The sequence below is a fragment of the Xyrauchen texanus genome, chromosome 6, assembly GCF_025860055.1.
Source record: "Xyrauchen texanus isolate HMW12.3.18 chromosome 6, RBS_HiC_50CHRs, whole genome shotgun sequence".
NCBI classification, from domain to species: domain Eukaryota; kingdom Metazoa; phylum Chordata; class Actinopteri; order Cypriniformes; family Catostomidae; genus Xyrauchen; species Xyrauchen texanus.
The window spans coordinates 32827658-32971836 of NC_068281.1; the positions used below are offsets into that span (position 1 = coordinate 32827658).

At 39.0% G+C, this 144179-nt stretch overlaps 8 protein-coding genes across 11 annotated transcripts in view; 3 read left to right on the top strand and 5 right to left on the bottom strand.

Moving 5' to 3' along the window:
* Window positions 1-10352: 10352 nt before the first annotated feature.
* LOC127645011 (metal-response element-binding transcription factor 2-like) lies at window positions 10353-33664 on the bottom strand. Of its 2 annotated transcripts, XM_052128502.1 has the most exons (15): window positions 33462-33664; window positions 32700-32901; window positions 32521-32602; window positions 23021-23113; window positions 22758-22858; window positions 19733-19881; window positions 18537-18632; window positions 18367-18435; window positions 15838-15961; window positions 15673-15740; window positions 15391-15561; window positions 15159-15261; window positions 14994-15052; window positions 14765-14863; window positions 10353-12221 (listed from the first exon to the last, which is right to left on the bottom strand). In XM_052128502.1, the coding sequence occupies exons 1-15, from the start codon at window positions 33464-33466 to the stop codon at window positions 11846-11848; spliced, it is 1797 nt and encodes a 598-aa protein (XP_051984462.1). In that variant the 5' UTR covers window positions 33467-33664; the 3' UTR covers window positions 10353-11845. The 2 variants fall into 2 exon arrangements, with proteins under 2 accessions (XP_051984462.1, XP_051984463.1); XM_052128503.1 differs by lacking the exon at window positions 33462-33664 and having other exon boundaries at window positions 32521-32598; window positions 32700-32868.
* Window positions 33665-36505: 2841 nt separating this feature from the next.
* On the top strand, window positions 36506-63561 carry LOC127645012 (divergent protein kinase domain 1A). 2 transcript variants are annotated; one of them, XM_052128504.1, is made up of 5 exons: window positions 36506-36787; window positions 52708-52842; window positions 53044-53151; window positions 54035-54211; window positions 60760-63561. In XM_052128504.1, the coding sequence occupies exons 1-5, from the start codon at window positions 36734-36736 to the stop codon at window positions 61570-61572; spliced, it is 1287 nt and encodes a 428-aa protein (XP_051984464.1). In that variant the 5' UTR covers window positions 36506-36733; the 3' UTR covers window positions 61573-63561. The 2 variants fall into 2 exon arrangements, with proteins under 2 accessions (XP_051984464.1, XP_051984465.1); XM_052128505.1 differs by lacking the exons at window positions 52708-52842; window positions 53044-53151.
* Window positions 63562-63710: 149 nt separating this feature from the next.
* Window positions 63711-74767, bottom strand: LOC127645013 (60S ribosomal protein L5-like). Its single transcript, XM_052128506.1, has 8 exons — window positions 74661-74767; window positions 74128-74197; window positions 73904-74019; window positions 73644-73778; window positions 73338-73540; window positions 68083-68260; window positions 64147-64235; window positions 63711-63879 (listed from the first exon to the last, which is right to left on the bottom strand). The coding sequence occupies exons 1-8, from the start codon at window positions 74661-74663 to the stop codon at window positions 63777-63779; spliced, it is 897 nt and encodes a 298-aa protein (XP_051984466.1). The 5' UTR covers window positions 74664-74767; the 3' UTR covers window positions 63711-63776.
* Window positions 74768-94957: 20190 nt separating this feature from the next.
* On the top strand, window positions 94958-101744 carry LOC127645563 (zinc finger protein Gfi-1-like). The gene is made up of 7 exons (XM_052129219.1): window positions 94958-95081; window positions 97005-97178; window positions 97289-97486; window positions 97629-98017; window positions 100446-100583; window positions 100663-100828; window positions 101141-101744. The coding sequence occupies exons 2-7, from the start codon at window positions 97073-97075 to the stop codon at window positions 101317-101319; spliced, it is 1176 nt and encodes a 391-aa protein (XP_051985179.1). The 5' UTR covers window positions 94958-95081; window positions 97005-97072; the 3' UTR covers window positions 101320-101744.
* A 1270-nt stretch (window positions 101745-103014) lies between these two features.
* On the bottom strand, window positions 103015-117379 carry LOC127645232 (putative RNA polymerase II subunit B1 CTD phosphatase rpap2). The gene is made up of 12 exons (XM_052128780.1): window positions 117320-117379; window positions 117168-117213; window positions 115470-115584; window positions 115289-115387; window positions 114762-114827; window positions 114547-114635; window positions 113404-113439; window positions 112264-113245; window positions 110752-110843; window positions 110265-110345; window positions 109646-109714; window positions 103015-103218 (listed from the first exon to the last, which is right to left on the bottom strand). Exons 1-12 carry the CDS (start codon window positions 117372-117374, stop codon window positions 103071-103073), a joined length of 1878 nt encoding a protein of 625 aa, XP_051984740.1. The 5' UTR covers window positions 117375-117379; the 3' UTR covers window positions 103015-103070.
* Window positions 117380-117418: 39 nt separating this feature from the next.
* glmna (glomulin, FKBP associated protein a) lies at window positions 117419-127329 on the top strand. The gene is made up of 19 exons (XM_052129216.1): window positions 117419-117493; window positions 117907-117982; window positions 118065-118190; window positions 118283-118396; window positions 118498-118606; window positions 120745-120994; window positions 121087-121186; window positions 121337-121518; window positions 121660-121713; window positions 121882-121912; window positions 123220-123309; window positions 123392-123433; window positions 123535-123608; window positions 124923-125007; window positions 125103-125212; window positions 125300-125363; window positions 125450-125582; window positions 126770-126846; window positions 127186-127329. Exons 2-19 carry the CDS (start codon window positions 117944-117946, stop codon window positions 127276-127278), a joined length of 1773 nt encoding a protein of 590 aa, XP_051985176.1. The 5' UTR covers window positions 117419-117493; window positions 117907-117943; the 3' UTR covers window positions 127279-127329.
* Window positions 127283-137739, bottom strand: LOC127645561 (cell division cycle 7-related protein kinase-like). 2 transcript variants are annotated; one of them, XM_052129218.1, is made up of 13 exons: window positions 137518-137739; window positions 137231-137330; window positions 137021-137107; window positions 136777-136912; window positions 136500-136593; window positions 136273-136415; window positions 133512-133749; window positions 132680-132775; window positions 132417-132598; window positions 132250-132332; window positions 129355-129504; window positions 129123-129256; window positions 127283-127380 (listed from the first exon to the last, which is right to left on the bottom strand). In XM_052129218.1, exons 2-13 carry the CDS (start codon window positions 137304-137306, stop codon window positions 127300-127302), a joined length of 1500 nt encoding a protein of 499 aa, XP_051985178.1. In that variant the 5' UTR covers window positions 137307-137330; window positions 137518-137739; the 3' UTR covers window positions 127283-127299. The 2 variants fall into 2 exon arrangements, with proteins under 2 accessions (XP_051985178.1, XP_051985177.1); XM_052129217.1 differs by lacking the exon at window positions 127283-127380 and having other exon boundaries at window positions 128735-129256.
* A 1247-nt stretch (window positions 137740-138986) lies between these two features.
* cdcp2 (CUB domain containing protein 2) overlaps window positions 138987-144179 on the bottom strand; it is a 5671-nt gene continuing 478 nt past the window's right edge. The window contains exons 2-6 of the mRNA XM_052129377.1: window positions 143454-143801; window positions 141277-141618; window positions 140823-141176; window positions 140503-140681; window positions 138987-139292 (exon numbers count right to left, since the gene is read on the bottom strand). Coding sequence (XP_051985337.1) covers window positions 138987-139292; window positions 140503-140681; window positions 140823-141176; window positions 141277-141618; window positions 143454-143801 — 1529 coding nt within the window. The remainder of the gene's footprint in view (window positions 139293-140502; window positions 140682-140822; window positions 141177-141276; window positions 141619-143453; window positions 143802-144179) is intronic.

The following is a 144179-nucleotide window of genomic DNA, read 5'->3' on the forward strand; positions in this document are numbered from 1 at the left end:
CAAGAGACTATATTCAGGATAAATTGGCTAAAGTCTTGCAGCAAATGTCTTTAAATTAACATTGCTTGTGTTGCACTATTTTTGTTTTTCATTTAAGATGGTGTGGAAGATCTCTGTGTTTCCTGCAACATGTTGCAGTTTGATGCTGAGGAGGATTTCACAGAGATGGTAATAAGACAATAGCTTATATACTGACAAACTGGCAACTTTCACTATCCATCCACTCAGCTTTTTGTCTTTATCTGATGTAAATCAATTCTGATACACCGACAATTGCAGAGTCGTCTGAGTATTTCTGCAGATGACAGGTCTCTGACTTAAGCTGGAAGTCTGAGGTGTACAGAGTGAAAAGGAATGGTGATTGCCTAATCCTAACTCCACCCCTAATCCTAACCCCTCCCCCACATCTAATCCTAAACCTACCAATACTAGGGGGTAATAATTTGGTGGGGGTCGAAATTCGGCACAACACCGGTTCAGTCTCTCCAGCTGCCTCTTCACCTGACTTCTAGGGACAGACAAGTGGGAGGCGAAGGCAAATGGAGCAGCAGCATCTCCTGGTTTGGTTCAACGATGCTGTGTCCTCTTTTTGCTTACCTGCAAGCATTTTAGTATAGTGTTGTGACATTTTCTTCATAAGGGATGGCAACAAAATCCTTTGGTCTTTTTATTAATTTATTGCAGCTTGTTAACAAGCAGAGCAGAACGCAAAGCATTTTGTATGACTCTTCTCCCCCACTCATATCCGCCCCCCAATCCAGCCCATATGAACATTAGATAAAATGTTCTCAGGACTGGTATGGCCTTGTAAGATGTCATGGTGTCTCTTGGGACAGTCCATTCTTCTGGAGTAGTCAGTAATCAGCAATCTGACATTCCTAACTGCTTTCACTAAAGCAGGAAATACAGGCATCCTTGAAAAAATTTACATTACAATAGTCTTAACTATGGCTATTTAAGGCTCTTGTAGCAGTAAGAAGAAATGTATTTCTTCTTACTGCTGGTACAGCTGAAAAAGCTGTACCAGCTTTTTGCACTTCTAAAGTGAATTTTTTTTTAAATTTGTCTTTAAAGGTGCAGTGTGACATATGCTCAAGATGGACGCACAAGGAGTGTACCCCTGCAACCCTTGCCTCAGAGCATTTCAAGTGTAAAAAGTGTGTGTTAAATGCATAATGTTTGCCTCAAACTATGTTGTACATATTGTTGATATACATATTGTATGTTTAAATTTGTATTAAAATATTTTTCAATCTGTCTATAAACAAAGAATGTTTTTATAATTTATTTTCTTTTAGTAAGATACACAGAAATAGGTTAGGAAGGGGTATGATGGTAAGTGTGAAAACTAACAAAAAAGGATACCCCAACACTTCATTTTCTATGAAGCAAGACCTATAAAAACAGGGGCTATCAAAACAGCATACCCTTCACAAACACTGGTATGCTGTTTTGACAAAGTAGGCTAAATTGACAGACCCCGCTATAAAACTCAACTTCCGGTATGCTATTCTGACAAAGTATGCTACATTGACAGACCACCGGCTTGTGAATGGAGAGCGAGATCTGGAGATGAGAACGGTAAAGATCAGCACCTCCCAGCAAACATGCTCCATTGGGGCCCGAATGGGGCCATTGCGGGCAGCCCACTGTGGGCCCAGATACCGGCGCGAAATGCGGGGCACGTGTGGGCACCACACTATGGGACCCAGGTGGGGCCCCAGTGGTACACCCCAAAGTGTGGGCTGACTGTGGGCAGGCCCAGAGTAAGTAGAGTGGGCCCCCATTGGGGCCAGTTGTGGGCCCACAGCAAACCCTTTAGGGGCCCATGTGGGCGTGAAATGTGGGGCACGCGTGGGCCCCACACTATGGGGTCCAGGTGGGGCCCTAGTGGGACAGCCCAAATTAGAGTGGGCCCTCATGTGGGCTGGATGTGGGCACACTGTGGGTGTAGGTGCAAAGTTTGAGCACACGGAGTGTGGGTACTTTACTATATACAGAACAATTGCACTTGTTAAAGGTAGCAGCAATAAATCGAGGGTCATGTTTTTTTTTAAATAATTTATTTACAGACATTAATAATAATTATAATTAATAATAATACATTGAGATTTATTTTTAACCAGCAATAAAAAAGCAATAGAGCAGTTTAAAACAGCAATAAACACACAAAAACTGAACCACAGAATACTTAAAACACATATGAAAGTAAATTAAAAACCAATCCCCTCAGTAGGTATTTCCCTCACTGCAGTTCTGGCCCTTCCTTGCCTTCCCCCATCTCTGTCCCTTGCATTACGGAGCCACGTTTTTATGGACGCTTCCACCTCGCATGCAGTGGCTTGGCTGCTTTTTGTCACTGCATCTAAGTGAGAAAGGATCAATTGAAATACAAATGTTAAAAACAAAATAAGGGTTGTTCAAGTACTGTTACGCCATTTCAACCTCCTTTGCACTTTGACGAGGATTACTGGCTACAGGAAACATGGAGACAGATCAAACATTGTTCATTTACTGTACATTTACACCTGACTACTGATTTTTCCTTCCCATTTATTTATTTTTTTCATTTTTATTACTGTTATACAGGCTTATCACATATAAACATTATATACTGTACCTAATTGCTTTGCAGACCAACATCTGCCCAAAGGCCATCTTCTGGCCAGAGCCCTTCCAGCACAGTTGCTGGGCAAGTGAGGTGGTCAGCATGCAGACCAGGATACGTCTGGTGTTGGAGGTTGGGCTTGTACCCCCAACTGTTGCCAGATACTTTGCCTAAATTAAAGCAGTAACACATTAGTATATTCACAGTACAGCTATACTGAAACTGTAGTGCAAAAGTACAAAACTTTATTTATTTAAATGCATTTATTAATTTAGCAGGCTTTTAAAGAGGTGTTAAATACCAAATATGTGTGTTAAGGAGTGACTCACTGAATCGTTCAAATTCAAACTCTTCAGCACCACTCTATTGTCTGGAGATGCAGGCGCATAACCGTTTGGCTGTGGCGTTATTTTGGAACTATTAAACAAAACATCTAATATTCGAGTTTTGGGGGGCTCTTATTTTGGAAGACAACATCAGAATGTCCTGAAACATTGTAGTTCACACCTTGAGAAGGTGTCCTCACCACCTGAGGTGAAATTGGTCTGTGGAAGCTAGGACGTTTATTTTTATGATTTTCTGAATGTATGAACAAAACAGGTAATATATGAGTTTTGGGGGGCTCTTATTTTGGAAGACAAAATCAGAATGTCCTGAAACATTGTAGTTGACACCTTGAGAAGGTGTCCTCCCCACCTGAGGTGAAATTGGTCTGTGGAAGCTAGGACTTTTATTTTTATGATTTTCTGAATGTGTAAACAAAACATCTAATATTCGAGATTTGGGGGGCTCTTATTTTGGAATACAACATCAGAATGTCCTGAAACATTGTAGTTCACACCTTGAGAAGGTGTCCTCCCCATATGAGGTGAAATGGATCTGTGAAAGCTAGGACTTTTATTTTTATGATTTTCTGAATGTATGGACAAAAAAGGTAATATATGAGTTTTGGGGGGGTTCTTATTTTTGAATTCAATATATCATGCAGTGACAGGTTGTGAGGTGTGCTAAAATCTTTCTCTCTTTCGTTCTGTCTTTCTTTCTGACAGACAGACAGACAGAATAAATGAATGCATGTGAAATTGCCTTCGCAGGAATTTAACCTGTTTTAGTTCTGACGGTCATACCACAATAACCAGTGTATACGCGCACCACGAAATATAGGTGTGGCCGCTCATTTCGAAGTGGCGGCTGGCTTGACCGCAGTAAATGTTTGGAGGTTTCACCATGACAACTCCTTGGTATTTAAAAATGACTGACATTTAATTTAGTGAAATTTGGAAATATGATATTTTAAATTTGACCAGATATTCTCCATTAGCGCAAATGCCCAAATGACGTCACACAGATATAACGACATTAACGGTTATTGACGGTGTAGACGGTAGCAAAACCCGTTTACGTGAACATTAGAGTTGGTAAAAGGTAGTCCGTCAATTGATAATTTATTGGGTTTTATATAAAATATAAAGAGGGGTTATATTATTATTATTATTATTAATGTGTTTGAAACTGCAATAGCCTAAGAAAAACAAATTGTTCCCTCAGACCACCTGTGTCCTTTTTTCATAATTCAAGATTTGATATACGTTTTCTTAATAATTTTAATTGTCATTGATATTTGTATTGGAGTTATACGTTTTAAGTTATTTGAATACAATAGTTTAAAAAGTATTTTACCTCAGGAAACCTCTTTCTTCAGGATGTCTTCAGTACAGTCAGGATGTCCACAGATGGAGTCATCGACGTGCTGTGCACTTGATTGCCGTTAATCAGAGCTTTTATACCGGCTTCCAGGTTCTTTCGCGGGCCTTGCACGCGAGGTGTAAAGTTGTAAAGTATATTTTTATCATTTTTTAAAAATTAATTTATTACAATATTAATGTATATATATATATATATATATATATATATATATATATATATATATATATATATATATATATAGCCTACCTTTTATGTCTACCTGGCGCAAGGAAAAATAAAAAAAATATTTAAATTAATATATTAAATTAATAAATTTAAATTATCCAGCCTGCAAGTGTGTAGTGTTTTTTTAACTGCCATAATCCATGTTAATTCTTTAAATGGTAAACTCGTGGTGGTGGTGGTGGTGCCCCCTCCCTCCCTTTTTCTTATTGTGGAAGATGAAAAAGCGAAGAAAATGTGGAACCATCAATAGAACCATCAGCATCGAACCTTGTGTATTGGTCTAAGGCACAGAGACATAGTCTAGAGACTAAAACCCCACAGCACTTACACTACAGTCAGAGATGTTTTCATATTACAAAAACTACCCTACCTTCAAAGGCTTGGTTGGTGTTGCTCCATGTGGGGCCATAACCTTTGTGTCACAGCTGTTCACTGGATCCATCTCAGACAGGGAGATAACAAAACAGTCTGGACTTTTGGAACTGCTCGAGCCTGGAGACTGTTGTATGGCAGAAAAGGCTTTACCATAGAGCCACTGCTTGAAAATGTGGGAGCCAGACTTGTTATCCCTCCATTCAGAAGAGCAGCACAATTTACAAAAGAGACGAAACGTATACAATCAATAGCCCGTCTAAGGATTGTGGTGGAAAGAGTAATTCGACGAATTAAAGAAAACCACATCTGGGACTCTACCATTCCTCTCACACTGACAGGCACATTGAACCAAATATGGGCAAACTGCTGTTTAATGGCTAATTACCAAGGCCCACTTGATGTAAATGTTGTTGTATAAAATGTATATACAGAAAAGAAACATGATTTAAGTTGCCACCAATCAAATGCCTGTCATTTCATAACTTTAAGTTTAGTTTAATTTGTACAAAAATATTGAATTGTGAAAACTTGCATTTAATGTTGCAACATTTTTTTAGTAAATGAGCCTAAAATTTGCAAACTTAAAAATTGGATTTTTTTTATTGCACCACTTTTATACATATATGTACAAGTATTGACTGCATTGATATGTACAAGTATTGACTGCATTGTGACAATTAAAAAGTTAAGTTACAATTTCTCATTTATTCATTGACAATTTACAGAGAACTTGGTTATGAATAGGCACTATAAAAAATTTAAGACAAAAAGTTGTCCAACCAAAATAGACATTTGAAGAATCTTTAAGAGTAGTTTACCCAAAAATTTAATTTATCAACATCAGCACTCTTAAGAGTTAGTGTGTATATATGTATACATACATATGTATACATGTGTGTGTGTATATACGTATGTATACATATGTGTATATATATATAGAGAGAGAGAGAGAGTGCATCATGTACCTCTAGGATGGCACGAGGGTGAGTAAATTGCATACATTACATTTTTGGGTGACCTATTCTTTAACAATAAACAAACAAGCAATCAATCAACACCAGTATTAGTTTAACAACTCCTAGAGTTAGAAAACACATTCATGTATATATTAAAGAAAAAATGTCTGCTTTGTCCCTCATCAAGACAATTAAACTCTCATCTCTCCAGTCAGACTCTGTGAAGTGTTTCCCTGACACGTCACGTACTCCCTTTTAAAACTGCAGAACTTTTGCCTTCATCCCGCCGAATAGCATGAATCCACATTTTCTTCGCTTTTTCATCGGTTGGAAAAGAATGGAAACTGAGATACGGCTGTTTAGTTGAACTATTTGAACATTTAGGAACGCAACAACAATTCCTCGCTGTGCTCGCCGCCATTGCTACAGACTAAACCGGAAGTCGCTTTACGCTACTATCCGCCATTGGAAGTGACGACACGAGCACTGTGATAAAGGCCTATTACTATACTTGTATTTTTAAATTGTATTTGCTTCTTTGTCTCCCATAAACCAGGCTTTTAATATTAAGTTCTCATACTACATATGTAGGCCCATTCATGACAGCAGTCAAGGCTATTTTTGTCCTGTGACAAAGAAGTCAATTACCTAACATAAGTTTTACTAAAGATGTATGAAGTTAAGATTTTATAAGAAGTCTTGTGCTCACCAAGGCTGCATTTATTTCATCAAACAGTAAAGTAAAAATTTTGAAATATTATTACAATTGATCAATGTTGAAAACATTGGCCTGGTCAGGTTTTCGTCCTGGTCGTGGAACGACGGACCAGATCTTTACTCTCGCAAGGATCCTGGAGGGGGCCTGGGAGTATGCCCATCCGGTCTACATGTGTTTTGTGGATCTGGAGAAGGCGTATGACCGGGTCCCCCGGGAGAGACTGTGGGAGGTGCTGCGGGAGTACGGGGTGGGGGGGTCCCTTCTTAGGGCGATCCAATCCCTGTACGTCCAAAGCGAGGGCTGTGTCCGGGTCCTCGGCACAAAGTCGAGTTCATTCCATGTGGGGGTTGGTCTCCGCCAAGGCTGCGCTTTGTCACCAATCCTGTTTGTGATATTCATGGACAGGATATCGAGGCGTAGTCGGGGTGGGGAAGGTGTGCGGTTCGGTGGGCTGGGGATCTCATCGCTGCTTTTTGCAGATGATGTTGTCTTCATGTCATCATCGGTCCGTGACCTTCAGCTCTCACTGTATCGCTTGGCAGTCGAGTGTGAAGCAGCTGGGATGAGGATTAGCACCTCTAAATCTGAGGCCATGGTTCTTATCAGGAAACCGATGAAGTGCGTACTCCAGGTAGGGAATGAGGTTTTGCCCCAAGTGAAGGAGTTCAAGTACCTCGGGGTCTTGTTCACGAGTGAGGGGACAATGGAGCGGGAGGTTGGCCGGAGAATCGGGGCAGCAGGGGCGGTATTGCACTCGCTCTATCGCACCGTTGTCACGAAAAGAGAGCTGAGCCGAAAGGCAAAGCTCTCGATCTACCGGTCAATTTTCGTTCCTACCCTCACCTATGGTCATGAAGGTTGGGTCATGACCGAAAGAACTAGGTCGCAAGTACAAGCGGCCGAAATGGGCTTCCTCAGAAGGGTGGCGGGCTTCTCCCTTAGAGATAGGGTGAGGAGCTCAGTCATCCGTGAGGAGCTCGGAGTAGAGCCGCTGCTCCTTTGCGTTGAAAGGAGTCAGTTGAGGTGGTTTGGGCATCTGGTAAGGATGCCCCCTGGCCGCCTCCCTAGGGAGGTGTTTCAGGCACGTCCAGCTGGGAGGAGGCCTCGGGGAAGACCCAGGACTAGGTGGAGAGATTACATCTCCACACTGGCCTGGGAACGCCTCGGGGTCGCCCAGTCAGAGCTGGTTAATGTGGCTCGGGATAGGGAAGTTTGGGGCCCCCTGCTGGAGCAGCTGCCCCCGCGACCCGACTTCGGATAAGCGGTTGAAGATGGATGGATGGATGGATCAATGTTGAAAACTGTTTTTGCTGCTTAACATTTTTGTAGAAATTTATACTTTTTCAGTTTAATAAACAGCATTTATTAATTTTATTAAAGCATTTATTGAATAGAAATCTTTTGTAACTTTATAAATGTCTTCTGTCACTTTTGATCAATTTAATGCATCCTTGATGAATAAAAATATGAATATCTGTCTTTTTTAATCTTACCACATCATTGTTCCACAAAAATGTTAAGCAGCACAACTGAAATGTTTCTTGAGCATAATTGAGTTTATAATTGTATATTTTAATAACAACAGATACGATAAAATTTATTTTAGCAAAATAATAATAATAAAAAAAACATCATGGGAATTGATTTTATCTATTTTACAGCTTAATGATCATTGGATGGGACTACATCTCCCACCCAAAAAATTGTAGGCTATACCATATGAGATTAGTTGGGTTTGTGACAAAATCTGGCAACCATAAAGACACGCAATTAAAAAACACCCACATAAAATATTTAACTTTTTAACAATTTTTTAACTAAAAATGTAACTATTTTTAACTATATGCTAAATGTGGGTTGCCCACAGTAAATCCTCATGTGGGTCCAAATGGGCAAAACTGCTATGGGCCCTGAATGGGCTAACCCACTGGGGGCCGTGTGGGTTTTCTGTGGGCAAACCCACTGTGGGTTGCCCACAGTAAATCCTCATGCGGCCCAAATGGGCAAAACGACTATGGGCCCCGCATGGACTAACCCACTGGTGGCCTGTGTGGGTTTTCTGTAGGCAAGCCCACTGTGGGTTGCCCACAGTAAATCCTCATGTGGGCCCAAATGGGCAAAACAACTATGGGCCCCGCATGGACTAACCCACTGGGGGCCTGTGTGGGTTTTCTGTAGGCAAGCCCACAGTGGGCTTGCCCACAGAATGCCCACATGGGGCCCCAAAGGGTTTGCCCTTGCCCACATTGTCCCACAGAAAACCCACACTTACCCACAGTGGGCCCGCACTGGCATGTTTGCTGGGCTGGCAATGATTGTCTCTAACAGCTGTTTGTCATTGCTGTGAAAGTTGGAGACGGATTTAAGGGTGAGTCAGACACCAGTGAGGGAGAGAGTGTAACCCAGAGAATGTGTTGAATTATTTCCTCTGAAAAGCGTGATTTTTGGGTTACATTCGCCTCTTTGCGAATTTGTCACACTTGTGTTTTGAAACCATGATTATGTGGAAAGCATAAGAGCATGTACTGAAATAATGTGCTGTGTGATCAATAAGTGTTCCATACGGTCATTTTAAAGAGAATTTTATTAACCGTTCTTTTATTTTGCTTAACCAGTTACCATTTGGAAAGGAGAATGCGGAATTTCCTAACCGGAATGGAAAAAATACAGTCTTTGCCCCGAATGAAAACCATTTCATGCTGCGAAATTCCGTGGGTGAAGGGGGCGTAGGCCGATGTTGAGTGCGTAAGAAACCAGCAAAAAATTAATGGCCAAGCAGCCTCTTTTTTTCTATGTTAAACTTTATACTCTGGGATTTTTTTTTTTTTTTTTTAAAGAAACGGAAAATTGTAGCCATGTACAAAGCACCACCCACACGTCACTGCCAAACCAAGCAAACCTACTAGTTAAAGTGGTGAATTTGGATGTCAAATTTCACCAAACTTGAACACCATGTGAAATCCAGTGAGTAAATCTTTATATGTGAACTATCCTTTTAAGGTTTATAAACACTTTTTGGCTGCTATGACATCTCTTTTTGCTAGACCCTTTGCTAAGCACCTTTCAAGGTAAGTCAGTCCACATGGCAGCCATCTTTGAAACACTCCCGGTCAGCTATTTCAATAAATACAAGCAGCACATGAAAGTGCAGCTCCTATCAACTTGAATGGAGAAAGACCAAAATCTCCAAAACGGTTGGTCAAGATTACAATCAAAGCAAATATATAAAATCTGTCAACAGTGGGATCACAAATTGTGCTTCAGCTAAATCACACTAAAATTTGTATTTTTCACACTGGTCCAGCTAATGTGCATGTGCGTTCTCGAATTGACTGACAGGCTTTGTCTGTATTTGAAAGGTGATTGGCTCTTTTGTCTGTACATCAGTACTTCTTATTCTTCAGCTGCCATATTGGGTGTCCGTTTCTCCCATTTTCATACAAGTGCTCCGTCTCAGGCTAACTAATCTCTGGCCATTGGCATCATTTTCCAGTTTCTACCAAATAATTTAGTAATACAGCACTAATAATTTGAGGTCAACCACCAATTTAGTTTTACTAACAATCCCCTTGGATTTAAGAGCAACCTGGGGTTAAGTACCTCACTGACGGCAAGGTGGTGATATATCAGATCTCAAACCTGCAACCTTCCATCCATCTTGAGCTTCAGCCACTATGCCACACCACCACAATACTGGATGCAAACTGTTTCTGAAGGCCTTTCACACATGGACAGACACACCTGTAAGTTTTCAGATCTTTATTATTTGGCTAAAGAAGCCTGCTCAAAGCCAGTAAAATACAAAGTAAGCTTTCCTAAATATTGGTACACCAACAGAAAAATTGCTTAATACACAACACAAGAGCTTAATATTTGTTCATTGTATCAAAATGAGGAGGTAATAATGTTGAAGTCCAACACTTGCCTGAAACCAAAGATCCTTCCAACCTCTGCAAGTGGTAAGATAATGTTATGGAGTACAGGGCATTCTCAGGTCAAAGTTTGTCACTTCAACTGAAATTGAGAATTTTTAATAAACCTAAAATTAGGATTTTAGAATTGTATGAAAATATAAAACTGAGAATTGAACATTTCATTTCTTGCAGAATATATCTGAACATCCTATCAAATCTTACAATGAAGTTGTGAAAAGTATCCTGAGTGCATTGTGAATGGTTAGTGTACACTGCTGTATGAAAGCAATAAATAGCACCACAACTAAACAAAAAGCCTGAGTCAATAGTAACAAAAATATCGCTGCTGTTTTCGGATATTAAGGTGAAGCTGAAAAATACACAAAAACATTGAATTACGTTGCATAGAATTAAAAAAAAAACAAAACTATCCCTCCCACAAAAAAATGAATATTAGATCATATTTAAAATCATTTAACTGAGGGAATTAAACTAAAATAGCACTTGCCTAAAAAACCTTTAGAACTGAAACCACTCATGTGGCAGCTATTAACAGCTGAACAGTTTTTATTACAGCTATATAAAAAGGGGGCATACATGGAGACATCTTAATGTTGCAGCGCTCTGTCATGTACTTTTAAGGGGGGTGGAAACCCTCAAATTAGCCAACAGTGAATTTGTGTAATGTCTGACAAAATGTTTAGATCTATTAATGCTGTTTTTTTTTATTTTGCTTTGAGAGAATGTCACCCATTTTTAATGTTTCATTTTGTAATGAAATTAATACGCTAGGTCACTTAAACTGACACAAGACAACACTGGATGTTGAGGATGAGAGCTTATGTGCAATCAAATCAAATGGAAATAAAAGTGCCCTATCCATAATAGCGCTCTCTTTCCTTGCTCATTTGAGAAAAGTTTTGACTGAATAAGGAGAGCAAAATCCTTAGTCTCCAGCAGCATATATAGTATGTTTGACAACCCTTTAAGGCACCTGTACATCAGAGGCAAAAAGAAAGGACTTGAATTATTTTGACATAGCAGTGACTTGATTATGTCTTCATACTGAAATTCTGACCACCTCCAATGTGTCAATTCATGTGAAGGCAGTCCTTTGAATTTGCAGAGAGAGATGGTTGCATACACAGAACACTATTAATTCCCACCTCTTTATGGTAGTCCTGAGGCCACTCAAACATCTCAGTCAACCATGTTCATTCATTCAGTCACATTCACTGCTCCATTCACCTCCATATGAATTACATTTTTATTGTCGCAAAACAAAGCACATTATTGGTGGCCCACCAGGCATACACTGTATGTGACCAGACCTGTGACCAGTTCAGGAGGCTGTAACCCCCTCCCATTCCACCAAGTACTGTACTTTGCCATCATGAGTGACACGGCGGGCCAGCACACGATACTTTTCACCACAGGCCAAGCGACCTGCGGCTCCAAAGTAAGTGCTGATAGAGCTTTTGAGCTGGGTGTCAGGGTCCAGGCCCTGCATCATGTCCATGCTGTTGTAGATGCAGGAGGGAGGGGGTCTGGTATCAGGGATGTTGTTGCTGGGATGTGGTTCAGGGATGCAGGGTGGCGGAATCTCAGGATTTGGTGGCTGCAGTGCTCGTCGTGGACGTCCCCGGCGCCTCTTCATCAGTGGCTGCGTGACCGTGGGCCAGAAGCATCCAGTGCGTGGTCCGCTCGGACTGCCTATGCTGGATTGGTGAAAGTGAGAGATGCACTGGGTAAAAATCACTGTATTCTGCTCCTTTTGAAAAATTGAAAGAGTAGTTCACCTAAAATAAAGATTAGTTTACAATGGCTCCTTTTAACAGCACAAGTTTTTGTGTGAACATATAAACCACTGTGAACGAGCTTCTCTTATAGTGCTATTGAACATGCAAACAGACGTCAAGATTTTAACTGAAAAGTGACTGACATTTCATGTTGTTTCTCACCAAAACCTATTGTTTGTCTTCAGAATAAAGGTTGGTTGATAGTGGATTTTGCTGATACCGATAACTAAGGTGTTGGGAAAGTCTGATAACCAATTAATTGGTCAATATTCCTTAACCTATTTTTAATTATAAGCAAGCCAGAAACCACAACTGGGACTTTTTATTTTGAAATGATGAAGACTTGGCCACATTACAGTGCAATTTATTAAGTATTAACCAAATTAAGCTATATATTCACCAGATCAAGGGTTTTGTGTGTGTATATATATATATATATATATATATATATATATATATATATATTTATTTCACCAGATGTGGTTTAATGAGGAATAAGGTGGCAACCCTCAACATAGATTTTTGCTAATAACAGATAGTTACACATAGCAACTATCGGGACAGCTTAATCGATAAAAGTGATATATCTGTCTACCTCTACTTCAGAAGACTTGGCATATGACACTCGCTCTTAAAATGAGACCTTTTGACCCTTCCCAAACAGTCCAATTTTAAGACTAAAATCACTCAATTCTCATTTATTGACTACATCCAGAAGAATGGGTTCGAACACCATTTTTCACCATCTTTGATCTCTGGATACAACCATGGCTTTTCACCTTCTAGTGACAATCATGTTTAACATTTAATTAGCTTGTTCTGGATAATATTCATTACGAGGGAGATGTCAGAACATTCACCTACCCACTGTGCATCTTATCAATACAGCACAATGTTCAACAAAGGAAGTGGCAAAACTGTCAAGCATAACTGTTGTAATGCAAGTAGAAAAAGCTGTAAAGTCTGATTGTTTAAGGGTGACGACGTGTCCTTCCCCCCCCCGGTGGGACTTTAAAAAAAACAAAAGAAGAAAAAAAGACCAGGATTTCTAAATTGTGTTAAATACCTGGGATTTGCCTGTTTTATAGTGATGTGCTCTCTGTAGTCATACAAGGATACATGTCTTCGATTACGTGCTTGTTTGCCATTTAAACCTAGCGTAAAAGTTTAAATTGACCCATCTATGCCTTGCTTGTCTCCCTCCCTCTCTGCCTCCCCATTGCACATGTGATAGAGGGAGAGAAAGCATGCCGCTCTCAGTCAAGTGACCATGAGGAAAAAGGCACTTTTTGATGAAAACATAAAACAAGCTAGAGTGAACAAGGTGTTCAAAATAAATAAGTCTGAAAATGTCTGTTTGTATCTTACCTCAGTTTCAGGGAACTTGTTTACATTCAGCTGATCTGTTTGCCACTAAAGATAGTTTGAGGTGTACTGCTTGATACAGATATGCATAACTTGCAACATGAAAAATTCCCGACTTTAAATAATTACATGTGTATGACGTTTGCATTGTAGGGATGTACATGCAGATTTCAGATATAAAATCGGTGATTGAATGATTCATGTTTACGCTGAAATTAGATGATTTACTATTAAGTCAATAGGCACACAGGGATGTTTGGGCATGGCAATTATGATTCATTAGAAATCCAGTTCTATATCATATATCAGTGGATACATGTCATCTCTGTACATATTTGTTCTCTGCCATATGTAAATCAGTAAATTTGTTATGCATGTAATAATTTACATAATAATAATAATATCTATCCTTTAATATTAAGTGGCGCTATATAGGAGTTTATATATATATTTAGCAATTTTATGTTTGTTATTTACTATATTCAATTGTGTGATATGTTGTCATTGTATCGGCCATCCTGCTCTCTGAATATTGGCACTGGCCATTAAAAAATCCATATCGGTTGACCACTAATATACATATCTGTTTCAATATACATCATAACTGATTTAACAGCCAGGTTTCACTCTCAGGATTTACCGGTTAACATTTCAATGCATTTTCTTTTTTTTATTATGTTGTTGCAATGCAAACTGACTATGACTTTCTTTGTTCAGTGAAACTCGAAAGGAAATGTTAGGGAGAATGTTAGTTTCATTCACATTCACTGTAAATTACTTCACACTAAAAAAATTTGTGAATTGTGACTGAGACTAACAGTCGGCCAAGAATCTAATTTTGTGTTCCTCAGAAGAGAGAAATTCAGACAGTTGCAGGGGAGTAATAATTAAACTTTTCTTTCTGCACTGTTCTTAATGTGACCCCTCCCAGCTGTAAATGATGGTGATGGAGGCCTTTTTTTCCATCCCTTTTCTATGGACAAGTGAATGACAATGTTTAATGTTGTGCCTCATATATGACATGTCATTGACAGGTTTTTAGTTAGATTGACCCAGTCCATGTACAGGAGCAACATTCATTGATAATGAAATGGTACCTGGACTGTCTTGAGATGGTGGTTGAGGTAGTTTCACTGGTGCTAGTGGCGCCAACAGATTCAACGTCAGAGGTACTTGAAGAGGGCAATGATTTTTCCCTTTAAGCACCGCACACATGCAAAAGCGCACGCATACAAGCACACACACACACACACACACACACACACACACAATTTATAATTTAGTCACTTTAAATACCAGAATTTTGTGTTGATCTTTGTCTCTCACCTTTTTGAGGCCATCAGGTCCAGTGAGTTATTGTCTAGAGTTGGACACTTCACATCATTCTAGATTTAATAAAATGTAAAAAAAATAAAATAAATACCCAAATAAATTAAGCTGAAAACTTTTTGGGGATTAATGACAAAACAATCAGCACTTCCACTTCTTTACCTGTGCCAAAATTTCACTTGATCTTCTCAATTTGGCCAATGTCTCTAATGAGTGTGTGCGATGTTTCCTCATTCCCTTTTTTACTGATCCATTAGTGACAGTGCTAAAATAATTACAATATATACAATAAAAACATACATTATTTTAGGGCTTTACAACACTGCATAACATTTCTTCTTTACTGCTACCTGTAGGCTTTTGAGAAAGATATGAGTGATGAATGATGACTAACCTGGTTAAATGAGGGGGTTTGCTGGCCTTCCTGCCTTTGATCTTGATCTCATGGGAGGCCTTTTCCTGCTCTCGGTCTGATTGCAGCTCTGAGCTCTGGGGGCCTGGTGGGAAGCGAATCCGTAATCCAAACAGGTGCTTCTTTTTCTTTATCTCCTTCCCTGACATGAACCTAGAAGCCATCAGTGCAAAAGGACAGAGAAAATCATCCAAACATGTGTGCTGAAGCTGATGAATCATCAATGTAAAATGCCTATGTATGGATGAATATAGCTAAACCCACATGTTGAGGTTGCTGTTAAGTGCTTCCAGAATGCATTCATATCGTTCTGCTCTAGGGGTGTCTGCAAGCTAGGGGTACAAAAAGATAAATGTCAGAAAGTGTTATTAATACCAGCTGATTTATTAGTTCATTATCAATTCAGAAATCCACAGGAGAGACTTATACCTCGCCAAGCTGCAGCCTGTCCCAGTTATCATTGATGTAAGCCATCAGTTCCAGTTCTGAGTCAAAGTATTTCTTTTTATGAATTACACTCAGGTTATACAGGCTCAGGTGTGCAACATCTACCCTGTGAATAAACAGACAACATGCATGATGGGACATACAACTAACAATTAAGACCCCTGCATACTTCATACAAAATCAAAGAACAAACCGGTGTGACTGACAAAGCTTAGAACAAAATCTGGCCAAAAAGTTGTTTTTGAGTTTGTTTCGGTGATTTGTACCAGCTAGCCACGGCAAACTTTCAGAAAAACTACTGGCAGCTAAACACCTTACTGCCTTTAGGTGGGACCTGGAGCTTCACCTACTTCAAAGGTCGACAGCTAATTCTGTTTACATAGCTCAGTAAGTCAAGATCAGTCAGCATGAACACACTGCAGTTATTAGCGAGCTAATGCAAAATCACCTACATCTGTACGATTGTTACGATCGGTTTCATAATAAACTACAATTACAGAGTCTAATCAGCACATATTATGGCAACCTATAGCGTGTTAGTGCCATAAATGCACGATGCAAACATCGCAAATGAGACATTATCCACTGCATATTATTTTAATAATCGAGTGGTTAAAACAGCTTCTTTACTGATGTGTGAATTCTTATCATAGAATACAGCATTAAGTTATTGATAACACATTTTAAATGTCATATTAATTTACATGTAGTCTTGAACGTCCTCATCTTTAAATGTATCTCTAAATGTCTCCCACTGCAGTGTGGCCAGTGTCTGAATGTTCGCAAACAGTATGTCATTGCTTAGCTGATTGGAACTTCTTTTTTTTTTACCTCTGAATGAACAAAGAACAACAGCTTCAGCGTAAGTTTGCTGCTGGGACCTTTAGGATTAAGGATCAGAACAAACTCCAAACAACATGTAATAACTTTCATTGCATGACTCGTCCCAAACCTTTTGTGATATATGGTCATGAATGATAACGTGGATCAAATGGCTTGTTGAAGTGTGCTATTACTTTTCCAAGTAATCAAACGTATGGTCAACTGGCATGTTAAAACTGACATGTTTTTTTCCTACCATTGCTACGCCGATGACACAACTCTACCTCTCATTCTAGTGTGACGATCCTACGGTAGCTGTACGGATCTCAGCCTGCCTGGTAGACATCTCATGTTGGATGAAAGAACATCACCTCCAACTCAACCCCGCTAAACTGAGCTTCTTGTGATTCCAGTGAGCCAAGCAGTTCAGCACAATTTCACCATTCAACTAGACTCGTCAACGATCAAACCATCCAAGACAGCCAGAAATCTTGGGGTTGTGTTTGACAATCAGTTAAACTTCAAGGACCACCTAGCAAGGACTGCCCGATTGTGTAGATTTGTGTAGACAACATCAGGAAAATCCGACACTTCCTATCTGAACATGCCATACTCCTCGTCCAGGCAGTTATGCTATCCAGTCTGGACTACTGCAATTGCCTTCCGGCAGGCCTTCTGGAATGTACAGTCAAACCTCTGCAATTGATCCACAATGCAGCAGCGCAACTGGTCTTCAATGAGCCTGAAAAAGTGCACGTCATGCCTCTATTCATCAAACTGCACTGGCTGCCAATGGTTGCTCTGGTTAAGTTCAAGGCATTGATGCTTGTTTACAGAACAACCACTGGCTCTGCACCCTTCCCCCCAATCTAAATGGTAAATGGTCTGCACTTATATAGCACCCTTTTAACCTTAGCTGTATTCAAAGCACTTTACACTGCGTCTCATTCACCCATTCACACACACATTCTCACACCAATGACAGCAGAGCTGCCATGCAAAGTGCTAGACTGCCACTGGGAGCAACTTGAGGTTCAGAAGTTTGCATTTGGTGGGTGAATGGTGCCTCGTAGTGCCATCTCAAAGCAGCAAAAAAATTTTTTTTAAAAAATCACTGTCTAGGACTTTCACTTCAACTGTTCCTTGCAGGTGGAATGAATTGCCAAACTCCACCTGAGCAGCTGGTTTTCTGACATCCACCGCTTTTCCTTGAGCACTTGACCAAACCCCTTTAGTGCAGTCCCCTTATATATATATATATATATATATATATATAAAAAATCCTCCTTCCTAGGGGTACTTCTCTAAACAATTTTGAAACTTATTACAGCACTTGTGTTATTACTGCCTCCTTAGGATTATTCGCTTCTGTTGTTCTCTTCATATGCAAGTCGCTTTGAATAAAAGCATCTGCCAAATAAATAAATGCAAATGTAACATAAATAAAACAGGTGAATAAAAATCTAACAGACATAGCTTGATTGAGGGATTTAAGGCATATCTATGAATAATAAATTTACTTAAGTCAGGAAGCAACGGCACAGAACACCCTAGCAACCATTGAACAACGCACTACCACCACCCAGAACAACAGCACAGCAACACCCAATCACCCAATTACCATGACGGCAAGTTCTGCACAGGCATGCACCACTTTTTTTTGCACCAAAAAATCTAGTTAGAACTCACCATCTCAAAGGCATGCGCTTGAGGTACTCTGGTCCACTGTTACAAACTGAACAAATAAATAGATAGAACCTGAGAAAAAAATAAAATAAAAATGTATATATTATACTCTAAACAAGACTTGAATTATTTTTGTACAGCTTCATTTAGATGGGTTGAGAGCAGTACTACACCTGTCTCCATACAGCATTGGCTTCTGAAAACACTGGATACATGCTTCATGAAACCACTGCTTACACTTTTTACACTGCAGCATCTTCAGAAACCAACTGTGGAAGTAAATACAGTCCTTAGAATTAACCTTTAGGTGTTTTTCTCTTCCCACAATACTCTGCAATTTATGTTTCAATCAGCACTGGATCCTTGTACCGTTTATCCAAAACACCTCAACAGCTCAAGACTGAATGAATACATGGATTTTGAAACTTAAGCCACTTTTCCAGCATCGGATTGAACGGTTCTCGATGCAAAACTGTGCCGTTCCAGGCCAACAGGCGAGCTTACATTTCCTTTTTTCACTGTTGTAGTGAAATCAGAAGAATGTGTGTAACAGATACGTTTTTGGTGACAACGTGAGAGGTAAACATTGGAGTGACTGTGCTATAGAGGATGATCACATATTCCAGCTTTTAGAACTGTTTTTTTTTTTTTTACTTTGCTAATGCACAGGACAGACATGTCCCATGTCGCAAAAATGAAAGCAACCAGAAAAACGCAAGAGGTTTAAATGCTGAGGGCTTGTGTACGCTGCTGGACATGAACATGCAGTTGGGTAAAGGTTCCCAGACTAGATAAAAAGGATATTTATTGACAATGATTATAAAAGAATTATATGAAAATAGTATATGAGAATATAGTGACATATTTTTAGTTTTAATAAGATAGTAATCAACTTCCTTGAAGAAAAGGATGTAAAGAAAACTAAATGTAGGCTGCAATAGTAAACCATCATAATAAAATAATGAAGCTACACTAAACATACACTATTTTAATAAACCTTTATTAACTAATAAAATTAGTGAATTCGGCAAGCTAGAAACAGGTAGAAAAAGTTACCTTGGCATTAGCAAATTGCCATTGTTAGTCGCCAAATATTAAAGCTAATCGTCCAGCATGTTTGAGTATGGTTAGCTAACTGTGCCGAGAATTCCCGGCCGAGAACAGTTTGTAATTGTGCCGTGCCAAACCGCGCTCATGTGGAAATGCTACTGTAACTGCTCCATACTGTGCTCAGAACTGTTGATTAAACCATTCCAAAAAACTAAATGTTGCATTATTAAAATCATTATAAAAGACAACATACCCAGCACTAAATTATAATGAATGCTACAAGTGTTTTTCATTAATGGTGTCAGTGTGTTCCACTCACTCTCCAGGCCCTCCACAGTAACAGTAGCATTGCTGGATGTTGGTCTTGTGGCCCTGGTCCCACACCAGGTCTTCCAGAGCATATGGCAGGGACTGCTTCATTTCCTGCAGGGCTTTGGCATTTGGCCCCTTCTTCAGAGCACCACCTCTCTATAATATCAGATATGTCAACAATAATTTATGATAGATAAACATGGCTCTTGCAAGCACTCAAAGAGTCACTAAATTCAAAAGGCGGAGTTTTCAGCTCTGGAGATTTATTCAAAATGGAGTTTACATTTCTGTTACAGTCATACGATCAAAACAGCCCTGGGATTTCTTTAGGAGCTATCGGACCGTGAAATATGCCATTCATATTTTATGTTTCTATAGATGGTTGGGAGATGAACCAGCAAGTGATTATCCTTGCTACCTTATTAGATTCTAAGTTAAACAATTAGTCAGTTTCTTTCAGAAAAACCTGCAGCTGATGCAATTGTGGTTGGGATGCAAGTTTCTCATGATTCAGAATTAGCTGAGGATTCATGTGACCCTATGCAAGGGTTGATCACTTAAGAGGCGATCACTCCATATACTTTGCTAATATTATTATTTTAAGCACTATTAACTGGCGAGGACTGTAATAGTTTGTTTGTTAAACTGTGATGGGAGGGTAGGATGTTGTAAAATTTGAAATCGTTAAATTGTGGGGACATAAAAAGCACTTATGTTCTCACACGGTGAACGCCTCGCAGGATCAAGATGGCAGAGGTCCAGTCGACAGTGACAGCAGAGCGCTTCATGATGTAGGTCAGGATATCTTGAACATTTATGCAGCACTAATGAAAATCTCGGCCGATATGAACGGCCTCGCAGAAATACATCCAGCGATCACATCTATGGAGGCAAAACTTTCCACCCTGATCACAACAGCCTGCTCCAAAGCTGATGTGGAGCAGGTGTGGGAAAGACTAAAGGTTATGGAAAATCTGAGCAGATGTAAAAATGTTTGTGTTGTTGGAATCCCAGAGGAAAAGGAAGGTCTGGATGTGGTGAGGTTTTGGAGGGGCTTATTCAGAGTTTGATCGAAACAGCGGATCTGTTTCGGAAGTCTATTCTGTTTTATTATACAAGGATCAATCAAAATTGTTAATAATAGAATTAGTTGGCCCCATTTCTGCAAAAAAAAAAAAAGCAGATGCTTTAGGCAGAATTTAAATCTTTCCACTTGAGAAGGCTCATGTTGTTGATTCTTACCTTATGGTTTGAGTTAATAATCACAGGAATTTTATAAGTAAATTATTTTTGCAGTTCTTATTGTCATGTATTCAGGTCACAGGACAATACCCACATTCCTGGATGAAGTGTGTACGGGAATGTATTCACAATATTCTCTTGCATGCCTAAAGAATGCATTTAATTAATGGCCAAGTAAGTTCTTCTTCAAATGCAGCAGATCCTGACCGATATGGAATTTTTTGAGACCAATGCCGATTTTAGAAGGGGGCAATTCACTGATTACGATATGGTGGCCAATAGCAAATTTTTGAACTGGAATGAAAACAGACCTTTTCTATGTGGATTGTTCACTGGTTTTGAACAATATAACTATGCAAAAGGTACTCAGAAGACTGCATTCTTAAACATTTTTATCAAAGAATATTTGACATAATTATTGCACATTGTCAACACATTTTAGAAATGAACACTGAGAAAATAAAGAATAAATACAAATACAATAAATAGCTAAATAAAAACAGTACTGTGTTTATAAATAAATAAAAATACAATAAATATCTAAATAAAAATCAGTACTGTATGTTTATTATCAGTCAGTTGCTGACCATTAAAATAAATAAAAACACAATAAATAGCTAAATAAACATCAGTACCGTTTAGTATCAGTCACATGCTGACCATTAAAATAATGAATAAATTCAAATAAAAAGAAATAGCTTAAAATAAGTACTGTATGTTTAGTATCAAGTCAGTTGCTGACCATTAAAATAAAGAATAAATAAAAATAAAATATATAGCTAAATAAACATCAGTAGTACTGTTAGGTAACAGTCAAATGCTGACTATTTTAATACTGCCAGTCAATAAGGGTCAGGTTGTAAAACAAGAAGCATTTGCACCTGCCGAGTCAAGAGATAAACAGCGGCAGCAGTGTTACACCATATTCCGCTATATAAGTTCCAGGGAAACTTTCAACAGTGGAAAACCAGACTTTTAAATATTATATTTTGTAAACGCATCAACTGGAATTGTTCGGTTGAAGGGGGTACCAAACTGTGAATTCGGAACAAAACCGTTTGGTGAATACATGTTTACACATTAGCGTTCACTCATCTGATAAGCAATGAAAGTAGCTACATGGTTAGCTAGTTAGCTATAAGCTCGTTGTCATGGAGTAAAAGATGGACCAGCATTACATCTCACCAACTAGGTAACAACGTAGCATGAAATCAACACTCAAAAGAAACAATCCACCACCGCACCATTGTCTGCTGAGCTGCAAAAAGATGCTCTGATCATTACCTTTCAATCTGCTACATTACTTACTACACTGAGAAATTATAGCTGGCTAACATAGCAAACACATGGTTGTCAGGGACAGGGTTAACGTTATATTTGTTATATTGAAAAGGGAAAATTATGGGGGTCATTATTAACGGTCCAGTATGTATTTCACAATCTAGTTAGCAATGTACTGAGACAAAACCGCTTAACTCCGCCCTGTCCAATACTAAAGCATTTTTCCTACATTATATGTTCTAAAAAATAAAAATAAAAATCTGTTCATATCGGCAAATAAATACCGATATATTGGTGAAAGGCTAATATCGGTATATCGGTCCAGCACTAAAATGCAATACATACTCTGACAGAATGCGAGTTTGGACACAGCTACTGGGTATGTAGGAGTTTTTGACATGTTTAAAAATGTAGCATATTGAAAACATTACACATAATGGGAAAAGACAACCATAGACACCAGTTATGGATCTGTAAACAAAGTGGGAGTAAATATGCCATCAACAAACCTTTGTTGTTGTGGCAAACACGCACTGTCGGCAGAGCCATTTGTCATCAGAGGCAATGACAGCTGAGTCAATTATGGGGGCATGGCACAGCTGATGGTATCCTGCAGATGAGTTATTATCAGCAATGGATTTTGCATCACAAAAATTGTAAACTTTTTGACATAAGATATACATATAAAGTGACATCTAATTTTCCATAAAAAGGCACATGGATATGTCCCCTGGTCAATTTACTGGCAAACCAAATAGTGAGAACAGCCTACCTTGACCACATTTGTCACAAATTACTATTTCATTGGGAGGGTCCGAGCTTTCATCCTGGCATATAGAGCAGAGCATCTCCCCTCCACTGTCCCCTGAAACAGAGAGAAGGAACAAACAAATTAACAAAAGGGCAGCTAGAAACTGTAACTACATCTGTGTGCATCACAGTTTGTACACAGCTAGAAGTGTTCAAAATAGTAAAATGTCAAAAAGTGGGGGCCTGGGTAGCTCAGTGGTAAAAAGATGCTGGCTACCATCCCTGGGGTTTGCTAGTTCGAATCCCAGGGTGTGCTGAGTGACTCCAGCCAGGTCTCCTAAGCAACCAAATTGACCTGGTTGCTAGGGAGGGTAGAGTCACATGGAGTAACCTCCTCGTGATTGCTATAATGTGGTTCGTTCTTAATGGGGCACATGGTGAGTTGAGCGTGGATGGCGTGAAGCCTCCACGCACGCACGCTATGTTTCCGTGGCAACGTGCTCAGCAAGCCATGTGATAAGATGCGCGGGTTGACTGTCTCAGACGTGGAGGCAACTGGGATTCGTCCTCGCCACCCGGATTGAGGTGAATCACTACGTGACCACGAGGACTTAAAAGCACATTGAGAATTGGGCATGCCATATTGTGAGAAAAAGGGAGGAAAAAAGCCAAGTTCCCAAATTTTTCTCCCAATACAAATCCTAATCAGATGAAAACTGTGCACAAGAGGAAAGATGTGCAATAGGTCACAACCATCAGCGCTTTTATAAATAAATAAATCAAAAGCCACAACTTGTATGTTAGATCCAATACCAACAAATAAACTGCCGGCCAAAAGTTGAAAACGTTTACAGATTTTGCTGTTTTGGAATGAAATTGGTACTCAACTTATCACAAAGTATAGTCAGGACATTACTGATGTAAAAAAAACAGCACCATCGCTATTTGAAAAGTAATTTTTAATCAAATCTAGACAGGCCCAACACCATATCCTTGTGTAATCAAGCTAAATTGGTACACACATATATACATCACTTATTCCATTTGCCACTGAATGCTCAGTTGGAAAGATTTTAGTTTCAGATCATGCTTTGGTGCATTTAGATATGTTGTCACATATAGAGGAAATGGGAATATAGATGGTGCATCCCTTTAATACATCCCTTCTACAGGACCCAGCATTTCAACAAATGTTAAAGACAGAAGTCAATATTTATGTAGAAACCAACTGGGCCTCAGTGTTGTTTCTTAGGGGGTACAGTTGAAGAGAAAATAATTTTCTCCCCCCATTCAAATGTTTTGTTACTTTTCAAATAATTCCCATGTGCTGTTTTATGGAGATTTTTTCAACATAGATTTTCTAAACATAATAGTTTATTTAGGCAACTTATTGTATTTATAATACAAATAGAAGTATAACCAAGAATAAAAAAAATCTACATGTCAAAATTATTAGCCCTCTGATGTTAATAGTCAATAGTGTATCCCTTTTGCTTGATAACAGCCTTTAGTCATTTATTGTAGTTTAGGCATTTCTCCTGAGTCGTCGCAGCCCATGCCTCCTTAGCAAATCTCTCAAGCTCCAACAGATTTGTTGGTCTCCTGGCATGGACTCTAGTCGTCAGTGTGGCCCACAGATTTTCTATGGGATTCAAGTCTAGGCTTTGTGCAGGCCAGTCAAGGATGTTCACTTTGCTCCTTTGTAGGTAGTTCTTCACCAGAAGTGAGGTATGCTTCGGGTCGTTATCATGCTGGAAGACGAAATGTCGACCCAAACCAAGTTTTGTTGCAGATTGCCTGAGGTTGTCTTTCAAAATATTTTCGTAGTCTTCCCTTTTCTTAATTCCTTTGACCCTGATGAGATTCCCAGTTCCAGACACACTGAAACATCCCCACAGCATTATACTCCCACCGCCATGTTTCACTGTGGAAATGGTGTTCTTTGGGTTGAACGCATCTCCCTTCTTTCTCCAAACATGGAGCAACGTCTCTATGGCCAAGAGTTTTAGTTTTGTCTTATTTGACCAAAGGACACGTTTCCAGTATGCATAATTTTTGTCTAGGTTGTCCTTGGCAAACTTCAGTCAAGCTTGGAGGTGTCTCTTCTTCAGAAGTGGAATTTTTCCTTGATCTGCAACCTAGCAGTCCATTCCTGTGCAGGGCTCTAGTGACTGTCTTCGTTGAGACATCAATCCCAGACTTGGCTAAGTCATTCACTAGTGTCTTGGCAGTTGTTCTTGGGTCTTTAGAAACCTCTGTCACCAGTTGTCTTTCCAAGGTTTTGAAATATTTCACTTCCTACCTCTGCCAGTCTTATTCTCCACTGTGTGGGTCTCTTCTCACGGCAGTTCTTGACACCTGAAAAAGCTTTGATAAACTTGTATATCCTTCTCCTGCTTTGTGAGCATTAACAATAATTTTATCAAGTCTAAACAAATTTATTTTGTCTTTGCCATGATGACAGTTTTATATTACTTCACTAGTTGTTTTTCAAGATACTGTTCCTCAGTTTGAAGTAAAACTTAAAGGCTTTGGGGATTAATTAGGTTAATTAGGCAAGTCTAATTAGGCAAGTCATTGGATAACAGTGGTTGGTTCCGTAGCCAATCAAACAGATAATTCCTTAACGGGGGTAATAATATTGACCTTAGCAGTTTATTTATTTTTTCAAATAATTATTTTATTCCAGGCAAATTTAAATAAATAAGGATTTCTCCAGAAGTAAAATAAAATAATATGGTGCTAAAACCCCCTTGCTCTGTTAAACATCACTTGGGAAATATTTGAAAAAGATTTGAAATTTCATAGGGGGGCTAATAATTTTGTCGTCAAACTGTATATCATACAATATGCCTAATTCATTAAAAAGATCAAAGCACAAGGATTAATAGAATTGGAAGAGTATTAAAAGTGCTGAAACAGACCTAACGCGCCATCCAATGGTCTTAGAGAGTTGACTCTTCAGCCTCCTAGCTAAAATATAGGTAGAAAACTTTGTCACAGAAATTAGAGCTTTGGTTATTCAGGGCAAGATAGACATATTTTGAGTCCAGGGACAAGGCAGAGAGACTTTTTGCCTGATACATAAAACAGTTTTTTCGACCACTCCTTCAGTGAAGCCTACTGGAGGCAATATATTTACTTCTCCCACCTATATTAATAAAGCCTTTAAAGAATTCTAATTAGACCTTTATAGATCCACGTCTACCGATAAGGATATTAGCAACTTTGTACAGCCATTAGAACTTCCTAAATTTATGAATGATCAAAAATACTTTGACTCAGATATTATTTATAGGAGTTTGTTGAGGTAATTAAACGCTTGCCAACAGGTATGGCACTGGGGCCAGATGGTTTTGCTGCAGAAGATCGTATGTCACAGAACTGGCTCCACTTATGTTAAAAGTTTAAAGTCATTAAAAATAAAGGAGATTTTCATGATTTTGGAAATGTACAGGTTTGGGAACACTTTTATTGAGTGGATTAAGTTACTCTGTAAGTAACTTGTAGTGGCAGTGCAAACTAATGGATTAATTTCAGATTCTTTTTCTTTTGGTAGGGGAACATGGCAAGGCTGTCCTCTGTCCCGTGTATAATAATAATAATTCCTTACATTTATATAAAGCTTTTCTAGGCACTCAAAGCTCTATAGATAGTATAGGCCAGGGGGAATCTCCTCAACCACCACCAGTGTGCAGCATCCACCTGAATGATGCGTTAGCAGCCATAAAGCACCAGAACGCCCACCACACACTAGCTATTGGTGGATTGGAAATTAGAGGGATGCTCCAAATACAGAGATGGTGATTATTAGGAGCCCATGATAGACAAGGGCCAATGGGGGAACTTTGGGATTATACCCCTACTTGTTACAAGAAATGTAACAAGTAGGGGTATTTTAATGATATGGATTCATGTGATATGGATAGGTGGGCTTCACAACATCTGTCTATGGCAGAGAAGGTTAATGATATGAAAAACAATTGTATCCGCAAATTCAATTATCTACTGCAGTCTCTCCCTCTAGAAGTTCTTCTTTCTTATTTTAAACATTTCAAGGTCTTTTTTTTTTTTTTGGAATGGCAAATACCTCGGTTGATAGAGGCGACTTAGGACTCCCCCAAATTTTGTTTTATTACTATGTTTTAAATCGCAGACACCTGTCCCATTGGTCTCTTTGACCTGAGAGCCCCTTCCTGGTACAACATTGAACAAGTGGTCCTTGCCCAAATCTCACAATTGCAAAGTCTTTCTATTACATTGGCTAGAGAAGCAAAAATGCATACTATTATTTCAAATTTACATTCAGTATGGACAAAGTATATCATTTTTATTTTTGTGACTTAAGTGCGGACTCGAGTTTCCATCTCCGAGTCAGACATCAAAAACCATGTTCCTGCGTCAAGAGTTTGCATCCAACCCATAAAGTAAAAATCTCCAAATAATAGCATTTTTTTAGAACTAGACATGGATTAAAGAGAAATTGTATTATAATGTTTATATCTTACAAGGTTACATCAGTTGGTTACAATTGAGATGAAATAGCTACAAATTGGATATTTGATATATGTAGATGAAACCAGTACGCTTGCTACCTGAATGAAGACTAAAAGATCGAAAGAGATAAAAAGGGATACAAATGTCATTGAGTGCTGGAGTCCTGCCTGAATGCCTGTAACCCAGCTGCCCAAGAGCAGAGCCCAAAGAAAGAAGATATCCTTTCCTTGAATATGTGATCAGAACTCATACCATTTAAACCGACCAAATAAGCAGACCAAGCTGTAACCCCACTGCATTAGAGTTTTGAACATTTGCATACTCCCAAAAAACAAACACCACAGCCAATGTGTTGAAAGAACTTAGCTGAACTTGACAATAATGAAATCATTTTAAACGTTGTCTTCATTATTTCTGCTTTAAAGCAACCGTTACTATATTTATTGTAAGATTAAAAGGAGCCGTTTCTTTTTTTCATTAATTAAAGCAACATTTCCAGCCAAGAGTTATCAGGTTTAATCATCTAAAATATTGAGTTACATCCTGAGTGAAATGACTGGGTAAACATTCACTTGTGACCTAATGTATATAACAAGATACATGGCAGTATGAGTTTAATTTGTTGCCCCTCATCTGATTTGAATGCAATGTAAATAAACATATAATATGTTAAATAAAAAATGGAAAAGTCATGGGCTACGTACACATCGCAGCTGAATGTGTTCCAAATCTGATTTTTCACACAAGTGCTTAGAAACTGACATTTTCAAATCCGATATGGGCAAATTTATATGTGGAAATAAATCATATACGTGTCTGATTTTTTCAGGTGCACATTCGGAGTAACACACCAGGTCAGATTTAATGTGACTTTTACATCAATCTAACTCAACATTCGCCATTTGTGCACTTGGTTTCCAGCATGTTATGGTTTAAAAGCTTTACTTGCAAGTCATATCTTTTCTTGTTAATGCATTCATTCTATTTTAAGGAAAGAAAATAATATTAAAGGCTCAACAGTTGAGTTCAGAAATTCGTTTGGACTACACGTTTTAAAATATGTGCATAAAAAGATGCAGATAGATTTATGTAGGTGCTCTACTCATATAACTAATCGAAAAAACTGCTTATTTTCTCAAACTTAGTCAGTGGAAAACTGAAATAATTATAGACAACAACTCTTCTTACATCTACAGTATGATATGCCGTTTTCTTTCTATCCTTTGATTTTATAGTGTGTTTCACTCTTTAAGTACCATTTCACAAAACCAAATACATTTTTTTTGTAATGATTTATCCATCAAGATGGACTTTCACCATCACTTGCTGACATATTAAATTAATCATTAAGCTTCTTATCCGCTTAAAAAAAAAACCAGCTAATTAAATTTTTAAAATGCCATAATCGATTACTTATTTATAATATTATGCATCACAGAGTTTGATACGCATGCTCAGGCAGTGTTTTACGCACGTGGGTCAGTTAGACAGCGTCAGCTGTTCAGACCAGTGTCTGATATGGGCTACATTTAAAGGGATAGTTCACCCAAAAATTAATTCATCATTTACTCACAATCATGCCATCCCAGATACATATGACTTACTTTACTTTTACCCAGATACATATGATTGACTTACTACTGCAGAACAAACAAAGATTTTTGGAAGAATATCTCATCTCTGTTGGGCCTTGCAATGCATGTGAATGGTGACCAGAACCTCAAAAAAATCAGCATAAAAATAATTCATGCAACTCCAGTAGTTAAATCCATGATTTAGAAGTGATATTAAAACGTGTTGGTGATGGTACTTTTATTAAAATAAATCTCTACCTTTGACCTTTTGACCAGTAGGTGGCAAAATGCATGAAGAATGCTAATGGGGAAAAAAAAAAACTAAACTAAAGAGGAATATGGAAGTGAAAGTGGAGATTGGTAGTAAAAAAAGGACTTAAATATTGATTGTGTCTCACCCACACCTATCATATCACTTCAGAAGACATTGATTAAACCATTGAAGTCAAATGGATTACCATTACACTGATTTTGCGATTTTTGGAGATTCAAAGTTCTGGTCACCATTCACTTGCATTGTATGGACCTACAGAGCTGAGATATTCTTCTAAAAATCTTAATTTCTGTTCTGCTGAAGAGATTTTTGAGTGAACTATCCCTTTAATATGTCATGTGAACAACCTTACAAAAAAATCATATTTGAGCAGAAAATCATATTTGGTTCATGAACATTGACATGGTGTCTACAACTACATTATGTTTAAAATACAGAAGATTCGTCTAACATGTTAAAACAATAACATTTAGTTGATGTAAAACAGACTTGTGTTGTGTACATAAATCATTAGATTGAATAGCCTTTTTACAGATTGTCCCTGTAATAAGTGCACTGTAAGTCGCTTTGGATAAAAGCGTCTGCCAAATGCATAAATGTAGATGTAAAATATTCACAGCTTAAATATGCAACTCTCTGAAATTGCATCCCAAAAAAATGCAAGCACTGTTAATATACAATGCATTTTAGAGGTCAACCGATATTGTTTTTTTTCAGCCCGATGCCGATCTTTTGAAATCCGGGTCGGCCGATTAATGCTGCCGATTTATTTTGGCCGATATGTGCTTGTTTTTAACCTCTTATTTGAACCTTTTATTTGAAAGATAAAATGTAACACAAATAATTACTTAAGATAGACAAAATTTCTCAACAAATACATTTATTGAACACTTGACCAATCTGCACTTGTAGACTTAAGTTAAAAATGTATAATGTAAAAACATATTTTATAAATAATGTATAACAAATATATTAAATAAACAAAGCAGGTGTTATGAACTACTCCGAGACACGAAGGTTGAGATCCAAATGCAGCTTTAATTAAGGGGCAATCCAGACACGTAATCCAATATTCAGAGCATCCAAGAGAAGCACAGGCATAACTAGGGATGGGTATCGTTAAGTTTTAATGGTATTACTACTCTTACAGATACTGCTTATCGATCCGGTACTTTAACGGTATTCTTAACAGTTCTTTTTGTTTTATATATATATATATATATATATATATATATATATATATATATATATTACACAAAGATAAACGTTATATAGGCACAGTGATTTAATTTCAGGAAGGTCTACTAACATTACTGTTCAGGTGTGGTCTAAAAATAATCTAATAAAGTAATCAATTGTAAAATAACTGCATAGTTTATCATAGATAGATTAATGCTTATTAATGCAGAAGTTATTCATTCAAGAGCTGTAAGTGATTTTCTCTTTGCCTTTTGTTGTTTGATTCGCAGTAATGGCTCAATCGTCAGCATCAGATCTAATAGACTCCTGATGCAGCATATTTTCTATTTCCATAACTACGTCCATTTAAGACATAAACTGTGTTTAAGTGAATCTCCAAGCCGGTCGTTTTGACATATTTTTGTGTATATTTGACGTTTAGATGCGCACATGAAACCGAAAGTAGCCTATAGTTTGCTTGTCTCTTTGCGGTCTGTTTCAAGTGCATGCCGCCTTGGGAACGGAAATTCTTAATTTCTCCAGGACCGACAGCAGAACGGATAACGTCCGAGCTTACCAAAGCCAGTCCTTCAGTAGCCTATAGCGCGTTGGTATCTTTTTTATTACTTATTTCTCTGCATTGAGTGACAACCCTCTCAAATATAAGACACACAAACAGAACAAACAAAAGTCTCAGATTCACTGTCTGTAATTGCAAAATTCTTGCTTACTTATTGTGACATGATAGCAACCCTTCTGCTGTGATAATGCAACTTCAACTACGCTATCAATATCCAAAGTAGCCGAACGTCATGTCGCCTATCGCGTTTTTTCTTGAAGTTGGCAGTAACATATCAAAAGTTTTTAATTAAATATAAAGAAGTTATACAAATTTAATCCTTCCTGTTTTCTCCAAGGAACATAGCTCCTTCCTTAGGCACTGGATGAGGTCTGCTCACTCTGCTGGAAAATGACTCTAGGGGCAGCGTGCGTCGAACACGGGTTCCACAACAACACTAAGCTGCCCACAGATGCGCCTGCCTAATAATCGGCTTGATATACTTGGATATTGGCCGATGCCGATTATGTTAAAAGACCGATTAATCGGTCGACCTCTAATGCATTTATTTGTAAATGCGTGTAACTCAGTGTGCATTTTTTTCCAAGACATTTGTCATTAAAATACTTCCATTAAAATGCAGGTAATCTTTTAAAAGCATATTTTCCCCCCCAATATGTTTTGCCCAATGCATCATTGCTGCGAGTGGAGGATCTGTGGATGAACAGAATATTTGAAGAATTCAGCATTTCATTTGTAACAGTATAAATGTCTTTACAGTAATTCTTGATCAATTTAAAGGATCTTTGGTCAAGAAAATGATCATTTTCTTTTTAAAACAAAAAAATGCTATTTCAAACAGGATTTCAGGTTTTTAATAGCCCAATAACCATTTTTAATCTTTAGTATTTATTTCAAGAGTAATATCAAGTATTCTCGTCTAAATGCACTTGTTATAAAAAAAATCGTATCTTTTGGCCATTCAGTTTCAAATAAAAACTAAAATAATCTAATGAAATGAGGTACTGTACACGGCTTGATGTGGGAATTAAGGTTTGTGTAAACCTGGAGAATCTATGGTTTGTCAACTGCCATGGACAAATTAAGAGATAACTCAGGCTGAATAAAGGAGATAGGGAAGATAAACTCAAAAGGTGGCAAACAGAAAAAACACGAACAAAAGAACATTATAGAAGAACTGAAGCATCTTCTTTAACAATTTTTAGCGGAAACAAATACATAAATAAAAAAAAGAATACAAATGGAATTGGTAGCCTATATAATGCTATAACAGAGCAAACAGCATCTGAATGAGAGTCAGTAGATGGTGTGTTTACAAAAACAAGCCCATAAATCTAATTCTGGAAATCACTTCTCATAAAGAGACAGATGCATAAGCATTGTTCATTCACGATGAATGCAAAGCTATTGGTGTTTACCTGTCTGAATGTCCTTCCACAGAACCCAGGATTTAGACTGATCTTCAAAAATCACAAAGCAGCGATGCTTTAGTGTATCTATCTGTGGAAACCATAAATCTTATCAAAAGAAGTTCAGGTTACTTTAGATGAAAATGAACAACTTTTTGGTAATATAGAGTAAACTGTTGCTTACACACCTTGGCAATAGTGCCCAGGTAAAACAGGCCATCTGACCATCGAGCCAGGACATCCTGCCCCTCCTCAAACTTGCTGGCGAGCTTGGCAGTGTCGGTCAGCCCATCTTTCAGGGGAAATTGTGACAAGGGCACCGGTGACTTGCGTTGGCGATTTGGGGGTGATTTTTGATGGGCAGCCAGGTTATCCGAACTTGTCGAGTCTCTGTCACAAATGCAAAGCACCTCATGGCAATCATGATTCAGTCACAAACCTACTTTTGGTGGCACAGAAAGACCTAACTGTAGTTGCACCAGATTAAAAGGTTATACTCTACATGCCATGCAACTGCAATTATCCATCTCAAAATAAAAACCATTAGAGGCTAAAAGATTAGCATTGGTACAGTAGTATACTGCCCTTGCACATGTATTAGAGGTATTTTACATGTGAAATCTATGCGAGATCTTCTTTAAGACAGAGATCTGCACTCTACATTGGCTGGTCAGTGAATCGCTCATTCAGAATGACAGTGAATACAAAAAGCCCCTATTGTTAGCAGTATAGCTGGACAAAGCTAACAGGATTTCCAATTCAAAACTCTGCTCCATTAAATACATGCCTCCCATTCACGACGCCAGGACAGTTTGGTTTCAGTTGTATCAGTAAAGGCATGTTTCGGTCCAATAATGTTTCCCTGCAGGTAAGCGATTGATAAAAGCCGCCCGCACAGCCCCTGATCACATTATACTGATGATATGTTTATTCCTGTCTGGATCTCTTACCTCATTCGGTCACTTTCCCGGGCACCAACGTTTCACAAACACAAATAACCACACCAAGAACGGACAACGGGAGCTCCGTTCCCGTTAAAGCTGCAGTGAACTGATTTCTTTAGAGAAATTATTCAAACGCGTAAAGTCATTTTTTACAATATGGTAAACGGTTACGATTTTGTTCGCTCGCTCTCGCCATTTTGGTTTCCCGCTGAGCGGCGGGTGCATTGTGGGAAGCAATCCGCACGGACTCACTTTCCCTCACAAATTTGAAAACGCGTTTGTGGGAGGATGTTCAAAACCGTGTATCGTTCGTTCGTTTCATATTCAATTAGGAATTAAAAATCGACAAAACAAAAAACGACTTCTTTCATTATTTGTTTACAAAACCTATATTAAAAAAACCAATGTATTGTTTTTCGTCATTTTGATTTAATGCTCAAGTTAAAAAGCACACTGAAATTATAGCCACGAGACACTGTGCGTTTATTTGATTTCATTAAAATATTACTAGAATATTGATTGGCACATATGGGTGGACCTGAAACACCCATTTCTTCTGATTGGTCAACCTGCACCGTCGTCTTCTCAATGCTGTGAGACAGAATAAAAAGTGCTCTGCTCTTTTGATTACCACACAAACTTTATTTCAAAAATTTCATTTGGAAAGAGCAAAATCTGAGTAACAGAGACACTTACAATGGAAGTGAATTAGGGCCAATTTGAAAACGTTAAAATACTCACTGTTTCAAAAGTATTGCCACAACATGCATGTTAACATGATTTTAGAGCTATACCATCACTTACTATTTTTTCTGTGTAAAGTTATATCCAATTTTACAACTTTGTTTGCCATGATGATGTAACCGTAAACCCAAAAATGATTGTATAAAACTTTGATTTAACAACTTAATGGCTCAAATTATACACAAGTTGAAATTGTCCAATATTACCCTAAAATGCCCCTTTTACTTGCATTGTTAGTGCCTCACAGTAACCTCGATTTTTGCTTTTTCTTAAAGGTGCACTCAATAATTATTTCTTCATTAAAAAGTTTTACTCCTTAAGAAATTAATTGCAATTTTTAAATATGTGTATAATTTAAATATATGTATAAGAATCATATCAGTCATATTAGCAATAAAAGCTGTTTAGTCTACATGAGGGTCCCCTCATAGGGGTAGCCATGTTAGAATCACATGACCAGCCAAATATGAATCACTTAATTTCAGTAACCACCTTGTTATTGAACATTTTCACTCATTGATTAAATTAATTATGGCTGACTGTGAATAGTGAACATCAGACCACTGATCTATATCTAATCTTTGACAAAAATATGCTTTGTCCATCAGAAGCCAGACTTAAATTTGAACTAATCCCGCATAAAACATAATTTTAAGAAAGTATCTCAGATATCATTTCAAAACACATTCAAGAGAACTGTATAAAATAAAATAAAAAAATTTCAAGACAAAATAAAAACTGATTTTACAAAACCGAGGGTATAGTATGAGAAAAAGACTTACCTGAAAAAAAGTATTTTCAAAAATTATACCTAAAAATAAAGATGCAAATTTCAGTTATTTTAAAGAAATATTCATACCTTTTGTATGGAGGGCCAAATTACTTAAAATGTAAATACAAATTATGAAATCATTACACTTATAAATAAATCACTATTTAAATCAATAAATGTACAATGTATTTAATTGTTGGCACTAGTTAGTGTCCAATTTCATTATCTTGTGGCCTAGTGTCGTTAAATGATGTACCGATAACATTAAAGGGTTAGTTCACCCAAAAAGAAAATTCTCTCATTATTTACTTGCTTTTAAGCCATTCCAGATGTGTATGACTTTCCTTCTTTAGCAGAACTGAAATTAAGATGTTTATATGCATATATCAGCTCACTGTGTCCACACATTTCATGTAAACGGGTGCCATCAGGCTTTTTGATGGACCAAAACAAAAGGCATGTTTAGGCAGCATAAAAGTAATCCACAAATGACTCCAGTCAACCAATTAATGTCTTTTGAAGAAAATCGATAGGTTTGTGTAAAAAAACAAATAGATAATTAAAAATGTATTAACTTAAAAAAAAAAAAAAAAAAAGCGCTTCCTGCCTGCAGTCTATGCATTAGTGATGTAAGCATAATGGTCCATTCAAACGAGAAGTCAGAAATGCAGGCTTTATACAACAGAGGAACGAACGTCATTTGCAAGTTTGTTGTGTGGATTACATTTATAATGCCTAAATATGCCTTTTTGACTGTTAAACAGCCAGCAGCCTGGTGGCACCCATTTACTTGCATTGTATGGACAAAGTGAGCTGAAATGTGCTTATAACAATCTTCAGTTCTGCTGGGAAAGTCATACACATCTGGGATAGTAAAATCATCTCAAGTAAATCATGAGAATTTTCATTTTTGCTTGAACTAACCCTTTAACCCTGAAAATGAAAATAAAAAGACACAGATCTCATGCTTTGATGAAAAATCAACCCAAAGATCATGCAAAAATGAAAATGAATGCAAACTAGTACTAATATGAAATCCCTAAATGGGACATTAAATAATTGATTTAGTGATTTAATATTTAATTAAATTTTTTTTTTTTTAACTATTTCATTATGGAATGAATAATTTAATTAATTACATATTTAATGAATTGTTTAATTTTTAGTAATTTGGCCTCTATACTTTACTTTTGAGGCTCAGATTTAGACCATTTGATAAAATAACACACTTTACTAAAACAATGAGGTATATTGCAGTGAAACAATATACACACAGAGACAAATATTGTAACATACAGGCACAAATTGCTAAATGCATTCTTGATTAGGTGTTTGTTTTTGAAAATAACGCACAAAATATGTATTAGGCAAAAGCACAGTGTTCAATAGATGGCGCCAGTGAACATGACGCGCAGCTCTGTCAAGGAAAAAACGGCACAACATGTAGTCGGCAGAAATATACGCCTGCGCCCTTGACATGCTGTCTCGCTGCTTTAAAACAGCTGCACTTGAAAGTGTAGCCGCTGGATGTCAACCAAGGCGACTCGAATAACATGTATTCTTAAGAAACATAGTAATATACATTGCAGCTTTGGGGAAGTCTCGGATGTGAGGACATCGACTGGCCGCAAAGACTGTACACGTAATGCCGAACATGAGCCAAATCACCTGAAGTTCGCTGGACAATATTTGATTTTCTTATTCAGCAGATGGAGACTCTTCGCTCAAGATAGCCGAGTCTTTGAGATGATACATTTCTGCAATGGCTAGGGGTCTGTTTTCACGGGCCTGGATGTCAAAGACATATCCCTTTCAGGTAATAGTTATTTTGCAAATGTATGCGTAATGTTTTGACGGTTAAATACAGCGGTCTTATCTCAGTTTGTAGTTCCTTATCTTCAACTCATGGTTGGTGAGTGGATTTCAGCACCATTGTGATTGACGTCTACCCTATCAATTTGACAGTCCTCAATTTGTATTTCAATGTACCCTAATGTATCAACTCTCCATGTTTTGGTTTTGCACACACGACATCACTTTTACACTTTTATGTATATATATATATATATATATATATATATATATATATATATATATATATATATATATATATATATATATATATATACTCTTGTTAGACGTCAGAAAAATTAAGTTAAATTTTTATCTTTAGCATCTGCTTCTCATATGATATGGGGATTCCTTTATTTACCCTTGAGCTTACAGAGGTTGCCATGGGCTGATCCCAACAGTGAGAATAATCCCCACTCACATGATATACTTAAACTGGGTCTGGGGTTCCCAGGGGTGTAAAAAGTAAGTGAAAGTATGAATATTGAATGAAAATTTGACTCAAATAAATGTCCAAATACCTAGCCAAAAACATACTTGAGTGAAAGTAAAAAAACATTCACATTAAATTGTACTTAAGTATTAAAAAAAAAAAAATCCAAGCTAGAATGAAAGAATCAAGAGGTGATTTTGTGAGTGAGGATGTTTGTTAAATCGATTGATATACACTATGTCGCCTTTTTACTTTCTCTGATGACTGCCATATTTCTCCCCCAGCGACATTCACAACTTGATCAATGAATCATGTTACAATAACTACATTTAGGCAAAATGATTTTTTTGTGGCCTGTTGTACGTAACAGCAATTTCCTGGTTGAATGAACACTAAATGAACGCTGAAACAACAATTACTTTTATCCCCTTTCGCTCAAATCACAAGTAAATTGGCAGATTATCAGTTCATAAACACTAACTTTTTGCTCTGTCCCTCACACAGTGCTATATTATGATATATAAACACTTTTACTATAGCACTTGAAAAATTTGATCGTTTGCATTACATAACCAACTGCATTTAAAAGCTTGTTTAAGTGTGATCAAATTGCGCTTTAGCTCAACTGTTAGTGTTGAAAATGCGATGTAAAGGATCAGGGTACGAGTCCTGAAGAGCCTGAAGAGTCAACACGTGAGCCGAAAGTGTAATAGAAGCTCCACAAAATGACATGGTTGATTAAGAAATTGTGTTTTTCATGTCACATTTGCTTTTTATGACACTATTGGTTAGGTTTAGGTTTAAGGTTTGGGGTAGGGAGGTAGGTTTTGTTGATTTAAATCTCAGTAGAACATTAACCTTAAAAAACTTTTTGAGATAAAATTACACTCGCTTTTAGTGCCGCACAGTGAACATTTCCCTTCAGAACTGCCTTGAGATGTGTAACGAACCACATGATTGTATTTTGCACAAACATCGGCAATTTTAAATACAACAGTAATATATTTAAATCGTGCAATTTTTAAACCCTCACGCTTTGATTTTAACATTCTAAACTCTCCAGGAAGTCCTGTATGTCTGTTTGTTAGCAAGTTCACAGTAGTTTAATTCACTTTTTATTCAGATTCTGGTAAAATGCACCTCTGGTGCCATTCTAAATGCATATTATAAATGAAACGAACTATTGAGCATCTACAGCTGAGATGCTGCTCTTGAGGAGCGCTCAAATATTGCGCACCGCTGTGAAGGCTTAAAATAGCCACGAGTGCATCACCTTGCCTGTGCGAGAGTTTGTGTCAACAGAGCAGCACCATTCACTAATGTGCTGGCACGGCACATACTATATATTTTTGGAGCTTGACCGTAACAAAAATGAATAACAACCAGTATCGGATTTGGATACTCGTCGAATGATAGCCGATCCATCAAATAGCTTCAGTATCGTAGCCGATACCGATCCAAGTATTGGATCGCTGCATCCCTACTTAAAAGTAGTCCATAAGACTCCAGTGGTTAAATCCATGCCTTCTGAAGTGATCTAATCGGTTTCAGGTGAGAAACTCCCTAACTCCCTTTTTCACTATGAGACTTGCCATTGCAGTCTCTAGGCATCATGATTTCAAGCTCAATTACACTTCCTAGTGGTTGATGCGTGCCCAGAGCACTAGATAGCACTAGGAAGTGTAATCGAGCTTGAAATCATGATCATAATCAATTTATAGAGTTACATTTTGGTCTGTTCTCACCCAAAACCGATTAGATCGCTTCAGAAGAAATTTATTTAACCACTGAAGTGTTAAGGATTTGCTTTTATGGACCTAAAGAACTGAAATTTTCTTCTAAAAACTTTGTTTGTATTCTGCAGAAGAAAGAAAGACACACACATCTGAAATGGCCTGAGGTTGAGTAAATGATGAGAACATTTTAATTTTGGGTTAAATTATTCCTGTAAATGCATTACCACTATATGGCAGGGCGGAGGGCGGGGCCGGGTCGTGATCCTACACACCCGGTCCCGTATTACGCTAATCAAGCCTTCGAGAGGGATAAAGGTCGACTGCAGAGGATTGTGCGGGAGAGAGAGATAGTTTACGGACATGTCCGTCGTGTGTGTTTGTGTCCTTGTTTTAAGTTTACCAATTAAACTATTATTTATATTGTCAAGCCGGTTCTAGCCTCCTCCTTTCCATTGATACGTTTAAACACTAGTTTCTAGTTTGTCAAGGGAGAGGGTTTTTCAAACTCTTGTGAACACCTTCTTTTGTCTCTCCTCTCTTATCTTTGTCCTTTCCAGATTTTATTTCAGTGTCATTATCTGAAATCCTTTTGAAAGCTTTACTAAAGAGACACCCTCCTTATACAGTTTGTTAAGTTTTAGGTATGGGCATTTAAATGCGTAATCAAGTACTCAAACCTATAAAAAAAAAAAAGAGTACCTGATTACTCGTAAATTAAATTGCACATTAAAATAACATGTATGACACATACGTGAATATTTTTAGTTGTTTATTCATGTTTCCAAGATCGGTTTTATAATAAGATAACTTCAACAACTTTTCTTTTCTTTTGAGAAAACCAAAACCGTAAAAAAAACATTTGCACTCACCCGGAGTTTCCATAGAAACCAATACTGAGGGCATGAGGGTAATGCACATACATAAACTCTGAATCTACATAAAGGCAAATTTTTATCATTTCACATGTTATTACTCAGAAACAAAAGTGGTGAAATTTCGCTTTTTATAAAATGTACTCTGTCTGTGTTAAGAGATTAAACAACATACACACATACTGGTCTGATAAGCTTCCGAGTATATCATATCTTTCCACCATAAAAGCAGATCCTGGTCTGTTGGTTAGCATGACTCCTACAAGAACAGAATACCAATGAAGCAGAATTCAATAAGGATCAAGTATTGCCTTAATATAATTTGGCTTTGCTTTAAAGGTGCAGAAGCCATGATACAGCTTCTCTCATTCAACACCTCAACAACACGTATCCACAGCGCCCCCCAGTGGACTCAATTGTGACAGTGAGGTTTGATGAGAGATTTAAATGAGAAACAGTAATTCAGCACTGACCACGGGCAGGGAAATGCAGAAAGGAAAATTAATTTGCAATATTCAAGTAGTGTTTTTAACACTCGAGTAACTGGTGTAGAACGAGTACTCGATTACTTGTGCACATCCCTATTCCGTTGACTCACTTTCCCCAACTGATCTCCGAAATATTCTCTTTATCTTTCAGAACAGGCTAGGGTGTGATGATGTGCTCCGATGCACAGCCTTTTTGTAAGCAGAGACAGACACAGCCACTTGCAAGGATGATGAATGTTGTGAAACACATGAATTGCAGGGACGTGTAACCCAATGACACTTGGCAGCCACACACAACAGCTGTATCAAAAATGTGAAAATGAAGGTGTGCATGTGCTTGAGTGAATCACATTAGAGGGAATCAGTAACATGATGAACTGACTCGAACTCAGTGCTGACAGTGCCAGAGCAAGTGCTTCCAAGCGGGAATGCTGACTCTAGTCTGGAAAGCACCAGGCCGTTTCAGCAGAATGGTTCATGACAAGCATTTGGCACAATGAGTAAGAACAGAGAGCATGTAGCATAACAGTCATCTGATGCTACAAGTAAATGATGGACTCATTGTTGACTTGTAAAAATAGAACTGGCTGCACTGGAGGGATAGCCTACCTTATTTATTTTTCATCCTTGCCTTTTTAGACAAAAGGTTTCAAATAAAGGCTTTTCTGTAATTGGTCATCAGAGGCTTAAAGTGAACATGAAATGGGATTCACAACTCATTTTATTTCTGTAATGTAACATTTGTCTGAGTGAAATGAGAAAAAAATTAGTGTGAATTTATCCATTGGCACGGAGCCCATTTGGAGGACAGTGTGGGAATTTGAAATAGTTTTGTTTGCCCACTTACTATGGTTTTGCTACAGTAACCATAGTATAACCATTATATTTATAGTGAACCCATGGTAATAATACAGGAAATATTTGCAGCAAAACCAACCAAAAGATTAACCATGGTTAATCTATAGTAAAACCATGGTTACTACAGTATATGGATACAGTGTACTGTATTAAAACCATTGATTCTGCCAAAAAACAATGATTACTTTTCTTAGTTACTATTATATTACTTGAAAACCATGATTTCTACCAAAAACATGGTTACAACATGGTTAATACCTAATTGTTTACAGTTTTACTTTCCCTCTGAATAAATGTACCATGGTTTTGTAACAGTAATACTGTAGTAACCGTAATTGTTGTAACCATGTTATTTTGGTGGAAAGGTCAAGTTCATCAAATCTATCCTTTTATTGCCGTAGCCTTTATTTCATTAAATTAATTTGTTAACTATTGGCAAGATTTTGAAAAAGACTACATTACATACAAAAGAAGCCTAAAACATAGCCATTTAGCTTGTGGTTAATGCTAACCTGCAGCCCCTGTGACCTGTAGAGGCAGAGCAAGTTTGCAAATGAAATCAAGATTTTGAAGACATTTTTTCTTTTAAATAGGCTCTGATGAGTTTTATACAACATGGATCAGGATCATGCTAAGAAAGTAATTAGCTTCTATTTTGATAAGTGGTCAACCGATACAGGTTTTTCAATAGCCCATGCATATACAGATATTGATTGATTGATTCTTTATAGTCTGATTTCCCCAAAATTTTACTTGCACCAGATTTACAAGCTTCTCACCATCGTATAAATACAATAAAACACAGACACTCATCATAACAGGACAGTTAATCCAATTATTATTGTAATTATAATTATAATTACAGTTACAAATACACTTTCTGTATAGCAGAGGAGAGAAACACAAATCTAGATATCTGAAATAAATATTTAAAAATATCTAGAGCACAGTATAGCCAATATAAATGGATATAAACATAATACAAAATTGAAGCAGTGGTTTAATCCATGTCTTCAGAAGTGATAGTTGTTGGTGAGAAAATTATCAATATTTAAATATTTATTTACTATAAATCTTAACTTTCACTTTCACATTCTTCCTCTTTTGTTTTTGGCAATTCACATTCTTTGCATATTGCCACTTACGGGGCAGGGAGGAGAATTTATAGTAAAAAAGGACTTAAGTATTGATTTGTTTCTCACTCATCCCTATCATATCGCTTATGATGGCATGGATTTTATCGCTGGAGTCATATGGATTGCTTTGATGCTGCCTTTATGTGCTTTATGGAGTTTCAAATTTCTGGCCACCATTCACTTGCATTGTGAGGATCTACAGAGCTGAAATATTCTTCTAAATCTTTGTTTGTGTTCAGCAAAATTAAAAAGTCACACACATCTGAGATGGCATGAGGGTATGTAAATGATGAGAGAATTTTCATTTTTGGGTGAACTGTCCCTTTAAACTCAGTTTTTTGTTACATTAGCATAGTTTTTGGATTTGAATGAAATGTCTGGGCAACAACTGAACAAGGACATTTGTACTCTGAGATATCAATGCTGGACATTTATCTGAAAAGATTGAGGACCCATTTGTTTTGCAAATATGGGTGCAGATAGATTGAGCTCTCCATGAAGAAACTTTGGTTTAAATAATACCTTACATACAGACTTGCATAACACCGGTTGCAGATTTTGTGAATGAAGCAAACAAAGTATACTTCTTAGCATTGTGTCTCTCAGATTTTCTCTGAATAGGGATGGCAGATTGATTTCTGGGACTAGACCCAAGGGTACATAATGTCTGGAATAACTTCTGAGTTAATTGTTCAAAGTTCAGGCTATTGGCTGCCAAAGCAGTTGATTAAGTAGTATTACCAGTCACTGAGAGGTAGAGGTCTGCAGCAGTTCTTTTCATATGGATACGTTTTTGTTAAGAAGGGAAACTTTATTCATAGTAATCTGAAGGTTTGGGCTGGTCATAGATTTACATCTCAGATAGTGACAACACCCTCATTGTCCTCAGTGACATGTCTGCTCGCTCCTAAAACACACGTGATTTGGCAGGAAGGGGCCTAGTCTGAATCAAGCTCCACTGAGATATTTGACTGGGCTTCAGACATTTTCCTCAGTGACTCATCAGACACATCTGAACAATGTTTTCTTTTGGAAATGATGTCCTTCTTCTGTTTGAGTTCATATCCAAGACATGATTTCACCACAGTTTCATTTTTTAGAAGGATTTTAACCTCTGTAGCAACTTCTTAAACTTCTAAAAACAAATCCTGATTAATGATGGTTTGTGCTAATTTGGTGATGGTTTAAATAGTGACCATCTTATCCATGGTGTTCACCTTCAAAAAAAAACATTTCACCCAGTTTGGTAATTTGGGGTGAAGCTGTTTGACCAAGAAAGTCTTGCTGGTAAATCTAGTAAGAACTGGTGCAGAAACAAGCATCTAAAATATATATATTTTATAATCTGGTAATTCTGGTTGTTCTGCTATAGTGGGAAGCATATTCTCCAGTGTGTCTTGGGGGTCTGTGAAAACTTGTCCAATGTGCAAGGGGGTCTGTGGAAAAATTTCTGAAAAATGGGTTGTAAAAACATAATAAATAAATAAACATCTACCACATTTTTCATAAACATCATAACTGTTTTCCCTATGCATTCTAAAGACTACAAATTAATATTCTTCAGGTCAAATTGTTTTTGTCTTCAGGTGTACATGGTTTGAACAATTATTCTAATTGCGGGTAGGAAAAGTAAGGTTGCTATGACTTTTTTAATGGAACAAAATTGCAGTTTTCACACAGCAGGTGATTAAAAACTCTGACAAATCCCATCGATTGCATTAGTGGAATGTTCAAGTGGACAAAGACTATTTAAATTCCAGTTGTCAAAAATGTAAACAAACTCACATGTGGCAAGATTGAACACCCTAGCAACTATTTAACTGTAGTAAAATAGTTAATAGTTAACTGTCCGTCCGTACATCCAGCAGTTTGTCTTACTAATGCCTGTATAACTATCAAACTTTTAAAAATAGTTTCAACTTCAGACAATTTCAAGCCAATATCAATGTTTGACTTGACTCAATGTCTTTCTAGCAAGTCAGTCCACTGGCGGCCATCATTGGAAAACTCCCGGGAGACTATTTCCAGTCATGACAGTGCAGCTCCTATCTACTTGAATGGGGGAACACAGAAATCTCAAAAAGTTTTTGTCAAGCTTTCGTTTAAACTAAATATTTCAAATTAGCAGTAAAATCAAACAACAATGGCATCATAAATTGTGCTTCTGTACCTCAGATTAGGCTGAAAAACGTATCGGTTATCTAACGTAACCTCGGTTCTCTCTAGATGAGGGAACGAGTATTGCGTAAGCTAGCTTACGCTACGGGAAAGATTAATCTTTTCTGAGATATTGAAGCCAAAAAATTATCCTTAATTTTGTATCCATTGTCAACGCAGTGCGGCAGCTGCAGACCTTGAGCGGGCTAGCTAGCGAGCTCATTGGTTGCTCTGCGGCAACTGCTGCAGCCTATAGACGAGCTTGGGCGAACTCGCATCCAATGAGAGGCGTCCGCGCGCTCACTGCATCAAAGCCCGCCAAAAGGGCGTGACTAGAGTGCATATAAGCGTAGTTCGTAGGCTGGAACCCTGGTTTTCATTGACTGAAGCGAAAAATCGCTCGTGGGCGCTGAAGCACGGCCGGCTACGCAATACTCGTTCCCTCATCTAGAGAGAACCGAGGTTACGTTAGGTAACCGATACGTTCTCTTCACGAGAGGTTCTCTCGTATTGCGTAAGCTAGCTTACGCTCACGGGAACCCATTGTCAACGCCGTCGCGCCAAGCATCCACTGTATGAGCCCCAGGGAATTAAGGGGAACCCGGGAGCCCTTATGAGTGGGGAAATAAGATTTGGCCGGCAAGAATGCGGGTCAGTGTTTGTGTAATATATAAGCACATAGTGGGAAGGGAACGACAGAGCGGCGGTGCCGGTCTGTGTGGAATGTGTCCCATCAGTGCAGCTCACCAGGGGAGCTGTAGCGTATTAAACCGCTAGTAGTTTTGCCTGCAGAGCGGGCACTTCCATATTGTAAAATCTGACAAATGTGGAGGGGGAAGTCCATCCCGCTGCCACACATATGTCGTGAATGGGAATCCCGCTGGACCATGCCCACGATGAGGCCATGCCTCTAGTGGAGTGAGCAGGTCTTTTGACGCATATGCGGCAGCAATAGCGTCCACTATCCATCTAGACAGTGTCTGTTTTGAGGCGGCGAGACCTTTGGTGCGCCCTCCGAACGAAAAGAAAAGCTGCTCAGAGCGTCTGAAAGCGGCGGAGCGCGCGGTATACAATCTCAGTGCTCTGACTGGGCAAAGGAGATTGGCGTCGCGTTCGCTATCGGATGCTGGTAGCGCCGATAGGGAAATGACCTGTGCTCTGAAAGGAGTACCGATCACCTTGGGAACATAGCCATGTCTAGGTTTTAAAATGACCTTGGAGTCACTTGGTCCAAACTCAAGACACGCAGCGCTGACAGACAGCGCGTGAAGGTCTCCCACACGTTTGACTGATGACAGGGCAGTCAGAAAAGCGGTTTTGAGTGAAAGGTATTTCAAATCCACGGATTGAAGTGGTTCGAAAGGGGGCTTTCATAGTTTCGAGAACTATAGAAAGATCCCAGATAGGAACCGATGGGGGCGCTGGGGTTCATCCTTCTAGCTCCCCTAAGGAAGCCGGATGACCAGCTCGTTTTTTCCCCATGACTGGCCGTGCAGGGGTTCAGCGAACGCCGCAACGGCTGCCACATACACTTTGAGCGTGGATGGGGATCTGCCCTTATCCAGCAGCTCTTGTAGAAATACTGAGCAGCGACTGACACCCCACATGTCCAGCGGGTCCAGGTCTCTGTCAGTGCACCATTCTGAGAACACAGACCATTTTGACGCATAGAGTCTTCTTGTGGAAGGGGCTCTAGCGTGTATAATGGTATTTATTACTCCTTCTGGCAGAGCGACGGGTAGTCGTTGATCACCCACGCATGCAGCCCAGCTCTGGGTGGGGATGCCAGATTGTGCCGCGAGCTTGAGAGAGGAGATCTGCTCTCACTGGGATGGGCCACGGCGCTGTCAGTGACAGCTGCGTAAGCTCCGGGAACCATGTCTGATTCTCCCAACGCGGGGCTATGAGGAGCACCGAGTGACGCGTTTCCTGATCCTCTGCATTACCTGTGGCAATAGCGCAGACGGGGAAGGCGTAAGCGGGCGCCTGGGCCAGTGCGTCCTCGCTTCGAGAAAAATATCGGGCAGTGAGAGTTCTCTTCTGACGCTAAAGAGGTCTATCTCTGCTCTGCCGAATAGGTGCCATAACGTCTGGATTGTTTGAGCGTGCAGGGACCATTCCCTGGGGAATATTGTCTCTGGACAGTCTGTCCGGGCCGTCGTTCAGGTGGCCTGGCACGTCGCGTCGCCCTCAGCGGCGCAGGTGGCACTGGGACCAACTCAGTATGCGTTCCGTCAGATGGAAAAGGTTCCTGGATCTGACACCGCCCTGACGGTTTAGGTAGGATACCACAGATCTGTTGTCTGAATGGACCAGGGCGTGGTGACCCTGAATGACCGGGAAAGCGCCGGCGGCGTACTCGACCGCTATCATTTCCAGACAATTTATGTGAAGGAGCTTTTCCTGAACTGACCATAGGCCGAAAACCGGAAAGCCCTCGCGAGACCGCGCCCCAACCCGTGTTGGACGCGTCTGTCGAGATGACTTTTCGGCGAGATACAGCTCCCATTGTCACTCCTCGCTGATACCACTCGGCCACTGTCCAAGGCTGCAGAGCTGAAATACAGGTCTGAGTCACCTTGATGGGCTGGCGGCCTGTGGCCCAAGCCCGGCGAGACGCTGGTGCTTAGCCAATGCTGAAGCGGGCGCATGTGCAGTAAACCCAGCTTAAGTACTGCTGCGGCTGAGGCCATGTAACCTAGCACTCTCTGGAATTTCTTCAGAGGCGTGAGGCTGTTCATCTGAAAAGATGCGGCTAGTCGCTGAACACGGCGCACGCGCTGTGTAGATAAACGAGCCGTCATTGCCACGGAGTCTAGTTCTATCCCAAGGAAGGAAATTGTCTGACTGGGCTGTAGTGAGCTCTTGGTCCAATTGACTGCAAGACCCAAACTGTTCAGATGGCTGAGGAGAACTGCTCTGTGAGACAGAAGCTCCATATGTGACTGAGCCATAATCAGCCAGTCGTCCAAATAGTTCAGAATTCGCAAACCCTGACTCCGCAGGGGTGCTTTCACTTCGTGAAAGTACGGGGTGCTAAGGACAGGCCGAACGGAAGGACGGTGTATTGATAAACCTGGCCGTCGAAGGCGAATCTCAAGAATGGCCTGTGACGGGATTTATCTGAATCTGAAAGTATGTATCTTTCAGATCGAGAGAAATAAACCAGTCCCCTGGCGCATCATGCGCGAGGAGTTTCCTGATTGTAAGCATTTTGAACGGTCTTTTGCAAGCACCTTGTTCAAAACCGTGAGATCTAATATGGGTCTGAGGCCGCCGTCTTTCTTGGGAACAAGAAAATAACGGCTGTAAAGCCCCGACTCAGCTCAGAGAGGGTGGCACTTTCTCTATGGCCCTTTTGCACAGAAGGCTTGCTATTTCTGAGCGAAGCATGCACGCTGCTTCCGTGTTTACAGTGGTTTCGAGCACGCTCTGAAGCGAAGAGGGCAGCGATCGAACTGTAGCAAATAGCCCTGTTGTATTGTGCTTAACACCCACTTGGATATCCCTGGAATAGCTTCCCATGCTTTGAAGCGTAACGCTAGAGGGTGAATGGCCAATTTGCTCTGATTGCCGCACACAGAGCTGAACAAAATGTGTGAGCGCGTTTAGTGTGTTTATGCATGATTGCTCGCAGACAGCATGAACAGGCTGTTTTGTGAGTGACTTCCCGATTGGAATGCATGGGGAAAGAGTCACATCTGTTACGTGATGCGCAAGCATAGTCATGGGCACGGGACTTACACACAGAGGAATGTTTGCTGGCCGTGTAACAGAGCGGGCAGAGAATGGGCGCGCGCACGTATTCGTGGGCGCATTTATTGACTCTAGCGCCCGAGCGGTTCGTAACCGCTTTATGTGAGCGTGCTCTGGTGGGGACACGAGACATGCAGTGCTTGTGTGCAGAAGTGAACACTGGATTGTGGGCACGTTTTCTACACATAGGGCTGGTCGTGTGACAGAGCGGCCAGAGAATGGGCGTGCGCACGCATATGTGGACGCCTTCATTGACTCTGACGCTCGAGCGGTTCGTATGAGAGCGTGCTCTGATAGGGGCACGGGATGTGTTATGCTTGTGTGTAGGGGTGAACACAGGGTTGTGGGCACATTTTCTACACATAAGACATGTTTGCTCTTTACAAGATTTATTTGGGTCGCCGTGAAAACGGCGTTTGAGTGCAGGCAAGCGGGCAGTGTCACCGGCTTGTTGGCTGCTAAATTCACCACTGCAGTAGCCTGAGAGAAGGGGACTGACAGGGGGCGAAGCTTTGACGGTGGTCCGGCCGCGGCGGGACTGAGCCGTCGTTTGTTCAACAAAGCTAGGAGGACTTCGGTTGTTCAGGTTTCAGCGCAATCTTAGGCCGAGGCCCGCTGGGGCGGTGGTCTACGGCGGCTGTCTGAGCGCTGATCTGGGGCGGCCGCCCTGTCGGCGCTGGGAAGTCTGGCTTTGTTGAGCTGGGCGCTAGTGAAGATGCTCGTGCAGGAGGCTGGTTACGTGGGCGGCCTGCAGGGAGCTAGCGCGGCGAGGCAGGAAGAGATTCATGGCTTGGGTGGCTTTCTGGACTTCCGAAAAGCGGTCAACAATGCCACTTACTGCGGAACCGAAGAGACCGGACGGAGAGAGCGGCGCGTTGAGGAACGTGGAGCGCTCAGTTTCTCCCATGTCGGCTAGCGTTAGCCACAGGTGTCTCTCGGTTACAGTCAGCGAGGCCATGCACTTCCCTATAGCTTGGGCTGCAGCTTTGGTGGCGCGAAGGGCGAGGTCCGTCGCGCTCCTTAGATCTGTAACAGCCTCTGGGTGCCTGCCTCTCTCATCCCACTCCCGAAGAAGGTCCGCTTGGAGGATCTGCAAGACGGCCATGGAATGCAGAGCAGATGCGGCTTGGCCGGCGGCGGAATAGGCGCGGCCAACACAGGCGGAAGTAGTTCTGCAGGCTTTAGACGGGAGCACTGGTTTAGACCGCGGAGGGCGGGCAAAGGTGTGCTGCTACCGAATCCTCGACCGGGGGGATGGAAGAGTAGCCCTTCTCGGCGGCGCCGTCCACTGAAGCGAGAACGGTGGAGACGTGGAATCGAGTCCTGGCCGAGAGAGGCGCGTTCCACGATTTAGAGAGCTCGGCGTGGAGTTCCGGCAGGAAGGGAGCGGCCGGACGCTGGCGCCGCGTGTGACGGCTTTGAAGAAAACAGCCGTCGAGTCTGTTGGGAGCCTGCTCAGGGGCGGTGACCACTCGAGCCCGAGGCGGTCGACGGCCTGTGTGAGGAGGCGTATCAGTTCCCCTTCGACTCGGCGCGGGTCCTGCTGGATTCCTGGGCCGTTGAGGAGGCTTGTGACCACTCCTGCTGTCCGAAGCCATGATGGAACAGCAGCCTTTGTCCTCCGCCTCGCTCTCCGAGGTGGCAGCAGTGCGGCCGCTCGGCGGCAACTGCGCGGCCCCGGGGCGGGAGGGTGTACACGATGCTCGAGGGAGGGGCTCCGGCGAGACAGTCGCTTCTAAAACCGGTTCCGGCAGCCTTTGGGAGCGGCGCTTCTTCGGCGCGGCGAAACAGAAGGCGGCGGCAGCTCGGTTTTGCATACTTCGAGTCGAGCCCGCGAGGGTCGACATCGAAGCTCCTCGCAGAGGTCGCATCCGCCGTCAGCAGGGCGAGCTCTGCATGCCCCAGTCCCAGGCAGAGAGCGCAGATGATGTGTCGGTCTCCGGCGCTGAGAGGAGCGCGGCATGAGCCACAGGAAGTCGCGAGGCATCTTTAAAAGACGCTCGATACTCTTTTGTGAAGTTCGCTGAGGAACTTAGCTTGCTCTAAAAAGGATACGTCGCCGGATGGCGTAGCTCGCAGGATGGCTGAAGGTGGCGAAGACGGCCGGCTTCTTCGAGCGCTGTCCACGCTTGCTAGATGCCCCTCGAACGGCGACGCGGCTTCCAGTTCAGAGATGCGAAGAGCTTCGCTGAAGAGATGAAAATCAGGGTTCCAGCCTACGAACTACGCTTATATGCACTCTAGTCACGCCCTTTTGGCGGGCTTTGATGCAGTGAGCGCCGGACGCCTCTCATTGGATGCGAGTTCGCCCAAGCTCGTCTATAGGCTGCAGCAGTTGCCGCAGAGCAACCAATGAGCTCGCTAGCTAGCCCGCTCAAGGTCTGCAACTGCCGCACTGCGTTGACAATGGATACAAAATTAAGGATAATTTTTTGGCTTCAATATCTCAGAAAAGATTAATCTTTCCCGTAGCGTAAGCTAGCTTACGCAATACGAGAGAACCTCTCGTAAGAGAACTAAATTTTACCATCTAGTTTTGCTAATGAGCATGCACATTCTCGAGTTGATTGGCAGGTGATTTCTGTATCTAAAAGGGGACTGGAAAGGCGGGACTTCCTTTCTATATCCGTTGACCCCACCGGTGTGGAAGTGCAAGCTTCTTATTTGGGCGTTCCAATTTCTCCTATTCATTTTAATAGAAGTGGCCTATTTCTGCTAAATATCCTCTGCTTAACTTTACCCATCTACTGTAGTTTAATTTTGAAACACCATTTGTTTAATATCACAATTGCTAAATTTCTCAAACACTGTAAATGGATCTATATATATATACAGTACATAAAATATTTAGCTGCATTTATATTTTAGGAAGGGAGTTCCTTTCAAGGGGATCATCATATTAGGTGGTCCTTGACATTAAAAAGTTTGAAAACCCCTGCCTTAAATAATGCAGTCATACTTAAGCTTTTGACTCTGTAAGAAACTAAACAATTGTTTACAGAACTAGACGTTCAGGTCCTAGGCACCTCCTTTATATGAACACACTCACAGGACTAGGAAAGTGATGTGTGGTCTCAATTTTCTGGATCTCCAAGCATCATATGAGAGTAATTATGAGAGGTTGACTGATGTACGAGTCACAAGGGAGAACATTTCAGACAAATCTAATTTGGACTATCAGTCACTGAGGCATAAGCAGAGCCTAACCTGTAATCACGTCTGATGGAAACCACCATTAACCTACCAGCCATATACTCCATAGTTAATGAAATACAAAATGCAGTGCACTCCTATAAAATATAACTGGGATTTTTTTAGTTATGATAGGAAATAAAATCTGAGTTTACCATTTCAGCAGTACTACATCTCAAGCCCACATAATGTGTCCTTCGCTACTTTATATGAGTCACATTCTTAAACATAGGGAGCGAACGGACTTAAATCTCTCACATTTTTACCCAGGGTAACAACATTCGTTTTTTTTTTACATATTTAATATTTATGCATTTCAATTTCATAACAAAATTTCATCTGATTGAATTGAGCAATCTTAAATAAAATAAAATGGAAAAAAAAAGTTGTATTAGTTTTGGGGGCCTGGGTAGCTCAGCATGTAAAGACGCTGACTACCACACCTGGAGTCGAGATTTCGAATCCATGGTGTGCTGAGTGACTCCAGTCAGGCTTCCAAAGCAACCAATTGGCCTGGTTGCTAGGGTGAGTAGAGTGACATTGGGTTAACCTCCTCGTGGTCGCTATAATGTGTGGTTCTCGCTCTCGGTGGGGCATGTGGTGAGTTGTGCGCGGTTGCCATGGAGAATAGCATGAGCCTCCGCACATGCTAGGTCTCCACGGTAATGTGCTCAACGAGCCTCGTGATAAGATGTGTGGATTGATGGTCTGAGACGTGGAGGCAACAGAGATTCGACCTCCATCACCTGGAATGTGGCGAGTCACTATCCCACCACGAGGACTTAGAGTGCATTGGGAATTGTGCATGCCAATTTGGGGAGACATTTATTGGGAGAAATAATTGTGCCCCCACGTCCAATAAAACTGATAGAAACACTCTCTAGGCTGTCTATCAATGGGATCATTACATTTAGGCTAGTTAACTTATCAGATAATTTTTGATCTTGCTTTATCTAAGTGCTCTCAGATTTGAGCTGTTCTCATTTCATGACCCATTGGCTGGTAGTTAGCAATTAGGTAGTTAATTGGCTGTTGCTAGTGGTATTTCTCTGGGTATAATGAGTTCTATAGGCTGCTTGATCCTTGGTAACAGTGCTTGTTCTATGATGACATTTTCATGTTGTGAAATTTGACGGAACAATACATTGAGTAATTATTTGACTCCTCACACTCAGTAAAGTGTTGCATTTACTTTGAGCATTGACTGGGTTAAAGTTCACATACTAAGGCTTATGTTTGCTGTTTATCCTCCCTCAGGCTCGCCTGTCTTATATTCGAGTGAAGTATCTTTTCCTCACTTGGCTTGCGGTGTTTGTGGGCAGTTGGGTTGTGTATGTGCAATACTCTACTTACACTGAGCTGTGCAGGGGACGAGAATGCAAAAACATCATTGTAAGTATGGCCCTCTCGGTCAGTAACACATTTCTTTCCATTAAGTTTCAGTCGACTGTGTAGTTTAAACTCCACTTCTTCTGTTTTTGGGCATAAGCCATCACACAATAGGTCTTTAGCTTCAATGGCTTGTAATGCCTCCACTTAATTTATGAAATGCCAGTTTAGTGCTCATTGAAACTGCTCTTCCCTTTCCAATAGTGCGAGAAATACAGTAAGGGTATTATTGAAGGCTCTGCCTGTAGCAGCCTATGTGAAGAAAGCTCACTGTACTTTGGACGGTGCCTCTCCACCAAGCCAAACAATCAGGTATGGCTCCTGAGATAATTATCTCTTAATCTTAAGTCTTAAGGGCTCTAATGGCACTTTTCCACTGCACAGTACAGCTCGACTCGACTCTGCTCTCTTTACTTTTCTGAGCTTGCTTTTCCACTGCAGTTTAGTGCCACCTCAACATGGGTGGGATTATAGGCTGATTGTTGTAGTTGCGCCACCTCTACTGCCATGACATCATCTTAAACACGACACAAATATTGCTGACCATAAACAATAATACGACAGCTAGCTGTTAGCTACTAGCTCATTGTGCTGCATAAAGAAATTGTTGTATGGTGAATTTACACACGTGTATCAGATAAATTGTCCTGGTTGTTTTAGAAGCAAACTTTCCAGTAGCTGGTCAACTAAATAAAGCGAGGCTTTAGCAATATATAGAGTTACATTTACATTTATGCATTTGGCAGATGCTTTTAGCCAAAGTGACTTACAGAGCCCTTATTACAGGGACAATCCCCCCGGAGCAACCTGGAGTTAAGTGCCTTGCTCAAGGACACAATGGTAGTGGCTGTGGGGATCAAACCAGCAACCTTCTGATTACCAGTTTACCAGTTATGTGCTTTAGACCACTACACCACCACCACTCCAAGAGTTAACGTAACAAAACGTACCATCCTCCATCGTGGATTCCAATAACGCCGTGGCCGAGTCCCAGCACTCTCCCTCCCATTGCTCGCCGGTCTATTGCCATAGATAGCGTCCATTTGGTCGAACCACTATCCACAGTGGAAAACCCCCAAAATGCGACCAGAGTAGAGTCGAGCTGTCCTGTGCCGTGGAAAAACCACATACATCCTAATACACTTATCTTGAGGTCATGCTTAACAGTGTTCCTCTTCTGCTGTGTATTTCTCAGGTGTATACAAGCAGCTGGGGTGACCAGGATGGCGTCATTAAGTGTCAGCTGGGTGACGTCCTGCACTATGAGCTGGGAGAGGAACTAAGGCCAAAGAAAGAGATTGTACTCTTTGACAAACCCACTCGGGGAACCTCTGTAGAGAAGTTCAAAGAGATGGTTGCAAGTCACTTGAAGGTATGGACACTGTACTCTGATTCTTTTATTGACTTTAAATGTGTGATCCAAAATTGACAGCTAAAGGCCCCGGCAACGACATACTGCTATGAGTAGTGTGAAAATATTGTTTTTTCTGATGCGTCACAAATTTCATTTGAACAATCTCAATATCAATCCTTAAATCTCAAGATCAATCTTTTACTCTATGCGCAACCCTCTGCTACAATTAGAAAATCACTCGAATTTGCAATTTAACACAAAACAAAAAGAAATTTCTTTGATTAGCCACTGGCTGTAAATGTTCTGATTTCACTCACCAGTGATTGTGTAGTATAGTGGTTTGACTCGTTCTGTGTGTCCAAAGACGAGATCCACAATTTTCATTGAATAATGTCTCTTCTAATATACTTTCTGTTCTTTAGAGTTGATCAAAAACAACAAAAAAGAAACATTTCATTGTAATCTGGAATAGCGTGGATGAGGTAAAGCCATTCGTGTTCTCTAGTTAGCATGCGCTCATTTACTTAGACTCTTTACAGAATGGCTGGATTTCTTAAAGAGACAGTACCAGTTTGTGGCACGTGTTCAGCAAATCAATGCAAATACATGTAAATAGTACAAACTATGCAAATAAACATGTAACAAAATAATATATGCAATATAATATCATATTTTATTGATGGAAGACATGGATTTGTAACTAACATATGATGTGAAATTGTCACGAATGTAAGTGAAGGCAGAAAAGGAGAGAGGATCCAAATGCAGGGCTTTATTGAATAACAAAAATAACACAAACAAAGAAAACATCCACGATGGGAAAAGGTAAACTAAATGAGGGAAAAGGTAAAACAAAACACGGAGGGCATACAAAGGGTTCAACGGGAAGTACATGAAGACAGAGAGCACGGGTAACAGGCGTCCACGAACAAAGACCGACAGGGGAATGGAGAAATAAACAGGGTTATATACACAGAGGTGATGAAACTAAACGATAAGCAGGTGAACACAATGAGTGAGTGCCAGCAGGTGGTGAGGGCAAGGAAAGATGGGAAGTGTAGTTTTCTTAGACAGAGACTAGTGAAAACACGGGCCGGACCACAAGGAAATTGACATGGAGTGTGAAGTGCTGAGTAAAACAGAAAACACGGGACAGACAACACAGGAACGTAACATAATCCCCCCTCAAAAGGACCGGATTCCAGACGGTCCTAAATAACAACAAAAAAAAATAGAAAAAGCAAACAAAAGTTCCAGGAGAGGGGGTGCTAGACGAGGGGGAGAACGGACAGACCAAAGGGGCACAAGGGACACAAAGACAGACTAAGGAGGCACAAGGGACACAGAGACAGACCAAGGAGGTACAGGGGACACAGACCAAGGAGGCACAAGGGACACGGAGACAGACCAAGGAGGCACAAGGGACACGGAGACAGACCAAGGAGGCACAAGGGACACGGAGACAGACCAAGGAGGCACAAGGGACACGGAGACAGACCAAGGAGGCACAAGGGACACGGAGACAGACCAAGGGGGCACAAGAGACACGGAGACAGACCAAGGGGGCACAAGAGACACGGAGACAGACCAAGGGGGCACAAGGGGCAGTTAGGCAGTCCACGGAGGCACAAGGGCAAGAGGGCAGTCCAAGGGGCAGGGACAGATCCAGGAGGCCTGGGAGGTGGCCACAGGACAGGGACAGGTCTAGGAGGCCTGGGAGGCGGCCACAAGACCGGGACAGGTCTAGGAGGCAGCCATCGGACAGGGACAGGTCCAGGCCCAGGAGGCCTGGGAGGCGGCCACAGGACAGGGACAGGTCCAGGCCCAGGAGGCCTGGGAGGCGGCCACAGGACAGGGACAGGTTCAGGAGGCGGAGCCGAGGAAGGGGGCGCCGTAGGAGGCTTTAGGGGCGGAGACCTGGAAGGCTCTGGAGGCGGAGCTGAGGGAGGTGGCGCCGTAGGAGGCTTTAGGGGCGGAGACCTGGAAGGCTCTGGAGGCGGAGCCAAGTGAGGCTTGGGAGGCGGAGCTCTAGAAGGTTCTGGAGTCTCTGGGAGCAGAGCCGTAGGAGGCTCTGGAGGCGGAGCCGAAGGAGGCTCGGGGAGAAGAGCCATAGGAGGCTCGGGAGGCGGAGCCGTGGAAGGCTCAGGAGGCTCTGGAGGCAGAGCCGTAGGAGGCTCGGGGTGCGGAGTCCTGGAATGCTCAAGAGGCGGAGCCCTGGGTGGCTCGAGAGGCTTGCGAGACGGAAACATGGAAGGCTCGAGAGGCTTAAGAGGCGGAGCCCTGGGAGGCTCGAGAGGCGGAGCTCTGGGAGGCTCGAGAGGCTTGAGAGGCAGAGCCCTGGGAGGCTCGAGAGGCTTGAGAGGCGGAGCCCTGGGAGGCTTGAGAGGCGGAGCCCTGGAAGGCTCGAGAGGCGGAGCCCTGGAAGGCTCGAGAGGCTTGAGAGGCGGAGCCCTGGGAGGCTCGAGAGGAGGAGCCCTGGAAGACTCGAGAGACTGGAGAGGCGGAGCCCTGGGAGGCTCGGGAAGCGGAGCCCTGGAAGGCTCGAGAGGCGGAGCCCTGGAACGCTCGAGAGACTTGGGAGGAGGAGCCCTGGGAGGCTCGAGAGACTTGGGAGGAGGAGCCCTGGGAGGCTCGGGAGGAGCCCTGGAAGTCTCGAGAGACTTGGGAGGCGGAGCCCTGGGAGGCTCGGGAGGAGGAGCCCTGGAAGACTCGAGAGACTTGGGAGGCGGAGCACTGGGAGGCTCGAGAGACTTGGGAGGTGGAGCCCTGGGAGGCTCGGGGGGAGGAGCCCTGGAAGACTCGAGAGACTTGGGAGGCGGAGCTCGAGGGGCGCTGGCTCTTGGACGGTCATGGCAACTGGCGCTGGCCCTTGGACGGTCATGGCTGCTGACGCTGGCTCTTGGACGGTCGAGGCTACAGGTGCTGGCTCAGGGACGGTCGAGGCTACAGGCGCTGGCTCAGGGACGGTCGAGGCTACAGGCGCTGGCTCAGGGACGGTCGAGGCTACAGGCGCTGGCTCAGGGACGGTCGAGGCTACAGGCGCTGGCTCAGGGACGGTCGAGGCTACAGGCGCTGGCTCAGGGACGGTCGAGGCTACAGGCGCTGGCTCAGGGACGGTCGAGGCTACAGGCGCTGGCTCAGGGACGGTCGAGGCTACAGGCGCTGGCTCGCTGACCGTGGCAGGCATGGGCGCTGGCTCGCTGACCGTGGCCGGCGTGGGCGCTGGCTCGCTGACCGTGGCCGGCGTGAGCTGAAGAGCGGAAGCTTTTCTTCTCCTCCTCCGGGCGGACGAAGTTGGCAGCGCTGGCTCGTTGATCCGGGTAGGCATGGGCTCAGGCTCGAAAACCGGGATCTCGAGGGGTGGTTCGTCGGCCGCGAGTTTCTTCAGAGCGAGACTCATGTACTCCCTCCACGTGTGGTCTCCGGGTTCCGGCGCTTCCCTCAGCTGGGATGATGGTAACCCGACCCGGTAGATAGTCTTCAGGGAAGCGTCGTCGAACCCGGTGTGGATGGCGACCGTGGAGAAGAGACGGGAGTACTCGCGAATGGTCAGGTTTGCCTGGGCCAGTGTGGTGAAAACCGCTGCTAGATCCATTAGTGGTCGGTCTTTCTGTCACGAATGTAAGTGAAGGCAGACAAGGAGAGATGATCCAAATGCAGGGCTTTATTGAATAACAAAAAAAACACAAACAAAGAAAACATCCACAATGGGAAAAGGTAAACTAAATGAGGGAAAAGGTAAAACAAAACACGAAGGGCATACAAAGGGTTCAACGGGAAGTACATGAAGACAGAGAGCATGGGTAACAGGCGTCCACGAACATCAAAGACCGACAGGGGAATGGAGAAATAAACAGGGTTATATACACAGAGGTGATGGAACTAAACGATAAACAGGTGAACACAATGAGTGAGTGCTAGCAGGTGGTGAGGGCAAGGAAAGATGGGAAGTGTAGTTTTCTTAGACAGGGACTAGTGAAAACACGGGCCGGACCACAAGGAAATTGACATGGAGTGTGAAGTGCTGAGTAAAACAGAAAACACGGGACAGACAACACAGGAACGTAACAGAAATGTATAAAAAAGGTATAAAAAAAAAAAATATATACATATATATAAAAAATATAAATTTAGTTAGAAGGTCCGCTGTGTAATAGCTTTAACTGGGAGATAATTTTTTTCATATTCAATACAAATAAACATTATAACTGAAATATTCCCATATGAATCGATGTCGAACTTAATCAAATTGAAAACAAAATCGGATCGAGAGCTTGTGAATTGAATCAGGAAATCTGTATCAATACCCAACATTCAAACCATCGGCCACACTGCTGTTGGAGGTGTTTAGAGGCAGATTTAAAAATGAGGACACTCAAAACTACATGTAAAACATTAAATAATATGACATTAAAATGTGTTATCAATAACTTCATGCCTTATTCTATGAGAAGAATTCACACAGGATCTTGAATTCAGGTTTTAACTACTCAGTGATGATTTTAAGTAATATTTATGCTGTAGAAAATGTGTAAATTGTATCGTTTACATTCTGCATTCATTGCACTAATGCGCTCTCACACAATACATTTAAACTGCCATAATATGCGCTGATTACTCCCTGTTATTGTAATTTATGATAATGACACTGATACTACTGCGAAGATGGGTGTGTATAATGAGTGTTAGTCAGAATACAGGTAAAAGTATGATGATAAGAGAGGAATATCTTACTTTGGGCAGATGTGTGAAAGGCTTCCAGCCATAGATGGGACATGAGTGAAGCAGCATATCAAACAAATGGGCACTTAAGAGTATTAAAGTAGATTTGATTCCTTTTGTAGACTAATTAAACAAACAAACAAACACATGCCATGTTCTTGGAAAATGTCTCTACACAAACTATCATACAGATGTAGGTCAATTTGCACCAGCTGCATGCTGGTGTGTTCATGTTGACTTTATCTCCACTGATTTAATGGGAATAAAGTCTTTTTAGCAAGTCTGTTCACTCTGTGGCCCTCTCTGAAATGCTCCCAGGCAGGCTGGGCAGCTATTTTTCTATGTAAACAAGCGGCATACAAGTGCAGCTCCAATTTACTTGAATGGGAAAGATCAACATCTCCAATGCGGTTAGTCAAGTCAAGATTATGATTAAAGTCAGAAGTAAAATCTTGCGATGTCTGTATCTAAAAAGTGATTGGCTCTTTTAACTGTAAGGAAGGACTTCCTTTTCTACATCAGTTGATCATTGGGTGTTCCAATTTCTCCCATTAATTTTAACAGAAGAGGTCCGTCTCTGCTAATTAGTCTCTGATGGGAATTAGCTGTCGGCCTCAAAGTAGGTGGAGCGCTATGTCACACCTACCGATGATGTGGACCAATGGCATTATGAAGGTGTTTAGCATCCTGTACAAAATTTTTCCTTAAGGTTTGCCCTGGTGAGCTGTTACCACCAAAACAAACTAAACAATTGAGTAGTTTTGTTACACCCATTCGTCCCTCAAATTTTTTATGATTCTTGTACTGGGGCCTTTAGCAGGGCTGGACTGGTAATCTGGCATACCATGCATTTTCCCTGTGGTCCGACGCACTTTTGGGCCATTCAGGGGCGTAATGGCCATCGGGAGAACCGAACGTGCCGAATGGGCTGCGATAAGCAACAATGAGCCGCCACGTTAAGCAGAACGGACCACAAAACAGTTCCGCAATATGCAGAAAAGGACGGTGAACAACAACATTTGACGAACACGCCCCACTCAACAGTTGGGCCGGTTGCCATGTAAAATCCTGATACGATTTCTCTTCCCAGTCCAGCCCTGACCTTAAATTGCAGATTAAGATTATCACAATTAAAGCACTAAATCCTACAAAGTCTGAAGCACCTTCCTATAATACTCATACCTCAAGCGTGTCATTCCACCTAGCATAGCCTGTCCACAAAAGTAACTGAAAGATACAATGGACATTGTTATATATGCACTGATTTTCATTTAAATCAATTAATTGATAAAAATTGTCGGATATGTATGAAATATCACTAATGTCACCAAATATCACTAATAATCACTAAAACTAAATGTTTAAGTTCGGAATAGCATACTTCCATACAACTCTTACTATTTCTCCTGGATCTATATACAGTATGTCAGAAATAATAGAGTTTTATTATCGTATGCCATTGCGAATTTAGCCAATTTCTCATGACATCAATAAGTACATTTACTTACACCTCAATAAGTTCGATTTATGTCAGAATAAAACAATCATTTGTCTTTTTAAAATATGTAAAGGCTTTAGTCTGTAAAAACCAGACTGGAAAGATTTCAGTCAAAGTCGGATTAACAGACTTATATTATGTGAATGTAGTTCAGCTTCGTCCTGCATGTACAGGTTAACTGAACCACAACTGGTCTTGGCATTGTGCACATGCTTGCTCTGAAAGACAGAGGTGACACGTGATTCTTTCCTTCTCTATCTGTAGCTCGATTATAACTGCGCATGAAAATGTATTGAGTGCCAATTTAATTAATCTTTTGCTCACCAGTCTATTTTTTTTCCTTAAGGCAAAAGTCGGAGAACAAGCAAACCTCTCCAGTTTGGTGACATTGATTCTCTCAGTGGCAGACAGCAACAAAGACGGCCTTATCTCTCTCCCAGAGGCCAAGTCTGTTTGGGCTTTGCTGCAGCTCAATGAGGTTCTGCTTGTGGTGGTCCTCCAGGGCCGTGAGCACACGCCTAGACTTTTAGGCTTCTGTGGGGACCTGTACATGGTGGAACGGGTGCCCCACGCACCATTGTTTGGACTCAGCCTTCCATGGCCCATGGAGCTGTGGATGCCTACTGGGATGCGGCGAAGCATGGACCAGTGGTTCACACCTTCATGGCCCCGCAAGGCCAAAATCTTTATTGGTTTGCTGGAACTTATAGAAGACATCTTCCACGGTACCTTTGGAAGCTTCTTAATGTGTGACATGAGAGCTAGTACTTTTGGTTACACCGATCGCCATGACCTTAGACTGGTGGATGGGCGGCGTGTGGTAGCTGAAGAGGCCTTCAAACGGGCCATGATCCTCCAGCGCTGTGAGGAAGACGAGGATTGTGTTTACGGTGTGGACTGTAGGACTTCATGCAATGTTGCTGAACATCGTTGCACAGCCAAGGTGGCTCAGCCCAACCTGGCTAGGGCTTGTGGAGCACTGAAGGATTACCTCCTACAAGGAGTTCCCTTCCATCTACAGGAAGAGCTGGAGAAGCAGCTGTATGCCTGCATGGCCCTCAAAGGTTCTGCCGAGCAGATGGAAATGGAACACTCGCTCATTCTCAACAACCTCAAGACACTGCTGTGGAAACAGATTTCACACACTAATGACTCGTGAAGAGCAATAAGCTACATTGGTGACAACATTGAGATTTTTGAATGTCTTTTCAGGGCTCAACAATAAGGATTTGTTTTTCTGCTTATCCAGCCAGTAATTCAGATTTGTTTTGCCCTGCCAATATTTTGACTAGCCCTGCAACAAAAAAAGATTATTATTATTATTTTTTAATTAATTGCTTTTTAGCAACATATTTTATGTGTCAAAATTATATATTTATATTTTTCATTTAATGTTATTATTAAGTTACTACAGATCATTTTAATTTTACCACATAAAAGATGAATAAATTGTATTTTTAGGAACATATTTTATGCTTCAGAAAAATCTATGAACATTTTTCATTCGTTACAATTTCTTGAAAAAAAAAAAACATTAAAAATATTTTTGTTTTATTACAAATTATTTTTATTTTACTAAAATGTATTTTGAATTTGCAGCAATAACTGGACATTATGCAACCATAATATAACTCCATGGAAATTATGAATTAATGCACCTACTTTTGCTGGAAACCTATGGAATTTGGTCTATAAATATTCCCACTAAGTTTGATGCCCTTAAAAAGATCAGAAGTCTTTCTCGAAATTTAAACAAAAACCATATCTCTGTTAGCAAGCTAGATATCGATACTTTATGCCGCAAAGTATTTAATTCACAACAGTAATGTTCTGCACATCACAAAACATTTAATTTTTTTGTTGCAAATCCAATATCTCACCTCCTTTCTACTGTGATGCCGTCATCTTGCAAGTTTTTGAAGACAGTAAAGATCCAGCCTTTGTTGACTTTTATATTCCAAATTTCTACACATGTGATTCGCTGGTTGGCTGAAAGAATAAACAGCGTCTGATGGAGCGGGAAAAATCTGAATTGTCCCTTTTTTTCATCTAATGACCCCATTTCTAGAGAGCAGTAGTCATTGTATATTCTAAATATTTGCTCTGGTATGTCTAAAGCTCACTAGAAATAGTTTTAGGTCATTTTAGACATTACTTTTAAACAGCCTTAAACAGTCTTTACAGGTGCCTTCATACGCAAATATTTTCCTCTGAAGTCACTGACTGATTGGACAGTGAGGCATCAAAGCAGCTGCCTTAAGTTTTGGACGCAGCCATAGTGACAACCAGCACAGCCCAAGCAACTGGCCCAAAACTTTTGTCATTGGCCCAGGCCATCATTCCATCCTAATTGTTGAGCTCTGCTTTTGCAGGAATCTGACAAGAGAAAATGCTGGAAGGAAAACTAATATTGCCTCCATCTTGGAAGGCTCAAGAAGTGGCTTGTGACCATATTCAGTGCTGCTCTGATACTCTGATTTTAACAAGTCCTTTTAGAATTACAACAAATTATTCTCAGGCTCAACATTTGAGTAACATTCACATTTCTGTTTTATGTTCATGTCTTTGTCGCACACAATTGATCTGTGATTTTGTTTATTTTACAATTCCTTCAAATGTTCTGAAGGAGCAAATGATGATAACTTTGCATCCATTATTGGATATTAAAATAAAAAGCGAAAGAAATGCACTTGCCAACAACTGTGGTTGTATCAGTCTTGTACAGTAATGTTTTTAATTATTGAGCACAGCAAAAAGAGCCACTCTGAAATGGACATATGAATTAAATGCTTTGATATGCATGTTGCAGTTTTATTTTCAATGCATGATCCAAATGTTTACAAGAATTGGTTAAGGGAATGAGGCCCTTCTCAAACATGGAATGACATTGCATTGTTGGTTAAATTTTTTTTTTTCTCTCAAATTATTTAATTGATCCCTTTGGTATGTTGGGTTCAGTCTGGACACATAAGGCATGTCACTTGATATGGTAAATATGGTTGTATTATGTAAGCTTAAATAATATGAAATATATCTGTCTTAACAGTCATAGCTCATGATGTACTAATGAATGGAAGTGATAAATGGTGCTTTTTTTTGTGATTATATGAACCATTTTTCATTAGGATATTTTGGATTGTATATATACTTCAATTCATATCATATTGCTGCCGATTAAGAGTAAAATTTAGAATTATATAAGATTTGATTGCATGACTTTCCACTGTCAATTCTACAACTGATTCTTCTTACATGAAAGCAGGTGTGTTTTGTATCAAAGATCACAAAGACAATGTATTCTTTCCAAATGATTTATTTGGAAAAGGTGCACACTTTCTTTGGAGCAGTTTACAGTTCGTCTCCTTAGTCGTCGTCGGCAGCAGCATCCTGAGCACGGAGAAAGCTGGCTTTCTTCTGAGCCACACGGTCCTTTCTCTGGGCCAGAGTGAGCTTGGCACGATTCCACCTACAATACAATATTCATGACTGGTGAGTGAAGAAACTAAATTAATCTGTTCAGAATAGTGTAGACAGCTGATACTAGAGCTAAACATATTTGGGAAACAATGAATATGCATGGGTAATCCATATTTTTAATTAAATACTTAATTAACTGACTACTAATTAAAGACTGCAACTGCATCTTTTATATAAAATGTCCAGTCAGGACAGTTATTAGGACAGCAGTCATGTGAGCAGAAAAATAAAGAAATTATAAAGCTTGAGGATGTACCTCTTCTTCTTGACCTCTCTCTTGGGCTTCTTCTCATGAACTGGGTTCTCACGGATGGATGCATGAGCCTTTTTGTACATCTCCTCAACCTGCATGAACCACATTACCACATTATAGCACAAAAGGTACAGTAATATAGTGTGCTGTAAAAAAAACAAGGTTTATAATACTGAAAATAGAACAGGATACTTATAAAACTAAACAAGAAGTTGATACCCCAACATCCTGGGGAAGATTGCTAAAAAAAAAAACCACTACATTTTCCAAGTGTCACAGAAAGACTGTGCTTGGAGTTTTCACGAAAACTAACCTTCGAATGGCTTACCAATAGTTGTCTCTACATATTAGGTTTAGATTGGAGCACAGACAAAGACAGACAAAGTTACATACATCAGCTTTAACCACACAATATATAATATTGATATATGGAGATTATATATGTAGTACTAAGTGGAACTTCATAAATATCATTATCCAGTATTAAAGGAATGTTCCGGGTTCAATACAAGTTAAGCTCAACCGACAGCATTTGTGGCTTAATGTTGATTACCACAAAAATTGATTTAGACAGTTATAACCAATCTATAGCAGGTTTTTGCATTGTCAAGAGCTATTGTCTTCATCTCTCTGTACAAGAATACATGACATTGGGAGGCCTGGGTAGTACAGCGAGTAAAGACGCTAACTACCACACCTGGAGTCACAAGTTCGAATCCAGGGCGTGCTGAGTGACTCCAGTCAGGCTTCCTAAGCAACCAATTGGCCTGGTTGCTAGGGTGGGTATAGCCACGTTGGGGTAACCTCCTCGTGGTCACTATAATGTGGTTCTCTCTCGGTGGGGCGCATGGTGAGGTGTGCGTGGATACCGCGGAGTATAACGTGAAGCCTCCACACCTGCTACATCTCCACGGTAACGTCCTCAACAAGCCTAGTGATAAGATGTGCGGATTGATGGTCTCAGACGCGGAGGCAACTGAGATTCGTCCTCCATCACCAGATTGAGGTGATGAGTCACTATGCCACCACGAGGACTTAGAGCGCACTGGGTATTGGGCATTCCAAATTGGGGAGCAAAAAAAAATAAATATATATATACATGACACCGAAGAAATGACTTCAGCTGAGAAAGTGATGTAGATGTTTTCCAGTTGACTTTTTGCATTACAGCAGCGTGTCGAAGTTAGCTAACTAGCTTCTCAATAGCGAGATGCACAAAACAGGCACAACAACATGGAAAACTTAACAGCCACGTGCATTTCTTACACACTGATTTTCGTGCAGATCAGATTTATGTTACCCGTTGTGCTTATGATGTCCGAAGGCAGAAGACGATGCTATTTGCTCCTGAATTGTTCCAACTATACAAGCTCTGCTTTGCTTCACTTTCATTCATATAAACTCTGTGTAAAGCATAATAATAAAGTTTAAACAGAAGAGAGATGTCATAAATACATAGATGATTAAGAAAATATTTGGTTTGTTTATATCTTCCAAGTGATCGCTGCTATTTTCTCTTTTGTTGTCCGTATTGAGCAGTTCCATATCTGTAGCTGTCATTTGCTTCATACTGCTTATTCAATAAATATCATGCTTTCCACCGCACTCTATGAATGGAATCCACATGAGATAAAAAGTTGTTATAATGATGATTATTAAAAGATATATGCTGTAGATGGTGTAATTTGCAATTTACATTCAGCATTAATGGCGCTAATGATAACGCTCGCATGCTCACCTTGGCCATATTATTGAACTGTTACCCTCTTTTATTGTATTTCATGATGGAATTTCTTTAAATAGTCCAAGATCGATCACAACACACATTTGATGCTACTGCAAAGATGGAGCACACACATTTACATGCATGAGTGTTACTATGGCAGACGGATATGTCTAAAAATGAAAATTTCTAGCATTCGCTATGTGTCCCTGCATTCCAAATGGGACCAATCAGTCTACACAGGGCACTGCAAAGGTAGAACAACCAAAATAGCCAAGCTTGGCTGCATTTCCCAAAATCAGCATAAGCCAAGTAGATTGTAGAAATGGCAGGCAATGGTCTCTACGATCAACTTAAGCTTGCAATGCTTTGGGAAATGCAGCCCTGGAAGATCACTTCTTACAGAACTTCCATTCAAAATAAATTTAAAGGCAGGTTCCGAATAAATGTTAATTTTGAGCCACACACATTTTAGCCTTCCAAAGCTTCAGTGAATGGATATGTCTTTGAATTGCATTGTTTAGAGAAAATAAACACCGATAAGTCGCATCTGTGTATAAGTCACACTAACAGAGATTGCATCCAGAAGGCACTAGAATTCGGGAGCAGCCGCCAGAATTCCCTTCAGCTGCTCAGTGGCATGTCAACATACTCTGTGAAGATTACCTAAGGATTTACAGTGTTTTAAGGCTAGATTTAATTGGGAGCATTTACTTTATATATTTATATGTAACTCTATGCAGTATACAAATAAACAGCTTTTAGTTTTCATGTAAAAAAATGTCCTGGATCGCCTACTTGGATTGTGACACGGACCGTCATAATTTGTGAATGAGAGGAACTTTTGATCCTGAAGTTTTTGATTGTGGCTGATAGAATAAACGCTTCAGAGGAAGATATTAGATGAGCGCTTGATGGGAAAAAAATGCTGGATTTTCGTGAGGTTCGTGAATTACATCTTTTTAAATGAGATATCTGCATATTTCAGATGGTACATAATAGACTGGTTTTATTTATATTTGACTTTTATCATTAGAAAAGTTACAGGGAACTGTTGATGAGAGGCTGTTAGAATACGTGCTTTAGAGGTAAATAAATTAGCTTTCCACAGGATGCTGGAACTGCTGAAGTTGTGTGAGGTTTGTTTATTACATCTGTTTAAACGAGGTATCTGCATATTTGCAAACGGTATATAATAGAAGTTTTATTGATATTTGCCTTTTATCATTAGACAAGGCAGTTAAAAGTTACAGGTAACTGTTGAGAAGAGAGAGGGAGAATGAAACAGATGAGCACTTTAACATTATGAGGTCCAACTTATCTGCAGCGGCTCTAATATGCGGACCATTTAAATGAGACTGTGTTGCATTCCGGTCTATTACTGTAGTAACACGATGGTATGTAACAACAAAACAAACCATTACTGGTCATTTACATGTCTCAGATGCTTCACATGCAAGCAGGCAATTTTCGGCACCCTCAAGAAAAAACAAATCGTCCAAACGGGACCATTTATCGGCCGATGCCGCTAATTAAAAAAAGTCTGAATATTGGCCAATTTATCAGCCTTTGCAATACATCGGTCAACCACTAGTTATGATGGAAAGAATATTTAAACTGGTTGCATAAAAGTACTTTAAGACAAAATACTCTGAATAGACAACTTACAAACTCTACTACAGTATCTATGACTGATGTTTTCATCAATTTGTGTGTAAGCATATGTGTTGTAGTTAGCAGCGCGTTTAACTGGCTGACATCAAAAACCCTGACTTATATTCTGGAAAATACGGTATACATTATAAAACATAGAAAATAACATTAAAATCTAAGCTTTGCACTGAAGAGAAACGATTCTCCAAGGATTGGCCCAATTAACTTCAATTGTAAGTTCCTCACTTTAACACAATTTTTTCTTTTCTATGTTGTCAAGGAGAAAGAAAAAGATGAACGAGTCAAAATCTATTTTTGTGGAAACCAACATTATCGGTCGAGCTTAATTTGTATTTAACCCAGAATATTCCTTTAATCTAAACCACTATCTCCCCCTTTGCAATTTGTTAAAGTTCAGGAGTTTCATCTACAAGCAACAAGTAAAAGTGGACCAACAACAAGATATTTAAATTCTGCAAAAATTCACTGATTAACTGAAAACCAAAAGCAAACAAAAGTGCAGCACAAAAAGAACAATGTGATTTTGCATCATGCTCCCTTACAGAGTCTGGTGTGATGCCGTTCTTGATGAAGCGGGAGAACTGCTTCTTGTACTGGTCCTCGTCCTCCTCCATCAGATAGCTCATGTACTCTGACACGTTCTGGCCCATGATGTGTTTCCTGTGCAACTCAGCGTTAAACTCCTTGCTTTCAGAGTCATAGCCTGGGAACCGTTTAGTGCTGAGAAAGAAAGTTACAGGTTTATCATTCACATTGAGAGGGGGATAGTACAATGATGAGACATAAAGCTTGTGAATGAAACGTGGGATGGAACGTAGAACAATATGTGTGGCATCACTTGTTTAATCACAGCAAAGTCAATCATTAATCAATCATGGAACTTCGTTCAAGTACAACCTTTCTCATTATAAGTGTTCATTTGTGACACCAGGCTTTATTTTTGTGAAGACCACAAGAACTACTGTAAAGATTTAATTGGCTAAAAAAACATGGATCCCTCCAACAATGCTGAATCTCAGACGTCTGAGTCTAAATCAAGCTGTTCTCACTCTCTATTGTCAACAAAGCTTAAAGGAATATTCCAGGTTCCATACAAGTTAAGCTCACTTGAAAGTAGGGTTGCAGAAGTATACCGGTTTCACGGTATACCACGGTTTGAAAATTGACGGTTATCATACCATGTACATTGTTTATCTACGGTATTGAGAAAAAAATGCAACCGGAAGGAGAATCTCACATGCGCTTGCATCTCGCATCTCCTTTCCTCCTTGTCTGCCTGTCAAACTCGTCAACTTGCATCACAAACACACACACACACAAATGCAGCGGAGAAAATGTCAGAGAGAAGCGAGGCGAGGGGGTCTGACATGAGTTTGTGTGTGAGTTAAAGCAGTGTTTCTCAACTGGTTTATTCGAACTGGGTCGTGGACAGCAGGGAAAGAGCAATGCCATGGTTCTCCCATTGAAGATATTTCGGCGGGCGCCCAAGTGATAGACTATTTAGGACTGCCAAGGCAGATTTAATGATAATCTCGCAAACAGCTAAAGCAGACATGGGCAATTTACAGCCCGTGGGTCTGGAGCAGGCCCTCCACATGGTTTAATGTGGCCCGCGGCTCATTTATCGTAAAAGCGTTTTTATTTTTCATTGGATATTTCAGTTAACTTCCATTGGAACATAACGCATCTACACAAGCATTTACCATGCTCAGGGTTGCCAGATAAGAGACGCAACACCCCCAGTTTGAGATTTATACTTGCACAAATTGGAAATATTCCGCCTAATGTTATACTTATTTTGTGCAATCTGGCAACCATGCACGCGAGTGCGCTATATCTGGCTTCCCCTTTGAACAAACTTAGCGATCTGTAGTGCAATATTCTGCTCAAGGAAAAGTGTTATATGGCTACTCTGTGTCCATTCTTGAGGCTGCTTGTGATGTTTAGTGTTACTAATTTAGCAGGTAAACCTTCTCAGTGATTAAATTAAATATAAAAATAGATCTCGGCATCATTGACACACGGAGTAATCATTGACATGCGATCAAAAGCAAGCCAGAGACGAATACGTAAATGTATTTTTTATTTGTACAATTTAGAAATGTTGAAGTCCCTTCAAGCCAGTATGTTAATCTAACTCTTGCAGTATTCATTTATCATATTCATGCAGTTGTGTTATTCAGTTGTGTGCTGAAAGTCAAACGTTGACATCAACTAAATTTTTCATTTAGTAGTTAATTTAATATAAACTAACATGCTTTAGTTATATAACATGTTATAGTTACATGCTATTTTTTATCATGTTTATAATTGTTTATTATAATTCTGTTAGCTTTCTTATTTTTTCTATTTATTTTATTTTCAAAAGGGAGACTTTTTTTACACATACTTCAATAAAATAAATGGTTTCAAGTTTCAATTATAATAAAGTGTTTGCTCAAAAATAAATAAATAAAATAACCATTCTGTTTTCACTGATAATAGTAATTGTGTAATACCATATACCGTGATATTTTCTGAGATGGTTATCATACCATGAAAATCTCATACCGTTGCAACCCTACTCGAAAGCATTTTTGACAATATTGATTACCACAAAAATATATTTCTACTCGTCTCTCCTTTTCTTTATTAAAGCAAAAATTGCAGGTTACAGTGAGGCACTTACAATGGAATTGAATGGGGCCAATTGTTGGCTAGTTCATCATTTTATAAAAGCACAGATTAATTATTTAATGAAAAATTTTTTGAGCTGTAAAATTGTTTAAATAATTGTATTAATGGTCGTTTCAGTGTTTTAGGGTTTACTCTATACAAACAATGTTGTAAAATTGGCTATAACTTTGCACAGACAAGGAAAGCAAGTTAATTTATCACACTATAATCATGTTTACATGCATACTGTTTATGTCTCGTGGCTATATTTAGGAAAATGTGACGTTAATGGATTGTTAGCCCCATTCACTTCTATTGTAAGTGCCTCACTGTCACCTCGATTTTTCTGCTTCTTTTTTTAAGAAAAGTTACAAATAAAGTTTTGTGGTAATAAATATTATAATAAAAATGCTGTTGATTGAGCTTAATGGGATAGTTCCCCATCAAATTTAAATTCTCACTCATCATTTGCTCACCTTCATGCCATCCCAGATTGACTTTATTTCTTCAACAGAACACAAAGATATTTAGAAGAATATCTCAGTTCTGTTGGTCCTCACAATGCAAGTGAATGGTGATCAGACCTTTGTATCTTTCAAAAATGTTCCGATATCGGTAGTTTCCTAAACGATTATTTTTCCGATACTTTAGTCGAAAAAATTAAAAACGGTATTACCGTTGGTTGGACGCTAGGTGGTACTATGATTTCTGGTAAACATGGTTAGGGTTAAGCCTACACAATAAACAATACACCTTGATTTCAAACTTTTATTTTATTTTAAGTAAAATTCAAATGAAACTGGAAAAAATAAGTGCAATTAAAATGTGTTGTTCAACTTTTTGAAAGATGGCTTTACAACTGATTTTGCATTGAAAATGAAATACTTTATTTAAAAACAAAAAAACTTAAATCAAATAAATTTCTAAATTCAAATTGCACTTTAAACTAAATGAAAAAGCAAATAAATAAATAATAAAATGACAAAATAATATATATATATATATATATACGTAACCAGCCTTTCCATTTACCATCAGGCAAGAATCCGTCTAAACAAGCAGGCGGAAAATTACTTTACTTACACAAATGAAGACATAAAAACTATTAGAAATGTAAAAATAATAATTATAATGATGATAATAATTACTGAAATATAAATCATGATTCAAGGTGAATTTTACAGGCGTTCACAATGAACTGCGGATTATATCTCTGGATACAAAAGTGAACTGAACTCAAAGCACCTCCAGAGCTGAGATGTCTGAGGTCATTTGCAGCACTCATAAAAAAATGTTAAATCGGAAGGCAAAAACAAAGTGTGAGATCCTTAGATGCGCGTGTTCCACGAGACTGCACGCCTCCATATCAGCGCGTCATATCTGCACATATACGGCTTTTCTGTCATCTGTACTTAATAATATAATAAAGAGTGTTTCTTCAAACGTGTATCTTTGTGTCTATGGGCAAATTATTTGATAATAATATTAGTCTAATAATAATAATAATTTAATAGATTAATGGGAAAACTAGCCAAATATTGTCATGACATGGTCAAAGGCATCAGCTATTGATCACTCTGACCATCATTGATCCCGAGATCATCGACTGTTTGCTCAACCCGAATGTGCATTTCTCTCTATAAATTAACTAAATGTTCAGACGGTCTCTTGCTGGTTTTTCCGAGCCATTCAGGATCATTACCGATTTTGCCGGTGTTGCTGTGGCTTGCTCTGAGTGCGCTTGTAAAAATTATATTTTAAATGCTCATTATTACGGTTTAGTATTTCTCTGTAATGTAGAACAGTGTTAGCAATGTTACTTATAACATTCTTTCTCAGCCCTGGACCTCAAATCATTTTCTGATGCCACCACTTTTAGATTTGGGCACATCTAGCATGCTACATGATTATCACTGGCGTTGACGAGATTAACCCCTTAGGTATCGAAATTTGGTACCAAACGACAAGACATTTTTCGATACTCGATTGTTTAGAGGCAATTCGGTCGGTGCCTAAAATGTATCAAACTCGATACACAGCCCTATCTGAAATTGAAAGTAGAGATTTACAGAATAAAGGACTTAAATATAAAACTCCTTCTCACCCACCTCTATTATATTTCTTCTGAAGATATAGATTTAACCACTGGGGACATAAGCCACTTTTCCACCATCAGGCTGAATGTTTCTCCTCACAAAACCGAACCGTTCCGATCCAGGTCAGTTGGCGCAGTAACAGTTTAATTTTCCACTGTGGTGCTGTGAAATCTGTTGGCTACGGCGCTAGAGGTAAACATTGGAGCGTGTGCAGAGTGCAATGGATGTTTTTAGGACTTCTTTTCCCCCTGGTTTTTATCTGCTAACAAACAGCAAAGGCACGGACCATGTCGCAAAAAGGAAAGTAGAGAGAAAGAGGTGAGAGTTTTACCATCATTTGCTGAGGGTTTGCGTTTGCCACCGGACACAAACATGCAGAGAGGTAAAAGATCCCAGACTAGCTAAAAAGGAAATTTGATTGACTAAATTTTCTAGGAGTATTATATGAAAATAGTATATGAGAATATATGAATATATTTTGAGTTAAATGAGCCAGTAATCAACTTCCCAGACGAAAAAGGAGCGTAGAAGAATAAATGTAGTCTACAATACTAAATAAACCATCATAATAAAATCATGAAGATACAATAAACAAGTTGCCATGTACTAAAGCCATTCTACCAGCACACTTGAGAATGGTTGTGTAAGGTTAGCTAACTGTGCCAAGATTTCCAGGCTGAGAATGGTTTATAATCGTGCCGTACCAAACCATGCTCAAGGGGAAATGCTACTGTAACCGTTCCATACCGTGCTCAGAACCATTCGGCCTGATGGAGGAATGGTGGACAAGAGGCTATGGAATACTTTTGTTTCCTTTATATAATTTTTGGTGCTTAAAAGGTCTGATAACTATTCACTTACATTGTATGGACCTACAGATCTGAGATATTCTTCTAAAAATCTTAATTTGTGTTCTGCAGAAGAAAGAAAGTCATACACATCTGGGATGGCATGAGGGTGAGTAAATGATGAGAGATTTTTAATTTTCGACTGAAATATTCCTTTAATCCCAGCTATGCAATAATAAAGCAGCCGCATACACTAACCTGTGAGGGATGGACAGTCCTCCATCCACTGCTCCTTTGAGTGCTCCAAAGACCTTATTCCCTGTGGTGGTTCTGGCGAGTCCAGCATCCAGGTAGCAGGTAAAAGCACCTGGCTGGCCATCGATGCTTTCCACATTAAACTCTTCACCTGTCACCTCAACTTGGCCTTCATAGACCTTGTCCAGACCAAACTTATTCAGCAGCTTTAATAGGAAAATAGAAAACAAGTCTGATTGTCATCATATGCTATTCGACAAACGTAAAACACTTCAAAACTACTGCACAATGAAGAATGAGGACATTTACCCTGCGTGCCATCAGCAAACCGGTGCAGTAGGCAGCGGCGTAGTTTGTCAGCCCAACAGCAATGCCATACTTTGGCAACTCGTGAGAGTAAGCAGCGCAGACGATCACGTCGCCTTCAATTTTGGCGTATGCGATCTGACAAAATATACAATAAAATTCAACTTAATGTGAATTAAGTCATCCCGATTCATTCAGTAACACAATGGTAATGCATTGTGTTTAAGAAACTTTTTCAAAGATGACATGGTGGTTGTACATACCTGGCAAACAATATCCCTGTTGGAGAACCGAACGATCATCCTGTACTTTGGTGTGTTGTACTTGTTCTTGTCTTGGACGACAAGGCGTTTGCGGGCAAAATAGTCAGTTCTACCCTCTGAAAACAGTCAACGTAAGATATGTTGAGGCCAGTTCAGTGTCATCATTGAAAACAACCAACAAGCAATATTAAAAACACCTGAGGCCATCAAACACCTCAACATACCTCTCCTCCTTCTGAACTTTACCTGGTACCTCTTGAAATACGCCTTGCTTTTGACCACCTTAACGAAGCCCTGCAACACACAGCTTTATTGCAAGATATCTTGTTGACAGACATGACAGTCACTGATAAATAGACCAATGTGCATTAGCAGCCAAAACAGACATATTTCATACGATCCAATATAAACACCGTTGTCAACTGTGCTCAATTACTCTAGTCTGACTTGACTGCCGACTGTCAGACAGGGTCTTAATTGTGACAGCAAGTGAAACATCAAAAAATATCTAACCAACGTGTACAGTACAATTTTGTAGAACATTATTTGAGATTTGCTGTATTAGTGTCATAAAAATTATCATTGGACATTTGAGGGAAATAAATGTGCCACTTGATCACGTTCGCGCATAGCGACGAAAGGACTGAATCTAACGCCATCCTTTCGCTTGAAGTGTCCATCCTTTATTGAAATCGTGTTAAAATAGCGGCTGAGGACGTGTTATCAGCACAACAGGGTATGTTGGTGATTTACTGACCATTTTGTAATCGTTTGTTCTCCTTTAGGTTGGGAGACTGAAGTCTTCAGACTCCGATACTGCTCCCGCTGCACTGAGAAAAGGATATTCATGCTGCGGTACGAGCGGAAAGTAAAAGCGCTCAGAGACAAATGTGTGCGCGCCCCAAGTGTACTGGAGGTGATATTGCAGGATAACAAGGCGCATGCGTGAAACATCAACCTCAAAAAAAAAAAAAAAATTCATTGAAACGCTTTATCAGAGCTTTATTTTTATTTTTTTAATTGCAATTACACATCACAAAACAGGGAACATTCAACAACGTAAGACACAATAACCAGATTGAACACACAGAACAAACATAAAGGACAAGGAGCAAGATTCAAGACTGATTCTCTAATCATTTACTCACCGTCATGTCATCCTAGATGTGAAAGACTTTCTTCTTCAGTAGGCCACAAACACAGATTTGTAGAAGAATATCTCAGCTCTGTAGGTCCATGCAATCCAAGTGAATGGTGAACAAAACAAGGCAGCATAAAAGTACTATACGAAATCAGTGGTTAAATCCATATCTTCTAAAGCGATATAATAGATGTGCATGAGAAACAGATCGATATTTAAGTCCTTTTTTTCTATAAATCTCCACTTTCAAACAGCCTTCCTAAATGTTCTTCACTCCTATGAGTTTTTATTTTGTTTTTGCCGATTTGCATTATTCATGCATATCGCCACCTACTGGGCAGGGAGGAGAATTTATAGTGAAAAAATTACTTAAATATGGATCTGTTTCTCACCCACACCTATCAGAGATTTAATCTCTGCAGTCGTTTGGATTACTTTTATCTGCCGTAATGTGCTTTTTGGAGCTTCAATGTGTTGACCACCATTCTTTTGCATTGTATGGACCTACAGAGCTGAAATATTCTTCTAAATCTTTGTTTGTGCTCAGAAGAAGAAAGAAAGTCACACATCTGGGATGACATGAGGATGTCAATGATGAGAGAATTTTTATTTTGGATGAAACTATTCCTTTAACACACTTAATAGGCAGACTTTTGGCACATCAATATGCTAGGTCCTTTTCATGTCTGACTGCTTAGATGAGGCTATTTTGTGAATATAGTTTTTACTTTTGAAATTTTTGGTACAATTTTAGGTCTCGGTCTTGTTATCTGTCTCAACCTATTCTTCTCTTTCTCTCTGTATTTCATTCTTCCATTGGCTTTTAATTTAACATGCTGTTAGAGATTTCAGCCATCTTGTTAGCTTACATCAGACTTTAAATCAGACCTCCTTCACCCACACTGTTTCAACTATACAACCAAAACCCCACCCTCCAAAGCAATGTCAACAAACATGATGTCAGCAAACACAAACATACAATAAGACTGAAAAGCAAAGAGCGTTTCAGATGAGCTATGTTTTTGATTGAATCAAAATGTGTGGGTCAGTAGAGACACCTGAATTCTCAAGACATTTTTCAGACTATTTCAGTGATAGCTGTCAGGTAGTATGGACCGTTTATGTGTGGTACACAAAAAAAGGCTTTTTCAATCTTCAAAGAAGATTCAGTGCTTGTTTTGTATATTAACAAAATATACATAATATAAAAGCAGATATAAAATATACAGTAAAAATGCATGAATTCCTTTGCATTTGAGAACAAATCATCAAACAAATTTGCATTTATTGTAAAGAAAGGTAACATAAACACACTTTTCAAGCAGAACATTTAACTAAAATAAGCTTGTTACGTTTTTAATTATAAAGCAACAAATTTATGTTTTAAAATGTAAGACAAAAATTATTTGGACACTTGATAATGGCTTCATTAAAGAGTACAATTTCAAGTAATTTCGTTTTTAGTTTGCAATCCTTTCATTCACAGAACTTCTTGACAACATCTGGGCAGGGTCATTTCTAGGCATAGGCAAACTAGGCCATCACCTAGGGCGTAACCGGATTGCGTCAAAGAGGAGAGCGCCACCATGCACCCTAAACACCCACCTCACCCCCACCCCCCAAAAGGGGCTCCAAAAGGGATCTTGCCTAGGGTGTCTGAATTGACTGAAAACAACCCTGCATCTGGGCATAGAACAAGTTTCTGTTAAAGCTGTGGTTAAACTTTCCTTCAGGTTTCAGCCACCAAAGCTTTCAGTTCATCCACACTAAACCATTAACGACCTGACATTTTCTTCTCCATTGCATCCCATAGGTGCTCTATAGGGTTTAGGTCAGGGCTCGGGGAGGGCCATTCTAGATCCTTAAAAGGAACATTCCGGGTTAAAATTCAAATTAAGCTCGTTTAACAGCATTTGTGGCGTAATGAGTTACAGTGAGGCACTTACAATGGAGGTGAATTGGGGCCAATTTGTTTCAAAAGTATAGCCACAAGATATAAAAAAATATGCATGTAAAAATGATTTTAGTGTTAAAAAAAAAACGTAATAACCTTTTCTGTGTGAAATTATAGCCAATTTTACAACTTTGTTGCCATGACGATGTAATGTCAACAAACCCTAAAATGATTGAGCGTAACTTGCATTGAACCTGGAATATTCCTTTAATTTTCATTGCATTCAGAATTTCTCTGTACACTTCAGAGTTCATGGTTCCATCAATGAACACAAGCTCACTAACACCACTGTAACTAAGAGAAACAGCTCCAGACATTTCCACCTCGGTACTTTACAGTATAGTGCAGTGTATTTGTTTTCCACACAAATACTCTGCAATCAGATCCCTGCAGGTTCAATTTGGACTCATCTGAAATTAAGACAGTCCTCCAAAAGCTGTCTTTCTGTACATGTTCTTTTGCCAATTTTATTTATTCTTATTCTTTAAGATAAAGAACGGTTTTCACTGCATTATCTCCCTCTGTACCCATACACATTCATCCTGTATCGAACGGCCTGCACACTAAGTCGTATCAGGTAATTCTCATTGATGTATGAGGCAATCCTCACAGCTGGTTCTTGCCTGTTTCTCTTGATTTTACACAAATTATCCTGTCCAATCTGCTAGTTATCTTTCTGGGTCTGCCTGTGCGCTTCCTGTTCTCATTCTCAAGTCCTCAAAACTATTTTGCAATATACCCAATTGTAGAGGATGGAAGGATTCAATTTTTGGCCATATGGTGAGAGCACCTATGAAGAAAATGTCAGGTCGACAATGGTTTAGTGTGGATGAACTGAAAGCTTTGGTGGCTGAAACCTGTGGAAAGTTTCACGACAGCTTTAACAGTAACGTATTGATTCTATGCCCAGACGTTGTCAAGAATTTCTGTAAACGAAAGGATTGCAAACTAAAAACTAAAATACTTCAACTTGTAATCTTCAATGAAGCCATTCTCAAGTGTCTCAAATAATTTTTGGTCTTAAGTTTTAACCATATATCTGTTATAATTAAAAATGTAACAAGCTTCTTTTAGTTAAACAGTCTGTATGAAAAGTGTGCTTATGTCATCTTTATTTACAATAAATGCAAATTAGTGTTCTCAAATGCAAAGGAATTCATACATATTTAAGTTCAGCTTAAGAGTCCAAATACTTTTTTGGTGCCACTGTATACATCAAAAGAAGAATACAAGTACTATGCATTTAAATGTTTAAAAGTCACAAATCTCATTGTCTACCAGAGGCATCAGGTGCATTGTTGTCAGCAGAAGGTTGGCAGTGCACAAAATGAACTGCAGGTGAAGCTGTTGATCACAACACTGAAGGAAACTCTCACTCAGGCCTTGCTTAAAGAGAACTGTCACAGACTGCTGCTGCTGCAGACAGAGGTGAAAGATCTCGCCTCATCATACCACAAAGTTTAGAAGTTAGCAAAGAGACTATAATATAAGGATTCAAATATTTATCACAGCTTTTGCATGCTTACACCTTGAAATGGAATTCAGTTAAATAATGCAGTTAGCCAGAGCTTCTTTTTGAAGTGTTTGATTTTATTTGATAATATATTGTATGTACAATAATCATAATAGTCTGATGCATTTGAGAACACTAACTGAATATGTTATATTCTGCATTTATAAATATCTATGTTCATCCCTCTCCCACTTTTCAAACAGTTTCAGTATGTTCCTGTGGTACTTATTTAGCTATAATGAAAAGTATTTGGTTTATTTTTTTAAATGGATTCATATTTTACCCTTAAACTTTTGAAGTATTTTGACTAGTCATTGCAAGTGTCATGTTGAAACATTTTGAAATGATTCTTATCTCTGAGTTGGAAACATTTAAATGATGTCTCTATGTTTGGAAATGTCTATGGGGTTTATATGAATATGTTACACGTTTAAAAAACAAAACTAAATCTGAAATAACTTTCACTTTGTTATTATTTCAAATAAATGTAAAACTGCAATGCAGAGGGCAATTGAAAGTCAATATATTAAATGTGACTGAATCCAAACCATAAATCGTAATTGTTATCATTTGCACTTGATAACATTTTAATTTTTTTACACCTTAGAATGCAATTCTCTGTAACCCTTTAAAACGAATTAAAGCGCAAGTAGCCAAGAGCATCTAGAGCAGCTGACTTCAGAAAATCAAGATCTGCACAACCAATACCAGGTAACAGCACACCTAACATCATCCACTGTTTGACCAACTGGAGGTGTATAATTGCTGCGTCAGACTTCCTAAAGTCTAATCTTGAACCACAGCCATCTTTAGACAGCACTTGTCTCGCTCAGCCCAGCTTTGTGTTAACTCATTTTCCAGATAAATGTCAGAGGAAATGAAAGCAGTGTATATACTACAGTATGCACCATCATGACTCACACAGCTCACCAATGAATAAGGATTTGTCTCAGATGTTAGCCTGATGATTTGTGTGCATAAAAAACCTGTAATGGGCTGTAAAATAATTCAACATAAAATGTAGAGCTAACATAACAGCTGTAGCAAACTGATGGTAATTTCAGATGTCAGCTTTGATTCATATATTGTCAATGATCAAATTAGAAGTTTGTGAATTATACTCATGATTTAAGAACATGTAGTATTTTAGGTTCATATTCATATCTATTTTCAGTAGATTTTAGAACTTTATTTGACAGCGATATAAATCACAATAATTTATCTTGGTACTGATGCAAACACAGTACAGACAAAAGCCTACTGTTAACATAAATTTACATTTACATTTATGCATTTGGCAGACGCTTTTATCCAAAGCGACTTACAGTGCAATTATTACAGGGACAATCCCCCCAGAGCAACCTGGAGTTAAGTGCCTTGCTCAAGGACACAATGGTGGTGGCCATGGGGTTAGAACCTGTGACCTTCTGATTAACAGCCCTGTGCTTTAGCCACTACACCACCACCACACACACATAAATATTAGCAGATCAAATGAGATAGGATAGGATCTACCTGGTCAGGCTCGACATGACAGTACAGGACATGACAAGACAGTATAGTATAGTATAGTATAGTATAGGACACTACAATATAGTATTGTATAGAAAGGTATAGTTTAGTGTAGGACAGGACTGGACAGGACAGCAAAGTATAGTATAATATAGTCTATTATTGGTTAGGACAGTATAGTTAAGCAATATCACACGAGCAAGAGTGAGATATGGCCCTACATCAGCACTGCTGTGATTCAACTGCAGGCACGAACCTGCAGGCCGAGTGCCGTAGGTAATTTGTGCATGGAACTACTTTATTAAGCGACGGATCAGAATCTGCCATTGCTGGTTCAAAACAAATGATGGGTCCAGGCCTTCTTTAGTAATTCAAAAATGTCACTTCAGAAATAGTATCACGGCTTGTGCTGTTTCTAATAAGTTATCGGATAAACAAGGATGTGTGTGTGCGTGTGTGAGAGAGAGAGAGTGAGAGAGATTGAGAGTGTGAGAGGGAGCGAAAGACGGAGTGCATGCAATCGCCTTTTGCCACTCCCAAGCAGAGATGCTGTCAGCTTTCTGAAGATCAGCTTTCTCAGTGGAAAAATAGCACCCAAGAGGGGGTATTTCTCCCTATTTCACGGTAGCCAGTGTGCAAGAGTTGATTACTATAGAAACCGCAATGTCTTTCGCCATTTTAAACAGCACCCATTGTGTAAGTAATCAGTCTGTTGTGTCTCTCAGCTGTGATGAGCCGTAATGCTGAAGTTGTTAGCTTAAAGCTGTTTAAAGCTATTTCCTGGCTTTAGTTGTAGTAATACAAGAGATCATTAAGAGCTGTTGCATGTAGATGCGGATTGACTTCACGTCACCTAACTGGTTCATATTACACACAAAAATGATCTTTTGCCACCACCTGCTGGCTAAAATATGTAATGTAAAAAAAAAAAAAGAAAGTCAAATAGTAACTTTTAACACATATGCACTGCTCTTACATTTGAGTTTAGAACGGCACGAACACAAGTGGAGTGAAACACACAGTGAAGCGTCTGAGTGCTGATGGTGTCAGACCATCAGTGTTCATGGAACGTCTCTCGTCCAATCAGATACGAGGACTGGAACTAACTGTTGTATATTATATTATAACATAGTATAATCCTCTACAGTTCAGTATAGTTTACTGTAGGTTAGGAAAATATATTATAGTACAGTATAATATAGTAAGATAGAATAGGACTGTATTGTATAGTATATGTGGTGTAGAATAGGAGAGCATAGTATAGAATACCATTGGTTAGGACATTAAATTATATCATAGTATAGTTTAGTAGAGTATAGTCTTGTACACTACACTATATTATAGCATCAATTGTATAGTAGGATAGGGAAGGACAGGTTGTATAGTACACTTCAATATAGTATAGTATAGAATGGTATAGTATAGTGCAGTACAGGACAGAACAGCAAGGTATAGTATAGTATAGAATGGTAAATTATAGTGTAGGACAGGACAGCACAGTATAGTATAGTATAGTATAGTATAGTATAGTATAGTATAGTATAGTATAGTATAGTATAGTATAGTATATATATATATATAGATTATAGTACCATGGGCTTCCAAGATGAGAGATAGCTTGTTGTACAACATAAGAAGATGCCTGTGCAAATAAAAAGAAGTTGACTAAACAGGTCTATGTAATAATAAATATTTAAACATGTTTGGAGTGAAATAAGGAGTGGATGAATGAATGAAGACAGTGTATGTACATGAATGAATGAATGTGTACATGAATGAATAGATTGCCATTTTATTATGTATATGCTAATTAAGAAAAAATTTAATTCAGTTCAGAGTACTGTTGTACATACTAATAGATGCAGGACAGGTAGAAATAAAATGAAGGGCATCATAACAGATGGAATCAAAATCAGTATTCAAAGTTTTCTGTCATTCAAATCAATGGTCACTTCCCCAATTCAAGTGCATGCTTGGAAAAGATTAATCTTTTTATACCTAAAGTGGTATTTATTTATATTCAATGCTCCCACTTCATTTGACCCTGAAAATTGAATAAGGCCTTTTCGGTGACTATCCGTTTTTGATGCGACAAACACAGTTTATACATTTGCAACGTTACACTCTGATCAGTGAGTATGTCATTTTTTCATCACACAATGACTCTTAGAGAGGCCTGTTTATCACCCAAACACCCTTAAAGGAACCAGTATCTTCTGCTTTTTCTAAAAGCAAATGTACGATAACATCTTTCTCACTCTGCTGGCCGATCTGCCGGCGTAGTTCACACTCTCAGACCAGGCCTCCACATCTCACTTGTCTCTCAGCTCTTTAATGCAGAAGTGATTTTGCAAGAAAATGGCAAAAATGTATCTCACTTTGCAGTGATGTGAAACAGACATCTGCTTGTATTAATGTCCCAGATGTGGTAGTCTGACACGAATGTGGTTGAAGAAAAGTCTGTCAATGAATTAATATTATTCTACTAGTAATTTATTGTACTGTAATATAGTTGTTGTACTGTATCTGCTTTGCACAACACTTGCTGTGCTTCATTAGAGGAGATATGACCTCTCGATATGCTGAGATAGTCGCTACATGAACGTAAAGCATTGATGGGTTAATACCTGCATCCAATCGCTCTTGATGGAATGTAAGGATCTCAGCTATGGAGCAATTCACTGGGTCTTTGCCACTCGAAGAGCACCAATTTGCAAACACACGCCATTTCAGTGCATAGAGGCATCTCTTGGAAGGGGCTCTAGATTGCAAGATGGGGTTCATTATTTACTGAGCCGATTCTGGCTTGTTTGACATGTTCAGGGGCCACACGTGCAGGATTTACAGCTCCAGCTGGGGATGTCAGATTGTGCCCTTTGCTTGAGAGAGGAGGTCACTCCTCAGAGGGCTTTCCGGTATTTCCATCATCTTCTGAAACCAGGACCTATTGGGCCATTTCGGCACTACCAACAGAACTGTTTCCTTGTCCTATCAGACTTTACAGATGACAGAATATACTTGAGTTCCGCAGGCCAAGGTGTCCACCCTCAGTGGGGCTTGGGATATGGAGTACCAGAGGGACAGTGTGTATTTTCCACAGAGACAAACAGGCTGACTTCCACCTTGCCAAATACTTCCCAAATCCTCAGGATCGTCTGAGAATGAAATCTCCATTCCCCTGCAGTCGCTCCCTGGTGCAACAGCAGATCCACTCCGCAGTTCAGGTGGCCCGAGACCTATGCCGCTTGCAGGGAGAGGAGATGACGCCCGCTCCACAGGAGGAGGCGCTGTACCAGGCTCACCATTGGCAGCGAATGAGTTCCATCCTGGCTATTTATGTACACCACTACTGTCATATTGTCCGAATGAATCAGAATGTGGTGATTCACTATGACGCTAGAGGAGATAGATAGTCACTCGCCATTGGGAAGCGGTTGTGCACAGAGTGTGGAGTAACAGATGCGTGAAGGGGAGAAGAACCCTTCTTTGAGAGTATGTGTGAGAACATACTTTATGTGAACACAACACACAGAAACAAATTTGTGTAACATCCTGGCGAGTTCTGGCAGGAATGAGCAGCGTGTGTGGGTGTGTCTCGAGCAGGCTCAGCGAGTGCACTTCTGTTATTGTGAGAACATTATGTGCCTCCTCATGTGGTCCCTCGGGATCTAACGTGGGTGGGAGTGTGGGAGGTATAATAAGGCCGATCATTTGGCGGAGCTTCCAGAGACTCATGCCTTTGCAGTGAGGGCAGTCTGTCTTCATTAGAGCTATTTCGGCATTGGCGCGACCCAGGCAGCGAACACAGCTCTCATGTTCATCTGGTGGCAGCACGCTTATGGAACACTTGTGGAACGACAGCTTGAAAAAGATGCGCTGCATGCAAGAAAGAATTTTTGTGATATAGTAACATATTAATACATATTTACATACAGTATATATAAATGATACAGTATCTCCTGCTGGAACGCTGCGGGAAGTGGGTGGTGACTCACTGAAGTGCTGCATTGTTCAATGGTTTCTGAGTGAAGAACCTGTTCACCAATAAGCATCTTCGATGGCGAGGCGGAGAGAATCTTCACCCGAACACTGCAGGTCGCTGCAGGCGCTGAGAAGTACAGGCACTAAGTAATCCTGTCTGCATCTGCAGAGAAGATCCCATCTGCTGAAGAAGTGTATCCAAGAAGGCTTTCAAGACGAGAGATGATGCCGTTGTCATGAAGGAACAAAATTCTGAAGAAATGGTGATTTCGCGCCCACTTATAGGCAAGGCAAGGCAAGGCAAGTTTATTTATATAGTACATTTCATACACAATGGTAATTCAAAGTGCTTTACATAGAAGAGATTAAAATAAGAATAAAAAAATAAGAATAATTGAAACAGTTTAGAATATAAAATAAAATACAGTACAAACAGTCAGACACACAGTGGCACAGTGCTCATTCAGTAAATGCACAGCTAAACAGATGTGTTTTGAGTCTGGATTTGAAAGTGACTACTGTAGGAGCACATCTGATCTCTTCTGGAAGCTGGTTCCAGCTGCGGCTGGCATAATAGCTAAAAGCAGACTCTCCTTGCTTAGAGTGAACCCTTGGTATTTTTAGCTGATGTGATCCTAATTATCTGAGTGATCATATATGAATATATGAATGGGCAGGGCTCAAACACCATTGCCAATCACAGGATTGATGTAATTATACAAGGGATTCAACTAGGTCATCAGAGAAGGAATCCCTATAGCGATTTCTCGCAATGTCGAGTTAATTGAATTGAAAGGGAACCAGTAGGCCTATGCCTAATTCAGTTCATTCAATCACCAATTATTGAAACAATTTTAAAGGAGTAAAATCTCCCCAAAAATAAAAATCCTGTCATGAACTGATCCTCATGTCGTTCCAAACCTGTTTGACTTTCTTCTGCAGAACAACAAAGATATTTTAAAGTATGTTCCATTCACTGATTATTTGTTTTCATTATTATCACTGCATTTGACCTTGAAAATGAACAAGACGTTTTCCATTAATATTAATGACTATCCTTTTTGGATGCAATATATACAATTGCAGAACTGATAGTAACTCACTTTAAAACTTAAAAAACACCCCAAAATCTCATAAAAGTAGTCTTCTAAGGATTTAGATGATGAATAGACTGAAATGTATGTGATTTTTACACTCATAAATCAAATCAAATCTTGGAATAGCTCCTTTAAACAGAACACAAATAAAATAAGTGACCCACCTCAAAAATCATACCTCATTTGTTCTTGTCATGGCATCATAACACAAGAACCAATGAGGATTATTGATGTGTTGCCATATTTGATTTGTGCTCTGTTTACAGGAGTTAATGAATGATTTGATTAGAGAGTGAATAACAACTTTAAGTCTGTTCATCAAACAAAGTGATTGTATGCCTTCAGAAGACTTGTAATATGATACATAAGTGGCATGGACAACATTTATGACAATTTTGGGTGCTTTTTCAGCTTTAAAGTGAGATCTACTGTTATTGAAATGGATGAAGGGAACATCCTTTAAAACATACAGGTTTGGAATGACATGAGTGTGGATAAATAATTAATGAATTATTATTTCGGAGTGGCTATTTGTAGTAGGTGTAAATAGCACCTTCCACACATTGCAGCTATTTGCACTAAAATAGTCTGGTGGAAACACAGAAATTGAAGACTAACTGCACCCCTATTATCTCTAGGTAATCACAGTGGTGTGGGGTGTGACTACAGTTTGGATGTCCTTTTTTTGTGCAGGCGGCCAGGGTTCGAATCTGCCTTTTGTCCCATTTTTTCCCATACTGTTTCCTGTCTCCGCTCTTAATGTTTCATTTAATACTACTTACAATAATAAATAAAAATGAATAAAAAGGTTGATTTCCTCACAGTGATTTGGTCACGGTGAAGGTCGGGGTTGAGAGAAAGGTTTGATCTGGATAAAATTAACAATGGTTTTAGACTAGGATTGCCAGCTTTCTACCAGTCAAATACGGGATATTCCAGCTCTAAATACGGACTTGCAGGGCTCCTGTGCAAAATGCTGTGCAACAGTTATAGAGGTCCACCTAGAGCTTGTTCACATAGAAAAACAATTGAAAAACAGCATAGATAGATGCAAAAATGCATTCAGTGTGAACAGCCCCAAAAATGCTTAAAATAAAAAAGCCATTAAAACAATGACCAGGAAGAAGATTTCCATCAGTTTTCACTTTTAAAAAAGACAACTTTTTGTAGCTGCAATTAATGAAAAAGAAAATATTTTTCTGTCAAGCATTTTCTTCCCCATAATTAAGCTTATGCCTTTTCTAGTTTGTAAAGCTCAATGAACCAGCTTTCTATTTAAAATGTGGTTCTTAAGTTTGTAGACAGTAACTCTCTCTTTCCTAGCATTTGTCCCACATTGGTGCAGGGTCCACTTCTTGATAGTCATATATTTTTGATTTGGCACAAGTTTTACACCGGATGCCCTTCCTGATGCAACCTCCAGTGGCTGGGGGACTCACATATAGGCAATATTTAGAGTCTCCAATTCACTTTGAGTTTTTAGACTTGTGGGGGAAACCGGAGTGCGCAGAGGAAACCCACGCAAACAGAAAGGCCCTTGTTGAGCCAGGACTCAAACCCAGGAGCTTCTTGCTGTGAGGCGACAGTGCTAACCACTGCGCCACTGTTTTGGCTTTTCATGCAGAATTTCATGCAGAACACAATTTTGTTCCCTTAAATTAGGGATGATTCCTTATTATGCTCGGATGGTTGGCAAACCTAATAGTAACATATGTTTATTTTGTGGTTACTATGATTATAACTAAATACTATGGTTATACTATGATTACTGTAATAAAACCATGGTTATTTTTCGTAAGAGAAGGTTAGAGTTAGGTTTAGGGTTAGAGGTTGGTGTAGAGTGTCTGTGGGACTCTAAATAAACACAATAAAACAAATTGTTGTCCCTATACTGTATGTTAGTAGAATACAACAGGGTTGAATACCCCCAGGGTAAAAGGCACATTTGATTTTACAGCAACAAAAACTACCACAGCACTTTTCGTTTGTCACTATGCACTGTCGCACTTTCGCATTACATGCAAATGTCATTGCGTGTAATGTCTAAAAGTTAGATTTTAAGCAATTTGATAATTTTTCAAATGTTGCAAATGTATGTAGCTAATGAGAATCTCTGAAATTATCACATTTATTTTGAGATTAAAAAATATGTTTGCTATTTTCATTTTTGTTCAAGGTGATTATTTGTCAACTTATGTAAATACTTGAGACAGCAAGATGCTTTTTTTTATTTTTTATAACTGTCCAATAAGTGAAAGGATAGTATTTTGGGCAAAAAAGTAAATGTTCTTTAAGGGGTGCCTTTAGTCCCGTGTACTCTATTTAATTATGGCTACAAATAGTATCTAACACTATTTGGATTAAGTACATGAAGACACTTTTTGTTGCTATTTACACTTAGTGCGAGCCGCTGCCTTCTTTAGTTGGCCTATTCCTTTGTGGTGTAAAATAAAAAATATTATTTACACATTTTTTGTGTCATTTACTACAACTCCCCAAATAAAGTTTGACTTAAAGGTTTAAGGCAATAACCAACAAATACATGTGAAAGCTCAAAGCATGTTTTCTGCACTTATTCTAGACTTGATTTCAAGATTTTCTCAATTTCAATGGACTGTTAGAAGTGTCAGATAGAAACTTGTTAGCCACATGTTTTACATGTTTTGTCAAGCTGAGTTGATGTACTCAGAAGTATAAATCTTCCAGGAAAACCACAAATTTCAATTGTACTCAAAAGCTACACAATCACACTTGATATGTACGGCCATGTTAAAGCTAAGTACTACAACACATGACTCACTGTTGAAATTATTATAAAATGTTTTTTTTTTTCAAATTAGTCATGCCATCATATAAATACACGTCACTGATAAATCAGCGTGCCATGGTCACACATGTGTGCAGTGGAACCCTCTGTTACACAAACTTCTCCTTATTGAGTGAACATTGTCTCAAATAACAACACAATGGCCAGGAAACTCTTAACACCTCTCAACACGTCTGCCTCCATGTGATTTGTAGCACTCCACTGTTCAGTAGATTTACAACCAGAAGCCCTGGATTGGAGGTTCACGATGAGCATGTCTGATTATAAAGATAATGGAAGACCTCCTATTGTAACCAGTTAACCGTGCCGCATGGTTCATTATTGTCTTGACACGTAGCATTATCAAGAAGTCGCTAGTGAGATAAACTGCTGTTCACGTGGCTTGTGCAGCAAGAGGAGAATAAAAGTTTTACAAACAATCAGTCAGTTATATGGATGGATGAATCATCTGTTTTGGAAGCAGGAACTTTCAGTTTGTGATTTCCAACTCAGTTTTCCTTTTTCAGTATGATTCTGATTCGCAAGGTTCAGAGCAATGAACTTTCTGGATAGATGTTTGTTTTATAAAACCCCTAAAGGTTTAATCTTTTACACATAGTCCATTCAAACATTGTTTGTCTTATGTGTGCTATCTATTTCCATTTTCATTACCACAAAAACTATTTTGACTGATATTGGAAGTGAAGGGGGCCAGTCCATAAACATTAAAAAACACCCAGATTCAAAAGTATAGTCACAAGATGTAAACATTGTATGTGTTAACATGATTTTATTGTGATCAAATTGCTTACTAACTTTATCGGTGTTAAGTTCTGCCAATATAACAGCTTTGTGGTCATGACAACTTGATGCTGGTAAACCCTGTAATCTGGTAAATGCCTTAAATCCCTGATTTTATCACACTGAAATTATGTTTAAATGTATAAAATGTTTATGTCTTGTGGCTTTACGACAGCATTTGAGTCTATTGAGCCTAACTTGTATTCAACCTGAGACATTCTGTCAAGATCTCTCACTGACTTACATTGATAGACTGTTCAGCATTCAAAATGTAACCAACATCGATGGAAACATTGTAATATGGTATTCTTAATTGTGATTGTGGTCTTGTCTTCCTTGCATATATTTAACCATTACACTGCACATTGACTATGTGTTGATTCTCGTGTGCAGCTGACAGAAAACAAGATTTGTGCTGAGTCTCATGACAACCAGCAAAGCAGCTCAAAAATGTAGTGGCTTTGGTTGTTTCATTTATGCAGAACCAATGCCTACAACCCAAACTTACCTAAAATGTTAGAAATACAAATGTAGTTTTGTATTGCATAACAATAGATCAGGGCCGGTACTAGTATGTGATCTTTGGGGGGCATTTTGACCTTTAGGGTGGAGAATCACAAAAAGAATCAAAAAGGTAGATGTATTTTCATAAACTATGATTGAAGATGTTTGATTTTACAATGAGGCAAGCAAACTCTCAAAGTTTTTAATCCTAAATTCTGCTCACTGCTTCTCCCTCTTCCCTATCTGAAGTGAACAGCAACATTGCCCATGGTTTGAGGTTAGGTCTGGGGAGAAACTGCTGCCATCAGATAACCTGTGTATGTGTGATCACCCCAGAACACCACCTGTTCTCTGTCTGAAACCTCTTTCTGTGGTTTAGGTGGCAAGGGGAACCTGTCTGATTAATCCTACAAAGGCTGACACATGAAATAATCCTATTTTGATATGGTACTTTTTATTGAAACCTTAAAGGTGCACTCTGTAATTTTTTCCTCATTAAAAAAATGTTACGTCCTGAAGACATGAATTGGCGGCGGGGGGCAAATTATTGATCATGTTGATGAAATATAGGCTATAGGAAATCTTGTATCAAATATGATATGCCAGGCCTTAAACAGCAGATTGGTATTTATTTCTCATAATCTGGTTTGTTGCTGAAAGCACTGTGTTTTAATCTCGGAGTTTGCTCATAAAAAAACCTTATGGAGAGGAATTATAGTGAAATTCTATAATAAATACACATCTTGCGATGCAACCTGGACATGTTATCAGGGAAGTTCCTGGGGTCTCACCCAGGTGACCCAGCCGAAGTTGATCAAGCCCCAACTCGTGCCCAAGTTGCGCTAACTCCTCCACGGATCTCTCCGTCTGATCCACAGCCACCACAAAGCCAGTTCTGCTGCCTCTGTGGTCATTCTTGTGGCACTTCGCTTCTTGGTTGCGGTGATGCCCAGGATTACATACATTCTGCACAGGGACTGACCTGCAAACCCTCTGCAGCCCATCTCTATAAGCTTGCATCTTTCCCGCCAGCCATTCTCCAGACACTGCTCCACCAGCTTCATATACTTATCACTCTTCCTCTCATTGGACTCCACAGTCTTTTCCTCCCAAGGGACAGTAAGCTCCCAGAGCTGATTGGTGGACTCAGATAGCAGAATCATATCTGGCCTTAATCGTGATGGAGCCACATGATTAGGGAACTTCAGCTGCTTGCCCAGTTCAACTCTCAGTCTTGCGCAGCTGTGAGCAGACCTGGAAGATTGGTCCTGGTCGCTGATGGTTTTTCTCCTGCCCTTAGAAATGTTGTCATCTTCGTTGGGCGATGATGCTTGCAGTGCACTATAGCACTGGAGATGGTGTCTGCTATGGCCTACAGCACTTGGTCATGAGTGCTTTTGGACAGCTGCTTAGGATGTGCTACAAAGTGACTTTCGCTGGGCACAGTGGGCATGTGGGGCTTTCCATCTTTCCCCAACAGAACAGGTTGGCTGGGCTTGGCAGAATGTCGTGGATGTTCTCCAAAATTAACAATTTAATGGAGATGACTTTAGATACAGTTGCCTCAGAAGGAATTTGGACACTTAAGTGACACATTTGAATGTCATTGCACTAGAGAACAAAATATAAATCTAAATGGCATTTATTTTACAGAAATATAACCAAAATCCCTTTCAAAGCAAGGCAGTCCACTCAGCAGCCATCTTGGAAATGCTCCCGAACAGCTTTTTTCGATGTAAACAAGCAGTATAAAAGTACAGCCTCTATCCAATTGAATAGAGAAAGACTAAATCTCCAAAATGGTTGTTCAAGATTACGATCAAAGAAACTTTTTCAAATCAGCAGTAAAATATGAAAACAATGGTATCCTAATGGTATCACTTCTTTAGCACAGATCATGGCAAAAAAAAAAACATAATTTTCCAGGTTGGTTCAGCTAATGCGTTCTGGAGTTGACTAACAGGATCTTTTACATGTAAGGCGAGACTTCCTTTTCTACACCCGCCATATTAGGTTTTCCGATTTCTCCTATTCATTTTCATACAAGTGCTCTGTCTCGGGCGGAATAGTTTCTAAAATAATACAGTAACACTTAATAAATAAATAATAAATAACACTTTTTTTATTTGCAGATGCCACATGGTTTTATATTTTGTATTTATGGACATTCAGACATTTATAGGTGTGACTTAAATGTTCAAAAGTGTCCAAATACTTTTGCAATATAAGCTGTTGTGTTTAAGAATAAGCGAAAGAACGGTTTTGAGGTATTGTCATTTTCACACATGCGTGGTTTTGAAATGAGCCATGAGCAAGGCTATAAACATCTTCTTTTTTTAAAAAGATGCTGCTAAGCCATGCACCATCTCTGATTGAGCTCTGGTTGAGGAGTCTCAAATTCAGAAATAACTTTGTGGTCACAAAAGCTTGTATATATCTCTGACTTTGTTCCCATTATACCTTAAACTGTCAGACAAAGTTAATACACCGAGAAACTACAAACCACAAACTCTTATCACAGCTGCTTTATGCATCTATTTCAATCACATACTAAATAAAGGGATATGTAGAAACCAGAAAGGTCCTGTCCATAGAAGAAAATAAGAAAGAAAGAAAGAAAGAAGACCTCAGTATTTTAGAAGTTTTGAAGAGAGCTGACCTATTGCTGCAGTGATACTGTCTGTTCATGTGTCTGGTTTCCTGTTCTTGCAACGGCGAGGAGGATTGTCACGTTTACACTGTGCTGCGCTTTAAAAGAATTACACGATGCCTGCACTTTGCCTTTGCTACTCATTTAGATGGGATGAGTTGCTCTTTATACTGCCTTAAAATCTAAGAGATCAAACTAAACTCTTGAATATAGAGGTTCTTTACAAGAACACTTCTCTTATCAAGAACCATTTTTGGCTGCTTAGTGTTTTTGAGTTTGCTATATGGTTCTTTAAAGATTAAAAGAAAAAGTTCTAGATGCTACATAGGTTCTTCAGACCAGCATATTGGTTTCTGGGTTCTTTCAAATACGCATAATAAAATAAAAAGTTATTTGTGGAACTTAAAAAGATTTCCCTTTGGCATCAGACTGCAAAACCCTTTTTGATTCTAACTGGAACCTACATTTGAGAGAGCTGACAATATACTGATCTCACTTTCTAAAGCAGCATTTTGTACATACTTTATTTCATATTTCAAACGGTAGTGTTTGGGTTAAGGTCTGACCCTCGCTTGTGAAGCTTTGTGTAACATTTTCATTAGTATGATAATGTAGTCATCATGTAATGGTAGTGTTTTTCATTCTTTACAGATTCAGAGCCTTGCCACGCAGAAAACATAATTGTCTCAACGTGCCAAGGCCTTCCACATCCACCTCCATGAAGAACAATGACACCTAAAAAAGGACAGCTGCCCTGACGTCCAGTCATCCTGTCTCCAGATGCACGCCCTCCAATGATGCACTGAAGATGTTCTATAAACAGCGCTACCCACAGCTACTGTGTCCACCAAGCAAGAGCCTTCACATCATCAGCTATGAGGGCAACTGAGGAAGATTTTAAACATGGTGCAACTCGGCTTGTAAACGAGCAGAGACACACTGACATGTGGACAGTTTTACCATTAACACTTAAAAGTGACAACTAGATTTCGCTCATTCTTGCCAAAAAAGGATGCTGGATGCCCTCGATCTAACACCACACAACACTTGTTAGAACTGTGATGCTGTTCTTTGTAAGACTTTCATACAAAACAAGAGGTTTTAGAGTAATATACAAATTGTCAAACATTAACCATAAAGATAATATTACTGGATGTCTTTCTTAACAATTTCATGTAGTCACTGACTGAACAACAGTGATTTCAGTACGAATGTCTGTATTTTATGTGGACTGGATTTAAAAGATTTTGGCCCCTGCTTAAATATAGGGTAAACTAAGTACATTTCTGTTTGGACTTGGATCCAGTTTTACCTTGTGGCTTTTATGGTACACTTATTGGAGTTGCAGTAAGACCAGACCATCCAAATTGAACACACATACAGTACCAACCCTCAAAGACTCAGACCCCAAGGCCCAGACCAACACCAGTCAATTCAAGAACTAGACTAATTCAACCAAAATGTTGAATTGCAGCATTCAGTTCAAACTTTGCACCACTTTTTAGAGTGGCTAAAGGACCATTCCGAGCCATGCAGTTCTTGTGAATTCCTGTGATGCCAAGATGCCAACACTGGTTGTAAATACGAAAAAAGCCGAAACCCAGATTCAGACCAAGACTTTCAATTTTGAGACCCAGACCAAGAAAGCGAGTAATGAGACCAAGACCAGGCTTATGTGGTCTCGAGAGGTCACAAGACCAGAGATGGGTTAGGTCCAGAGAAAATGTAATCCACTGCTAATTACTTCTCTAAAATTGTAATCAGATTACTTAATATTTTTCCTTACTTTCTAAAACACTTCTCACAAATTTTTTTGTTTTGCCGCTCAACAAATTCAAAATAATATCTATATTTGCTCTTTGTTCATTATGACACCTTTCAGCGGTCACAATAACTCAATACTGCATATTTTTAAAATATTATATATCAAAAATATATTATTTTAATAATATGTTTAACCCAAGTAATGAACTTAAAAGTGATTACTTTAGATTTTAAAATGTAAAGCATTATACTACCCTTTTATTTGAAAAAAATAATTAGATAAATAGGTATTAGGTAAATAATTAGGTTACTTTGTAATCAGATTACACCCAACAGTCTACAACAGTCAACCTTTCTGACTCTAAGGGCCCCTATTGTCAGAGAAAATATTCGAAGACACACAATGTAGGCTATTAGATATTTATATTATAAGATATATCTATTATAAAATATTTCCTTAAAACTTGATTCCAGAAATGTCTAGAACTGTATATAATCTTCATTAAAAAGCAAGCTGTTGAAGGGAGGGACATTTTTTGTATTTATTATAATAGTTATATAAAAATGATAATATCCTATCATGTTTTAAATAATATTAAGTGATCTTGAGGTCCCCTAGTGGGTCCCGACCCCCTGGTTGAGAACCACTGCTGTACAAGACCAGTGTGACAAGATCAAGATTCACATAAATGATTATTGTAGGCCAAACTATGTATTTACTATGATAAATAGGCCAGTATTGTAATGATAGTCTAATATCATCTGTATATTCATTTAATTAATAGTTAAGCTTTACAATATCTTTTTGACTCTCTCTAATGTGTAGATTGGTTTGATATATTTGTACCTAAAAAATATTAAACAATCTGCAAATGTTATGATTACACTTTACATTTTTACACTCTCCAGCTCAATACAATAATCAGGTTAAATATGTATGGCCCTCAACACACAAAAAGAGACAACAAACTACAATAACACTCAGTGTTGGCTGAGATGTTATTCCTGGAAAAGTTGCAGAAAACCACACCTAGGAGGACAAATATAAAATTGTCCCACACAGACAAGAGAAAAATCCGAATCTGATTTTGGTCACCATGGGCGTCTCTAGTCATCACCAGACTTCACCATAGCATTTATAGAATCATCATTTATTTTCAATTATTTAGTTTCAATTTGCATTACACTTCCATTAGGTTATGTATTTGCAGGCTGCCTGTAGAAATTGGGCAACACGTGTGTCAAACATCATCAAACACGGTCGCATTCAGGAAGTTAATGTTTGTATTTAAGGCGCGCGTTTGAGCTGCTGTAGTTGGAGACGGAGGCAGGTCGCGCGCTGCAGTAATATCCAGTGGAGCGCACGAGCGCAGCGCAACAGGTATCTCGAGCTTCTGACAGAACCTACAGAGAACAGCTATTCAGACGTTGAGCAGCTTGCAGCAAACTTTAAAGGTGATTGGTGATTTCTTTTTTTGACGAAGCTGTATTCTATTTTAACTGCATTGTGATTTGAACTGACAACAAGTCAGCTGTCACCAAAAACTTATTAAGACGCGAATAAGTTTTCTTTGGATAAAGTTCCAATTAAATGGAAAGGCAAGTTTACTATATATATGATATATTTGAGTTTTTGCACGGAATTGTTATGCATGCCATTGTTGCATTTGGAGAAATATCTAAATAGCCTACTTTAAATGTAAACGCTTTGAGGGGTCACAGCCGGTGCACCAAAGTTTTTCCCACATTCACTCAAATCCATTGGAATCAAATTAATGTTTTCCAAATGTTAGGTAGCCTCATGAATTAATCTAGTTTTATAATGAAGTTTGGCTGTTCTCCAACAAAATTGCACAAATTTCGGAGGTATAAAGCAATGAAACTGCACAGAATGCAAATTAAGTACATATACGTATACGTATATATACAGGGTTGGGAGTAACGGAATACATGTAACGGGATTATATATTTAAAATACAAAATATAAGTAACTGTATTCCACAACAGTTACAATTTAAATCATTGGTATTTAGAATACAGTTACATTCAAAAAGTATTTTGATTACTGTAGAGATTATTTTGCATTTTATTTTCATTTGTTTAATTTAATATTTAGTCCTTTCAGATGAAAAACATTTATACATATAAATGATGCGATCCAAAGTGCATTTGAACATCGGTGAAACACTTTCTTATGATGTGTTACATTCATACGTGCAGACAGAGAAGTTCGTTCAATTTGCTTGATCTTGTTTTAGAAACAACACTGCATAAGATATTTGGGTTTTTCAGAGAATGTATTTTTAACATGTATATTTTGTGTTACTGTACTGGCAGAGTTTTTATAGTCAAAATATGTGAAACAAAAATCTACCAGTGCTGAAGAAGTAATCCAAAGTATTTAGAATACGTTACTGACCTTGAGTAATTAAAGGAATTTGATACAAATTACATTTTACAGCATGTGTTATGTAATCTAGTGGAATACATTTCAAAAGTAACCCTCCCAACCCTGTATATATACACACACACACACACACACACACACACACACACACACACACACACACATGTTGTGTTTCCATGTTTTATGGGGACTTTCCATAGACATAATGGTTTTTATACTGTACAAACTTTATATTCTATCCCCTAAACCTAACCCTACCCCTAAACCTAACCCTCACAGAAAACTTTCTGCATTTTTACATTTTCAAAAAACATAATTTAGTATGATTTATAAGCTGTTTTCCTCATGGGGACCGACAAAATGTCCCCACAAGGTCAATCATTTCGGGTTTTACTATCCTTATGGGGACATTTGGTCCCCACAAAGTGATAAATACACGCTCACACACACACACACACACACACACATCTTATTGTTTTATGTCATTATTAAGAAAAACAAACAAAACATGTAGCCTATGCAATGTTATATGCTAATTAAAAAACATAATAAGCTTAATTCGGTTTAAATTTGATGTTATTTTAGCTTCCAGATCAGGTTATGAACAACAAAAGCAAAATCAATTAGTTCTTCTGAAGGTAATATTACCCTGGTCTCCGTTTCCAGGCTGTTATTTGGAAGTGTGTGCCTCAATGACGGGAGGCCGAAACTGTATATCATTCTGAGAGAGGATCAGTTTACTAAATAAGGTTTTGAGATCAAGTTGCCCAAAGGGAACACAATAACAAAGTGTGCTGTGGAGTTCCTTAACTGTAGATTGCTTTGCGCTGGGTTTATTTGGCAGGTTTTGATTGCAAAAGGCAGGATGATACACAGATTTTACAGACATGCCATATTGTGTAAGCTCTGTTAAGGTCAGGTGCATTTATTCACACCAGTGCTTCAACTTGGTCTTCAAATCTACTTTGCAGCACTTTTCAGGTAGGATTGGAAAACAGTGAGTGATTGGTGACCCTGAACCTGATAACGAAGAATAAACATGCCGAGGTCGTTTTTGGTGAAGAGCAAACGGGCACACAGTTATCACCAACCCCGTTACCTGGACGACAACTGCATGCAAATTGAGAAACTTCTCACATGCCAAGGTACTGACTCCTGTTATTTAGCCAGGCCTATATTGGTCGGGATATGAAAATATGAATTCAAATAGTGGCGGATAATGCATTGTGGATGTTACTGTCTCTCTTGTGTTTAGAAAGTCAAATGGGACAGGTGCCTGAGAGCACAGTGGATGTAGGGAAGGATCCGGGCAATCGTTCCCCTAAAGCCAGCATGGTGTGTACGGCAGACCATTCCTCTCAACAGTCCCCACTCAGATGTGAGGGCAGTGTGTGTGACCACTCATCAGACTATGAGGACTTTTGGAGACCTCTGTCCCGATCTCCCTCTCAAGGTTTGTATTTTTTCATGACTAAATTTTACATCAGGTTTCATCCTTACTTAATTTTACAGTGACGCAAAAGATATTAACTACCAGAATTAATACATATTTAGCCTAAATATACTTTTCAGAATAGACATGGTTTTTTCAATAGATCTGGATAAATGCCAGGTGCCTTCACCAGATGACCCTCAGGCTTTCGACATGACTTTCCCTCCATATGTTTGGGCCCATTCAACATCCGAGCTCAGGCACCTCATTCAAACGTGCAATCATGTCCCTGTTTCTATGGATCCAGAGCCATCAATGGGGGTGTATGAGTCTACAGAAAGAAGGCCAGGTGCCCAACTCCTCACTGAACCAAGCCAATCAGGGCGATTTTACCAGGACTATGGCTCTTTTACCTCTAACCTTTTGGATAGTAGAAGCTTTTACGCAGACTTCAAGATGTCAACTAAAGTATCAGAGCTTAATGCAGAGTCGGATATTCTTTGCACGCGACTTCAACTAAATGGGTCGTACAAATGCATAAAATGCACTAAGGTAAAATAAATCAAACTCTACATTGTTTAGCTACTTATTTCTTATGTTATATAGGCTACACTACCAGCCAAATGTTTGGAGACACCTATTTATTTTTATTATTACTGTTTTCCATAAAAACTATGGCATAACACAAAAGGAAGTTTGAAAATGTTGTAGAAAATAAATGTAAAATACATTAAACTATCTTATATATAGCTTCTACAGCCACGCTTTGCCTCGATTACAGCTCTCCACACTGTGCATTCTGTCAACCAATTGTATAAGGGGTATCAACCTAGGATGCTTTATAAACAGTTTTGCATCTTCCCATACATGCTGACTTTTCCTTTACTATCCAGTCCAAATCAACCATCATTTATATATATATATATATATATATATACATACACACACACCGATCAGCCACAACACCAACAATCATGCCATGGTCCAAACTACTGAGATCACATTTTTTTCCCCATTCTGATGGTTGATGTGAACATTAACTGAAGCTCCTGACCCATATATGCATGATTTTATAGACTAAAATGCTGCCATACAATAGGCTGATTAGATAATCTTATGTGTGTTTGTTGGTGCCAGACGGGCTGGTTTGATTATTTCTGTAACTGCTGATCTCATGGGATTTTCACACACAACAGTCTATAAGTTACTAAGAATGGTGACAAAAACAAAAAACATCCAGTGAGCGACATTTCTGTGTATGGAAATGCCTTGTTGATGAGAGAGGTCAACAGAGAATGGACAGACTGGTTCGAGCTGACAAAGCCTACGTTAGCTCTGTACAATTGTGGTGAGAATGTTATTCTGAGATGTGGGTTGGCGCAGTTTTGGTGGCACAAGGGGGACCTACACAATATTAGGCAGGTGGTTTTAATGCTGTGGCTGATTGGTGTGTGTGTGTGTGTGTGTGTGTGTATGTGTATATATATATATATATATATATATATATATATATATATATATATATATATATATACATACATACTCTTGCATCCAAATGTTTGGAATAATGTACAGATTTGCTCTTATGGAAAGAAATTGGTACTTTTATTCACCAAAATGGCATTCAACTGATCACAATGTATAGTCAGGACAATAATAACGTGAGAAATTACTATTACGATTTGAAAAAAAAAATTCAGAACTTCTTAATCTACTTCAAAGAGTTCTCATCAAAAAATCCTCCATGTGCAGCAATGACAGCTTTGCAGATTCTTGACATTCAAGCTGTCAGTTTGTCCAGATACTCGTGTCTTGTCGGGCATTCTCACGCACCTTACGGTCTAGCTGATCCCACAAAAGCTCAATGGGATTAAGATCCATAACACTCTTTTCCAATTATCTGTTGTCCAATGTCTGTGTTTCTTTGCCCACTCTACCCTTTTATTTTTGTTTTTCTGTTTATGAAGCAGCTTTTCTTTCTTCCCCTTTTTCTCCCAATTTGACATGTCCAATTCCCAATGTGCTTTTAAATCCTCGTGGCCGCGTAATGACGCCCCTCAATCGGGTGGCGGAGGACAAATCCTAGATGCCTCCACGTCTGAGACCGTCAACACACACATCTTATCACATGGCTTGTTGAGCGTGTTGCCACGGAGACATAGCATGTGTGGAGGCTTCACGCCATCCACCACAGCATCCACACTCAACTCACCATGTGCCCCACTGAGAATGAACCACATTATGGGTGCATCTGGATTTCCACATCTCTTTCTGTCCTTCTTAGAGTCAGTTGACCTTTGTCTTTGAAGACTGTAGTGTACACCTTTGTATGAAATCTTCAGTTTTCTGGCAATTTCAAGCATTGTATAACCTTCATTCATCAAAACAATCATTGATGAGTTTCTAGAGAAAGTTTCTTTTTCGCCATTTTTGAGCTAATATTGACCTTAAGACATGCCCGTCTACTGAACACTGTGGCAACTCAAAAACAAAAAAAAAGACAATTTTAATCTTCATTTAATGAACCAAAAAGCTTTCGACTGTGTTTGATATAATTGCAAGTTATTTTCTAGTACCAAATGATCAATTTAGCATAATTATTCATAATTTTCTGCTAGAAATGGGACCTGTCTAGATTTGATCAAAAATGACTTTTTTTCAAATAGCGATGGTGCTGTTCTGTAATGTCCTGACTATACTTTGTGATCAGTTGAATGCAACAATTTCCTTCCGAAACAGCAAAATCTGTACATTATTCCAAACTTTTAGCCGCCGGTGTATAGATATATAACATTTTAGTTTTCAAACTAAACATTCTTGACATTCAAACAATTTATAGCCTATTGGTCAACTAATAGGCTTAAATTCAGTTAAGTTTTGTCCTAACTGATTGTCAGCAAACCTCCAGTACTTTCTCAAACCACTTGGGTAAAATGGTAGTTCCGTTTTGCTGATGCTGATGTATTCTGTTTTTAAACAGGTGTTTTCGACCCCTCATGGTTTAGAGGTTCACGTACGGCGGTCACACAGTGGCACAAGACCCTTCGCTTGTGAAATCTGTGGAAAAACATTTGGCCACAGTGTCAGCCTGGAGCAACATAAAGCTGTCCATTCACAAGTATGCTTGCATTGTCACGTAATTTATTAATTGGGGCCCAAATAATTACAGGCTCTAACTAATTACTTCTTTCTGTCAGGAAAGGGTTTTCAGCTGCAAAATCTGCGACAAAAGCTTCAAGAGGTCATCCACTTTGTCCACGCACCTCTTCATCCACTCTGACACCCGACCATATCCATGTCAATACTGCGGCAAACGATTCCACCAGAAATCAGATATGAAGAAACACACGTTCATTCACACAGGTGATTTAATTTGTAAAATGCAATGCTCAGGAAAGTTAAATGAAAATCTAAAATCTATTTAGCAAAAGCGCTTATTGGAAATTGCACTTGCGTTTTAAGAAGGCCCAATAATACTAGTGTCTGGATGCATGCAACCACTACATGGCTAATATGATTTCATTCTGCATGCATGGATTTCCAAAAAGCCTATTCACTTGTGTAATGGGTTAACAACATTGCTAAAAGATTTCCTTTACAATTTAAGTCAGAATACAACAACATCAAAGTCTGTTTAGACTAACGCAACACTTTTCTTCTTCCTCTTATTTCTAGGCGAGAAGCCGCACAAGTGTCAAGTGTGTGGCAAAGCCTTCAGCCAGAGTTCAAACCTCATCACACACAGCAGAAAACACACAGGATTCAGGCCTTTCGGATGCGAACTGTGTGGCAAAGGCTTTCAGCGCAAAGTAGATCTTAGAAGACACAAAGAAACGCAGCATGGTCTAAAATAATAATTCAATTATTTGCTTAGTTTTTGTTTGCACATTGGACACTAAAGGCTGTAGTATGTTGTATGGTTTAATGAATTAAGAAAATAACAGATTTATTTGTATAATGCAGTCAGAGAGATTGCAGATATTATGTTTCTGTATTCATTCTAAAATACTATTCATTATATTATTGTATTAATTTACCAAAATCAATTTCTGAAAAACAGTAATAAACGTATAAAATCTATTATTTATTAAAACTTTTATCTTTTTTAGCCATATATTAATGGTTTAATTACATGTTTGCTACATTTATTCAATCACGTATGCATATTCACAATATCTATATAGGCCTATAATAAAGCCAACTTGATGTGAATACCGGTTTTTCACTGTGTATAGCAAAGAACATTACAAATTGGTTAATTAGATTAAAATATATAATACTTTCAAAATGAACATCAATGTGTTTTAATTTTTGTTGCCGCCATTGCACCACGAAGCAAACTGAAGTCATAAACAAGTTGTATTCATTTTAATATTCATCTAGGCCCGTCTCAACTGAAACCTCACATTGCATTTCACATTTAGCCATTTCATCCAACTTTCAGAAAAAGGTTGGTTATGAAAGTTTGTTACGCTATTTTTTAATAACATGGTTTATTAACAATAAAATAGTTCTGTGTAACAGAATAGTGCAAAACCATGTTTATATGATATAAATTTAATTAACATCCATTGTTATACATAGATTAGGCTACTAGTCCCCAAAGATCTTTGTCCCCATGTGCACTTGCAAACTGTAGTCTGCCTTTTTTATGGTGGTTTTGGAACAGTGGATTCTTCCTTGCTGAGCAGCCTTTTAGTTTATGTCAATATAAGGCTCGTTTTACTGTGGATATAGATCCTTGTCTACCTGTTTCCCCCAGCATCTTCACAAAGTCATTTTGCTGTTGTTCTGGGATTGATTTGCACTTTATGCACCAAACTATGTTCATCTCTAGGAGACAGAATGCACTCCCTGACGGGATATAATGGCTGCATGGTGCCATGGTAAATATACTTGCAAACTATTGTTTGTACAGATGAACGTGGTACCTTCAGGCATATGGAAATTGCCCCCAAGGGTGAACCAGACTTGTGGAGGAATTTTTTTTGGCTGATTTCTTTAGATTTTCCCATGATGTCAAGAAGAGGCACTGAGTTTGAAGGTAGGCTAATCAGAAGCTAATTGGCTAATTGCCTAAAGGCTTGATATCATTTTCTGGAATGTTCCAAGCTGCTGAAATGCACAGTTAACTTAGTGAATGTAAACTTCTGACCAACTGGAATTGTGATATAGTCAATTAAAAGTGAAACAATCTGTCTGTAAACAATTGTTGGACTTGTATCATGCACAAAGTAGATGTCCTAAATGACTTGCCAAAACTATAGTTTGCTAATATGAAAAAAATGAGTGGTTTAAAAATGAGTTTTAATGAATTTAACCTTATTGTATGTAAACTTCTGACTTCAACTGTAAGTTTTAAGCACTGATATTCTGTGCCTCACATAAATAAAAGTATAAAAATGTGTTGATTCCTTATGAAAATGTCAATTTTAAAAAGAGAAAAAGAGATTATTATTAGAGACTGCCAGATAGTATCATAAATGACTTCAATCTAATATCCGTCAAGTGCTCAGTGTCGAAAACAAATGATTCATGAAATGTTTGTTACAAGTAGGCTTTTATTATAAATTGTTCATCTGAATTTGTGTGCTGTATATTATGTTTAAGAAGTGATTTGGGGTCTGAAGAGCTGCACAAGGCTGTGCAGATCTTTTTGCTCCAGACTAAGCTCTCGCATGAAAGAGGAAATATACTCCACCGAAGACAGACTTGTCAAGGTCTCTCGCAACAATGGTGACACTTCCGTTAACCTAAAAAAAAACAAATGGATTTTAGCATCATTAGCATGTAAACATGGCTATGAATCAAACAAAAGTTAATGAGAACCACTGATTCACACTCCAGTGCTCTGTGAATTTTTCACTGGCATGGACCACAAATCTTTTATAACTGCATAAAACAAAGTAATATTTAACTGCAATAGTTTGAAGATAGGAGACTAACTGTAGCTTAAACAGAAGTATTGAAAGCAGTCAAAACACTTTTAGTGTTTAAGCTTGTTTGTAGAAGTCATCTATCCATAGGTCTTTCTATGAGAGGAAAATTGGTTCTTGTAACAGCTCGGATTCAACCTGTCCTACAGTTTCTGGAGCTTTATCTATTATTGAACTGCTCTCAACAAAGACCACAGGCCAGTGGCACACCTGACATAAGGCAAAGAGAAGTGTGTTTCCAAATTATTCATGAGGGGAAAATAACAGGCCCTCGGCTGATAAACAGATTGAGAGCATCAAACGGGCCCTGAAACCTAATAAATGATGAGATGAGCAAGCAAAAACACACTGATAAAAACAGCCTGAGATTAGTGAACATAAAGTCACAAAACAAGCAGAATTTAAATAAAAGCACTTATTGAGAAATGAAACTAACTGCATCTTGCCTGGGAATCAAGGAGACATCAAAACATTCATTTTGCTGCATCAATGAATGATGCAATTAGAAGGCAAAAGCTAATTAAATATTAATGTGAAATTTCAGTATCCTTAGTGGAAAAGAAAACAAAAACAAAACCATGTTAGCCATCATGGACTCTTTCTTACTCATATCCGGCTGCATTACCAGCTAATGTAATTTAAATACATTATATTTTAAATATATGCTGACTTATTCATTCTTAAATAAAAAGTAGAAACCGTTTATTGCACAATCTTTCACAAGAATCACTGCATTGCTTCCAAAATGTCACTGCACTGAAATGAACTAATAAAAAAAAATTATTGCAGTACATGCAATAATAATACATTTTTAAATATTATAATTTTACCAGTTTTTAACCCATCTCTAACAATTATGTCAGAGCAAAATTCATAGTTACAATACCCTACGATAACTTACATAAAGTTATTACTGATACAACTTGCACATAAAACAGTTTGGGAGAACCAAGTCTGATTTGCATAAACAAAACAACCTGATTATAACAGGATTTCAAACCACCTACGAAGGTGTGCAAAGTTTGTCGGCTCATACCCAAAAATATTGAGGTTGTAATCACTGCCAAAGGTGCTTGAACTAAGTACGGAGTTAAGGGTCTGAATACTTATGTCAATGTGATATTTCAGTTTTTTCTTTTTAAGAAATTTGCAAACTTAGAAAAAATCTGGGTTTTGCTTTGTCATTATGGGGTATTAAGTGCAGATTGATGTTAAAGAAGGGGGTCTGAACACTTTGATTGTTTACATATTGTACATTCAGTGCATCCTGAAAGTATTCACAGCGCTTCACTTTTTTCCACATTTTGTTATGTTACAGCCTTATTCCTCAATTGATTAAATTCATTATTTTCCTCAAAATTCTACAAACAATACCCCATAATGACAACGTGAAAGAAGTTTGTTTGAAATCTTTGCAAATTTAGAAAAAAAAAAAAACAAAAAAAAATAATCACATGTACGTAAGTATTCACAGCCTTTGCTCAATACTTTGTTGAAGCACCTTTGGGACCAATTACAGCCTCAAGTCTTTTTGTGTATGATGCTACAAGCTTGGCCTATTTTTGGGCAGTTTCTCCCATTCTTCTTTGCAGGACCTCTCAAGCTCCATCAGGTTGGATTGGGAGTGTCGATGCACAACCATTTTCAGATCTCTCCAGAGATGTTCAATCGGGTTCAAGTCTGGGCTCTGGCTGGGCCACTCAAGGACATTCACAGAGTTGTCCCGTAGCCACTCCTTGTTATCTTGGCTGTGTGCTTAGGGTCGTTGTCCTGTTGGAAGTCTGAGGTCCAGAGCACTCTGGAGCAGGTTTTCATTAAGGATGTCTCTGTTTTCATCTTTCCCTCGATCCTGACTAATCTCCCAGTTCCTGCCACTGAAAAACATCCCCAAAGCATGATGCTGCCACCATCATGCTTCACTCTAGGGATGGTATTGGCCAGGTGATGAGCGGTGCCTGGTTTCCTCCAGACATGACGCTTGCCATTCAGGCCAAAGAGTTCAATCTTTGTTTCATCAGACCAGAGAATTTTGTTTCTCATGGTCTGAAAGTCCTTCAGGCAAACTCCAGGTGGGCTATCATGTGCCTTTTACTAAGGAGTGGCTTCCATACAGGCCTGATTGCTGGAGTGCTGCAGAGATGGTTGTTCTTCTGGAAGGTTCTCCTCTCTCCACAGAGAAACACTGGAGCTCTGTCAGAGAGACCATCGGGTTCTTGGTCACCTCCCTGACTAAGGCCCTTCACCCCCGATCACTCAGTTTGGCCGGGCGGCCAGCTCTAGGAAGAGTCCTGGTGGTTCCAAACTTCTTCCATTTACAGATGATGGAGGCCACTGTGCTCATTGGGACCTTCAATGCTGCAGAACTTTTTCTGTACCCTTCCCCATATCTGTGCCTCAATACAATCCTGTCTCGGAGGTCTACAGACAATTCCTTGGACTTCATGGCTTGGTTTGTGCTATGACATGCACTGTTAACTGTGGGACCTTATATAGACAGGTGTGTGCCTTTCCAAATCATGTCCAAATCAACTGAATTTATCACAGGTGGACTCCAATCAAGTTGTAGAAACATCTCAAGGATGATCAGTGAAACAGGATGCACCTGAGCTCAATTTTGAGTGTCATGACAAAGGCTGTGAATAATTATGTACTTATGTATCTGATTTTGAATACATTTGCAAAGATTTCAAACAAACTTCTTTCACATTGTCATTATGGGGTATTGTTTGTAGAATTTTGAGGAAAATAATGAATTTAATCAATTTTGTAATAAGGCTGTAACATAACAACATGTGGAAAAAGTGAAGCGCTGTGAATACTTTCCGGATGCACTGTATACATATTGTTTATTTTAGTTTTTTGATGGCGGCGTCTCTGACCAAGACCTGAGAACAGCATACTCTTAACCAAGTTGATGTTCACTCTCTCATGTGGATCTAAAAAAAAAAGCTCTACTTAGAAAAACAATCCTACTTAAACATCTCAAATCACCCTGCCAGTCAATAATAAATCAGAGCCGTCTTTTAGGTAGATCTTTAAATGGGGAGTGGTTTAATTGGGCTTTTGTGTTGGTTCTCCAGGTGGATTGTTTCCCATGCTGTTACCGCAGCATCACGGATCCACAGCAATCAGGCCGTGATAAGATATGAGCTTGTGTTGACACAGACAGGGAGCAGCACGGAACTCTCCTCTGAGTTTAGTGGCCCCATTTAGCCATTCATAAACATGAGAGAAGTCATACACACCACCTGGCACAGTACAAACATGATTTTGTAGCCATTTCCACCACACACAGATGCACACAAATGTTTGCTTCATCATATTCGTTTCATCCCCTACCCATAAAGCCAAACCTGTTGACATTATTAGATTTAAAGCGAAACATGATTTGTCTGATTTATGAGATTTTCTTTTTTTTTTAAAGTGAGAATGCCCAACAATGTCCTCAGTAGTCAGTTTTCATGATGGATCACTATATCAGTGGACATCTTGGAAAAACTTGAAATGGCAAAAGGCATTTTGCAACACTTCTGTGCCAACATCGTAAAAAATGTCTCAGTAATTTTAACAGAAATACAATGTAAGAAGTTAGTTACCAACCACGTACAATAACAAAAGATATATTTAAAGAGACAATACATGTAATTTTACAGTAAAATGTTTTAAAATTGTTTTTTTAGATTTAAAAAATTATTTTACTCTAACAGTTAAAATTTCTATATTCCTTTAACATATTAATACATGTATTTTTACAGTATACCATAGTTCAAATTACAGTGATTATACAATAATTGGGCATTCCCAGAAGTCTCTGCATGAAACATCACATTTCATTATATTTTCAAATCATCATCTTTATCATTTTATGGGAATATATATGTTTTTTTTGTATATGTTTTTTGTCAGTTATGTACACTGAGGTTTTCTGGGTTATACTTAAAAGTGTTTAGTTCATGTTTATTGCCTTATTTTAGTGTCAAGTGTGTTACCCTGATGGTGTTTTGTGTTCGTGTAAGTGACACTGTGCACATTCTCTACATGTGTATTAAATATCTCTCCTGAAAGGGCCACTCTTGACGGACATGAAGTCGCCATTCAGTATTCTGTAGTTACGACAGTGTTTAAAAATTTATTTTATATGAAAGAAGATTTGTAGTTTCAGAATTTTGGTATTTTACATTTATGGTAATAAAAGGAAGAGAACCGTAAAATATACCAGCATCAGAATGATGTCCCCCATAATGCCAGGAACATGGTCACAGTATTTTTGTATGAATGTCTGGCAAGCACAGTTGCCTTTATTTTACCGTAAATTTAACAGTTTTTTTTTTTTTTATATGGTGTAGCTAGATAGCAAAAAAAGCTTAAAATTAAATAAAGCAGGTGCAACATATGTGCAAAGATCTCTCAATACAAGATGCTACATCATTCCTCGATAAAAGTGCAAATCTTTATCATTTAGACAAACATTAACTAACACAAATGCACACAAATCATACACACACGGACATAAATCACAAGTATCATATGGCATTACAGAGTGTGTGTGTGTGTGTTCCTGAAGAGAAAACAGTGCTCCCTGATTTCCTCAGTGCTGTTCCTGTCCACTCTCGTTAAATCCAGGCCCTGCAGCTGTTGATCTGTCTACCACATACTTTCACTGTCAGAGCACAGCAGGCTACCGACATGCCATAAAGCTCCAATCAACAGCCATCATCAGATAAACCCACTGTATTATCTGCAATTGCAATAATCTGAACACTTTATATGAGCACATGTTAGCTTAGGTTGAGAAACAGTGCTGCTGGCATCTAATGGCAAATACCAACACATGTGGCACTTTCCCATGCATGCAATAGAGAAAAAACAAGCAATGGTAGATAATTAGCTTGTTAATCTGAAAATCAGATGGACAACTGAAAGATACAAAGTATGCTGTGACAGAGCCCTGGTTTGACAAACATTTGGTTCTGAGGTATGATGAATAGACAAATTGGACAAACAGCTAAAGCGTGCGCCAAACTAGCTGATTTTTTTCAACAATTTTCATGTAGGAAGACTAAGCGCACATTAACGTCTGCAAGCGGGAGGTTGTGAATCACTTTACTGTCGGGACTCCCTGCTGAGATAATGACTTCAAAAACTGAGAAAGCACATTTCAGGCTTGCTTGAGCATTTTTCTTTTTAGCTTTTTTATTTTTTTTACTAAAGATCTGAAAAGAGGGCAAGCTGGTCTAAACAGTTCAATCGGAGATCGAACTCCACTGCATTTAATCATCAACGCTGATTGTAATCCAAAGTGATTCTGCCACCAAGTATTTTTCCTGTGTTTTTCTCCTACACTATATGACTACTGAAATCAAAAAGCAGAGGCACAACAGTCTGTTTTTATAGAACGTAATTTCTTCACTCACTGAAGGCTGCATATGGTCATACGTGTTCTACGGCAAGCCTCGAGGGGATAAATACACAATCACACACTTTCACAAGATGAAGACTCATGAATCACATCACTCTTTTACAATTGTTTATGCTCACATGGTACTCTTATTAGACAGGGATTCAGAGAGTTGCGATTAGTTGGTATATTTGTCACCCCTCCACCATTCTTAATCATCAGGTGGGTCATACCTTCGACTGAAAATAGCGAGATCTCAGCAAAACAGTCTACATGTGTGACACCCCTCCAGCTTAAGGAACAATGAATAGGTTTCCACAGATAGTGGTGAATGATTTTCGACTAATGGAATTTAAAAAGGTTCAATCTTTTAAATATTTGGCCTGTGAGCAACAACCTAGTAGCCTTTACAAAAACAGAGCTCTGGCAAACCCCTGAGGCAAACTTGCCACTCATTATTTTCACATACAAATGAGCTTTGCGGCAAACATCCTACATCGTTGCCACAGGTTTTTCAGAAGCGGCAAACTGTCCATTGTTGCTGAAGGTTTGCTGCAGGTTCACCACTACCAGTGAAGAGCTGCAAACTTCTGGTAAACATTTGTGGCAAATCGCAAGCTTGCATGTGAAAATAATAAGTGGCAAATTTGCACCAAGGTTGCCAGAACTCTAGATTTTAGTAAGGGAACCACCCAGAAAACCGTATCTTCTAGGGACACACAACACCCTACCATCGTGATGGAGAGTTTTGCTTGAACAGTTGCCACTCAACAATAAATTTTCTTCACAAAAATGTGCAAATGTAGTCACTCTTATTGTACTGAACATGCTTCGTGTGATACTTACACTGAAAGAAGAACCACTGCAATTAAAGTCCATTCAGGGCTTTTGTGAATGATATTTGTGTTTGTGAACCTAAAAAAAAAAAAAAAAGAAGAAATCATGGCACCATAAGCAGTACTAAACATATTAATCCATAAGCAGAAGCAGGAAACAGGATACAACAATATTGAAGTCAAAATGCTTTAATCAGTTTTGAGTTTTTATGGACAAGGCGCTCAGATTTAGTGGCCCTCGACAACCGAAACAGAATTCCCGGAAGCAGGTTCGATCCACGGGTGAAGTGCTCCTTCGGACGCATTGTAAATAATCTTCATAGTGTGACACACTATTTCCTGTTGACAACACCTCTTTGGCCAATCACAATTTATGGTCCGTGAAACTAAACACCTCACAGTTCAGACCAAAGAGGGCTATTGACTGTTTGATAGAAAGACATAAACACTGATTTTACCCTGACATACTTGCGCTACCCCATTTAAATACAACTGTTTTCGTTGCATGGCAAAAACACACCATAAGGACAGTTTTCCTCTAAAATCAAATAATGAAGTTGCTATTAAGTAATTATGCTTATTCAACACAATTTTTAAACTCCATGTCTTAGTGTCTGAGTGTAACTCACCTGAAAGTCCTGACTAAATTATTGATGTAATTGATGACATCACCCATTGTCAGACGTAGGGGTCCAACGACATCTCTCAAACTTCAGAAAGACACAACAAGTTTACATTAGATAATAATGTAAAGGAATTACAATACAAACTAATGTACATTTTCATTCACACCGTTTCATTCATTATACATTCAGTTAAATTAGTAAAGCAGTTTGAACGATTCACTAAAAAGAACTGGCTCAAACGAATCATTCACTCACAAATTGAAGATCACTATGGCTTGCAGACAAAAAAAAGTTCAAAATTTCTATGACTTTTCTGGTTTTATTCATTTCCCTGACTTTTTCAGGCCTGGAAAACACAATTCTAACAATTTTCACGCTCAAAAAATGTCATGCATATCATAGGTATAAAGGTTAAACTTATTGGTGTGATCATAACAATGATTTGTTTTGCACAATAGCTATAAATACTTATCCATTGCTAAACACTGACCTCCTGCTGAGCTTCTCCACAACAATGCGCTTCTGAATCAGGTGCTGTGCATTAGAATCAACCAAAGGGAAATGAGGATCCTTCCCACTGTCCTTAAGGAACAGGAGAAAAAAAGTGTGCATGTCAATCAAGAATGCAGGCAGTAGAAATTCATAAGAGAAGCTGCAAGTGGATGTGAAGTCTTTTGCACATGGTACCATTTAACATGTGGATGCAGCACCTACAACAGGACTGTTAGAGTACCTGCAGGCTCTGACTCTGGCAATATGCTTTAGGTCTTATTTTAGAGCAAGTCACATTCTCTTAAACATATCCAACTTTTTGGAGGTTTTAATAAACGTCAACCAAAAAAAAGCAATAGCTGTGTCCGAAAATTAAGCAATATACATTCAGCCATGTAGTCAAAGTGCCTTTCTAGGTAAGTCAGTCCACTCTTTGGAACGTCCAGTCAGGTATTTTTTATTGACATAAGCGGCATAAAAGTTCAGCTTCCTAGCTACTTGAATGGGGAAAGACAGAAATCTCCAAAATGTTCGGTTAAGATTACAATCAAAGAACATATTTAAAATCAGCATGAAAACTGACGACAGTAGTATAAATTGCACATCTTCAGCTCAGATCACACACAGAGAAACACTCAGTTTTTCAGGTGACGGAAGTGGTGTTTTCAAACGCACGCAATGAGTTGATGCTAGCTTTAGCACGTTAGCCACACTCAGTTCAACGCTTATATCTCAAATGATGTGCATATTTACAGAGAGTGGGGTGACGGTGAAGCATTAAACTCAAATTTGTAGGTGCCATCTTCACTGTGGCTAGTTGCCACATTCTCTATTATTTACAATTGTTTTGTCAGACCAGCAATCCACCTAGGTAACTCCGCCCCTTTTGCTATGTAAGACAAGCTGCGAAAGTTTTTTTAGATTGAAATACATCATCTTGGTACTCATAGTAAACTTCTTGGTGCATTTTCAGTGTTAACATAATACTACTTAAACTACAAAATGGTGTAGAATAGTACAGAAGTGTGCGATTTGGAACACCTAATGTAGCCAAGCACACATCTTTTTACAATGCAATCCTAAATCTACAAATGTGAAATCAGCATTTTAGAAGTCTAACTCATTTTAGTGGATCAGTTTGTTAAAATGGGCTGTTTTAAGAAACCAGTTCAAAACCAGATTAATTTTCATTTTCACTCAATATGGCTTCCAGACGACTCAGCTGTTTGCCACTGTCTTTGAGCCAGTAAAATAATCAAATATTACACTGCTTATTATTCCAACATGTCTCCCACCAAATAGTTTTACTTGAAAACAAAAGTTATTTTGTCGAGTGATTTATAAATGTTTTGCGATCAGCCTGAAATCATTAAAAAGAACCGAATCGAATGAACGCTTCATTCATGAAATTGGACATCACTATGTGTACTGGGAAAAACGTAATTGAAGCAAAGTAATCAGAGACACTTATGGCCTTCATGACATTTGAAAAGAAAACACCATTTCTCACCTCTGTGTAGTTGCTTTCTTTGACAGAATCAGTTTCAATCTCTTCAGGCAGAACACACACACCTTTATAAAACTCGCTCACTCTTAGCTCCAGCAGCTCAGTTTCTTTGCGCAGTTTTTCCAAATCAGGAGCTGGTGCACTGGGTCTGGCAAGACCACCAGTGGACTGTCTCAAGCCCACCTCAGCCTCAGGCTCATCCAGGTCATCTTCATCCAGTTCTTCACTGTCTTCAGCCTGCTCTGCTGCAGACTGCATTCCTGAGGTGTAACCAGGTCCATAAAGAAACTTCATAGTTTCCTCAGTTCTCCATTCAATGAAGGTTTGGCTTAGATGCTTTAACAGGCACAGACTGACGGCTGTAGGAGCAGTTTTAGCTTTGGTATGACCCTTCAACAGGCCTTTGAGACCTGCAACTCCTCTTTTACTCATGCCCACCTGAGTGATGTTCAAGCCAGAGGTCAGATTATCAGTTGCTGGGGTGGTGTTTCCACTATCAGGCTGTGAAGGTAGGGCAGGCTCATGTTCAGTTACAGTACAAACAGTACTGTCCTTCAGACTAAACTCATTTAACAGCTTGCGAGTTCCCTCAACATCAGATTCCACAGGTATGGCCTTCTCTACTGTAGATTGACAGTGAGGCTCTATATGTATTTGAGAGCTTAGAGAAGATCTGTTTTCATCTTTATTATCTATTTCTTGTCTTTGTATGGGTTCAGGAGGTGCAATTAGATTTTTTTCATTGCTCGATCCCTCATGCTCACTAACGCCGTCCCTCTTTGGCAGTTTTCCCCAGTGCACCCGTGCACGCGTACGCTGTCTGGACACCACACTGGAGACAAAGTCTTGCTCAGTGTCGCTGTTCTCGCCATGACTGTTGGGAGGGGAGTCTATGTAGGTCTCAGGACCTTCTGTGATGGAATCGTCAATGTCGGCTTCTGTTATGGGTTTGTCAACCAACTTTATCTCCAGTCCTGCGCTCCCTCTGTTGACAGGAAAGAAAAACAATGCAACTTATTTAGTTCAGTTTTTTGTTAATGCAGCTATAATTGACTCATTTCCCGAGAACATTATCTCACTCCATAACAAATAGTATGAAACAAAAAGTTCTCAAATTTCATAAAGTCAACTGTATGTACATACCCATCACCTTCTTTCATCAGTTTTACTTCAGGAGGCCTTTTATAGAAAAGAAACTGGCATGTTTATTCAAGAAACTAAAATCAATTATTGAGAGACATTACATTTGTTTTTACTTTAGAAATTGTATTATTAAATAAATACTTATATAAATTTTTTTTCTCCTCTTTTTCTCCCCAATTTGGAATGCCCAATTCCCAATGCGCTTAAGTCCTTGTGGTGGTGTAGTGACTCGCCTCAATCCGGGTGGTGGAGAATGAATCTCAGTTGCCTCAGCGTCTGAAACCGTCAATCTGCGCATCTGATCATGTGGCTTGTTGAGCATGTTACCGCGAAGACATGGCGCATGTGAAGGCTTCACGTTATTTTCCGCCGCATCCATGCACAACTCACCACGCACCCCATCGAGAGCGAGAACCACTTTATAGTGACCTCAAGGAGGTTACCCCATGTGACTCTAACCTCCCTAGCAACCGGGTCAATTTGGTTGCTTAGGAGACCTGGCTGGAGTCACTCAGCACACCCTGGATTCCAATTCGCGACTCCAGGGGTGGTAGTCAGCGTCAATACTCGCTGAGCTACCCAGGCCAATACTTATTATTCTTAAATCTTTCCCCGCCAAACACGGAATTTTCCGGGTTTTATGAAAAAACGCTTCCCCGCCAAACACGGAATTTTCCGGGTATCCGTGTTTTAGGTGGTATACGGTAAGGAAGACCCACGCGCATGTTTTGAAAGAGTACGCAACTCTTTGATCAAAGAAACAGACTGCGATCGTCTCAAACATGAAGAAGTGGAACACCATACTAATACTAAAGCACTTGTTTGATAAAAATGCCTACCTCTGTTCAAGTGGCAATAAAAAAAGAACAAATGAAGATAAAATAAAATAGTTTTTTTTGCCTAAAAACAGAGGCTCAGATCTTTATTTTGATATATAGCATCTTCATATATTCATGGAAGAAAATATTCTGCCGCCATTAAAGTTTAGCGAAAATCGTCAAAAACCCTGGCGGTGGCTGGCAACTTTTTTTAAAAACGCTGGCGGGGAAAGAGTTAATACATTTTATGAAATAAAAAATTACAACATAATTACATAATTCATTGTTTAATTATGATTAATTGACAAATTGACAGTCAAAATACCTCTCATCCTTTCTGAGCCAAAGGGGAGTTTTTGATATCTGGAGTTCAAAACATTTGGAGGCTTTGTAGCAGAAATTACTGCAAAAGCACTGAAAAAAAAAAAAGCAACCAACATCATAATAATTATAAAAACAAAGTATTTAGTAACTTCAATTCTAATCAGTTATTAGGATGTCAAATAAGACGAAGCACTGGAAAAAAACATTATTCCATACCTTACGCTCTGTGATGTCATAGACTTTATTGGTCTTGGTGGATATTTTAAACTGTTGTCTGGGCACCTAGAATGCATTTAAAAATGTTATACATTCTTAGAAACACTTTACAATAAAGTTGCATTTGTTAACATAAGTTAACAACATTAGTTAAAAATGAACAATAAGTTTACAGCACTTATAATCTTTGTACATATTAATTGCAACATACACTAATACATTTTTTAAATGATCAGGTGTGATAACATTAGTTAATGCATTATGAGATTACATGAATTAACAATGAACAATTGCATTTTCATGATTTACCATTAACTAAGATTAAAATCTACTGTAAAAATAAACTGTTCATTGTTAGTTCATGACACTTATTGCATTTACTATTGTTAACAAATTAAACCTTATTGTAAAGATTTGATCAAGGTAATTTACACAACAAACATAACCATATAAAAGTCTTGGGCTTGAAATTCAACAACTACATTAGTGTGCATTTTCCAACAATAGATTTCAAGAAGCGCTCTTACATTGATGAGTTTATTTGGACACACAGGATATCCACACAGTTTAGCAATGGACCGTTCTTCCACTGTGTCTTTGTAGTTAACAGGAGTGATGTACCATGACTGTGGCATAAAACAACAGGACATGATCTTAAAGAAACTTCATGACTGCAAACAATTATAAGTGCTACATAATCTAACTTACACAATCGATGAGGAACTCTTCGGTCACACTGTCCTCCAGGAGTCGCTCAACAACCTGCAGGGCTCTGCGCTCAAATTCAAGCTTCTCACACAGGGTCTCTTTTAAAGCTTCTCTCCTACATAACAGTCCATTGTTCAGTATATCAACCACAGAAAAAAGGCAGACAAATTATCTATACATTACACACAACTACAAATATAGCTTATGATATTTAAATACTTAAAAAGTGGTCTGTTTCTAGAAAACAAGAAAGACTTAAAGTGATAATTCAGCCAAAAATGAAGATTCTCTAATTATTTACTCATCCTCATGTCCTCCTAGATGTGTATGACTGACTTTCTTCTTGCAGAACACAAATTAAGATTTTTAAAAGAATATTTCACCTCTGTAGGTCCTCACAATGCAAGTGAATGGAGGCCAGCCATTTTAACTTTCAAATATCACAAAAGCAGCATAAAAGTAACCCATACGACTCCAGTTGTTTAATCAAAGTCTTCTGAAGTGATCCAACCGGTTTTGGGTGATAACAGACCAAAATATAGTGTAACTCCTAATTCAATGTACATTTTGTTTTAGCAGTTTTTAGGCACAATCACAATTTTAAGCTTGATTCCACTTCTTGACACAAGCACAGAGCGCTGAAGTGTAATCGAACTTGAAATCACGAGGCGATTTCCAATCGGAAGTGAGCACCCCTATACCCTACTCACTCCGAAGGGCAGAGCCCTTGAAGTGCAAACTCTCAAGGGAGCAAGACACTCGTTGTCTCATTATATGGACATTTGGAACACACTTTGCAAAGGGAGCAATGAAAGACACCATCACTTCCTCCTTATCTCCAACCGGAATGTTACCATGACAACACAGTGCAGCAACTTATTAATCGCTGCAAAATTGGTCTCCTTTCAACTTTGTAGTCTTCGCTGATCCCTGCATGTAGTCATATTTAACTAAGTAGCTACTATTAAACACACTACAAAACTTATTAAAACTACATATTAAATATATTCCATGCATGACAAAAATGTGTGTAAAATATCACAACAAAACAACATTAAATGTAATTTCTATAATATGAAATATATATATATATATATATATTTAATTTTTTTATTTTAATATTTCTACATGAACTCAAACTCTCCCCCGCATCTAGCTTAAAAATGAAGTCACGAGGACTCACCACCCTGGGTCATGTGATAACAAACGAAAAATTACTTCTTTGAAGTGACTATCACATGTTCCCTTCGTCTAGGCCTTGTGGAAGGGCCCATGATTGCCAAGGAGACTGAAGATGTCAAGTTTTATAGTGAGAAAAGAGATATATTTCAGTGTGTTCTCACCCAAAGCCAATTGAATCACATCAGAAGAAATTAAACCACAGGAGTAGTATGGATTATATTTATGCAGCCTTTATGTGCTTTTGGAGCTTCATAAATATGATTTAATTATTATTTTCCTTTGCTTTATTCCTTCCCTTCAGCTGCCTGCCCAGTAGGTGGCGATATGCATGAAAAAAAAGAAGAAGAATAAAGAAAACAGAACTCTGGTGAACTTTATAGTAAAAAGGGACTTAAATATTGACCTGTTTCTCACCCACATTCACATGCATTGTATGGACCTACAGAGCATGAGGGATGGCATGAGGGTGAGTAAAGTTTCCTCTTTGGGTGAACTGTTCCTTTTAAGTGAATTTACCTTCTCGCCTCATCTGCTGCTGATCTCACTTGGGCCACTTTTCCATCTATAATTCAGAAAAATAGGACAAAATTCTCATCTGTTAAACTGAGATTTTCATTTTAGTTATTAGTTTCCTTTGAAAAAATTCCAAATGATTTCCCCTATCACACCTTTATTCTTTGATTTAGCGGTTCGGGTCTTTCTCGTCACTTCAATAGCTTCCATGCTTCTGTTCTCAAAACAAAAATACTTCCGCCTAAGTCACGTGACTACAGCAAGCCTCCAGTGACACATTTTATTCCGCCGCAGTTCTTAAACATGCGGCTCTGCTTCAAAATATAGCTGTAAGTAATTTAGTTTTCTTTTGTATTTTAGTCATCAAATGTATATTTTCTCAGACGAATAATTGAGAAGCTTTGTTTATAGAATTCTACGCGAAAGAATAATGTCTTGCTATAGAGCTGAAATTGTGCACGCATATAAAGAGAATTTAGCTATCTAGCTAATGGGTGTAGTTGTCAGCTTGACACTTATTCAAGCATTTATAAAGGCTGATTTTTGGAAGGCTAATTACTATTTATGAATGCACATAAGAATCCTTCTCTAGTCTTTGTTTCACCTGTGGGGTTTTTTGTATGATAATGGTCATAATTAGACCTGGAGGAGAGGTCTGACATGGTCTTGCTCTTCATAAAGATGACCATAAGCCTCCTAATGCACCAAATCATACATTTCATGTCATTGTTTGATTTGACAGAGAGCTGTGTTTAGAGAAGACGTTTCGGATCATCAGAATGGCTCTTGAACATCTCAGTGATGTAGTTCAGAGATGTGTAAGTGTCTAGATATAAGTTTGTGCTACCTTCACAATGTCTCGTCAACAGTAAGCTACATGTGGTCTCACTTTTTCTCCAGCAAGCAATAAAGGATGAAAGCTTCTCACCAGAGGACTACAACGTATTCCTCACTGCCGGAAGAACCTGCATAGAGCAAGGCGACAGTGCCCAAGTTCTCAGCATTCTTGTTGACGAAAAGAATAAGGTTAGATGGGCACCTTCTAGCTAATATTGTGATGTATGATGGTTGGTATCCAGGGCAAATTCAATTGGCTTTTTCCCTTTATTCCTTTCAAGAACATTGTGAGATGCATGGGCTGGAATCTGCTGGGTCCACTGGTGCAGATCCTCCTGAAGAAAGAAGACAAAAATCTTCCACACTGCCATGCCATCCTCTCATATCTGCTGGAGGTTTTTTATATTTTGGTTTAATTTGTTAACTGCTGTTTGATCATGACCATTGTTATGCTGATTTGCTTCTTTTAACTATGCCCTTTGCTGTTCTGTGACAGGTATGCAGTCCTAAAGAGCTGCTGGTAGGTTTGCTGGAGCAGGTGGAGGACACTGATTCTGGCTCCATTGCTGAGACTGTGACTCTTCTCCTCCAGCCTTTACAAACTGGTGAATGTCCCTCATCTCTATTATCACCTTATCATACGCCTGTGCTTCCAGTATAAAACAATATCAGCTGACTAGGAATGTGCAAAATGTGTATTTTCAAAATCTACTAGTTTGTGGGTTGTCTACATCCTCCACACACCTATCATATACATCTCTTAGGAATATACTGTATGGAAGATAAGTGCAGTTGTCAATAGGACAGAACTGACAGATATTCAACAAATAAATGGCTAACTAACTAAAGTGAATGCTTTGATGTCTGTAGTATTGGTGCTTAAAAGGGATGGAATTTATAGAGGTACGTTCTCCTAGAGAGTTTTAGTGTGCTGCTGACAGCTGCTAAAAACCCTGTTTGAATAGTTGCATCTCTAAATGTATTAATTTTAAAGGAATAGTTCACCCTCTTGCTATCCCAGATGTGTTGGACTTTCTTTCTTCTGCAGAACACAAATTGAGGTTTTTAGAAATGATCTCAGCTCTTTAGGTCCTGACAATACAAGTTAATGGGTGCCAACACTTTGATGCTCCAAAAAGCACATAAAGAAAACATAAAAGTAATCCACAAGATTCCAGTGGTTTAATCCATGTCTTATTAAGCGAACCAATCGGTTTTGGGTGAAAACAGAACAAAAGGTAACTCCTTTTTACTTTTATGCTGCCTTTATGTGCTTTTTTGAGCTTCAGTGTTTTGGACACCATTTACTTGCATTGTATGGACCAACAGAGTGGAGATCTTCTTCTAAAAATCATTATTTGTGTTCTGTAGAAGGAAGAAAGTCATACATATCTGGGATGTCATGAGGGTATGTAAATGAAGAGAGTTTTAATTGGACGAACTATCCCTTTATGGGTGTTTACACACTAGAATTTTGAGACATTGGCTGTCTCTCATTTGGAAGGATGTGTCCTCCGGAGGTCGCATTTGCCGGCCGCATACGTCATCCAGGCTGTCTCATTTCAGAAAGCGAGTAGGACACTTCAAATGCGACCTTCTTTCACACTGCAAGCGACATGCAGCAGCAAAACGTCCTCATCACATTCATTTTCAATGAGAGCTGGCAACTTACGGCAAAACGAGCGACGGCGACTGTTGGCGATCGGATGTGGGCATGTCCAGCGATGCAACAAAGTTGAGAAATGTTTAACTTTATGCAAATGGGGAGCGACAGCCAATACAAGAGAAGATGGTAGACCTCACGTGATCCTAATATTTAATAATAATATTAATTGTAAAGAAACAGTGCTGTTTAGACTATCCATACACACCACTAGTAACCTAACTGCCAGCCACTGGCGACAATGTAGCTGGCAATGTGAACACAACTGGTGTATCCTTCATGGGCACTCACAACCCACAATTTTCTTTTCTCTTTATATCATTATATCTCTCCTAAAATGTACCTCATACATTCCCTTCCAAAGAGACTTTGTTACCGTCTCACTCAAAGCGCTGGCGCTTGTTAAAGAGTGGCGTGCTGTCATAGCAACCATGTTACGTTACGTTTCCATTTGTTCTACGAAGGATGTCTCGTTTAAACGAGACTTGTTTAAAGGAGGACACTCAGTATACTGCAGCCTTCAAAGGACACGTCCTACCTAGCACGCAGCCTTCCAAATGAGACACAGATGTCAGAGAATACTCCAAGTCCAATTGGTGATGGTGTTTCGCAAGGGTTTAAATCAACGAATCATACATAGGGGCGGAGTCAGGAGTTTTTCAAAGGGGTGGCCAGACAGGGGGAGGCGATCAGTCTGTGGTGGTACATAAATGTTCTCACAGCATTTTTATATCATCGGACTGTGGGGTGGTGAGTGGATACATTGACACCCGGGACGGAGGGGTGTGGCGACCTTGGTGTGCGGTCATGTTAAGTTTGTACATTTGTACAGAGATGCTTTCACCTCTAAAAAAATTGTGAGCTAAATTGTGCCAAAAAATTCTTAAAACAGCAATTGCAAGTGGGGTTCGGTCTATGGTGGCCACGGCCACCTCTGGCCACCCCCTAGCTCCGCCTCTGATCATACCCTTGTTGATGAAGGCAATTTTTTACATATTGTAACTAGCTGAATCCACCTTCTTTTCTCTTTTTTTAACACGCATTTATCCTCTGAAAACCCCACTGTTCATGCCCTCTCAGTACTGCTGAGGATGGGCATAAAGAAGGCCTCATCTGTGGGCATGGCTCTCTCCACGCTGCTCAGCCAAGTGGCCAGACTGCCGGTGCCCGTCACTAAAGAGCAGGAAGAAGACGATGTTTTTGGCTTGTGCCGCTGCTGCACTGCTCTTCTAGAATTTGTAAAGCCCTTTGTTGAGGAGATCAAGGAGATTATCAAGGATAACAACAGGATATCAGAGGACAATGAGCTCCGAGTGGAACTTCTAAAGTTGTAGGTGCCTGTTTAATTCCGTCATTCAATTGAGGCTCACTTGAATCCATCATATGTCATTTAAAACAATCTGCTTACTGTCATCTCTTCAGCTGCATGAAGAGTTTAAGCGAGCCTCTACTGGGGGTGCATTTGAAAGATCCAGACACACTGGAGAAGTCCCCTCTCAGAGAATTCGCTACAGAGATTCTGGTATAATGTTGTATTTAGTGATGTTATTTTGGTTTAGTCATTGAGATGCTGACAAAGATTTTATTTGGGTTACTGTATTGATTCAGCACATAAATCAGTAGTGTAACCTTGACATACATTTGTCATGCATATTATGTACCATGTTTACAGATCATTTTATCAATTATTGGGGAGTCACTGCCAGAGTTGTTAAGTCGTAATATACTGAAGAAAAAGGAGGTACCAGGCTTTCTTGAAGAGGAGGTCAGATATCCAAAGGAGTCATTGGCCTGTATGTCCCACCTGCTTTTTGTGGATCATATCGCCATGGACATCTTTCCAGCTGTTTTCAGGTAAAGAGAAACGCTCTTCATCTTACTAACTGAATGTAGAATCAGTCCACAGATTTTATGTTGGTATTGAAGTGGAATTGCTCTAGTCTTTTTTTTTTTTTTTTTTTGCATGTAGTTATGTTTACCTGTGCTTTTTTCCAGCCCAGTTTTTGTTCTTCAGTGCAACATGGAATATATCGAACTGCTGTTAAGCAGGTATTTCTTATAGCCTCTTTACTACAAATCAATATTTGTATTGTAATTCCTGTAAATCATTATGCAAATCTAAGAAATTAACTTTGACAAGTGAATCTAAACTTGAATGTTTTATGGCGTATATGTTCCAATTCTCATGTTACTCTATATTTTTGTATTTATTTATAGAACTGAAGAATCACATCTGCTGAAAGGATTAGTAAGAATGTTAATTACAGCATTACCATTATACAGCCCCATTTCTGAAAAAGATTGGGCAGTATGAGATATTGTATTAAAAAAAGAAAAGGAGTGATTCGTAAATTATATTCACCCTGTGCTGTATTGATAGCGCTGCAAAAACACATTATTTGTTGGTTTACTTTGTGAATTGAATAATGTTTTGAAAACATACACTCATTTCAAATCAGATGACTGCAACATGCTCCAGAAACTTTGGGTCAGTCTAGTGTTTACAGCTGTGTAATAACACCATTTCTTCTAATAACACTCACTACACTTAAGTGTTTGAGCACTGAAGACATGTTTTAAAGTAATATTCCAGGTTCAAAACAAGTTAAGCTCAAGCAACAGCATTTATGGCTTAATGTTGATTACAACAAAAATGAATTTGGACTTTTCTTTGAAAAAAGCACAAATCTGGGTTCTAGTGAGGCACATACAATGGAAGTAAAAGGAGGCCAATATTTGAAGGTTAAAATACTCACTGTTTCAAACGTATAGCCACAATACAATAAACAATATGTGTGTTAACTTGATTTTAGTGTGATCAATTTGCTTAATAACCTTTTCTGTATAAAGTTCTAGCTGATATTACAACTTCTTTTCCATGACAATGTTATGTCAACAAACCCTAAAACGACTGTAAAAATGACAATTTAAACAACTTTACAGCTCAAATAATACATGAGTTTTAACAGAAGAATTAATGCAAGTGCTTTATAAACTGATAAGCTTCACATTTCTGTTTAAACCCTCAAAAAATTTGCCCCATTCACTTTCATTGCAAGTGCCTCAGTGGAACCTCGACCTTTGCTATTTTAAAGAAAATTAGGGACAAGTTGAAATTAATTTGTGTGGTAATCAACATTAAGCCACAAATGCTGTTGATTGAGCTTAACTTGTAATGTATCTGGAATATTCCTTTAAGTTTAGAAAGCAGATTTTTCCCCCATTCATCCATTATGCAGGTATATGCTGTATTTTGCAGTTAGGGTAACAAATTCTCAATTGGAGACAGGTCAGGACTGTCTAGCCCCCGCACTATCTGCTTACACAGCCATGCACTTGTAGCCATGCCGGGCATGTGGTTTGGCATTGTCAAAATGGCACAGGATGAATAGAATTTACTAATCACTTCTTTTTGTTTTTATTCACATTTTCCATACTGTCCCAAATTTTTGGAAATTGTATTAACATTATTGACATAGGCCATCTTAGGTTATACTTACTGATATATTAGACCTTATGTGGTACTATTACATTTCTTTAATTCCTCTGTCATAGGAATTGTATGAAAAAAGTCTTGTCAGAGTAGAAGATAACAGTCTACCAGTGGATCTTCTGGAACTAAAGACATTTTTCATTGTTCCACAAGTAAACATTTACAGTCGCATTATTCAATATTTATTATATTTGCATATTTGTTTAGGTTAACATGTTATTTTTTTCTCCTTAGAACATAGTGAAAGTTATGACATTGTGTCCAGAACAGACCTTGGTAAGTGAGTCCTTTTTTTGAAGAGGCAATATGTAATGTTAGATTGGCGATGATGAAATGTGTTTGTTACCATTGTGGACTTGTTTCTGCCCACACCACAGAGAACAAAAGGTCTGAAAGTGTTTCAGCTAAGTATTGACAAATTCAACACAGAGGCCAAATACAAGTTCTTCAGGTGAGTCCTTTTTCTGAGAAAACATGAAAAATTATTATTCTCTCATTTACTCAAGCTTGTGTCATCTCAAAGCCATTTCTTTCTTTCTTTGGAACACAACCAAAGATATTTTAATGGAGATATGGAGTGTTTGTCCATACAGTACAATGCAAGTGAATAGTGACCAAAACATAAGAGTTAAAGGCAGCATAAAAGTAATAATTTAGACTCCAGTGGTTTAATCCATGTCTTCTGAAGTGATCCAATCAGTTTTGGGTGAGAACAAACTGAAATATATCTCCTTTTTCACTATCAATCAAGACATCAGCTGTCTCCTTGGTGATCGGGATTTCAAGCTCGATTAGTGCCAACTAGTGCTCTGCGCATGCGTCAAGCACTCGGAAGTGTAATTGAACTTGAAATTGTGATTGTGCCAAGAGACTGTAATTCCATAATTTACAATGAAAATGGTGTTACATTTTGGTCTGTTCTCATCCAAAACTGATTGGATCACTTCAGAAGACATGGATTAAAATAAACCACATACGGATTATATGTTGATTTAATGTGCTTTTTGGAGCGTGTATGAACAAACAGACATCATCTTTCCATTAAAATATCTTTGTTAGTGTTCCATGGAAGAAAATCATATGAGTTTGAGCCGACATAAGGGTGAGTAAATGATGAGAGGATAATCATTTTTGGGTGAACTAATCCTTAAACTTGCTAAATGCATTGTTAAATGCAACACAAACATTAAGAAAATTACTGTCGCAGAACCATGGTACAGTAATTGTATCAGAATCATAATAATCATGTTCCATGTTATTTAAATGGTGATCAAAGGCACTTCCAAGAACATGTCCAAAAAACATGGTAGTAGCATGGTACTTTTTTGTTTGTGAAAAGATAGAAATAAGAACACATCGTCAGGAAGCACATAAACTCATATCTTAGCTGTTGATATGAGTGTTTTAAATTAGATTTCACAAGGAACAGATTCTTCCTTCGTATACAGTAGGTTTATTAAATGGCACGCTCTGTGGGGCAACTGTGGCTCAGGTGGTAGAGTGGGTTGCCCACTAATCGCAGGGTTAGTGGTTTGATTCCCGGCCCTCGTGACTCCACATGCTGAAGTGTCCTTGGGCAAGACACTGAACCCCAAGTTGGTCCCAGTGGCAGGCTAGCGCCTTGCATGGCAGCTCTGCCGTCATTGGTGTTTGAATGGGTGAATGAGTCAGTGTAAGCACTTGCAGCACTATAAAAAAAAAAAAAGTGTTTTGTAAGCACTTGCAGCACTATATAAGTGCAGACCATTTCCTATTTTTTTTTCAGAGGCATGTTGAAAACAAGTCACCATGCAGGGGTGGAGGGATATATAACCAAGAACATCAAAAATCAGATAGACTTTTCCCTGAAGGTATTGTGAGATAAATAATGATATATCTAATTTCTATTACTTCATATTGTACATTTTTAATTTGGATTTCCATTGTTTTTTGTTACATTTGTTAGCCAGGGAACGGTAATGAATGGTTTCTGGGTAAACATCTCCTGCCTCTGCTGCGGCTAGTGCTGTGCCTTTCTCAGGGTCCAGAAACAGACCTGCTGCAGAACCTAGACAGGTGAGAGCCTATTCACAAAGTCAACCATGAATCTACCTCCAAGTCTTTCTGTTACAACAGATGGATTGACAAAGTTGTATGAAATAGGATCATGGAATCGCTGAACCTCCTCCGTTACATGCTCATCAGAGATAAAGAATGGGAGAATGAGGTATGGTTGGGCCGCAGCCAATTCAAACCCACTTTAATAACATCCTGTAATCACAGTACATGAAATCCACTTTTTGGAATCCTCAGACAGGAATATGGACTGAGCTTTATAAGATTGAGGACAACTACCTGAGGCCTCTCCGTACTGGACTGAACATGTCCAAAGCCCATTATGAAGCAGAACTGAGGAGCACGAAAGAGAATAGGAGGAAATCTAAAGGTATTCGATTATACAAGGTCTGTCAGTATATTGTTTAAAAGGAATAGTTAACTCAGCTTAAATTCTCTCCTCATTTACTCACCCTCATGCCATCCCAGATGTGTGTGACTTTCTTTCTTCTGCAGAACACAAATTAAGATTTTTAGATGAATATTTCAGCTCTGTAGGTCCATTCATTGCAAGTGAATGGTGACCAAAATTTTGAAACTCCAAAGATCACATAAAAGCAGCATAAAAGTTATCCATAAGACTCAAGTAGTTAAATCCATGTCTTCAGAAGTGATATGAGAGGTGTGGGTGAGAAACAGATCAATATTTTAGTCCTCTTTTACGATAAATCTATATTCACAGAGCCCTGCTATTCACGTTCACCACAGTTCTGTTTTGGGAAGGAAGCCAAAAGAATAACATTATGGTAATGAGCTGTGACGCGGTTCGGCGGCAACCTATTGGAATATAGAAGTGCTCCGAACTAGCGAAGTCTAGAGAACATAACCGTGTAAACTTTGGTTCCCACCAAGCATTCGTTCCGAAGAGAAAATGGAGGAGAAACAAATTATTGCCGTGACGGGTTTCCCTGTAATATATGACCAAGACCACAGTTATTATTACAAATGTATTTTATTTTTTATAACAAACAACTATAATTTTAATTACTTACTGCCATCGATCGATTTCTTATTTTCACATTTTAAAGAGTTCATGAGTATATACGCTACTTGTGATAGGTCGGCAATAAGTAAATGGTCGACATGTCTGGATGTTTAAATTGCGGCCCCTTTAAATATAGTTCACAAAACAAAGCATTCTGAACAAACGTTGCCGCCTATTTCAACTACGTCAGAGCGTCCTTGAGCGTCGAAGGCAGGGCAGCCAGAGCGAATTTTGACGCTCTTGCCGCTTCTGGTGTGAACGTACAGTTATGGATTACGTTTAAACTGCCTTTATGTGCTTTTTGGAGCCTCAAACTTTTGGACCCTGTTGACTTGCAATGTATGGACCTACAGAGCTGAGATATTCTTCTAATAATCTTCATTTGTGTTCTGCTAAAGATACAGATCTGGGTTGGCATGAGGGTGAGTAAGTGATGAGATCATTTTCAGTTTTGGGTGTACTATCCCTTTAAGATATTTTTTATGTTGCAGATATTTCCTGTAGACTGCTGACCACTTTTTTGTGTTCAACAGACTCAAAAACTCCTGTCTGCTCCGTAAGTGTTGGCAATGAGGAGCTACAACACATGACACCAGAAATGCAGATACAGGTACATTATTTTGTGAAATAATGTGATTCAGTTCGGTTCAATAAAGCTTATGTAGCGTTTGCGTGATGTTATTATACCTGAACCTCAATTGATGCAATTCCATGATTTTCAACAAGGGGTCAGTGAAGATACTTGGTCAGAGGAGATGCTAAACAAAACATGTAGCATTTTCTTTCAAAAATGAACGATATTTTTACCTGAACATTTATCTAAATGATCTCTTAAGGATTATATAATTTAATAATGTTTCTGTTCTTAATGCAAGGTATAAAGAGTCTGGGTGAACCCTGATGTGCAATAATTCATTCTTAACCACACATGGCTTTGTTTCTATCTCAGGTTCTGCAGTCAGCCCTCTTCACATTTGACCTGATAGAGAGTGTCTTGGCTAGAATCGAGGAGATCATTGAAGCCAAAGACAGACCGTCATGAGGGAACTGGTGTCTGGCCTTGTTAGATTCTGTCAGCCATCAGCATCTTTTCTTTCAGTTGCCGCAGTAACCTCCTCTTAAAGAACCAGATCCCGTAGGGAACCTACAAATCAAAATGTAAAGGGTTTTCTTATACCAGCAGCACTAGGCTGGAAAACAAATCATAGACAGCATCTGATTAGCTTTACAAATATTATCCACATCTGTCTTTTACCCTGTCTACGTCGACACTATAGTAGCATATATCATTGTGATGTCAGTAAGAACGGTTCTACAATGTTACATTTTTAGGACTTTCTATGTTTGTACAATGCACTTATGTAGAAAATTCATTTCAGGCCATAGAAAATTTAGTTTGAGAGCCCTATAACATGCAAGTAAAACTTGTTGGATTATTATTTGCTAACAATGTTCAAATTTGTATGTATGTTGATCACAATAAAATAAAAAAACACAGTGAATTATGCAAAACCATTTGCATGAATTAACGCCATAAACTGATAGCTACATTTGATTGAAAACTGAATTTAAAGATGTTTGAACTGTTTTTACTCACATTTTTTTTTTATCTTTCCTGTGTATAAAATTGCCGCTCTCATTTTAGGGAAATATTTGATGGCAGTTTTATTTTCCCACAATTTTGCTACATGAAAGGATCCCCCAGTCTTTGAATAAATAACATTATTTTCCAAATGCAGTTTTTATTTCCCTGCAATTATCATTTTTCTTTCTTCAAATCATTAGAGGAATAAAGGTAAAAACAGCCTTGTGGTTTTCAAAAAACAAAAACAGCTTAGATAGTTTTGAGGAATATTTCACAAAACAATTATAACTAAATGTAGAATTAAATGTTAAAGTACATTTAATTCTTTCATCATTTACTCACCCTTAGTATGTCTGAAACTTGTATAACTTTATTACGCAGAACAAACAAAGATATTTTCATGGAGATGATGTCTGTTTGTCCATACAATGCAAGTGATTGATGACCAAATTTTTAAGATCCAAAAAGCACATAAAGGCATCATAAAAGTAATCCATATTGCTGCAGTGGTTTAATCCATGTCTTCAGAAGCAATGCAAATAGTTTCTGGTGAGAACAGACCAAAATATAGCTCCTTTTCACAACAAATCATGACATTGGTATTCTCCTTGGAGATCATGATTTTAAGCTCAATTACACTCCCTAGCACTCCGCGTATATCAAGCCAATCATATCGCTTCAGAAGACGGATTAAACCACTGGAGTTTTATGGATTACCTTTTTGCTGCCTTTATGTGCTTTTTGCAGCTTGAAAGTTTGGCCATTATTTATTTGCATTGTATGTACATATTCAAATCATATCTCCATTAAAATATCTTTGTTTGTGTTCCACAAAAGAAAATCATACAAGTTTGAGATGACAAGTGTAATGATGTGAATTATCATTTTTGGGTTTACTATTTAGTTTATTTTATTGAAAATTATTAAATGAAAGATACAATTCTTTGGAGGAAATAAAAACACTCATCAAGATAAACATTAAACAAATTACTTAATCTTTATTCTCAAAAGTGATAAGAAACCAAAAAATAAGACTAATAAATAAAATGCATTTGTGAAACGGTTTATATAATACTGCACAAAACTTAATCCATCATATCTTTGAAGAGCGGATGCTGCAGAGCCATAGAGGCCGTTATTCTTGTTGCTGGGTTTAAATCTAACAGTTTATCCAGGAGGTCATATATTTCATCAGACACTTTGTCCCAGCCCATCTCCTGCAGCTCTGCTGGGCTTTTCAGTGAGCCTGAGCCAGATCGGCTCATTCGTTTCTTATCAGGGCTGTCTACATCCTGTTTTACCTCTGCAGGGTGACGCGAGGCTTGAAACTCAGCAGGAAGTGACCCATCATCATATGATCGCAAACCTCTCAGGGTCTCACAGAGAATCCTAAGGTTCAGCCGAGGGAGCTCACGACTGCACACAATAGATTTACCTGCATTCAGACAGATCAAATTATATACAGATCGATGTACAACACAAAACATTTAATTCCTATTAATAATCAGGAAAAGCTTGCTGACAAGGACATACCAAACTTCTTAGCAGCCTCTATTGTTTCCTTAGATCCTCTGATGGTCATGATCTGAGTAAGAGCGTTCAGATCATCACTAGCTTTGAAGAATGGATACCTCCCACTGAGTAGTGACAGTAATATAACGCCTGCTGACCACATGTCAATAGCTGCAGAGAGATGTGTTTTATTAGTCAGAAAATCTCTAAAGCAGATCAACTTTGAAACATAACATCAATCTTGAGCCAGGCCTGAATATGAAATGTGCACCACACTAATTTTTGTTCTATTCCAAGTCTGATATAGGATATTCCTTAATATCGCCATCTTCAGAGCATTCTGTTGTCCAGTGCTCAGAATAGACCATTTCAAGGACAATTCGTCAGTTTAAGGAAGTGACATCTTTGTTCCTTGAACATTTCCTACTAGTTGTCAAACTCATTCAAAACAACAGCGGGAGGTGCTTCATTCAGAAGTGACTTTAACATGATTAACATTACTAACTTAAGCATGCTTGTCATAAAATGTCATTATTAAAATGTGGACCAGGTTGTTCAGTGGCTGGATGCTCCCTAGATGCCAGGAACTAATGGAAATAAAGTGTTTAGATCTTCGAAAAAGCAACCACAAATGGACGCATGAACCACTGCAGTGAAGTAAGATGGAAACGTGCAGTAATGAAACTGTAGCACACATCTCTGGTAGGTACAGAAAATATTTCAACTAATTGTAGGGTATATAGGTAGAGACAGTACATCACACCCATTAAAATGAATGAAGCTTCACAACTAATTTAATATTACATTTAGTCATTTAGCAGATGCTTTTATCCAAATTGACTTAAATTGTCCGCAGGGCATGCAGACAGCTTCATTGATTATAATAGGAGTGATCCAATATTCCCGATCTCTCCGCTGAGGAAATAATTGCAGCTGTAGATGCACGTAGATGCTCAGTATGTATAAGATGTATAAAATACTGAAACAAACGATTCAGACAGCAACAACAACAACTATTTAAGTGTTATTTGAAGAAAAACTTAATTTCAAGCTCAACTTGTGCTGTTGTTGGCTGTCATAACTCGAAAAGTAATTTTTTATCTACCAACTCAGTTGAGGCACTTTCAATCAAATATCATCTTGTTAAATATCGGCACTATACAGCCACATGTTTTTTAAATATCACATTACCCACCACGGATACATGATGTGTGTGAAAACACCGGAGACTGGAAATTAAAACGGGTGAATCATAAAACACTTCTGCGTTCAGGAAAAAGTTGGATTCCTTTGTTATTGTTTACATCCTTGAAATAGTCTATATGATGTATAAAGAAACAAAACGGCAAAGAGAGCATCTGTTTCGCAGGCGTCTGATTATAAATAAAGAACAGTGATTTAAAACGTATGCAAACATTTGCAATGCATCTTTTATTATCAAGAAATGTTGGAAATTTGAATAAATGTTTGTCATTAACAGTGTACATCTGCCTGGGTGCCATCAAGTTCACCTGACGTCTAACACACACACACACACACACAATAGAGTTGAAATGGAACGCAGCAATATAGATGAACAAACATTCAAATCACCCAAAAATGAAAATTTGCTGAATTTACTCACCCTCAGGCCATCCAAGATGTATCAGTTTCTTTCTTCATCAAAACAGAATCTTTCTGTGATGCGTGCTCATGGGAGACATTACGTAAGCTTGTTGGTAAGGTCAAGTGGAGGAGGCAGGAAGTGCGTCATTGTTTACAAGGAGCGCTGTACAAATGTTTCATTGTCTTCGCAGTAGATTTGTATAAGTTTATTGTTCAAAATGGTCATTTGGTGTGTCTCGCCTGAATACTTCAACATTCAGGATCCCCAAAGAAAATGCACAAGAAACAAACTTTTCATCGATTGCCTATACATGATCATGAGCGATTGAAGCTCTGGCTTATCGTGCTGAACCTGGATATCAAATGTTAAAGGGTGTGCAGTAAACTTTTTACCCCTGAGGATTTCAGATCATCGAAAGAAACAAAGGGTCGCTATCTGAATTCATCGGCTGTGCCTGTGCTGTTTTTTCAGGGAACTCAGGTATGTGTGAAAACATTGTCATGCCTCCCTTGGGCTCAGCACCTCCCTCAGCGCTCCGCTCCTCATCACCCGATTTCTAATTTGCTGCACCTGCACTCAATTCACTCGCTCATCACTGCCTGCATAAATAACTCACCTTCACACCAGTTCACGGTCAAGTCTCACACAAAGGACACTTGGTTTCACTAACTACAACTTGTGTGGCTTGAATTCCTGACAGTCATATTTCTGCTAAAGAAAAAGCACAAGTAGATAATGCAACAGCATTGCTCCGAAATAAAGGATGGTTATTTACTGCAGTAATGTTTTTTTGATTATTATTTGGAAATAATTTTTTATTTGTATTTTACATTGTTTTGAAAAGAGTGGCGCTTGGTCTGTGTAAGTTTCTCTTGTAAACAATGACATGCTTCCTGTCTCCTCCACGTGATGCGTGACCTTACCAACAAGCTTACATCATCCCTCTCATGAGCGCGCTTCACAGAGGTGTATGGAAGCGAACAATTGTAGTTAAAAAGCATTGTTTTATTTCTCAAAATAATCAATTGTTTGGGCTCAGAAGAACTTGTCGACTGGAGTCGTGTGGATTATTTTGATGCACACTAAATATGCATTTTGGCCAATTTCTGGTTGAAAAATGTTGTCAAAAAATTTAGTACATTCACTTGCATTGTAGGAGGAGGCCTAAAATGAAATCCTAAAAATCTTAAATTCTGTTTTGATGAAGAAAGAAACTCAGATACATCTTGGATGGCCTGAGGGGTGAGTAAATTATTAACAAATTTTCATTTTTGGGTGAACTATTCCTTCAATTGTGCAGGTAGCTTTACCTGTTCCCTGATTGGGGCACTTAGTCAGGACTTCAGGAGCCCTAAAGCCTGGAGTACCCGCTCTAGGAGCCACCTGCTGTTTCCTGTGGAAAAAAAGTTTAGTTCTTCATTAACCACTCTGTGAAATTCAAACAGCACAAAAATTCGACTTCATGAAAAATGTGTACCTGGACAGGCAGATGTTGCAGACACGGTCATTCATGAAGCAGCTGCAGCTGAGTGTCTGGCTGACAGCAGCAGGTTTGGGTTTCTGACCATTCAGTGGAGTTTTCACAGGGACTGAACGGCGTTTAAAAGAAACAATTTTGCGTGGAATTACGTCCTCTTTTGTCGGCTTTGAAAGCTGTCCCTGAAATGCAAGTTGTCAGGTGAAGCGCTAATAGTTATTAAAAAGGTATCAGATGCAGCGAAGGAGAAAGAAGATGCTAACCTCAACATTGTCAGTGCCGATTTTATGTGAGTTTGTGCTGTTCAAGTTCCTCTCCCCAAATACAGACCTTGGTGCCTTATCAAGAACCAAGAGTTCCTTGAAAAGGAAGGGAATTTTATTTTGACAAAAGCATGCTAGCTAAAATAAAACAATCTGAGCATGAAAGTGGTGAAGTGTGGTTAAAGTGTAAACTTGGAAGGGTCACCCACTCATAACCACCACAATCAAATTAAAGCCCAAAGCATTCTTTGGTCAGACGCGAATGCTAGGTGTCTGTGTACAGGACATGTGAGGCAAATTACATCATCAGCAGAGTGCTCGAGCACTGAACGTGTACGGCTCGTTCTTTCTAACCAATCATACTCTGAAAGCGCAGTCTGCGCTTGTGCCTGGAATTAATTGCAATAATTTGTTGGTCCACAAGGTGGCAACACTCAAAGTTGAGCTACTGTTGTCACGAAGAAGCGATAGAAGTTCACTGCTAAACATCGTGAGACAAAGGCGCAAACAACAACAGTGGATGTTCACGTCAAGAGCACGAGTGTGGTGGTTTGGAGATCCCTGCATTTGTAGAACTCGAGTCTGAAGGAATATAAAGACATCTTTATAGGTCTAAACTCCGGCAAAGAAATAGTCCAGTATCTCATAGAAATCGTAGCGCATACACCAACCACCTGTGTAAGCATGCATAGTCAAATGGAGTATACTTTGAAAGGCTCTGCGTTCGACTGTATGCAGATTCTAAGCATTCGCATCAAAACCGATGTATACTTTGGGGCTTAACAAACACTTAATTCACCCAGAAATAAAAATAAGTGACCAGAGCAAACACCTTGGTGTGTTTAATGCATGAGGGTGGGCAGGATCTTTTAGCTGGTGCTTTAGTGCTGGAATGGACGGAAGGGTTTCTGGTGTTGGGTGGTAAAGGCAATAGTTTCTGTTTCCCATGTGCGTCCTCAACCCTTCCTGAAGACCCACCACCTTTATGAGCCTTTGACTTCACAACCTTTAGTAGTTCTATCTGAGTGTCAGTGGTGCCCTGTGCCAGACCAAAATCAACAAGAGCATACCTGTGGAAAGAGAGAGATGACGCGCTCTGATTTTCTTGATTCTGACTAGTCCTAACAACTGTTTTACTATTAGCCATGCTAGATTCATGCCTCTAGTATAACTCTGCAATATCCTTCTCACATAATAAAATATTACATGAATCCTCCATGTCCATTTATTTGGTAAAGTAACAGTAAAGTAATTAGCAGAATAACAAACAGGCAGTCAATCATTATTGCAAAATAGAACCAGATGAGACTATTTTGCAACAATGATTGGTGATTATTCCATGATAATAAAACCTATGTGCATTAAATTTACATTAAGGCTGATTTATATAAATGTAATAGCATGCCATGTTGACACAGACCACAACAGTTGAGATTGGTCAAAAAAAGATATCTGAGGTAGTCGCATTTTCTCCAAGATTACTTCTATGCATCATATCACATTGTATTTGGACAAGGAACTTTGTACTCGGGAGAATTGTTTTAATCGGGAACAGCTGCTGTTTTAATATTTACGTTCAATGGATTTACAAGTGAAACATGACAAAGACACTGTGGCAGGGCGGGGACGCAATTCTGCACACCAGGCCATGGCTGATTAGGGGCCGGGTGTGCGGAATCACGACCCAGCACCACCCTACCTTCGGCACATCTGTTTACAACTTATGAACTTTGTGCTACATTTAGAATGTGCACCACACAATATTAGTTATATTCTAATTGAGAATTTTTAGATCTGTACAATGTTCTGACCGTATGTTTGATAGTATGGTGCACAGTAAATAATTATATTTCATATGCTATGAAAACAGAACACTTCTAATTTGTATGCATTTCAAAAAGGATCTGTTCAGAGTTTAATATATTGCCTATACAGTGCAGTGAATAAGCATTTGTCCCCATCCTGATTTCTTCTGTTTTTGTGCATGTCTCATACTAAAGTAAAGTTACCCTGAGTAAACCCAAAATACAGTTTTTAAATGATAGTTATTTACTGAAGCAAAAAAAGTTATCCAATACCAACTGGGCCTGTGTGACAATTATTTCCCCTTAGTTTCTAAATCTACAATAACACATTAATAATTGTGTTGAGCTGGTCTAGACAGACCCAGGCCTGATAACTGCCATCCCTGTTCAATCAAATCAACACCTAAATAGAACTTTTTCAGCAGCATGAAGTTGGTTAAAAGGTCTCACCCAGTAGCACACTATCCCAAAGAAATTCTAGAAATGAGAAGGAAAAAGGGGATTGAAATACATAAGTCTGGAAAGGGTTGCAAAGCTATTTCAAAGGTTCTGGGACTCCAAAGAACCACAGTGAGAGCCATTATCTCCAAATGGAGAAAACTTGGCACAGTAGGGAACCTTCTCAGAAGTGGCCGACCTTCCAAAATTCCTCCAAGGGTACAGCAACGACTCATCCAGGAAGTCACAGAAAAAGCCAAGGACAAAATCCAAGGAACTGCAGACCTCTCTCGCATCAATAAATGTCACGGTTCATGACTCCACTATCAGAAAGACACTGGCCAAAAATGGCATCCATTGAAGAGGTGAAATCCACTGCTAACACAGAAGAACATGAAGGCTCATCTGAATTTTGCCAAAACACACCTTGGTGATCCTAAAACATTTTGGGAGAATGTTCTGTGAATGGATAAGTCGAAAGTGGAACTGTTTGGAAGACAGGGGTCCCATTTCATCTGCCGTAAATCAAGCACAGAATTCCACAAAAAGAACATCATACCTACGGTCAACATGGTATACCTACATGGTAGTGTGATGGTGTGGGGATGCTTTGCTGCTTCAGGGCCAGGGCGACTTGCAATAATTGAGGGAAACATGAATTCTGCTCTCTACCAGAAAATCTTATAGGAGAACGTCTGCTCATCAGGCCTTGTGTTGAAGCTCAAGCACAACAGGATTATGCAGCAAGACAATAATCCAAAGCACTGGAGTAAGTCCACCTCTGAATGGCTCAAAAGAAGCTAAATTAAAGTTTTGGAGTGGCTTAGACAAAGTCCTTACTTGAACCCGATTGAGATGCTGTAGCAGGACGTTAAACAGGCAGTTCATGCTCAAACCCTCCAATGTGGCTGAATTAAAGCAGTTCTGCAAAGAGGTGTCGGCCAAAATTCCACCACAGCATTGAAAAAGGCTGATCTCCAGTTATTGGATGTGTTTAAATTGCAGTTGTTGCACAACCAGCTATTCAATTTAAGGGGGCAAATACTTTCTCACAGCACTGTATCCATTGTAAAGCAACACCCATTTTGTGTTGGTCAAGCAAGTAGTTATCCTGTACGGAGCATCAAATGTATGCCAAAACACGACACAGACACACCAACGCAGAACTATAAATGCAAACTACCATGTTGGGCACTACGTTGTGTCTACGACATAGGTTTGGTGCAGAAATACAATCTGCCTTCACAGCATTATACAAAAATATAACTATAAATAGTACACTACTAATCAAGTTTGATGGTGATTTTACTAGAAGCACAGCAACATGAATAAAATATCAGTTACACATACTCTCTCCTCTGTTGATTGAACAGGAAGTTGTTTGGTTTGATGTCTCGGTGGATGATGCCAAACTTGTGAATATGCCTCAGTGCTTTGAGCAAGTGGTAGATGTAATGCCTCACTTCTTCGAAACTCAAGGAGCCAACAATGTCCTAGAGGGAATGAAGACTTGTGTTATTGTATTCTATTCATGATTAATCATCTAGGCAGAAAGCAAAGGTATTGCAGTTTCTTACCACAAAGGTTTGATGCTCCATGTATGGCATAACAATGACCACGTGATGCTCTTTTCTGAAGCAGTATGTGACCCCCATCACATTCTCTGTCCCACTGGGGAGGATGAGACAAGGGATATGTTCAAATTAAAATCTCAAATGACAAACTTTTCATGAAAAAATATCTTGTAAAACATAAGATTATTTCTGTAATTTATAAAAGAGGATGGATTATGGTTCAAGGTCTACACTGAATAGGGAGAGCCAGTAGAGAGGAGGTAAGGAGGAGATCACTGACCCAGCAACTGTCAGGCACTGAAGTTCAGCAGCTATACGCATTGGGTGACTGGTGGGGATCAGATGTTTCAATGCAAACATCTTTCTTGAACCATCAGTCATCTGCGCCTCAGCCAGATACACTGAGCTGAAAGTGCCTGTTATAACACAATTTATTCTGTTCAAGTCAATCAACAAAAGGAAATAAAACGCAAGTATTTTCCACAAAGGACCATTCATCATGCAATCGTAATGCAATGACAAACCTTCTCCAATTTTGTCTATGACACGAAAAATTCGAGACAGCTGTGGCACAACTTCATAGAGATATTCAATGTCCACCTCGACATCCCCTGAACAAAACAGAATCACATTAACTTCAATTGTGGCAAACGTCTTAATCATTACAATACTTAAAAACACTTGATTTGAAACTTTCTCCCATTTACACCGAAGACTTTTAAAGTTTTACTCACTGGGTATTTTACGTCTGCTCTTGTCCTTCTCAACATTTTGATGACTGCTTCTCTGGACAGGCGGTGCTATTTCCATTTAATCCCACAATAGTCCACAGATCTGAAAAACCGAGTAAACACACTCGATGATATTGGATACAATTTATATTCTCAAATATTTTAAGTAGTATAAGACTGGTTTACGTGTCTTCAAAGATTAACAAATATAAAGTTATAATATTCCATCCAAAAGTAGTTTAAAATCCATTTTAACCTCCGACTTTACAGCGGTAAATAAAATACCTCACCTGTTTTTGTTTTGTTTGTTGTTTTCAACGAGTTTTTTAGTCAGAGTAGAAGAGAAAACAAATTAAGCACTCCTTCTGATAAACTACAGTTTGCGTGAACAGTTCATAAATTACAGTTCGGGGTTTACTTTTAACGACTCATCTTGTCTTTATCGTAATCAATCACATTTAAGTTTATGAGAAAACGCACATTTTCTTTCCTTGTTTGTGAGTTGTCTCCGCGCTAAAACCGAGACAAAGATCACGTGACTACTTTTGAGGCATCCAACCAAATGCAGTCTTTTAGAATATATATAATATATATATATATATAACTCATGATGATATTATATTTTATATTATATATATATATATAGTTTATTATATTAACATATACTAGTGAATATGTCCACCAAAATATGTAAATAATAATAAACTAAATAAACAAATACAATTAATAAAAATAAAATATCATCATGAGTTAATTATTTTTTTTATAATTAAAGTGTTTAATAATGAAGTAATACTAATTTCTATTACCTAATTATTATTTTTTTAAATATTTATTATTTTTACATTTATTTATTCTGTTGTTGTCGTGTTATTTTCACATCGCATTTTTTTTCGTGGCAAGTAACTTGTCAGACTTTTATTATGAATAATAAAATGGAACCTCATACAGTCACAAACTCTTCCGGTATGTTGCAGAATTCAAATTTTGGTGTCGTACAACTCTTTAAAATGAACAGAAAGTACAATGTAGTAAGCTGAAAAAGAACTTTAATTAAAGATGGTGTAAATCTATCCAGTATTGCACTCATCAGTTAGTTTTATAATCATGGATAAATATGTTGTTCGAGTATCTAAGGCAGTGAAGCAAAAACTAAAACAAGAGAAGACTTACAAACAAGCAACATTAGAGTCCCTCCTACGGGAAAGTCTTTAATAGATGTGCTCTTTACATCGATCTTCCCCATGTTTGATACTGTTCATGTAAAATGCTGTATTTGTTCCAGAGAGTTGTCGTGATTGAAGACAATGGAAGGTACAAGTCGATCTCTGAACTGACTGGCCAACCTAAATTAAACACGATAGAAGCTTTGAGAGAGCTAGACAAGAAAGTTCCTTCCAAAGAAGTGCTGAAGACTACCAGAATTGTTAAAGATCTTACCAATTCTGGTAGTCTTCAGCACTTCTTTAGAAGGAACTTTCTTGTCTAGCTCTCTCAAGGCTACTTTCAATTATTCTTTAGGTTGGCCAGTCAGTCATCTCACTTGTTCTTTGCTCATTGCATCCCCCTGTTTTACATACATTATTTTAATTAATGTTTCAGGACACACTGCCAACAACCTCTGCAAACGCTGTGAAGATCCTGAAATCAAGTCACTTGCAGGGACAACTTGCAATGTTTGTTTCCATTGATGACTACATATTAAAAACTGTACAAAAATAGAGATGTATCGAGGAAAGTTATTTATCCAATGGCATGCTTATAGGAGCACCAACCACACAATAGCAATTAACATGAGGATGACAGCCAGAACGCAGATGCTGAAGAAGATGATATCACTGGTCTCATGAGGTTCACTTTCTTCATCCTCAGTCTTGCTGCTTGCTTGCTCTGCGAGACGGGCCAGTTCATTGAGTCTATTCCGCTCCTCCGCTGAAATGATGTTGACCATGGCCACCTTCCTCTGAGCGTCACACTGCACCTCGTATTCCTGAATATTCTGCTGCTTTCCATCAGAGAAGTCAATATAGAGCGAGTTCACTAGCATGGTGATGTTTTGACGTTTCTGCAGAGGATCACATTGGATAGATATTTGTAAAGACTCAAAACATCAACGGGACTATTTTAATCCCATTTTATCTCAGTACATGAACAAAACCATATTTAAACCATATTTAAATTTCACCCAAAAATGAAAATACTCTCATCATTTACTCACCGTCACCACATGCCATGCCATAATATTGATCCTTTTCTCACCCACACCTATCATGTGTATGAATTTCCTCTGCAGAACAACATTTTTAGAAGAATATTTCAGCTCTGTAGGTCCATACAATGCAAGTGAATGATGACCAGAACTTTGAAGCTCAAAAAGCACATAAATGCTGCATAAAAGTTATTAATACGATTCCAGTGATTAAATCCATGTCTTTAGAAGAGATATGATAAGTGTGGGTGAGAAACATTGATATTTAAGTATTTTTTTTAATACTATAAATCTACACTTTACCTTTCACTTCTTTTGTTTTTGGCATTTTGCACCTTTCGTGCACATCGCCACCTTCTGGTTCTGGCTGGTCAAAGGTGGAGATTTATAGTAAAAAAGGACATAATATTGATCCTTTTCTCACCCACACCTATCATATCTCTTTTTTAGATACTCACTAAGCACATTATTAGAAACACTATAGTTTAATAAAGTTCCCGACGTGGTCTTCTGCTTTTGAAGCCAATCCTCAAGGTTCAACGTGAAATGCTATTCTGTTCACAAAAATCGTACAGAGTGGTTATCTGAGTTACTGTAGCCTTTCTGTCAGCTCGAACCAGTCTGGCCATTCTCCGTTGACCTCTCTCATCACATCTTTTCCCATTCTGATGGTTGATGTGAACATTAACTCCAGACCCATATCTGCATGATTTTATGCGTTGGACTGCTGCCACACGACTGTAGGTGTACAGGTGTTCATAATAAAATGCTCAGTGAGTGTATGGACCTACAGAGCTGAGATATTCTTCTAAAAACCTTCATATGTGTTCTGCAGAAGAAAGTCATACACATTGAGATGACATGAGGGTGAGCAAATGATGAGAGATTGCCCCTCTAGTTTTTCCTAGAATGCCCTCGCCCATTCGGACAGCAAAACGACCAAGGGGGAACTGTCAGATGGAATGAGAACCTATTGCCCAACCTAAAAGTAGAAGTGCCCCTCCAAAGATCATACCCTAGGTCCCCTGCAAATTATTTTTTTATTTTGCCTTTAAATGTAAAATACCTGTCCAGCAGTTCCACAATTTACAAAGCGAGCAAGAATTTTGTAGGATGTTTCAGTCAGCTGGGCAGAACAGGATGGATTCCCCAGATAAATGTTCTCACGGTCCAGCTGAGTTAAAGCTTGTCTGGAGATCTGAATTTGAAACTCAGTTCTGGTGCAGCTCACATTGACTGGCACCACTGTTACACACAAAGACAACAACAAAACAACTGCTTTTATTTAATATTGTGTCACTTTCAAATGAGTACAGTGAAACAATCCACATAATTTTAATTCTCATTTTGAAGGATGAATTCAAACTATGCTGTGTGAGCACTCACCTCCTATATATGAGGCTGTGAATCCCTTAAAGGCAAAGTTTCGATCAGTGTTAAGCACAATCAACAGTTTATTTCCCTTGGAGGTCAAAGATGGGGGGTGCTCACTGCCACACCATTGTCCCAACAGAGTATCTGCCTCACTGTCCCCATCATACACAGCCACAGAGTCATAATCGCACATGTCGGTCAGGCTGTTCCGATCCTCGAGTTCTAGAAAGGGGAAAAATAACTTAATCCTGTAGCCGGCTTCAAGAGTAAGAGTCCAGTGGCAGTTGATGTTGTTGGGGTAGATGTCTGGGTAGTGAGGGCTAGTGAAGTTTCCGCCGATAGTTTTAAGAATTTGTTGGCACTCTCCTTTCAAAACAGCAACAACAAAAAGGATTTAAAAAAAAAGGTATTTAAACTTCAAGATTGTATTAAAGTGTAGATTTTGTCTGACAACTGCATGTCTCACCTGAATAGTAATAGGCTTTAAAACCTCTCCCCCCAATGTTAAAATCAGACTTGAAGACCACCAGCAGTTGGTTTGATGTGGTGATGGTGTTGGGAGGTTTCTCACTACCGCAGTAGTTGCCCAGGTGACGATGTTTAACAGTTGGGCCATCAAAAACAGCCACATAGTCAAAGTTGCACCCCTCGTTGTTTTCCAACTGAAAGTCGAGAAACACTAGGCTCACAACACTCTGATTAGACACATGTACAGTCCAGGAACAGTCAGCATTGTTGCTGTACTCTAGTGGATAACCTGGGCTTGAAATAACCCCAGAAAGACCAGTCAAAACACCACCACATGTATCTGAGTAAGAGAGAGTTACAAGTTTACCTTGTATGTTGGAGTAGAAAGCTACATTGTGATGTATTTGTTGATTTAAAGGAATGATCTGAGTTCAATAAAAGTTCAATTTGATTGACAGCATTTCTGTCTTGTATTGATTATGTTTATTACCATGTTTATATAAAAATGAAGCAAAAAATCTTAGTTATTGTGGCACTTTCAATAGCGAATGGGGCCAGTCCATAAATAATAAAATGCACACTGTTTCAAAAGTTTATAGACACAAGATGTGAACATTATAGTTGTTAATAGGGTTTTAGTGTCATAAAACTGATTACTAATTTCATCTGTGTAAAGTTATAGCCAATATTACAACTTAATTGTCATGATGGTATAATGCTGGTAAACCCCTGTATTCTGGTAAACGCTGTAACACCTGTAAATCCTTGATTTTATCACTCTAAAATCATGTTAAGATGTATAATGTTTACATCTTGTGCTATACTAAGTGTGTATTTTAACGTTTATGGACTGGCCCCATTCAATCACTTCCACTGTAAATGCCTTACTTTAATTGTGATTTTTGATTAAATAATTTTTTTTTAATAAATAATTTAGGAATGATACAAAACTATATTTGGTGAATCAACTTTGTGCCACAAATGCATTTGGTTGAGCTTAACTTGTACTGAACCTGGAACATTCTCTATTGACACCACCTGTGGCATGCAGATGAAACAAAAAATTTGTTTAAATAACGCACTTACAATAGCTAACATTCTGTAGGGTTTAAAAGCAAAAATGTGAAACTTGTATATTTAAAAAAAAATACTTATATTCATACAAAATATGCATTATTTACGTAGTAAAGTTCTCTAAATAAATGTTTGCGGTGTGGTAACAGTTCTAGGTGAAAATGTACTACGTATACTATAAATATGCACCGATCAACCACAACATTAAAACCACCTGCCTAATAGGTCCCCCTAGTGCCGCCAAAACAGAGCCAACCCGCATCTCAGAATAGCATTCTCACCACAATTGTACAGAGCGGTTATCTGAGTTACAGTAGACTTTGTCAGTTCGAACTAGTCTTGCCATTCTCTGTTATCCTCTCTCATCAACAAGTCATTTCTTGTCTGCAGAACTGCCACGTACTGGATTTATTTATTTATTGGCACCATTCGGAGTAAATTCTAGAGACTGTTGTGCGTGAAAATCCCAGGAGATCATCAGTTACAGAAATACTCCAACCAGTCTGTCTAGCACCAACAATAAAGTCATGGTTGAAATTACTGAGATCACATTTATTCCCCATTCTGATGTGAACATTAACTGAAGCTCCTGACCCGTATATTGATTTGTATGATTTTGTGCACTGCTGCCACATGATTGGCTGATTAGATAATCGCATGTATAATTACTGTAGGTGTCCAGGTGTCCTAATAAAGTGTTCGGTGAATGTAGACTGGTTTTACAAGGTAAATGACAGGAGCTGCATATAGCACAGACAAGGTTAGTAAAGCAATTTTATTCCTACTCGAGTGTCATCATAAATTATGTTTTATGTAGCAATACTTTCGAAGCAGTGTGTATTTCAACATTTATCCTGGTGCACTGCCTTGCCCCATAGATTTCAATTGTGAGTGCAATAATGCACACATGATTTTTCTGAGGACGAGTCAAAAGTATTGTCAATGGTAATCGACAGCCTGCAACAGATTCTGTCAATACAATTTAGCTTTCATTGAACATGGAACATTCCTTTAAATTCAGATGTAAACCGTATAGCACAATAAAATATTTTTCATTTCCAATGCAGAGACCATATATCAATCATATATGGCACCCCTCACCTTTCCTGTAGCCCACAGAGAAGCCCTTGTGTGCAACATGCCGGTCCGAATGGAAAATGATGGACATGACGTTCCAGGAGGAGCTGAACTGAGGAGGAGACACATTGCCACAGAATTTCCCCAGGAGGTTTCCCTCTTCCTCTGAGATGCCATTATAAATTTTTATGTAGTCATAAGCACAGTCTGTGTGATATTCCAGCTCAAAGTGATGGAAGGTCAACAGAACTGATGAGCCCTCTGACACCACTATCAGCCAGGTGCATTCTGTATTATAAGGATACAGGCCTGGAAAATTAGGACTTGACATGTTGCCACTGCTGGCAGAGAGGATTCCTCCACATTTAACACCTAAACAAAAATTCAATATGCATATTTATTACATTTAATTAAAGATCTCTTTGAAAAGCACTATTCTTTGTAAAGTGCTTTGAAGCAAAGTTTTGTGATGAGCGAATCCACTTATAAATGCATTCAATATTGACTATGGAATAGGCAGTGGCAGTACCACGGTACTTTTACCAATATAGTACCGTGGTACTTTTCTGCATTGGGTGTCATTTGTGATTTCCTGATTCTATCAGACAAGGAGAAACAGGCACAAACACACACACACACACACACACACACACACACACACACACACACACACACACACACACACACACACACACACACACATGTTGTGTTTCCATGTTTTATGGGGACTTTCCATAGACATAATGGTTT

What these genes read in the sequence shown, in the direction of transcription:
- LOC127645011 (XM_052128502.1), bottom strand. An exon ending in AAGCGCATGCCTTTGAGATG is followed by an intron (nt 15,962 to 18,366) that starts GTGAGTTCTAAC and finishes GTTTATTCACAG; the next exon opens with GGTAGATGTTGCACACCTGA. An exon ending in GACCTGATGGCCTCAAAAAG is followed by an intron (nt 14,864 to 14,993) that starts GTGAGAGACAAA and finishes CGGTGCTTAAAG; the next exon opens with GGAAAAATCATTGCCCTCTT.
- LOC127645012 (XM_052128504.1), top strand. Translation starts at nt 36,734, where the DNA reads ATGGCTAGGGGTCTGTTTTCACGGGCCTGGATGTCAAAGACATATCCC. An exon ending in CAAAGACATATCCCTTTCAG is followed by an intron (nt 36,788 to 52,707) that starts GTAATAGTTATT and finishes ATCCTCCCTCAG; the next exon opens with GCTCGCCTGTCTTATATTCG. An exon ending in GAGAATGCAAAAACATCATT is followed by an intron (nt 52,843 to 53,043) that starts GTAAGTATGGCC and finishes CCTTTCCAATAG; the next exon opens with TGCGAGAAATACAGTAAGGG.
- LOC127645013 (XM_052128506.1), bottom strand. An exon ending in AAAGTTCAGAAGGAGGAGAG is followed by an intron (nt 74,020 to 74,127) that starts GTATGTTGAGGT and finishes GACTGTTTTCAG; the next exon opens with AGGGTAGAACTGACTATTTT. An exon ending in GGACTGTCCATCCCTCACAG is followed by an intron (nt 68,261 to 73,337) that starts GTTAGTGTATGC and finishes TTTCTTTCTCAG; the next exon opens with CACTAAACGGTTCCCAGGCT.
- LOC127645563 (XM_052129219.1), top strand. Translation starts at nt 97,073, where the DNA reads ATGCCGAGGTCGTTTTTGGTGAAGAGCAAACGGGCACACAGTTATCAC. An exon ending in GAAACTTCTCACATGCCAAG is followed by an intron (nt 97,179 to 97,288) that starts GTACTGACTCCT and finishes TCTTGTGTTTAG; the next exon opens with AAAGTCAAATGGGACAGGTG. An exon ending in ATAAAGCTGTCCATTCACAA is followed by an intron (nt 100,584 to 100,662) that starts GTATGCTTGCAT and finishes TCTTTCTGTCAG; the next exon opens with GAAAGGGTTTTCAGCTGCAA.
- LOC127645232 (XM_052128780.1), bottom strand. Translation starts at nt 117,374, where the DNA reads ATGGAAGCTATTGAAGTGACGAGAAAGACCCGAACCGCTAAATCAAAG. An exon ending in CGCTAAATCAAAGAATAAAG is followed by an intron (nt 117,214 to 117,319) that starts GTGTGATAGGGG and finishes TCTGAATTATAG; the next exon opens with ATGGAAAAGTGGCCCAAGTG. An exon ending in ATGACATCACAGAGCGTAAG is followed by an intron (nt 114,636 to 114,761) that starts GTATGGAATAAT and finishes TTTTTTTTTCAG; the next exon opens with TGCTTTTGCAGTAATTTCTG.
- glmna (XM_052129216.1), top strand. Translation starts at nt 117,944, where the DNA reads ATGGCTCTTGAACATCTCAGTGATGTAGTTCAGAGATGT. An exon ending in CCTCCAGCCTTTACAAACTG is followed by an intron (nt 118,607 to 120,744) that starts GTGAATGTCCCT and finishes ATGCCCTCTCAG; the next exon opens with TACTGCTGAGGATGGGCATA. An exon ending in ATCTTTCCAGCTGTTTTCAG is followed by an intron (nt 121,519 to 121,659) that starts GTAAAGAGAAAC and finishes GCTTTTTTCCAG; the next exon opens with CCCAGTTTTTGTTCTTCAGT.
- LOC127645561 (XM_052129217.1), bottom strand. Translation starts at nt 137,306, where the DNA reads ATGGAAATAGCACCGCCTGTCCAGAGAAGCAGTCATCAAAATGTTGAG. An exon ending in CATAGACAAAATTGGAGAAG is followed by an intron (nt 136,913 to 137,020) that starts GTTTGTCATTGC and finishes GTGTTATAACAG; the next exon opens with GCACTTTCAGCTCAGTGTAT. An exon ending in AGAGGCTGCTAAGAAGTTTG is followed by an intron (nt 129,257 to 129,354) that starts GTATGTCCTTGT and finishes GTCTGAATGCAG; the next exon opens with GTAAATCTATTGTGTGCAGT.